The sequence below is a fragment of the Lontra canadensis genome, unplaced genomic scaffold, assembly GCF_010015895.1.
Source record: "Lontra canadensis isolate GAN:19392208 unplaced genomic scaffold, GSC_riverotter_1.0 scaffold38, whole genome shotgun sequence".
NCBI lineage: Eukaryota > Metazoa > Chordata > Mammalia > Carnivora > Mustelidae > Lontra > Lontra canadensis.
In genome coordinates this window covers 10,090,889-10,233,162 of record NW_022631032.1, presented here as the reverse complement: position 1 = coordinate 10,233,162, position 142,274 = coordinate 10,090,889, and the positions used below count along the sequence as shown (strand labels likewise).

Below are 142,274 nucleotides of genomic sequence, written 5' to 3'. Positions count from 1 at the left end.
TTTGAACTTTTATATGTAGAGAAATATTTTTTGAGAAAGTGTTGATTTATTTTTAGATTCATAAGTATTTCTGACATGGTGTGTTTGGTTTTATGAGAAGGAGACGTTGGGCCAACTTCTTTCCAAAGTGTAGAGAAGTTTAGAACTTTGAGTATTTCTTCTAAACATTTAACATTAGTGAACACTTAAGTTGCTTAGCTCTTAAGAAGAGAAAAAGGTCCTGAGGTACAAATTACAAAATACCACTTAAAGAGACTTAAAAGCAAGAATGAAATCTAGAAGGTTAAGAATGTGTCCACTGCAAGAACGATCTCTCTTCTTTGTCCTCCACTCCTAAAATGAAGTGATACCATTCCCATTTGGCCTGTAAGAGGAGTTAGATGTTAATTTAATTCAGTGTCTTTAGGGAAAAGGACCAAAAGGAGGCCTTGTAGATCAACTCTTGGGATGTTTTGGCTTTTACTTCTCTGGCTGAGAGAAGTTAACTATTTCCTCCCACCCCCTATGTCCGAAGATCATGGAGTTTGAGAAATTTGATATGAATGTGGGAGTGGATAACAATGGAAGACTGAGAGAAGGGAAGAAATACTTCGTAAAATGTTTCCTGAGACTCAGGAGTATAATGGGTTGATCAGCTATTTGTCCTAAGAGAAGCTGTGTATCTTTTAGAAAAAAAAAAGAGCCTTTGGTAGAAACTACCCTTTGCTTGAGGAAAATGTCAAAATCTTACGTTGGAACAGCAGCAAAGATATTACATAGAATAGACTGTGGGTGGGAAAGCCTACAGTTCTTATCCAGAACAGATGGGGCTTATGGCCTGAGAACAATAGAATATTCTGTTTAGTTAGTATCTACAGAAGCTAGACACTGATTCTAGAATGGAGATCAAATCATCAGGGAACTGAGTTGAAAAATCAGTGGAACTCACTCTTGTGGCTTTTTTCACAGTGTTTCCTTGGCTTACCTTTTCTTCACTGGCTTCCATTCTCTCCCACCTTTGGCATTTTTACCCCCAACTAAAGCTGAATCATTGATTTTTATTCTCTCTCTTTGGGGGCCCTATGAATTGTACCTTTGTCATTTCAGTTTATTAATGATGACCTCTCTTGTCTTGTATAGTATATTAATTTTTATCGGCCTAGGATGTCAGTATATAGGCTGTAGTTTCCACAGTACTGATAACATTTTCTTTTCTTTTCTTTTTTCTTTTCTTTTCTTTTCTTTTTTTCTTCCTTCCTTCCTTCCTTCCTTCCTCTCTCTTTCTTTCTTTCTTTCTTTCTTTCTTTCTTTCTTTCTTTCTAAGCACTGCTATCTTTTTAACTACTTTTCTCCCAGTTTTCCAGGTCAGATCTCAATTTAGTTACTAAGGCTAAGCAAAAATTTCATCCTTAAGCACAGCAAGTGAAATGGATCTCACACTAGAAGTAAGAAGACCCAGTGGAGCCCTACCACTGTCCCAGTTTGCCTGGAGAACCTTGACCAGGGACTTAATCTTCCTGAATTTCAAAGACCTCAGTGATGAACTGAGGAGGAGTTTATTTCTAAAACCCCTTAAGATTTTAACATTATTCAATTAAAAACTTAACTATACATGTTTTTAATTCCTTCGGATAGTTATATCTGCTGCCGTCAGTGGCATTGAGAAGAATGCAGTCGAGGAATTGGGTTCCAGGGTGAACCTCTCTAGGAGGAAGCATTGCAGCTGCCCCTAGCTTGATTTGTGGAAGGCCGTGTACTGTTGGGGTGTATTTGTTTTGCTCTTCTGTTTTAATAAAGGAATGGGTATAGATGTACTCAGGAATTATAAATATTAAGTGCATTTCCGTTATATACATGGCATCATGTCTTTTAGTTAAGTAGTTTGTGATAAAATCAGTATGGCCACTTCCTAAAACCTAGGGAAAGTTTGGTTTTCCATTTTTAAGTGTGGATCCCTCTCAGGCCCCTATTGACTCTACTCAGGCTACCGGATAAGCTGGTTGTACATGCTTATCTGACTCTAGCATCTAACTTGTTACCTCATAACCCCTCTCCTTCCTCTACCATGTTTCTAAAGCCAGTCTCTTGACTGTACTGACTTCAGACCTTGTGTTCATAGAGCTCATCTGCTCAAAAAAAAAGATGTTTTATGAGGAGCTGGACCTTAAATAGGTGACCCCTGGTCAGCAAGACTCAGCTTTGTATCCTGGGACTTGTCTACATTGACACTTATGAGTTGAAAGGGTTGCCGTCCATACCCAACAGGGTGCATTGTCCATTGTAGACCCTTTTTCCTTGCCAGACCTACTCTTTGTTCCTGACCTCCCTGTTCTGCATCTTGCTTGGCTGCTTAGTCCCTGCTGCTGTAACTAGACTTTCTGGATTTGCTACCTTACCCACTTAGATCTTAGTTCAATTCCAAGTCTTTACTCTTTGTAGCCAGTTCCCTCTTGTCATCCTCTGTGAAGACTTTCTGGGAACCTTTCACAAAAGCCTACCTGGAATTAAATTGTATTTGCCTGACCATTGTGCACATTAGTATAAATAGTTGATGCTAAGAAAATGCCTGTTTTACTATCCCAACTCCCTTGACCCCAAGTCAACCCACTTTGAATTGTTTGAGAAGTTTCTTGACACCAGTAAGAATTTGCCTGGTTTTTACATTGTCTGACCTGTTTTGATCACAGTTCAAGGTCCAATCTGAAGTTGCTAATACCTGGAAAATGCTTCATCCTCATTCATGCTGGGAGAATAGTTGGGCTTTATTTTTAACTCTGACTCTTCCAGTTCTTTTTAGGCTCTCAGGAATGGGTGGTATATGACTTGGCCACAGCTAAGGTATGAGTCCAATAGGGCTCATGGAGAGCTAGGGAATTCCCTTGTAAGTCAACACCATTTTCATCTTATGAACATTCCCGTGTGTGCCATGAACCTTAGGATTATCTGGATTCAGCATTTTCCCCATGACCCTCTAGCCTACTGCCCTTTTCTCTCACAGGCCATAGGGTTCTTCTGTCCCAATGCCAGGGGCCTCAGATCCTTTTCTACCCCTGCAAAGAGCTACAGTGTCAGAGAAGAAAGCTTAGCAAAAACATATAGTCACGAGCACTAAAGACACCGGCAGAGAGAGAACTTAGCACCTAGTCCATTAACCTAAAACTTTGTCAGTTTATGATGCAGCATTTTTTATGTGGTTTAATTCTGTAGTTAAATTTACAACCCAGTCCACTAGAAGAGCAGAGAGAGAGAAAGGGCACCTCCACTCTGAAGATTCAGTCCACCTCTTATACTCCTGGCCAGGCACAGTGTCTGTGTAACAGAGGACCCGCCCACCTGCCCACCCTTCCTTCCTCCTTTCTTTTATTCCTTCCTTCCTTCCTTTTTTTTTTTTTTTAAGCAAATTCAATAAGCTATGCCACAGGGCACATTTGCTGAACTGTGGCTGAGGAATCTCCGACCAGAATCATGAGGCAGAACAACTTGAAGCTTTATTTGACATTGCTCTTATATTCTGGAAAGACCTAAGATCCTTTACAGGGGCTAGGACTTGGCTCTCTGTCATTATCAAGCTTTGTAGCCCAGTACAGGTTGTTAAAAGGCACCATGGAGGGCGCGTGGGTGGCTCACCGGGTTAAGCCTCTGTCTTCAGCTCAGGTCATGATCCCAGGGTTCTGGGATCGAGCCCCACATCGGGTTCTCTGCTCTGCAGGGAGCCTGCTTCCCTCTCTCTCTCTCTCTCTCTGTCTCTTTGCCTACTTGTGATCTCAGTCTGTCAAATAAATAAATAAATAAAATCTTTAAAAAAAAAAAGGCCCCATGGAGAGCAAGTTTTATTGTGCTTGGCTTTCCAACCCAGGTCTAAAAAGTTATCTGGTGCTGTTAGACCTTCAGTGGGTCAGAGATCTATGGCAACAGCCACTGCCAACTCCTTCCCAGCTGACCTAAAAATTTTTTCTCTGAATGTGATTCCAAACCTTTCTCTGCTTCATAATCTCATTTTAGTCTTTATTTTGGTCAGTGTCTTCACTGTATTGCTCCTGTATCCCTTACCAGATGATCTGAATACCCTAAAGAATACAAAATCACAGTTAGATCATGTTGCTCATTCACATAGCCTCTCAGGATACCTTTTTGGATTGGAATCCTAGCTTCACATTCTGATTTTGCATTATTTTCACCCCCTTGCTCCCAGACTGGTATCTTGATGGAAAAGGTGGGCCAGTCATTCAAGTAATGGGCTTTCCAAGATATTGGCAGGGTTACTAAAGTCCCTCCACAACAAGTTTGAATACAAATCCAGGCCTCCTACTTGTAGACATTTTTTGATAGACTGTAACCTAAGAAGGGTCACCTTGTGCCTGAAAGAGAAAAATGCCTCCAAATAGTCCTACTGTTTTATATCCTAAATTAGAGGAAAGGTTTACCAGCCAGTTAGTTTATAGCTATTCTCTAGCTCCAGAGTACTAGCTCCCACACCCCAGGAAACTTAAAGCATGAAACTGTGCTCTATATAATGATTGGCTGCTTACATAGTTCCCCACTGTCTGCTGGCCTAAGCCTCAGTATTGTCTGGTATGGTCATTAATGGCCATTTCCCAGCATTTTGAGAGTGGGTATTTTTCCCACTTACCTTTGTGGACACTTAATTCATTCTGTCTGCCTTAAGCCCTATTGTCCCTGTCATTCCTAAAGTGCTTTAGCTAACAGCAAGTGCTATAGCACTCATTCAGTAGTTCATTGCACTCGCTTAACCTACACTGTAAGTTTGGTGGGAACAAGGGCTTTTCTGCCTCACCATTTTATCTTCAAATTTTAAAACCATGCCTCACATTCGGTGGGCACTCACATATTTACTGAATAAGTAAATGTGGCCATGTAAATAGGAGCTGTGCCCTATTTGCCCTTAGTCTAGCCTGCTCCCTGATTTATGACCCCTTATCTAACTAGGTCTGTACTGTCTCGTCTCTTCTACTCTACCTTCCCATGTTGCTTCTGGATAACATGGTAGTTTTGCCCAGGCAAACGTGATTTTTCTTTACATGCTGATTGCAAATGATTGGAGGTAGAGTAATAATTGCTCTAGCCCCTCATTTTACTGAAGGCCCATGGAGGTCAAATGATTTGGTCAGGATCATAGAGCAAATCTATATGCCTAATGATTGCTACACTTGTCCTGACCCTTGGCAGATTTACATCTTTGGTTGGATGTGGCCAATAAACATTATCCAGAAGCTTCTTTAAATTCTTGGTCATGTCCAGGTTTCCTAAGCATCTGGAGCCAGCCTAATAGCATTTCTTAGCTCTCAGAGGATAATCTTGTGTTCCCACCCCCACCACCACTTTGTTCTTGGAATAAAAAATTTTAGATTAGGGAATATCAAGCTGATTTTGAAGTACCAGCATGGTCATATGTAGAGTGAGAGATGAGCAGAGCCTTGGGACATGTGTCTGTTTAAGGAAGGGAAGTTTAAGGAGATCCCCAGGTGATCTTCACACACCTCCCAGCGAGGTATTTTCCAGGTGGGAGTAAGGACTTACATTAACATTGTCACTCATGTTGGGGACTACCTTATGAGCACAGGAGTTCTCTAACCAGGTCCGTATTACAAGCATGGCTAAGAATCAGGACTCTGGAGTCAGATACCTGAGTTCCTCTCTGCTTTGTGATCCCAGGCAAGCTCTGTATCATCTAGAACCTTCAGTTTCCTAATAGGCTAATGAGAATAATTATAATAATGCCTGCAAGAGGGTTAAATCAGATCATGTAATATGCTTAGTAGCACAATGCTCAGGACATAGATGTACGTAACAAATGTTAGTTGTTTTTGTTAACATTTTGGTTGTGATTGTATTAGCTTTTTTTCCAATAGGTGGGTTTTCTATAGGACCACACAAATTAAGCTTAATTTCTTCCACACGGTATTTATTTTGTATCTGTCTCTTGCTTAATGAAGGAAAATTACACGCTATCTTATTTTTAAATTAAAAAAAATTGTGACTATGGAGATTACATGTAACAGGAGTTAGTGTTACAGTAAAAAGATGGCAAGGATTACTTTTCTAAATATTTAGCTTAGTTTCCTTTTGCTTGGTAAGAAGGTAGCCACAGGGTGGCTCTGTCGGAAACCCACAGGTTGCATTTCATAAGGGGCTGAGTGTGAACCATAATTTTTCTAGAATCTCAGTCTGGCAGGAACCTGCCTAGTGATAACTCAGTTACATCTTTTAGTTTTTCTCAATACTGTTTATGTAACACCTCTGCAATATTTATGCCATCTAGTTACTGTTTTAAGTATTTTTTAAAAATAAGCATAATTTGCCCCTTCATGCCTGTCGTTCAGTCTGGCAAGTTCTTAGTGGATAGTCCTTCCTTTCTGATGAGCTGTCTGCCCCACCACAAAACGATTGTTCCAGAGGTAAAAACTCTTGCTAAAAACATTAAACTTTTAATGGATATTAACATACTTGCATTTACAAGAGTGAAATTTGTCCTCTTCGTGTTGTTATTTATGCAGCATTAACCTTTTTCTCCAGATCATTGAGACTGAAAATATGATGGACCGAATTGTGACTGGCTTGTCTGAGTCTAGTGTCAAGGTGCGGTTAGCTGCCGTCAGGTATGAGCTTTAAATGGTCTGAATAAAAACCCTTTGCCGTGTGTTTAACCTGTTTCCTTTCCGGACCTTCACCAAGTAAGCGCAGAATCCAAATGTTACTCAAAAGTATTCTTGGGTGAACTTCTGCAGTGTGTAACGTCATTTCACAGAGAAGCTAGCCTGGAAAGCCCATGAAGTCCTGAAGTAGTTGAATTAACAATGTCTATAGATATACTTGACGTGCATATTAGTAATAAGTGAAATGCCAAAGCAGTGTGTTTGAAAAGTAAAAGTGTTGGCTTCTTTTGAAGCTAATTTTGATTATTCTTTGTAGATGTTTGCACAGTTTATCTAGATCTGTGCAGCAGCTTCGAACCAGTTTCCAGGATCACGCTGTGTGGAAACCTTTAATGAAGGTAAGAAACCAGCAAGTAGCACCCATTCCCACAGAGCCTCTGTAGTGAGCCAAAGTAGCTGATAACACTCCCTGGTCTGGGAGTATGGCTGTTTTTTGTGTGAAAGATTTTGAATACTTACCCCCTCAGATCTGATGTTTTAAGCATCTTTAGATCTGTAGAACGTATTTCCAAGGTCAGCATCTCAAGTGTGACAGGGAAGCAGATGCCTAGTTTTCTTTTATTAAATAAAACTTTAGTTACTCATCTGATCTCCCTGTGTGTTTGCTGTTACACTTTAGACTTCATCCAGAATCTTTGTAATTTTTAGTTGTAAAAAGGAAAGGAATCAGTCATGGGAAGGTATAATCTGTTCTTAATCTTTTGGCAATCCCTGGATATTTTTTACCACAATGTTATCTCCTATTTCTCTTTCACCAGAATAATTTCTTTGATCTTAGGTCTTCCCTTGAGGGCCAAAAACAACAACAAAAAAGTGGTTGAGGTCAAATAAATCTGAATCAAGACTTAGATGAGGCATTAGGTTGCTGCTTCTGTTATTCCCTGACATATTACAGAACTGTGGGTCAACTTGGTCTCTGGTCCATCTTCTTAATTTCTTTCTTTCTTTCTTTGTTTTTAAATGATCATACACGTTGCATTTAATCGGCAGAATTTTTTAAGGTATTGGTTTTGGTTTTTGGTCTTCATTACCTACTATGAAAATCTCTTAGGCACAGTGAGGCTACTAGAATTTTTTTACTCCAGAGCTCTTGCCCTCATCTTAAAGCTTCGGGTTACAGTAGGGGCATCATTGTGGTAGAAAATAGCCAGGGGAGGCTTCAGGCAGGAAAAATATGAAGTGGACTTTGAAGGAAAAAGGAAGGCAGGAAGATTTTCCAGAGAGAGGAATAGCATAAGTGAAATACTACATATGGTCCGTAAAGGAAGCATAAGGATGTCTTCATGACCGCAGTAGAAGGAGTGCTGGGGGTATGATCACCAGGTGGAAAGAGCTGGACCAGTGCTCTCTTTAGGAAAGCTATTTTGCTATGGGCATTCTTTCTTTTAGATTATACCTTTTGCATAACAATTTAATCTTGATTTATGGATTCTGTCTGTTCAAGATTTTTTTAAAGTCTCTTCTATTTCCCAAAATAACTTCCAAATATTTTCTCTGGAGCTATTTTCTCTAATTGCTCAGCTCACTATCCCTCTATCATATGACTCAGAAATGGGGCAACATACTGTTTCTAGCTAGTTCTACCTGGACAAAGGTTTGGTGGGCAATCTAGAAGGATTTTGTACACTTGGGTACCTGTGAATATAGTTACTATCAAACTACTACCTTGTACAAAGTATAATACTAAAAGCTTGAGCTTGGAAGTAAGTCAGTGATTTATCTAGATACTTTTAGGTTTTTCTTAGTTCAAGGCTATTTGCATGTCTATTGATTTTTTCCCCCTTTTTGCTTTGCCATGTTTTCAGCTGTTAGCAAACTACAGAAGAGTAGGCATTACATTTTAATTAAAAATTTTGTTTGTGATTTTTTTTTGTCCTTATTTTGTTGAAATTCTATTTGATCAGTATTAGATGTCAGCTTCTGAATTTCAGTGTCGTATCTTATACTGCATTGAGTAAATGCTTTTAAAATTTTGATAGCTATTCTGTTTTAGTTTATCATTGTTATCTCATTGGAAAATAAAAGTTGATAAAAGCACATTAGTCTCCATAAAGCAAAAATAGTAGTATTTTTAAAGTGAATTGCATTGGTAAGCACTCGCTTATTTCAAGCAATGATTCTAAGTAGTATAGTTTTAGAAAAAGATTATTTTTCTTAATTCACAAATGTTCATTGAGCACCCCTTTTGTGCAGTGCCATTCAGTTGATATGGGCCAGGATAAATTAGACCACAGATTAGTCCTTCAAGAAGTTTAAATTTGTAAATAGAAAAGGAGATTGGCATGGCTGCACATAGAATTTGCATAGTAGGTAGTAATAAGGATCCCAGGAGAGGTCACAAACAAAGGCTATGGGTATTCAGAAGGGGATAGAATGACTTCTGACTGGAAGGGCTTCAAGATGGCTTCTGGAGTGGGGATGGCCTTAAAGAATGGGTAGAGTGTGTACCTGAGGGATAAAGGAAGGGCATGGCAAAGGAAGGGAAGGGTTGTATGATCTCAGAAGGGGTTGTGACAAACACAGATCAGGATCCATAGTATATGAGATTCAATTTTCATCAACTAGCTGACAGTTCACAGAAGAGTTTAAAATGCAGTATCTTAAGACAACTATTTCTATTTTATAATTCTTGCTTATTAATTTGGGAACTTTGGACTTGATTTAGTTGAAGAAAGCAGATAATATATTTAACTCTCTGAAATTTTTTGTGATGATCCATTTCCAGTTTGCATAACAAGAGTTTCTAAGATTCCTTTTGGGATCATAGGTCTGATCCTGATCTGATCCCAAATGCAGAAGATTTAGTTAAAGTGGATATTGCATATAAGTGGTGGTGGTTACGAGCCTTCACTCTTGGAATCTAGAAACAACAGGTTCTGATAAGCTAATGGTGACTAACATTTGTCATTGTGCTATGCTGTCTTCTGAGTTGAGTGAGAGTCCATGGCAGTTAGTTTGCTTTGTATCTACGTGCCTGATGATAACAATTACAACAATGAATTGCCTTTGTAAAAACTTTATTTTTATAGCCGTTACTGTGTGCCAGTTACTATTCTAAAATCTTTTTATATGTTAATTCTCACAATAATACCATCATCCCCATTTTATAGCCAAGGAATTCATATACTTATTTAGTGTTTGAGCTGAAATTTGCATTCAGGTGGTCTGTGTGCTTTACCCCCATGTCATGTTGCTTCCCTTAATATTCACTGTATCACATTTAATCTTAAAAACTCCTGTCAAGGAAGTGTTGTTTTCTTCAATTCAAAGACTCAGAGAGGTTAAGAAATAAGCTCAAGTTCACACATCTACTAAGTGAAAAGGAGGGCTGTGATTCCAGTCCTGAAAACCAGTCCCCACATTGCCCTAGCTGTGTAGTAGCTTGATTCACCCCTGCTTTTGGTCAAACAAGCCCTTCTAGAGATACATAAATCAGAATGTTTCAGGCTCTGGGGCAATTTGTGGTTTCATAAGTGGCCTGATATGATGGAGTAAATTTAACTAACTTGCCCTAAAGCAGTCCCGTGCTGTTCACACTTTTCATACAGAACACCCCCTCGCTGACTTATGTGTTTATCTCTTTCTGTGCAGCACCTCCCATCCTGGCAGTGGGGCTGTAGCTTCTCCAGCAAGATAGGTGTGAGGGCCTTAGTCATAATTAGAGCACCAGGTAAAGTTTGACACGATTACAAGTGGATCTTTCCTAACTACCCAATATGAAAAGCCAAGTTGAAAGATAAATTGTTTTTGGTTCTCATTTGTTCTTATGATCTCACTTCCATCATTCCAAACCATTAATAGCATCCCTTTTTTAAACTCCATAGGTTTTACAAAATGCACCAGATGAAATCCTAGTAGTAGCATCTTCCATGCTATGTAATCTTCTTCTTGAATTTTCTCCAAGCAAAGAGGTTAGTATCGATTTTCTCTTCCTAGACTTTGCCCAGTCTACCTAGAGTTTAGTCACATAATTTTCACAGTAGTTGACTTTGAAATTTCAGGATTGACATATAAAAACTACTGCTAGGGTAAAATACTACATCTGCCTGGATGACTCAGTCAGTTAAGCATCTGACTCTTGGTTTTGTCTCAGATCATGATCTCAGGGTCGTGGGATCCAGCCCCGTGTGGGTCTCTGTACTCAGCAGGGAGTCTGCTTAAGAGTCTCTCCCTCTCCCTCTGCCTCTCCCCCCCTCCATTCATTCTCTCTCTCAAATAAATAAATAAATCTTTAAAAAAAAAGCTGCTTCTGAATTGTATGGTGGTGTGTGTGCAAATAAAATCATTTTAAAATGGTTTAATTTCCAATTCTCCCATTTCTGCCTGGCATGTGCAACTTATTTAAAAGATACTATAGCTTACACTTAATCTAAACTGCCTACAACTACAAATGTAATTACAAAAGTAGTAGATTATTTTCAAACTATATATATTAAGAATAAATTAAGGGTCAGTTTTGTAAATCAAGATTATAAATCATTTCAGGGTGATAACTGGTAGAAAATAGTCTTTATACTTTGTCTTTTTTCTTTTTCTTTTTTTTTTTTTTTTTAGGGAGAGGGAGAGAAAGAGGGTGAGTGGAGGAGCAGACGGGGAGGGAGAGAGATTATTTTAAGCAGGCTCCACGCCCATCACAGGGCTCAGTCTCACAATCCTGAGATCATGACCTAAGCCAGAATCAAGAATCAAATGCTTAACTAACTGTGCCACCCAGGTGCCCCAGGAAAATAATCTTTTTAATTTTGAATGTTAGATTGTTGTTTGGGGAGGGATTACATATGGGAATGTTCTTTCCCTTCTATACATTTTATAAATGTATTTGAGAATGTATTGTTTTTATACTAGGGAAAACTACAATAAGCTTTAATAAAGAAGGGAGGGAACCTTACAGAGTTAGTTTCATCATGTTAAAATATCTCTGGTCTGCCCAGTTGTGAGCTGAGGTTTAGACACTATCCTTTATTTAGTAGTTCCATTTTTGTTGAATTTCCTTTCATCACTGTGACACCTGTAGTCTTCTGGCTGGTAGTTAGGACGGCATTTGGTAGCAAGGTGGAGATTCAGAGACAGTTACTCAACAAGCAGAAATCTTGGAACAAAAGGAGAGAAACTGGTAGTTACTCTGAAGGAAGAGAAAGTCTAGACAGGATGCCAGAGTTTCCATCTGTTTTCCTCTGCTCTGGTGGTTGAGGTCTTTGCATGGTGATGAACTGGTTGCAGTCAGTACTATACCATTAATCACTCTGAACAGCACTCATATTGCCTCAGATCCACTTTTCTGCATATTTAGATAAGGTCTGGTTAGAAGTAAGGTAGATGAGCTCAGGCATAGGGTCAGTAATATGATTGATTATTTTTTTATGTTAAAAATAAACTGGATCCTGAACTGAGAGGAAGGAAATGCTATAAAAGCACTTATTAGGCCAGTTAACAAAATTGGGATATGGGCTATAGATTTAATAAAAGTCTTGTTTTAATGTTAACGTCTCTGAATTTGATAACTGCTTTGTGATTCCAAGAGAACATCCTTGTTCTTAGGAAATACCATTGAAGTATTAAGGGTAAAGGGGCATGATGTATATGCTGTACTTTGAAGTGGTTCAGAAAAGATGAATATGTGGATATGGGCATGCAGAAGGAGAAAGGTAATGATAAATATGACAAAATATTAAAAAATTTTGAATTGAGGAAAAGACTATGTGGTAGAAGCACCTTATTCTTGCTACTTTGTAAGTTTTAACTTACTTCAAAATTAAAAAAAAAAAGAGGTGGGGAGATGGGCAAAATGGATGAAAAGGAGAGGGAAATACAGGCTTCCAGTTATGGAATGAGTAGGTTTTGGGAATAACAGGGATTATAATAGCACTATACAGTGATATATGGTAGCTACACTTGTGGTGAGCACACCATAGTGTATAAACCTGTCAAATCATTTTGTTGTACACCTGAACCTAAAGTAACATCTTGTGTGAACTATATTCAAAAAAGAAAATTTTAAAAAGAAACAAAACCAGTTTGTACAAGTAGAGAAATGTGTATCCTTCAAAATAACATCTTCAAAGTCCCTGCCCTTTTCCTCCCTATGTAAGTCTGAATTGCTTAAGACAATTCTAGAGTCCACTTGAAAAGGGGGCCTTTTAAGCATTCATTTGTGACAGTAGATCAGTGCTCAAAGGTGTGAATTTTTTAGAAATTTTCAAACCCTGTTTTCAGCCAAGGATCATAAATAAAATGAGTGGTTAGGCTAAAGGTATTTTAGGTGGAGAATGTAATAGGACCATAAAAGTATACAACTGTTTTGCTTGTACAATTGATAGATAGTCCTGAAAGTAGTTCTAAAAAATGGATTCTTCAGCACATTTGGAATAACATTGACAGTCTGGAAAGAAGATAGTTCTGTTATGTAAGTTCCATGTAATCCAGCCATGTTGTCAGTCCCAGCTTGTAAAGAACACATGGGATACACCCGTACACCACACAGGAAGTGAGTTTCTCAAAGGACAGTGAGAAGGAGAGTGTAGAATTAGATAGTGGAATCATAAGGCATGTGCAGAATGTACAGAATTAGAACAGCTCCTGAGTCAGAGCTACAGAAAAAAAGAAATGACTGGGACTACTTCGGGTTTTGAATTTGTAAAAGACCTAATTGTTTTTGCCCTTTTTGTGGTAATTTTTATGTTCACCTCACTTCCTGCTTTGCAGAAGTTGCCTGGAATTGCATGAGAGTAGGAAGGAAATCATAAGCAGAGTGCCAGGGTATATGCACATTTAGTCACAAACTTGACTTTAAAACTGTGCTTTTTTTTTCCCTTTCCAATCACAGCCAATTTTAGAATCTGGAGCTGTAGAACTACTTTGTGGATTAACCCAAAGTGAAAATCCTGCATTGCGAGTGAATGGTATTTGGGCTTTAATGGTATGTTTTACTCTCTTATATAACTCATCACTTGTGAAGCAAATGGGGCTGTTATCAAAGTTAAAACTAAAGAATGTATTATTTGAAATGTCTGAAATTTGCTTTTTAATAAATGTTGCTATTTTGGCCCAGTCCTCTAATGACCTTGGACCTAGAACACTTAGTATTCAGCTTTTGGATTTGAATATTAGCATGTGGCCACTGTGAGCCACAATTCTCCTGTTTATTATTAAGAAAAGCAGACACGGGGAATGCCTCGGTGGCTCAGTGGGTGAAAGCCTCTGCCTTTGGCTCAGGTCATGATCCCAGGGTCCTGGGATCAAGTTCTGCATCGGGCTCTTTGTTCAGCAGGGAGCCTGCTTCCCCCCTTCTCTGCCTGCTTCTCTGCCTCCTTATGATCTTCATCTGTCAAATAAATAAATAAAATCTTTAAAAAATAATAAAAATAATTTCTTAACAATTTCAAGTAAATAATTTATAATAATCTAAACTTATAAAACTGTATAACTATGAAGTCAAACTATATGACTTAAGATTTACTAAAAATATATTGAAATTAAATTTGACATGGATTTATGGGACACCTGGGTGGCTCATTCAGTTAAGCCGCTGCATTTGGCTCAGGTCATGATCCCAGGGTCCTGGAATCCAGTCCTGCATCAGGCTCCTTGCTTGGCAAGGAGCCTGCTTCTCTCTCCGCCTCTGCCTGCCACTCTGCCTGCTTGTGCACACGCTCGTTCTCTCTCTCTCTCTCTCTCTGACAAATAGATAAAATCTTTAAAATTGACATGGATTTCTTCAAATATAGTTATAGTAGTTATAATTTAATTTCTATGTACCAGACACTAAGGAATGTGTTTATCTTCAATTGTTATTTCTGATTCTTATTTTAAGTTCTATTGGTTTATATCCACCTCACAATTGGGAACCTGGGGCTTGGAGGATAAATGAATCATCCAAGGTGTCATAGCAAACAAGTGATTACAATGGATTCTGAACCTGTTCCAAACCCATATTCTTTTCCTTGTTCTGTGTATATCTGTTGTCTTTCCACACAAATTTGGGATAAAAATAATCATTTTCTAAACAGCAAATCCAGTAATTTCAGTTCTTATTCTCCTAAACTTGTATTAGCTTTTAGCACTTTTCTTTCTTAAAACTCCATTCCAGGACTTAATTTTTTTTTCAGCCTCACTTTCTACCTAGCCCCATTTTCAAACCCCTTTTCAGGGAATATTTCCCCAGTTTCAATTCCATTTCCCTTTATACTTCAGTTTCAAGGACTTCATCTTACTGTCATGATTTTAGCCCCCCTTAATAGAAGTTACTTTGAGATGTACAGACCCAGACATAATTGTTCCCTATACCCCAGGTCTATCACTTAAACGGCCTGTGAGATTTCATTTAAGGCCTCCCTGGGATATGTAGAATTTTATTGTTGAAAACTGAACTTATTATCCCACTCCTCAAATCCATATTAACTATCTTATTCTCATTAAGTCACCATACAACCAGCTGTTTTCTTCTCTGTCTACCCACTATAAAACCCTGGAGTCATTTTTGGCTTGGATCTCTTGACACCAGCCCAGTCAGTACTCATTTCTCTCTGCCATGCTGCTCATATCATTAGGTAACTTGATCTTTTTTGCATGGTTTAGCTCCTCAATTTGAAAAATAAGCCTGGGGGCACCTGGGTGCCTCAGTCTGTTAAGCATCCAACTCTTGATTTCAGCTCAGGTTGTGATCTCAGGGTTGTGAAATTGAGCCCCACTTCGGGCTCAGCAAGGAGTCGGCTTGAGATTCTCTCTGCCACTCCCTCTGCCCCTCCCCCCACTCAAGCTTGCATTCTCTCTCTCTCTCAAGTAAATAAGTAAATAATATCCCTTTTTTGGGGTAAATAAATCTTTAAAGAAAAATATGTGGGAATAACCACATATTATAGTAACTTTCTCATATACAAAAGACTTTTATACCAAAAGTTGATTTACGAGTTATTTGGCATTTGCTGTGTTTTTATTTTCTTCAGATGTGTTATTATAGCTTCAGGTTAAACTGGGATAATCCATAATGTGTCCAGAAAGGAGAAAAAGGAGCAAGAAAAAAAAAACAAAACAGCCATCTGGGGTTGCTAGTAGCTTGGGTATACCTTCTACCCTTTGGGGAGCTTCCTTTATAATATAGACCTGCCATATCAACACCCAACATAGTATTGTGAATATAGTAGGTGTTTCTGTACCAGTAAATTTAACAAAACCCACTACTTATTTTCACCCATAATAAGGGAATTCTTTTTAGTCATTCTCAAAATGAGTGGCACAGTATAGTTATTAGTAGCAATTTTGTTATTAAAGTACACTGAAGACAGGGTGCCTCGGTGGCTTGGGAAAAGCATCTTGACTCTTGATCTCAGGGTCATGAGTTCAAGCCCACATTGTAGAGCCTACTTAAAAAAAAAAAAAAAAAAAATGGTGCACAGAAGGCAACTTGATAACCAGAAACATTTCTGAAAAGTAACCAAGCTCATAGAGGTGAGAGATCAGTGGTTGCCAGAAGTAGGGGATAGCGGTGTGGGAGAAATGAGTGAACTGTTTTTTTCATTTGGGTTGTGTTTTGGGTTTGCTTTTGGGCGGGGGGGGGGGGTGGTTTTATTTTTTTCAGTTTAAATAAATAATTTTTTTAAAGGAAACCATAGATTCTATATTTATTAGACAAATCTTAGAACACTCAAATGCCCGTATCAGGAAGTGGTCATATTCCTTATACAGGAGTATGTATAGGAGATAGTTATCTTTCTCCTGACAGACAGAATTATAAGTAATTAACAGGAATCAGAAAAATAATATGACTTAAATTATCTGCAGCTTCTGTTTATACTTTGAAAATTTTCAGTTATTATCAAAATATAATTTAATAAAGCAAATGAAACATGATTTTTGAAACTTCTTTAATCCTTTCAGAATATGGCATTTCAGGCCGAACAAAAAATAAAAGCCGATATTTTACGAAGCTTGAGTACTGAACAGCTATTCCGGTTATTATCAGATTCAGATTTGAATGTGCTGATGAAGACACTGGGACTTCTTAGAAATCTCCTCTCTACTCGGCCTGTAAGTAGAAGTTTCCACATTAGCTGCCCTGCATATGCAATACAAAATATTGTTCTCCCTCACTTCTCCCATCAACATTTGCCCAGAAGTGTGATTCAAATACTGTCCCTTACCAAGAAGAAGTCGATATCTAGATCTGTCACCTACATAGGTGATCTGGGAACTGCTTTACCATATAGCCACCTGACCCTCCACTCTTGCACTGCCTGTTCTGTCTCCCTCTCCTTACTCCATGGTGGATATGAGCCTGCCTTGATTTGTTACTTCATTCTTACTTGGTTTGCTGGCCAGAATGTGTTTTCTCATATGCCTAAATCACTCATCCCTGGGGTCTCCGCTTCTTTCCCTTTAGAGAATCCTTCTCAATGTTATTCCATAGACCAATCCCCATGCTGCCAACATTTAGTAGATTGACTCTGAAGATGTCAGTGTGGAAACAGTGGTTATATATCAAAGCAGGAGAGGCTGAGCCTGTTTCTGGGGTCCCTCTTATAGTTCCCTGAGCCTACCTGAAGTCAGTGGCCTTCAGGTAGATGAAGAAACATGGGTGGTTCCTTTGTGCTTCACTTGTTTTCTGCGCCTTCTTCGTTCATTTGTACTGCAGGTTGTTAGTAAATCTGTGCCCTATTTTCCATGTTTCTGGTTTTTTTCGCCCTTTCCCCATCTCTTTTTATTTATTTATTTTTAAAGATTTTATTTATTTATTTGACAGAGATCACAAGTAGGCAGAGAGGCAGGCAGAGAGGAGGAAGCAGGCTCCATGCTAAGCAGAGAGCCCGATGTGGGGCTTTATCCCAGCACTCTGGGACCATGACCTGAGCCGAAGGCAGAGGCTTTAACCCACTGAGCCACCCAGGTGCCCCTCCCCATCCCTTTTTAGAGTTCCTTTTTCTTTAAAATCTTTGAGTTTGAGGATTCTGTATTGAAAATATAATTCTGTATTCTATCAGGCCAAGTCTGTTATTTTTAAACTTCAAGTCATAAATATACACACAAACACACACATAGAAAGCAAAATGCAATTTTATGCTATAATAAACACTATTTTTTGGCATCTAGTTCTGTATGCTGTGGTTTCTCTTTCAAGCAGTTGTGTATTATATTGTTTAACTTAGAAGCTTTCTTTTCCTTTCTGTGATCTTTTTCTTTGTTCCCCAGATAATAACTGTGGATTTCCCTTGTTTTTGCAGCATATAGATAAAATAATGAGTACTCATGGAAAGCAAATTATGCAAGCCGTCACGCTTATTCTGGAAGGGGAGCATAACATTGAGGTCAAAGAGCAGGTATGTGCTCCTTTTTTATTATTATTAATTATTTTTTTTTCCTGAGAAGTATCTTCTGAGTGTGAATACCAAAAAGGATCTTCATTAGGAGTCTCCTGAAATATTCAGATCTGTGAAAGACAGAGTGCTGAGATAAAGGTGCTATAGAGACAAGAAAGATTTGAGGAGAAAGATCCTCCACCACCCCCAAAACTATTCAAGAATTCTTCCTCCCGGAATAGAAGAAAATATTGCCAGAGTCTATCGTTTCACCCTCCGTGTCATGCACTGTACACACTGTCCCTGTCTCTATAGAGATACCACCTTTGATCATCCTAGACTGAGTCCACTCTCTTGGATTCATCATTTCCAGCTTTCTATATCCACCATGCTCTGAACTCCTTATTCCTATAACACCCTGATAAAGTAATCCCTTATGCTGGAGTTGTTTTTCATTTTTTTATTCAAATGTTCTTCATTCCTAGCCCATACTTCTACTTTCTCTTGTCCTTTTTAGTAGGGCAGGTTTGGGATAGGCATAAAAATACAGAGGCTATGCATTCATCCAGGAACAGTTTTAGAATTACTTTTCTATATTTTCTGGGATTTATTACAGCATTTTTTTTTAAGATTTTATTTAATTATTTGACAGAGATCACAAGTAGATGGAGAGGCAGGCAGAGAGAGAGAGGGAAGCAGGCTCCTTGCTGAGCAGAGAGCCCGATGCAGGACTCGATCCCAGGACCCTGAGATCATGACCTGAGCCGAAGGCAGCGGCTTAACCCACTGAGCCACCCAGGTGCCCCTATTACAGCATTTTTAACATAGTATATGTTTTGTCATAAAAAGAAAGCTCACCTACAAACTTAAATTTCTGATACAAGATCTGAGGCAATGCTAATGTTCAACTTTCTGACATAAATGTTAGCTATATAATGTGTTCACTTCAGAATTCATTGAGCTGTGTACTTATATGTGTGGAGGAAACTTGCCCAAGGTCATCAGTGGGGAGTTGAACTTAGAGTCTAGCTGCAGGCCCGTGCTCTGCATTCTCTGTGTTCAAGAATTAGAGTAATTCTGCAATCTTCAGAAGAAAAGTCCAGGAAATAAGAATGGTAGGATATAGGAGCTGTAATTGAATTCGTGATCAAAAAAGGCAATAGATTTGACAAAGTGGTTTTAAGATGAACATTTTAGGTGATTTCCCTTAAAATTCAATAATAAACAACGATGTTTTCTGATGAACAAAAATTTAACACAGAAAATCTATCATCTCAGGCATCCCTAATACTAGGTTGAACATATCCATTATAGGAACACAACAATGAAGAAGACCCATTGCTCAAAATAAACTATTCTGCCTGGGGATGCCTAGGTGCCTTAGTCGGTTAAGTGTCTAATTCTTTTTTTTTTTTTTAAGATTTTATTTATTTATTTGACAGAGATCACAAGTAGGCAGAGAGGCAGGCAGAGAGAGAGGAGAGAGGAGGAAGCAGGCTGCCTGCTGAGCAGAGAGCCCGATGCAGGGCTCGATCCCAGGACCCTGGGATCATGACCTGAGCTGAAGGCAGAGGCTTTAATCCACTGAGCCACCCAGGCGCCCCAAGTGTCTAATTCTTGATCTCAGCTCAGGTCTCAGTGTCAGGGTGGTGAGTATAAGCCCCACATCAGGCTCCACGCCCAACTGTTTTATTTAAACTATTTTACCTGAAGAGCATAAGAATGAATTTTGTCTATAAAATGGCTCACCTAGATAGAATTCCTCTGACTTGAAAAGTGAAGCAAGGCAAAAAGGTGAGGCAGGATTTGAATGAAGGCAAAAAAGAAAGGCCAACAACAGTAATATGTTCTGACAGGACTCAAATTACACTCTTTCATACAAATTTTGGTCATGGTCCAGAAGTAGGTGATGATGGGGAGGCTTAAACTGTCTGGTTGTTAGCTGGAAGTTTAATTCTTCCCAGACACCGTGATAATTCAGCTTTTTTTTTCCTTGACGTATACTGACATACAATAAGCTACATATATTTAAAATATATACTGTGATATGCTGACATATGTATATACCATGAAATAATCACCACAATCAAAATAGTGAACGTATCTGTTAAACTGTCCTTATATTGGGAAAAAGACATGTCCATTGTTACCAGTCTTCATCAGCAGCATACTGGAGTTGCTACCAAGTGCAACAAGACAAAAAGAAATAAAAGGCATATAAATTGGAAAAGAAGAAATAAAATTATTCCCTGACAACATGAATGCCTATGTACAAAATGCCATGGACTCATCAGAAAAAGCTAGAAGTAATCAAGGAATTAGCCAAGGCCACAAGATAGAAAAATCCATTGTATTTTTAATACATTAGCATGAACAAGTAGAATTTGGAATTTTAAAAACAGTACCATTTATAGTAGCTCAGAAAAAATGAAATACTTGTGTATAAGTCTCATAAAGTATGTGCAGTATCTCTGTGCAGAAGACTGCAAAATGCTGATAATGAAAGAAATCAAAGACCTAAATAAGTGGGGAGATACACCATATTAAAATGTCATTATTATCCTTTACATATGTTGTTGGATTCAATTTACTGAAATTTGGTAAGGAATGTTTCACATCTATATTCGTGAGAGACACTGATGTTTAGTTTTCTTGTGATGTCCTTGTTTGGTTTTGATACTGATATTTGATTATGGAGATAATGCTTGCCTCGGGAAATGAGGTGAAGGCATTCCTCCTCAGTTTTCTGTAAGAATTTGTGAAGCATTGGTATTCTTTCTTAAATTTTGGTAGAATGTACAAGTGAAGCCTTCTGGAACCTGGTGTTTCTTTTGTGGAAAAGTGTTTAGCTAAAGCAAAATAAGTCAGTCAAGAAAGACAATCATCATATGATATCACTGATATGAGGAATTTGAGAAACAAGACAGGATCGTAGGGGAAGGGAGGGAAAAATGAAACAAGATGAAACCAGAGAGGGAGACAAACCACAAGAGGCTCTTAATCTCAGGAAACAAACTGACGGTTGCTGGAGGGGGTGGGGGTAGGAAGGATGGGGTGGCTGGGTGGTGGACATTGGGGAGGGTATGTGCTATGGTGAGAGCGCTGTGAATTGTGTAAGACTGATGAATCACAGACTGGTATCCCTGAAACAAATAATACATTATATGTTAATTTTTTTTAAAAAAGTAGAGAGGGAAAACCTAGAATGAACGGTAGACAAATGATTTTTATTAAATGAAATTTTCAGTATAAAAAAGATGTTTAGCTAATTTGTTTCTTTTATAGAAATAAGACTACTCAGATTATCTTTCTTCTTGTGTCCGCATTGGTATTTTGTGTCCTTCAAGAATTTGTCCATTTCATCTTTTTCAAATTTATTAACATAAAATTGTTTACAGTATTCTCATTATCTTTTTAAGGTCTATAGCATTCTTTGCAATATCCCCTCTTTTGTTCTTTATATTGATAATTCCTTTTTCCCTCGTCAGTCCAGCTAGAGGTTTATCAGGTTTGGGTTTTTTTTTTAATCTTTTCAGAAAAGCAGCTTTTGGTTTCATTGATTTCCCCCCCTATTTTCTGTTTCTCTATTTCAGGAATTGGCAAACTGTTTCCACAAAGGACAAGATAGATGTTTTAAGTTTTGTAGACCATTCAGGCTCTGTGGCAGGCAGCTACTTAACTGTACTGTGCCACAGCCTGAAAGCAGGTATAGACAATATGTAAGCAAGTAGGCATGGCCATCTTCCAGTAACGTTCTGTTTATTACACAGAGAGCGGGTTGGATTTGGTCCACAGGCCATAATTTGCCTATCCCTACTCTATCATTGATTTCTAGTTGTTCACCTGAGTGTGTAAGCATGGACATGTGTGTGTGCTGTGTGTGTAGCTTTTTTCTCTGTTCCCTAGCTTATACGTTAAATTGGCTTGGCCCAAGAACTAATTGATCTGTTTTACCAATTTTGTAGTAAGGGTTGTGGGGCCTTAGAAAAAACTGTAGCTCATGCTGCCATGCTGTTCAAACCTGAGGATGCATAGGTATATTCTAATACTCCAAGAAGGGGAATCACTTGCCTGTCTTGCTAAACAAGTCTATTCTCAGAAATATTTCATGAAATCCCCCTCATATTCTGTCTTAGTGGTTAAGAGAGGGATACCTCTTACCTAGATGAGGCTAAAGATGTTTGTCACTCCTTCCCCTCCCAGAGGCAGCCTTTTTTTTTTTTTGTTCAAACCTCAAGACTCACTTCTTAATCAGTGTATTAATCTAGGAAGAATAAGACCACACACTTTACATTTGAGGCCTCAGGCCATAGTAAGAAAACAATCTCATCAATTAGGTATAATCTACAAGCTTAATTAGCTTAAGTCTACCAAAAGAAAGGTTAAGTTTGGAGAAAATCACTTGAATTTAGACCCCATTCCCACTTCCTACCAGTTTCTTTGAGTGGTTCCTTACTGTGCTCCAGGATTCAGTGTCACTTCCACCAAGAAGCCTTCCCTGATCTTTGCAGTATCAAACAAGTACATGTCATGCTTTCTGAGTCCTGTTTTTCCTCTGTCACACCACAGTGAAATGTAATTGTGTGACCGCTTCAAGATTAGGTAGTTTGTCTTATTCCTGTCTGGCCCTGATACCCTGCAGAGTACATGCACATTGTAGGTGCCCAGTAGATGTTTGCTGAATTGCAAAGACTGACACTGGCTCAGTATCCTTTACACAGTCCTTTCACCTTTACATTGCCCTCCTGCTAGTCTGGCTATGAGATTCCCAACAGCTGACAGGAAAGTCCCCCCAGTACCAATGTGGTGATTATCTTCAAGTCATGCTGTCTTGCCAAATGTTATAGTCTCCCTCCAGTCTCATTAGGCCAAGCTTGACTAAGCTTCTTCACACATTTTCCTTACCTTTCTGTTCCTCTAATCAGGTTTTTAAAAAGTCATGAAATCCTAAATGTACATGGCTAGTGGACCAGGGTACAGGCCTTCACCCAGAAGGTCATGAGCTCGGGAGCAAGAAGCATTTGGAGGTGGAGGGAGGGAGTTTCAGCACCTATGATGCTTCCACCAAAAAGACTACACTTTTGAAGAAACCTTGTTGGGTTAGTAATGAGCTTCTTTTAGAAATGAAATAATAACAATTCACGTTTTCCTTTTGATTGATGTATATAAGACATAGCTGCCTTTACCCAGTGATGCCCCAAAAGAAACTACTGAAATGTTTGGGTTCTCTTTTGCCTAAGGTAGATTGTTCTTGGCAGTAATGTCAGGAGATAAGAAATCAGAGCATTCAGAATAGAACCTGTGAGATTCCATGTGCTTCAGGTAGAAATTGCCCAAGTTCTTGAGAGAGCTTGCATCTGGAGACTTCAGAGCTTTCCTGATCACCGGCCCTTTGTTCTTTTCCAGACACTGTGCATCTTAGCCAACATAGCAGATGGAACAACAGCAAAAGAACTTATTATGACCAATGATGACATCCTGCAGAAAATCAAGTATTACATGGTAGGCCTTTGTCCCTTTCACTGCTCTGTGGTAGCTGCATTAAAAGGCTCAAAACAAATTGTGCAGAGATTTAAAAAAAAAAAAAAAATAGACTACTCTGTAACAGATTCAAGGAACTCTCTTTCATCCTGAGGAAAAAGAAACAGACATGAAGGCCTTGAAGCTTGTGCCATTTGGGCAGTATTACCACCCATTCATTGTCCCACTCCCTGCCTTTGTTGTTTCCTGATTGCCTCCTTCTTAATCAGTGAAGACTTGGGCTCTTGGTTTTCTTTCAGTGTATCCATATCCCTGTCTTCCCTCTCAAGGCTTCTATCTGATGTACATTACCTCTTAAACCCTCGGCACCTCTGGCACTTGTTCTTTGACCTGTTTGCTTGCAAACACAGTCTGCTACCTACTTGCAAACACCTCAGCCACCTACTGCCACAGCTATCCCATGGATCTCGTCATCACCAGAAACTGCCCATTGCCAAACCTGGCAATCTTTTCATTCTGTCTGTGTCTCCTAGCAAAACCATAGCTGTGGGTGAATCTTGTCTTCTTTTGCCTGCCTGTCAGCAACTGCAGAGAAAGGCATAGAACCAGCCTGATTGGTTTCGTGTTAATTTCCTGTTTACAAACCCCCTGTGGGTATTCAGCACTGCTTACTACCCACTTGTGATTCTCCTGAAAGCTGACACCTCCCTTCTCCTTGAGAATGGGTTCTTACCTTCTCATTCTTTAAACCTTGAGTTTTCTCTCCCTCATCACTCTTAGTGGTGACCTCACCTTTTGTTTTGTTAAGAGAATAGAAGCCACAGTCCATCAGTGGCTCCCTTTTGCACCTTGAAGACATCCATATCCCCCTTGTGATGACCTATAAAGTCTTGCATGACCTGACTCGTCCATATCCTAGCTCCTCTCATTCCCCTTATCTTTGTTCATTACACTGACTCCTGTTCCTGGAAAAGGCCATGCATGTTTTTTTCTGTCTTAGGACCTTTGCACATGCTGGCTAATCTGCCTGGAACACTTTTCTCCTCTACTCCTTCACGGCATGCCTTTTCATCTCTCAGATCTGAGCCCAACTGACACTTCCTTGTGGGCTCTTATCTATGTGAGTTATTCATTGTTATTGCATTCTGTTCCCTTCGGAGCAGTAGCTCAATTATAGTGATACACATGTGTTTGTTTGTGTGCCTGAGTGTAAGTTCCATGAGGGCAAAGCTTCATGTGTTTTGTGCACATTTTTGTATGTCACCTTGGATGATGCCTGGAATTTAGGATGTACTTAGTAAATATTTGTTGAATGAAAACCTTACTGCTTCAACAAGGAACTCTCTATCTTTCCAATACCAGATCCACGTAGCCTCTCTAATCTTTTCAAAGTTACCTTGATTTCCCATATCCACTGAGATATACCTAATTCTGTGCTGCTTTTCAGAGCCAGACTTCTTAAAAGTGTCTTTTGCACATGCTGTCTCCTTCCTCACCTTTAAATTTTTTCTAACCCATTTCGTCTGGCCTGCACTATCATCGTTCAACTGAAACTTCTCTGCTTAAGATCTCCAGTGACCTCCATGGTGCCACATCCAAAGGACCATTTTCTCTCCTGATCTCACCTCACTTACAGCAGCCTTTAACACAGCTGACCATTTCCTCCTCCTGGAAACATTCCTTTTTCTTGGCTTTCAGTACACCATCCCTCCCTGCTTAGCCCTAGCCCCTCTTCTTTTCTCTCCTACACAGCCTCCTGAGGTCTGTGATCTTTGTTGCACAATGGCATTTTCCAGGGAGTTTTCAAAGATGATTGCCTTGTCCCTTTCCTTTCAAGATTCTGATTTAATAGGTCTGGGTTATAGCCTGGACATCAGGGTTTTTAAAAGTTCCCCAGGCAGGGTGCATGGATGGCTTAGTCATTTAAGTGTCTGCCTTCAACTCAGGTCATGATCCCAGGGTCCTGGGATTGAGCCCCTAATCAGGCTCCGTGCTTAGTGGGGAGCCTGCTTCTCCCTCTCCCTTTGCCCTTCTTCCCACTCATTCTCTCAATCTGTCTCTCTCTCCCCCTCAAATAAATAAATAAAATCTTTAAAAATATTAAAGTTCCCAGGCAGTTCTTATGTACTACTAGAGTTGAGAACCACTGTTTTAGGAGAATCTCATCCACTCCCATGGCTTTTACTATCAACTCTATGCTTTTTTGGTTTCTGGGTTCTGGTCTTGTAGTCAGTTTTGATAAATAGAATAAGCATTACAGTATTTACACTTTCCATAGCATCGTCAATAGAAAACACAACCACAATAATGGTTACTGGCCTTCAAAAGCCATGACAATAAGCTTTCATGATGGTACTTGCAGCTTTACAGATGCTGGTTCTTTTCCTAATGGGGGTAGAGGGTAGAGGAGCAAGGTAAGAGGGTCCCATGGAGGGTGTACTTCCAGACTTGTCTTCTGAACTCTGGACTCCTATATCCTCCTGCCTACTTTACATCTCCATGCACCTGTCTGATGCTTCCTGAAGTTGATGTTTAAAAATGAATTCTTAAATATCTCCCCTAAACCCAAATTTCTTCTCTCCTATTCTTTCTTGTCTTAGTACAGTGGCTCTGCCATCTATCCTGTTGCTCAAACCTGGGAGTCAGTCTTGATTTCTCCAGCTTTTTCACCTCATTAATCCGATTTATCAGCAGGTCCTATCAGCCTTTCCTCAAAACCTCATCTTGATTCTTTTTGCTTCTATCACCACTGCCCTCACCCTGGACCAAGCCATGGCATCTCATGCCTGATTGACCATAAAAGCCTCCTAGACACCTTTGCACTGTTACCCAATCTCTTCAGCCCAGGTGACCTTCTAAAAATGTAAATAACGTCTTCACTTCTCACTCTTTAAATCCTTCAGGAGCTCCCTGTCAACTCAGAGCGAAATCTAAGTCCTTTCCCTAGGGCCCACAAGGGCCCACAATTTAGCCACATCTACTTCCTTGAACTAATGTTGCTGCACTTTGCCTTCTTAGTATGCAGGAGCTCTATAGCTCCTTCTTACCTCAGACCTTTTCAGGAACTTTTCCTTCTTCTCAGTGCCCCTAGGGCCCTGCTCTTTGCACAGCTGGCACCTTCCTGTCCTTTAAGTGTCTGCTTAAATGTTGCCTCCTTCAAAGAGATCTCCAGTTTTCTCCACAAAATTTGTTTCCTTAAAAAATATATATATTGAATGAACTTAACATTGTAAGCATTTATTTTTGTCCTCTGTATAAGTTCATTTATTCAACAAATCCCCCCATTCATGACCTGAGGCTGAAAGCAATGATAAATTTTGTTCCGTCTTGTCTTTGTGGAGCCTGAACTGGGCATGTCTTTAAAAGTCTTGGCTGGTAAAAGGAAAAGAGAATCACCAGCCATAGAATTCTAGTGAAGAAAGCCATGTCGTCCACTTCTTGTCTCTGCATAGTTGAAATATAGGCCTACTTGGCAAAATAAGTACATCTCATCCTTCAAGAAACTGTTGAACATACTATACCACTGATAATTCCCTAGATATGCATGTTATTTAAAAGTACTGGAGAGTTTTTTTAATTGACCAATAGGAAAACCATTTGTAGAGATTGTTTTACTATTGGGTCCTCTGTTGTGTAGGAGAAAGCACTCCCTATAGCTAAATGATCCAACTTAAGGAAAGTGGTTGTACTTTTAGTATATAAAGAAAAATAAGAATTGTGTTTCAGAGGAGTAGGAGGCCCTTTAGCAATAGTAGAAACATTAGATGAATCAAGTGAAGACTCAGGTTTTGGGGGACAAGGCCCCCCCAGATAAGGGTAATTTGAATCATAATCAATAATCAATGGCTAAAAACCAAAGCCACATTCATCAAATTTATTGGCGCCTGGTGACCTGAAAGTTTCCTGGTGTAGATCAGGCATAGCCTAAGTCTAAAGCATAGACCTGTCTGATGCCAGTTTGTGTGCATGGATAGAGTGATAAGTTTGCAAACTGCAGTTTTAGCCCTAGAGGTGTCTCGTTTGACCTGTCAGAGGGTTTCTAAAATGTGAATGTGAATGTCTTTTGGCAAGTCTTCACTCCCCAGTTTACCAAATTTCCACCACTCTCTTGTCTTTAGCATAACCCATTTACCCATTAGTGATGAGTTTGTGCCCCTCAAGACATTTGAGTTTGAGGGCCTTGCTTCACACTTTTAGTCTATTGGAATTGTCTATGGTATGTTACAAAAAAAATTCCTCATATCAGCTTGCCTCCATGTTTTTTTCTTTTTCTGCATCAAATAGGGTCATTCACATGTGAAACTTCAGCTTGCCGCTATGTTTTGTATATCAAACCTCATATGGAATGAAGAGGAAGGTAAGAGATTGGTGAGATCTGTTTTGAGGAAAATTATGGGAGGGAAGGTAGCAGATGCCCCTGAGATCCTAGGTGGAGGCATCACTCAGTGGGTCCTGAACATCCAACCAAGTCACCTTGGTATAAGAATCCATGGGACTAGCCAGAGTTGGCTCACAGTTAACACTGAGCCCCATCTTGACGTCAACACTGCAGGAGATTACAGAGGATGGGGATAAAGGGAGACCCTAGAGAAACAAGTGGCAGTCCATGCCCTTGAGAGAGCTGGGGAGGAGGTTGGGGGATGAACTCGAAGAAGATGAGAGGTGGTAGTGGTTGGGCAGATTCGTCTTTCATTGTCTGCAGAGGGGCACATGTAAGGATTACAGGCACATAAGCTTAATGGAGGAGAGGGTGCCTTGGTGAGAAATGAGAAATACAGTGTGACTAGGGCAGCAGCCAGTCTATCAGGCAGCCTCTATGGACCAGAGGTTCTCCACCTTGACTGCATATTAGTGTCACCCAAGGATTTTCGCACCAGACCAGTTTAATCAGAATTTCTGGGGGGGGGGGGGGGGGGGTTACAGGCACAAGTTTGTTTTTGTTTTTGTTTTAATTCTCCAGCTGATTCCGATGTAGCAAATAGATATGGAATAGTGGTGGTTCTCAGTGCTGGGCTGACTGCATAAGAATCACCTGGGGAACTTTTTAAAATGCAGATTGCTAGTCTTTACACCTAGAGATTCTGATTCACTGGGTCTAGAGATAAGTGCATGAGTGAGTCACTGCAGGTTCTCCACAGGGAGGAAAAACTCCAAGAGGATTACTCTACCCAGCAGCTGTGTCTAGAACAAAGGAAGGAGGAGAAATTGGATTCAATATGTAGGCCTAGAGACCAAGTATCATCCAGGTGCCAGGGAAACAGAGCCACCCCCAAGGAGGTCCTAGTCTAGTTGGAAGATGGAGCAGTATGAAGTTGGAACTGCCACGTGCTAACCAGGAGGCAGCAGGAAGTGCTGGGAGGTCAGAGGACGGTGGAAGAGAACAGAAGGGGGAAAACAAGACCTGTCTGGAGTAGGAAGAGCCTGGCTGATATGCCCAGACAGAAGAAATGAAGATGGGCTGATGGCAGTGGGCCTTGTGCCAGGCTAAGGAATCTGACCTTGACCTATAGTCCATGGAGAAATTATCAGCAGAACCCAGGATGGACTACAGGAAGGAGGGTCAAGGAGCAGAGAGACCAGTTAGAATGTTGTTAGAGGATCTAAGCATGAGACAATCCAGCTTCATTGGGGGCTAGGGTTTAGAAGGGTGGGGAGTAAAGGACCCTGGCAATACTCTAGATTGTTGATTGCACATCAAGGAGACCAACTGCCTGGGTCATGTTCCCAGTAACCTGTTAGTGTTAATCTCTTAGGTTCACAAGAACGCCAGGATAAATTACGAGACATGGGCATCGTAGATATTCTACACAAACTGAGTCAGTCACCAGATTCAAACCTTTGTGACAAGTAAGTATCAAAGTAAAAGGGCCTTGTATGTTGAATTCTTTTATGAAAGGGTTTAGCTTGCTTAGTAATTTACACTGCCAAACTTAAAATCTTATAGATGCTTTTTTTTTTTTTTTTAGATTTTATTTATTTATTTATTTGACAGAGAGAGAGAGAGAGCAAGAGAGGGAATACAAGCAGGGGGAAAGGGAGAGGCAGAAGCAGGCGTCCTGCTGAACAGGGAGCCCGATGTGGGACTCAATCCCAGGACCCCAGGTTCATGACCTGAGCCAAAGGCAGACGCTTAACTAACTGAGCCATCCAGGACCCAAAATCTTTTAGATTCTTGAATTCCCTTCTTAATCTTCTGTGAGCCAACTCTTGTCACTTTTAAGTAAGAAATAAACTAATAATTAGCAAGTTTTTAAAGGTTCTCATCTTATTGTGAGTTAACGTGAGCCTGAGCCATCTTAGTGTATATCTGGAGAGGATCCAGGGATCATTCTCTTGATGTTAAAATAGAAAGGAAGGCAAATAATAAAAACATCCATTATCTCAAAATCTCACTGAGTGCCTGCCTTGTCTAAGTCTGGCCCAGCTGCTGAGAATATGACAGTGACCACTGAGGGGTTCCTGTCTTCACCATTTACTGGGAGAGACAAGAATCATAATCAGAGATCCCCCTACCCTCAAAGTAGCCAAAAATGTTCTTCCTGACTGTGTACCCTTCCTCCTACCACAGCCTTCACTCTGCAGCTCACTTTCATGCTCCCCGACCGTGTCCTCTAGGCATACCTGCCCCTTTGCAATGTCACATCTTCATGCATTTACACATTCTGTTCATCTGGTTTGCCATCCCAGTCCCCTCTCCTCTGAATTCCCCATTCATTCAGCAAATATATATATTTTTTAATACTGACCTCCACCAGGGGCTGTTTTAGGCATTGGAGATAAAATGATGAATAAAATTGTTGAAGTCATTGCCCTTGTGGAACTTTTACATTCTAGCACAGAAAGAAGACCATAAACAAATGAATATGTAATATGATAGCCAGTCATGAGACGTACTATGAAGAAAAATAAGATGAAGGAATGAAGAGTAAGGAAGTTTCTTCTCAGATAGATTGGCCAGTAAAGGCCTCTCTGAGGATGTGACATTTGATCAAACATCTGGATGAAATGAGATGGTCTGCCAGGTAGATGTTCAGAAGACTAGTATTCTAGGCAGAGGGGACAGTGAGTGCAAGTCTCTGAGGCAGGAATGAAATTGGCATGTTCAGGAAACAACAGAAAGACCAGTGGAGCTGCTGAAAAATAAGTGAGGGGTAGGGGGTAAGAACTGTACTCCAGGAGGCAATGGGGAGCAAGTGAAAAGCCTTGTCAGCCATAGTAGGAACTCTGGATTTTATTTAGAGTTTAATAGGAAGTCATTGGAGAGTTTTGAGAAGAAGAGACCCTATCTGACTTGAATTTGTATAAAATCAGTCTGGTGACTCTGTAGAGAATCACCTGGGCAGGACCAGAAGCAGGGAGAACAGTTCAAGGCTATTGTCGTCCTGTAGGTAAGAGACGAGGGTGGTAGTAGTCAAATTCAGAGTTTAATCTGAAGATAGAGACAACAGGATTTGCTCAGGAATTCAGTGTGTAGAATATTAAAGAGAGGAAAGGAAAATGCCTATAGAGTTTTAGCCTGAGCAACTGGATAGGTGTTACCATTTACCAAGATAATGAGAAGTGGGTTGGGGTAGGGAGAATTGAGGGTTCCTGTTTGGACATGCCAAGTTTTGGATGCTGTTAGATATTCAAGGGACTTGTCAGGATAGTGGGGCTAAGGGTGTAAACTAGGAGAGTATATAAAGCCATGCAGCTGGACGAAGTCACCTAAGGAAAGTAGGAGGAAAGAAGATAGGAGGGCTAAGGACTATGCTGTGGAGCCCTCAAACATTTAGGGGAAAGTGAAAGATCCAGCAAAGGAAAGGAAGGAACAACCAGTGAAGCAGGCCTAGAGACTCAGGCACAGGAGTTGTCCTGAAAGCAAGGGAAGAGAATGCCTGGACAATGGCCATTTACCCTTCACAAATCTTATCCGGTTGTCACCTTCTCCAAAAGGTCTTGCCTGACCCATTCTCCACCCTAGGCTTTGTCAGGGGACCCTTTCTGCCAGGGACTCCTGTAGCACCCATAGGACATACCACACTGTGTCATGGCTCATGGCTGTCAGCTTCCTTGTCTGCCCCACTGAAGGGAAGAGGTGCTTGGTAATTGCTTCTCAGGTGAATGGCTGTGCCAGACTCTGGAGCACACAGAGCAAGCTGGGCCCCTGCCTCCCTGAAGCTTGCCATCCAGTGGGTTAAAGAAGACAAATCCCCTAAATAATTGCAGCCCAAGGCTGCTGCTCAGGTGAGTGTCCCATCAAAGGCAGCTGAGAGCCAGGCACTTGCTGAAGGCTGGAATTGAGCTGTACTTTGAGGACTGGCCTCCATCTCCATAGCAGCAGTAGCAGCTGCAGACCTAAATGGTGGGCTCTGTCAGCCCATCTCTCCTGGCTGAGAGCCAGAGTGCTCCCTCTTTTCTCATGTTCTTCCAGAAATGAAAATAGTTCTGCTCGAAATCTTTTTTAGGATGACCTGGAACATTAAAAGTGGCCTCATTAGCAGGACGTACAATAGGTTTCAGCCCTGGCCTACAATGGCTTAGATCTGTCTGGTGCTATTTCCCCATATTTGTATGGCACATAAATTTTCAGCAGTTCTTAAACTGCATTAAAAGAATCAAGGTTTGAGCTACCCTACCTAGTCCATCTAAGGAAAGATGACCTTGCCTTAAGGACCATCCATCTGAAAGACTCCTTAGATATTAAGAGATATCAAGAGAATAATAAGGTCGGGCTCTCTGAGTTCTAATATAACAAACGTAGACATCCCCTGAGAAGGATTCAGGAGGAGTCTGAATTGGTAGTTTTCATTTTAGTCAAAACCCTCATGTGGACCTTCCCACGGTGGCACATGGAGGTCTGTTACCTAAAGAGGACATCTCAGGTTCCTTCTGTCCTTAAGGCTTAATTAAGGCTTTGTCATCTTTTGACTTTCAAACACTTACAGATGAGGTGCTATTGCCAACCAGCCCTTTCCACCCCAGGCTTCAAGGGCCTTGGGATTGTGAGGTGAGGTAGATGGTCTTTAAGGGGTAGCCTGTGGCATCCTTCATAAGCTTGTTTCTGTGGGAAAATGACCTTGTAGAACCCAACTCGCTTATAACTCGGAGACCATCTGTACAGGGCTTTCCATTTTGATGGATTAGACTTATTTGTAGTTACTACATAGAGCCTTAGATAATTGCAAGAATATCTCTTAGTATCCACTTTTAAAACTGTGGGTCATATCCATTACTTGACCATAGAGACTGCACTTGCATCCAGCTTATTGCATGCCCAGTCTACCTTGGCTTACTTTCATCAGCTAAGAGTAACTGAACATTTTACCCATTTCTTTCCATAAACTACTGGGGGAGACCGTTGCTAAAACCTAACTTCCTAATTCCCACAATTGTAGCCTCTTGAGAAATGTTATTAAGCTCATGATTGGAGTAGTAAAGGAGGCCTCCTCAGTCCCAGGTCAAAGAAAGACACTTGTACAAGGATCAGGATGGGTGAGGCCACTGCCCATATCACATCTCCTCTCCAACTAGCTACCTTCTTCCCCAACCACCCTAACAACCCACATCCCTTGCTAGTCAGTGTCAGCAGGCATGATAAGAAGAACGAGATGAAACTATAACCTCCTTCCTCAATTTGAAGGCATTTGAACCATGAGACAACTTTGGGTCTTGAGCTCTAGGCTCCCCATGCACTTTCTGATCAGCACCTGAATGCTGCTCCCTGGGTCAGTTTTCCTCTTAGCTTCCCAGAATCCTAAGTGTCCTCCCCAGTGTCCTGCAGCACCAGCTAAAAACCTGCATGACAGTGGGAAAAAGTAAAGAATTCTGGATCCATCCTAGCCAAATGCCAGTGATGAAGGGAAACTATAGAGTGTCACTGCAGCAGGTGTAAGGACAAGAACAGCCCTTCCTAAAAGAACTTCAGGACGAGGAATGTAGGCAGTGTGGGTTTGAAGTTGCCTGCTGACCACAGATCTCTGCCCTTTACGGTAGTCGCCCAGTTGTGCTCACTCCAGTTCCCTTTGGGGATCTTTTTAGACCTTCCCTCCCTTACCATCTTTGAGCCACAGGATTTTTGCCTTATTTACATTTATGAGATGATGGCTAACAGGAACTTTGTGATTTCAGGGCAAAGATGGCACTGCAGCAGTACCTGGCGTGATGGGAGCGCCCTGGGCACCTGCAAGCATCCCACATCCTTGTTAAAGGAAGTACAGGAACTAGCCTCATTTGATTCCTTCTATTTGCACAAGTCACCTTGGACTGCAGGGAGCTGTTTTGCAAAAGCAATTTGGTAGGCTTAGATCTCAAATTCATCTTGAGAACATTTTTTTGAGGTAGTAATTTCCTCAGAGGACTGTTGTGTTTTGTTTTGTTTTTTTCTGAGCTACCTGGACTCTTTATTAGAACAATCAATCATTTTCCTTTGGACCTACAATTTTTTGCCTATGCTGCAGCCACTTTGTGAGTGAGAATGAATGTGTCTCTGCACACACAGTGTGTGTGCATGTGTGTGCACGTGGGTCAGAATGAATGGATGTGTGTGTGTGTGAGGGATACCTCAAATTTTTCTTTTCTTATTTTGTGTGAAAATCTCTTTTCTACAGATTTTCCAGGGTTTAAGCATTGCTTGCTGTATAAAAAACTTTACTGAATTATATACAGTTTGAATGAAATGTTATTTTAAAAACAAAACAATTGTTAAGTGTTCCATAAAGGTTATGTTGAATTTTGGTCAGATGAATATTTGTAAGTAAAAAATATATGCATTTCTGAACCTCAACTTACATAGATTTTCTTTATAAAAAAAAAAAAAAAAAAAAAAAGGTTGGCTGTAGTTGGCCTGAGTAACAGGCATGATATATGGTGCTGTGCAAAATAGTAAGCTAGCATCTTACTGCCGTCAATATCAGCAGGTACAGAGCCTCTTTTCAGCCTAATTCAATAAGCTCTCAGGCTTCCAAGTCAAATGGACAGGGTGGAGTGGAGTGAGGCAACAAATCATAGGATTTTTGAACCATCAAGGGGAAATAGAACTACTGATAGTGAAAGCCCAGCCCTGACTCTGGCAGGCTGCACTTGGCAGGAACTGGGCACCAGGAGCCTCCCAACAGCCCTAAATCCTGTCACTGCTGTAACGGTATCTGGCAGGTTTTAGAGCCAGTCATGGAAACTTATGCTCAAACTAAAGTCATCACTTCCTGGAAACAAAGTCCGATCACCTTGTGCTTCCTGAAACAGCATATCACTGTGAAACTAAAGAATGCTCTACAGACTCATCTGTAGAAAGAAGTGAAGAACAGGATAGTTTAGAAAGCTGGTTTTCTCTTAGCTATACTCAGCTAATTCTACTAGTCACTCAGGACTGCTATTCAGTGTGCTTTTTTAAGACGAGATCAAAATTTGAGTAAGACATGTGGCTGAGATCTTCTCCTGCATGAAGCCCAAAGCACTGAAGTTTGATCGAGGGAAAGGGACTCTCCCCAGAGGATGAAAGATGGCTTCTTGTACTGAGAGTGCTACTTCGCCCTTCTGCAGCCCTTAGTGTGGCACCCAGCTCCAGCTTCTGGGGCGGCTTCAAGGTGAACTTCACAGAGGTTGCTCTTGACTGTTTGAAGGAACAACCAGCCTTCCTTTCCCTTTGCTAAAAGAAGTTCAGAGGCACTGCGGCCCAGAATCAAGGTCTGTGGCCCGGAAGCTTGCCATGAGTGTGCGCCACTGGCAGAGTCCCAAGCCTACCAGCCACTCCTGATGGGGTTGCTCACCCCGCAGTCACCCCATCACCAACCTGCACCTTCCTTGGAGGATTTAAATATGTTTGATTGCAAATGAATGTTTTTAAGTGTATTTAATGCAGTTTTTCCTGTTCTCAGTATGACCACCCAAGATTCAAACACAGAGATTTCAAAGTTATTTTTTTCTCCCAGAACATCACTAATTTAAAAGTCTGTCACAACAGGAACTTGGGTTTTGTGCGGCCGTCAGTGCTAATGTGAGAACGCCAGTTTAAGGAGAATCAAATTTTGGGGGAATAAAGCCTTATATAGGCCCACTCATTGATACTTCTAGTACTGAGAAAATATCCTTGGTTGGCATTTGTAATACAAACACTATAGAGTTGGTATTTAAAAGTACCAGGTAAATATTAAGGAAACCAATAATGAATTGCTGAGACAATCTTGTACCCAGATAGCATTAGAAAGCTGAAAGCCCAATGAAATAAAATTTTCACACTTAAACTCTGTGGATAAATCTTGCCTGTGGCTATAAACAGATGGTCAAAGAAAAAGTGCTTTACTATAATTAACTTTTCTGATTTGAATGAAGGAAAAATGTATTTATTAAAACAAAGCTGTTTGCTGCTTTAGGCAGGTGCAGTGTTCAGTCAGCAAGGAAGTGGGAGGAATGGGGCGTGGTCTGTGTCTCCACCCGAGTCCTTCACTAAGCTTCTCGCTCTCTCTAATACTGCATTCTGTTTCTCCTTTTGTGCCCTGATTGTAACCCAAAATTTATGAACTAGAAAAGAATGTCCAATTTAATAAGTTGCATTTTTTTTTCCTTAAGCACTTTATGCAGAACAATACATGTTCTTCTGGTAGTGTTTGGATAATATGATTTTAACACATGCTAATAAAAGCCAAGAAAAAAATCATAGCAACTTCTAAAAAGGAGTCTGTTTTCCAAATGTCTAGAACATTAGGAAACATTGGAAGATAACGTGTCCAGGCTTTTTGGAACCTATGCTTCTTGGTAAATAGGAGGCTGGGAAGTGACTGCATTTCAGAATGGGTGCCGGTGCCCTGTGGTGGTTCCAGCTGTGCTATAGGGGGCATCAGCAGCAGTCTGGGAACCCTCTTCTTGGCCTTCTGAAGTCTAGCGGACCTTTTATGAGTGGCCACTCCCAGCCACCAGGACCTCCCCAGTGTTGTGTCCACTGCCTCCATCTTCTCCTCAGCCCCTTACGAATGCCACGCTTCCACTGCCACCACCCGCTGGACTTAGGCCGAGAATTTGGTGGATGACCAGTGGCCCCGTACACAAGCAGCTTTTCCTCTGCAAGGAAGCCCAGGTGCTCTTCACGGACTGCACACTGCCTTCTTTTCCCCATCTCTAAAACGTAGAGAAGCACCTTTTACCTCTTGGCCTCCCTAGAAACAGAAAGCCAGGGACGTCTACCCCAGATCGTGGAGGTTTGGGGAGAACGTGAGGGGTGGTGAGGTGGTTGGCAGGGGAAGGAACTCCCTTGCCACAGGGCAAACAGGAAAATGAGACCTGGGAAATGGGAGACTGACCCGAAGTTCTAAATGGAGAGCTGACAGGAGGAGGTCCCAACACCTTGCCACCTGGGATAGGGGCTGGTGCTACCCCAGTCCTGCTCCTTTGCACATTTCTCCTGATAGCAGGGCAGAGAGGCGTGTGTCCATTTCCAGCAGGAGAGTAGTGGTTTACTACCTGGCCTCTGGAAAAATTGGGAACCCCCGCCTCAAGGGCCACATCATGGCCTACGTAGCCACCTTTCCTCCCTTTATTTATGTGGCCCCTGACTCCTGGCCTTGGCTCTGCTGTGCACTTGGCCCTCTTGCTGAGTGGGGAGCCAGAGCCAGTGTTAGAAAGGAACCACCCTCTATTTCATGCAGCAGGGCCTGCCCTCCACCCTATCAGGCATTCACACCCAGGAGCTGAGAGGCCTTAATGGCCAAAACAGCATCCATCCTGCATGCCCTGGTTTGCTTCCATTGTAGGAAGCCAGACCCAGGATCTGTGCCAAGGAGTTCCACCCTCAGAGTGGGCTGACATTTTAGCCACTCTCAAGAGACTTCTCTCCTCCAACACCACTCCCTCCCCTTCACCTCTATTCCTTCTGCTTTGAACCTTACAGATTCTGAAAAGAAATGTTCTACCAAGTTATAGATGGAAAGGGGGTGTCCCCACATTCCTCCTCTATTGCCCCTCCTGCCTTCCCCTCTGCCAGCCCCACTACTCCCAGCTACTTCCTGGGGAGACTCAAAGGTCACCACAGACAACAACATGCATCACCCCTACAGTCTCAGTTCCCCCACCTACTCTTCCTCTCACCCCACTGCTTTCAGAGACCTAGGGCAAACCATTTCTCATCTCTTCAGTGATGGAAGATCCTTGGCTTCCCAGCTTCTGGGGAGATCAGATGGTCGTTACCCCCAAGTAGCTCATTCAGAGCCATGTAACACCTGTGCATGTAGAAGACCAGATGCAGGGTTCTAATGCTTCTCCAAGGCTTTGAATCCCCCTTTTGAGCCCACTCACAATGGAAGAGCACAGCCCCATGGTGGGCTGGAATAGTGGATTCAGTTTTCCTGACATCCTGTCGCGGAGGGACCCTTTGAGTACATTGTTTCTCATGGAGGTCAGTACAGATGCTATGAACACAATGGGCATGTATTTTTGCATCTAAAAGTGACAAAAAGTCATGGGGAATGCAGCCACCCATCCAGCATCACAGGCCTTTCTCCCCGCTTCACACAGCCTGTTTGATCCTTCTGTCCCCAGTGCCTGCATGGCATTGGCACAAAGAGTAATGCACCCATGAAGAGCAGTCTTCTGGGAGCTAACTGCGCATTTAAAGAACTTGAAGTCACAAGCAAAGTCTTCTGGAGAAAACCAGCAAATGAAAGGAAGTCGCTAACATTTGCCTTGGGGAGTAGAACATCGCCTTTTCCTCAGAAAGGAAAATGGATGCCTGGGCTTAGTGAATTTTCAAATAGACCAAAGAGCAAACCAGCAGGAGGGAATGGCTATCCATGTTAATACTCACAGGGGTAATAATAGTTACTTTTTATTGAGAACCTCATGAGATGTTCAACCTCAGGGGCACAGCCATGGAAGGATGGCTCAACCAGGTGATTTAGTGAAAGCTGGAGGCAACTTGGCTCCACTGGGAGCTCTCGGACTTTAAAATTAGGCAGTAGCCAGAATCAGAAACCGAAGAAATGGGGAAAGGGAGCATCAAGAAAATCAGATGACTCCTGGTTCCAAATGTAACTCCCGAGCATTTCTCTTTTTTTTTTTTTTTAATTTATTTATTTGAGAGAAAGAGAGAATGAGAGAGAGAGAACATGAGAGGAGAGAGGTCAGCGGGAAAAGCAGACTCCCTGTCAAGTAGGGAACCCAATGTGGGACTCGATCCCAGGACTCCAGGATTATGACCTGAGCGGAAGGCAGATACTTAATCCTGAGCCAACCAGGCACCCCTCCCAAACATTTCTTTATGAACATGGCCTGATGCATGGAGAGCTTCGGGTCGCCAACTGGGCAGCATTGCAGGACTGTCCCCATGACTGGGTAGGCAGCAGGAAGATTAAAGCCAATTTCTATCTGCCTCCATGTCCATATGCCTAGAAGTGTTTATATCCAATCTTTTTGCACTGTTTTCAAGTTCACTCTAAACTTTAGTCCAATGAGTAGATTTGTTATTGGGGAAACACTGTCCTGTGTAACTCAGTATCCTCTGAGATGACACCATACCATACCAAGGTACCAAAACAGATGTCCATTTATTTTATAAAATCCCAGAGGTAGCAAAAAACAACAACAACAAAAACTGTATGTTTTATATACTGTTTAATAAGGCAAGAAAATATATACTATTTTTATTGTTCACAAGACATAACTAAACCAAAAAAGTATTGGTGCTGAAAAGAGTGAGTTCCAATTCTGGAGCTGTCCTATGGGCGGCTGATTCAAGCGCACTGACAGCTCATCTCATGGCCTTGTCCCTGGTCACATGCTCTGGAACAGCAGCCCAGCCTCTCAGTCCGTGTCCTCAGGGAAGCAGTGTGCCTCAGTGGGGCCCACCGCTCCTTCAGCCCCATGGCCTGTGGGATGACAGATGTTCTACAGGACTTCTGAAACATAACCCTGTTCCTGTCCTCTGTCCCACTCACCATCCACAAGGCAGCAGGAAAAGGGGATATAAGTACATCACAGACAGTGAAGCGAGGGGTCAGGGTGGGAGGGACAGCAGAGAAAGGTCCTAATAGGTGTGTTCCAGACCAGGAATTAAAAATTAGGAGAATGAGGGGCACCTGGCGGCTTGGTTGATGGAGCACGAGACTTGATCTTGGGGTTGTGAGTTCGAACCCCATGTTGGGTGTAGAGATTACTTAAAAATAAAACCTTTAAAAAAAAATCAGGAGAATGAGTAATATGTTGAGGACTTAAATGTGTCAGGCCCCAGGTTAAGAACTTCAATATCCTTTGTCTCTTTCCATCTTCACAACAGCCCTGTGGGGAAGATCACTATTGTGGAGATATTATTATGGGGCTAATAATGGGTCTGTCATTATCTCCATTTCGCAGATGAGGAAACTGGGTCCCAGAAAGGTAAATAACTTTCCCGAGGCTATTCAGCTGATAACTAGCGGAGCCAGGATTCAAACCCAGGATGATCTTGTCTCCAGTGCCCTTGATCCCTGATACTTAGCAGAGAAAGCAATGGGTAAGTTGGAAGCACACTGCTCCTGACGACTGAGAAGGCCTAACACATCAGACGAGCAGCACATCAGCACCCTTACAAGGCTGCTTCAGAGTCATGCTTTCAGGAGGCTGGGCATTTATTCCTGGGATGTCTCTGGGCTCAGACCCCTGTGGAACTGTCCCCATAGCTCATTATCACCTGGGGCCCAAAAGTCAGGCTCATGATCTCCCAACACTCTGCTCTAGCTCCGTTGAGTATTTCCCAGCCAGGCCGCTCTCCTCTTTCCCCAGACTTGGCCCTGAGTTCTACCACTTGTTTCCGATGCCCCCCCGCCAAAAGGATGAAGATGTGTCATGACCCTGGACACATAAGGAAATACATCATGGGCACTCTCTGAGGGCAGGTTCCTTGAGGAAAGCAGGCCCTCGTCACCAGAGTGAGATCTCCTCCCAGCCGGGGAATGGCCTTGAAGAACCACAGCACACACTCACATGTGTCAACCCGGGTCCCTATAAAGCCACACTTGCCATGATCTCTCCACTCTACACCCCACCATCGCACCCAGCTTGCCCCTTGGCTGGCAGCAGGTAGCCACGAGAATTAAATGAGGGCCAGCACAGGCCAGCTCCCATCCCCTCTTCCGATGCCCTCAGACCACCTATTCTCACTCAGCTGGATTCAGATCCTGAGGACACTGAACATACCAAACATTTAGGTAAATATATTGGTTAAAACCTGAACATTGGTGCACAAGTATGTTACCATTTCAGATCTACATGCAGGCTTCTCCCAGGAATGCCACCCTCCTATCCTTTGCTTTTCCTAGGATATTCACCCCCTGGTCCCTCCCACCTCACCTCAGGCTCAGACCACAGATACCCAACTCGGCAGCGGGAGCATCAGGGGCCAGGCCTAGTTCTACTTGTGGAGTGGGGTAAGTCACATGCACTCTGGACCTCTCAGGTTTCTCACCCAGATTTGGAGGTGGAGATGACCTAGCATGCTTTTCCCAAAATGTGGGGGCTGAGGGATACAAGAACCACAGCAGGCTCAGGGTCCTTTTGTATAATGCTCCACTGCCCAGCAACACCCCCAAGGCCCTGGCATGAGGTTTGGGAAATGCAGAGGAAGTGAGGAAGTGAAATCTGGCCTCTAACTGGCTTTGAAGCAGGGTTCTAGTAAGCTCGTTTCATTTTCCCTGTGGTTTCCACAAGAAAATGCAAAGTAACTTTGCAATGAAAGTAAAAATGCAGAAAAAAACAAAAGGTATGAAGATTAAAAAGCAACATCATTACTCTGAGAAAACACAGAACGGACTAGGACTACTGCTAAAGTTATATAATGGCCCCTCTTTATCAAATAGGACCTTATTAGATTGAAGACTCAGTTACCACATAGTTATTATCCCCCCCAAATATTCAGTGCAGATTTAATAAAGACAAACTGCCTTGATGACTTACATAGAGAGGCTTCTAGAACTTCATCTGAAAACTTAAATGTGGGGAAGAGCAATGCCAGTTCTCGGCTGGCGTCCTCTCTGTCCTGGCTTCCGTGGACTGCGTTGAAGGGCATTTCTGTGCCGAACTGAGCGCGGAGACTGCGAACATTGGCAAAACGCACAAGAAACAATTGTCTCATTTGAAAAGAAACATTTTTGCTTTCTGGCCACATGGGCACCAGCAACCAGTTAGCCCCCTGCACTTCTGTGAAATGGCTTTTTCTGCGTTGGAAATGCCAAGAACAACAGCAAGGACAGTAGCTGACATCTATTTCATGACGAAGGTGTGCTGGGCATGTTGCCAAGTACTTCACATACATGATCCCGTTTCGTTTGTGCCACAGCTTTGTGAAGGACACTCTGTCACAATTCTCAATTTAAATATGCGTGAGTCACGGTGTAGGCTCAAGAGCTGCCATTTTGTTGATCTCACTACCAGGGACGAACACCCTGCCAAGAGCTTGATGTAGGTGTGCTTCATTAATTCCTCAATAACCCCATAAGATAACACTAATACTGCCAGGGCTTCCTTTGCATCAAGCACTGTTCCAAGCGTTTCATATACATATGTGTATATACACATACAGACTCACACACACGTGCGTACATATGCTCATTTAATCCTCACATCAATGTGTGAGTCATTGTAGTATGCATTTTTCAGATAAAGAAATTGAGGCACAGAGGGATTATTGTATGGCCCTAGGGAGTACTCTTAACAGCTCCCAGGACAGGTGTCATAACCCCATTTTACAGATGAGAACTGAGGCTCAGAAAAAGGACATACTCGAGTGTGTGCTTAGCTAGGATCTGAACCCTGGGCTGTCTTATTAGTCCCATGTATGAATGTTCTGGTCTCCTACAACTGCAAGGTACAACTGCAGTTACTTAGTCTCTTGCTCGTTTCTTTTCTGGTCACTGGGGCTCTCTCAGCTTCAAAGGCAAGGCACAGTGGGTTTGGCATTGATGCCAGGCTAAATATAGGGCCAAGGCAGCCTCGTGCAAAGTGCAGAACAAGGTGCTCAGAATCCAGGGGGCCTCAGAACACCCTGGGTGGATCCTTAGGCTCTGCCCAGAGTCTCTGACTTGGCAGACTTTGGCAGGGCCCTGTAATCCGTATTTCCTGGATACGTGTTGCCTTTGTTTCTGGAACCACACTGTGGAACTCCCTAACTGTAGGACTGGATCAGAGAGTGAGGTTAGCAGGGTCTCCTCACATAGATAACAAAGAGGTCAGGGTCTCTCCAAATATATGTAATGGGGATTTGGGGCTGCATATAGAGCAAGGCTCTGGGCTTCTTTGGATGCAGGTTTTGAGACAAATGAAAAGACCGCAGCTGGTGACATCACCTGTCAGGCTGCTCCCTCCTTGCTACATCAGGGTCACAGGGCCCCATGAGCGTTCGCCAGGCAGTGATCACGTCCTCAGTGCCCTCAGGCCTGGTGAGGATCAGGAGGTGGCTCGGTCCACTGCACATGTGATGAACCAGCTTCTCAAATGCCTCCTAGCACAGGGAGAGGAAACAGTGACCCAGGGCAGGGGTCGTGGGGTCTGTATTGGGTCAGTGGGCCCATAGCACCTGCAGGAAGGGAGGGGGGTCAGTGAGCAGGCTTGCTACCAGCCACCATGCCCATGGAGGGCCCATGGGAAGGGTGGTGGTGACCAGCAACACACAGAGAGCCCAGACAAAGTCAAAACCGAGAAAATGAGACTTGGATTTGATTTGTTTGGAGTTGAATGAGAGACTATAACAAGTTAAGTAGGGACATGTGTGTGGAAATCATGTGGATGCTGGATAACCATGGGGTGCCATGTAGCTAAGACTTCTTTTTTGCAGTGCCTTACAACTCTTCCCCCTGCTTCAAGTAGCAGTTTTCCTTTGGGGAGAGCCCTTCCCCAGTTCACTTGGCCTAGTCTGGCTGACAATGGTGATGCCTCTCCACCCCCTCCACTGCCGCTAAACACACATACCTCAGCTGAAAGGTGGGGCGACGAACAAGCGGGGTCCATTAGGCCTCCATCCCAAGTATCCCAAGTAGGGGAGGCAGAAGCACAAGTGAGTGGAAAGTGGTTGAATCTGAGTTGTCCAACAGCAGCACATAAAGTGACTGTTCATGGGATTCTGCTCCTAAGCTCCCTACAACTCTCTTGGTCCTTCTCCCCAGCACCTTCGTGTTCAACTCCTCCAACTCTCTTCAGTTCTGGGACCTATGGACTAGTCCTCCGAGAAATTCTTCACGTCATCACTTAAGTTAGAATCAAAATCTCTTCCTTGCAGCCAAAGAACTTTTTACCTGACACACACTATAATCTTTAAGAGCAAATCATGGCCTTCTGGCTGTTCATATTCTTGTTCTTCCTAATACTCTATTTTCTCCCAAACTAACATCAATATATAAACATAATGTTGGGGAAAGAGAAAGATATGAGAGTGTGTTGGACATGTAGAAGCAAAGGAGCTGACCTCTCCAGCTTTGTGCTGATAGAAAAGCTGCATTTCTGCTTCTGTCATGGTTCTCTCTTCATTTGCTAAAATGTCAAAACCGGCTTCGTAGATCTGTAATGTGCATATATATATATATATATATATATAGTGAAAGGGAAAATCAAGCCCAAATTCACATTTAAATGTGCTGAAAAGTAAAAGATAATGGGAAAGGGAACATTAAAGGCAGCGAAGACCCTCATCCTCATCGTGTCTGTCCCAAGCAGCTATAGAATGTGTCATTGACTTGGGGCATCTGGGTGGCTCAGTGGGTTAAGCCTCTGCCTTTGGCTCAGGTCGTGATCTCAGCGTCCTGGGATCAAGCCCCGCATCGGGCTCTCCGCTCAGTGGGGAGCCTGCTTCCCTCTCTCTCTGCCTGCCTCTCTGCCTACTTGTGATCTCTCTGTCAAATAAATAAATAAAATCTTTAAAAAAAAAATGTGTCATTGACTTAACTGGCATTTTGGTTGGAGCTTCTCTGTGGCCTTCTTTTCCACTAGTACACTGTTGTTCGATGTCCCGCCCCTGCTTTTCCACCAGAGGAGACATGAGGGCAGTCTTTCCGGGAAGCCTGGTCTTTCTTACCTTCATAATAATCTCATCAGTCTTTCCATGGACCACTGCGTCTGGCTTAATGATGGCCAAGGTGCAGGTTGTCCCTAATGAAGCTACAAGAAGCAGACGATGGTGCTGTCAGACTTTGGGCTCCCAGCACCCATCTTTGAGGCTCCCAGGGGGTATCCACAGGGACCATGCAGCCTCTGCACACAGCTCCCAGGGCTCCCCTGCTGGCCTCTGGGCTGTGCCCCTGCACACTTGGACTCTAGTCAAGGCATAGATCAGGCTACAGACCTCACCCTCCACCTGGCTCCAAGGGACGGAGAGAGGCAAGGGACTTGAACCTGGGAGAAGAGGAGTGAGGTGGAGATGGGGAGGGAAAAATGGAAGGGAGAGCAGGGAGGAGATCAGAGACCAACCACTCAGGAGCAGAAGCCCAGCAACAACTGAAAGAGTTGGCTTGGAGTTGGGGAGCACTGGAGCAGAGGCAACATGGGCCTGACCTCACTTGTGCCTTCCTCTGACTTGAAGCCTCTAAGTGCTGTCAACTGTGCTCTCCTCTCACTCCTCTGGCTACTTCGCCAGAGCTTCTTTTTAACTTTCCTGGCATATGGGCAGTGAAGACTGCCCCAGGCCCTGAGTCTCTATGACTCTTCAGCACCAGCACATTCTACCAAACTGCAACGACCATCTTCTTTGTCAACACAAATTCTCCTGAGAGAAGACCAGGTTGGCAGGCTCATTGTTTGGAGCCAAGGTATCAGTCATAGCTCCCTGAACAGTGTCCTGATGGTTGTCCTTCGGTCAGTGTCCATAGGCCCTGCGGAGGTGGTATGTGAGTACAGTTCCTGTTCAGGCCTGTAGGGGGCTCGGTGTCCAGTCCATAAGCCCATCCCTGCTGTACCCCTGTTTGTATCAGCTTGGCTTTGGTGAGCTCCCTGTCCTCTCCATAGACTCTGTATCCCCCATAGCCTATTTTCTGTTCTCAACCTTTGTATCAGTTGTGTGGCAATGAAACACAACATCTGCATTTGAGGAGAGATTCCTACTCTGAAAATCTCAAAAAACATGGGTACTGCAAAAATGTGAATCATTTTAAGCAACAGATTATCCATTTTTCTATTTTATTTCTAACATCCCATGAATACTTAGTCTTTAAGGGACTCATAAAATGAAATCCCGTATACGATGACCCGTTAATGTGATCCTCTAGAGACACAGGGTGAGAAGAGAAGAGGCCACATCAGGGCCTGGAAAATTCCAGCTTGAAAGGGGAGCAAATGAGAAAAGGTAAATGAAGGGGAGGCTGCAGAGAGGCCAGAGACGTAGAAGGAAAATGAGAAAGAGACGAGGGTTTGGAGAAAGAAGGTACAGTCGACATCATCCAAGTCCTCAGAAAGAGGCTGTAGGATATGACTGGACACTGTGTGTTGGGTTTGGCACCAAGGAGGTCAGCAGTGCCCCATGAGCACCAGAGAACAGGTCGGGCAGGAGCCAAAGGTGAGGGGTACCCAAGAAGTGGGGAGCTCAGGAAGCTCAGGCGTGGAGGAGAGGAAGGCCAAGGGCAAGAGCAGATTTTATGTTATTTTCTAGGTGGAGAGATTCAATTTGAGAGGAAATAATGAGGGAGGGAAAAGGAGATCATCCAAAAAAGGCAGTAACAACTGTTTCTTGCAGAAGCCAAAACACTGATTTTTTTCACACAAAGTTTTTTTGCTCTCCAAACTGTGCCTTTTTCCTTGTTAGAATCCCAACTCAAACAGCCTCCATTATCTACACATGAACAAGCAGCCTTTCTGGTTCACGCAATAATAAAAATCTTCCTTCTCCTTCCAACTCAGTTCCTGAACTTAATGCTGATTTCCCCTGGCATCTCAGTTACTGTCACAAGCCACCTTCTAACTTCTGGATTCCCTGCTGTCAGGTCAAGTTGTTCTTCTCATAGTAAAGGTTCAGGAATAACTATGATGCCCAGGACTCCTGACTTTTGGACCCTTCAGGAAAAGGTGAAGGAAAGAAATGAGCAATTTAACTCAAACAAAGACCCAGGAAACACCAGCATCATTACTTGAAATTCTATCTTCCTTTTTATTAGGTGGGGCTTTTCCTGATGCCGGGTTATTGCCTTAAAAGTCATACCTGTTACAGTTGAGCATGATCGGAAAGCTGTGAAAGGTACCTATGATGGCAAGAAAGGGCAGAAGGGAGATTTGACACAGTATGTTTGAAGTCAGGTGATTGGAAACAGAATGTTTTGGGGTTAATCTTCCCAGAGTTCCGATTGCCCACATCACTGATTGTCTTTTGCTTCTAGCCTTTGCTTCTCACCTTGCTGAGTGGTTCTGCACTCACCCACGTCCTCGTCGTCACCAATGTCCTTGTCGTGGGAGAGGCATCCATCTTCATCAGACAGAGCCTCATCTCTAATCTAGAGCAAAAAATTGGTCACAAACAGAAAGTAGTTAGCTATTTAAAATTACCACAACGGCCTCCAGAAACTGACAGAAGAAAAAAAAAAAAAAAAAAAAAAGCAAAGGCCTGAAATGCAGAACCAAGAAAAGGGAGTCAAGACCATCAGCCTTGGAAACTTTACAAGACCCTTTTTAGTAGCCAGATGACTGTGGGGGTGAGGGCATTCGAAGACAAGGAAATCCATGCTGACTTTAAGGTTTAGATTTGGCCCATTTCCACAAGTGTCAAGTAGAAAAGATGAAGTAGGGAGTCGGCCAGAAGACACACAGGGAGATCCTTAGCTACTGGCTCCCCTGGGCATGTTAGTCGTGAAGACAGATATCATCTCCCCCTGGAGGGGGCACAAGCACGTGTGTGTAATTTTCAGCAAAAAATATAATTGATTCTAATCCGTTCTATAAAAACAGGGCTTTACTATTTGAAAGTGAGTATGAAAACTTGAACAATGAACACTGAACAACTTTAAGGCTCGTTGGACGGAAGCTCAGAGCACCAGGAAATGCCTCTATCTGATGCTGGTGTCAGAGTTTAATGGCAGCCAATTTTCTGTGAGAAACTGTGAGAGACTGTGCTGTCATGGAAACAATTTATCAAAATCACAAGCCATGCTGATCCTATTGCTCATGTGAATGACAGCTTAATTTCTAAATTAAATAATCCCTTGGGGATCGCAAGTAAACTTTCAGGTATGGGAGGCAAGGGCAGGTCACCAGGAGAGGGCTCACCTCTACCTACTACTCTACTCCGTAACTTTATTTCCATTTCTGAACTCATTGTCAGGGGTCCAGAAACCCCGGTTAAGAATTGAAGTTGGGGGGCACCTGGGTAGCTCCATGGGTTAAGCCTCTGCCTTCAGCTCAGGTCATGATCCCAGGGTCCTGGGATCGAGTCCCACATCAGGCTCTCTGCTTGGCGGGGAGCCTGCTTCCCCTCTCTCTCTGCCTATCTCTCTGCCTACTTGTGATCTCTCTCTCTCTCTTTCAAATAAATAAAAATCTTTAAAAAAAAAAATTGAAGTGGGGGATGAATGAGAAATGGATAAAAGAAGTTCAAGTGCTCTGGATGAAGGGGGTGACTTTTTAAAAGAAGTTTTTAAAATGCATGTTGGGGGACCTGGGTGGCTCAGTTGGTTAAGTGTCTGCCTTCAGCTCTGGTCCTGATCCTGGGATCCTGGAATCCAGCCCCACATGTGCCTCCCTGCTCAGTGGGGAGTTTGTTTTTCCCTCTCTCTGTGTCCCTCTCCCCACTCTCTCTCTCTCTGTCAAATAAATAAATAAAATCCAAAATAAAATAATAAAATAAGATAAAATGCATGTATACCCTAGTGGGCACTGCCTCCCCCTGAGCCTTCAGGGACCCCAGGGTGGGCATTTAATGACACACGTCACTGAGCACTCCAGGAAAATTTGTGGGGCAGGGAGACACTGAGTTCGCTTCTGGCAGGAGGGCTCCTTACCACTTTGCGCTCACAGCCTTCGGCCAGAACTTTCTTTTCAGCCTCCAGCTGCTCTCGGATGGTTTTCTGCAGCAGTGGGGCATTGGCGCCTCTAACCACGGCCACCAGCTCTCCACCCTAGAACAGAGAACACACGTGCCACCCAAACCACCTGAACTCGTCTTCACAGATCTTCATCTCTTTTAAGAGACAGCGAGTGTCCAAGCGCTCTGCTTAGGCGCGTGCCCAAGGTTGAGGCCTCCATCCACTTCTCTGCCGTCTCCCCCATGCCTCTCCTTTCAGAACTGCCTTCAGGGAAACAGGGAATTAGTTAAGGGAGGAGCAGGGCAACGAGGCTGTGAGTGACTAAGGGTGGCCTAGTCGTGGCTCGTCCACTCAACAAAGTACCTATTGAGCACTTACTTGGCCAAGCGCCAAGACAGAGGCAAAGCATATGAACAGTCCATGTGAAAAGCCATAGTTGCCTGCTTCAGGGAACGGGAAGTCAAGTGGGGAGAGGTGGTCATATCAAATAAACAATCACCACAGAATAAGATCATTGCTTTAAGAGGGGGAATGTACAGGATGCTTGGCATTCAGGGCAAGAACGGATTCCCAGCTCCATATGGGGTGGTCAGAGGAAGCTTTGTTCACCATCACATCAAGGTGGTGTTTGGGGTGACTGAGTCTCCTTCTTTAACATTTTTGACAGTCAATCTATGCCTATTACTCACAGAAATTGGTGGAGAGCAGGCCCTCCCCATTCCCATCCCGCCCCACAGAGGAGAGGCTGTGATGGAGCCCACTGCCTTGGCACCTGCCCCCACACAGCCCCAGTATGATTCATGCCCTCATCACCACAGGCACAAGCAAGCGAACCCCTGTGCCAGCGATCGCATTTCCCTGCCTGTGCTCTGCTGTCACTGTGGCCCCTTCCCACTCCTCCCTCCGTCCTCCCCTCTGTTTCAGCATCTAACTCCAATCTTCCATCACGAATCAACACCCAGATAATGTTCACCATAAGCTTCCAGTTTCTGAAACTTGTGGTGCCAAGGGCAGGAATCTGAAGGTCTCCAAACTCAGCAACCCTGGCCTGGCTGTCAGGAGAGGTGGGTGGGTAGACCTCAGTTTCCCCTGTCTGTACGAGGAGGGGGCGGCAGTCAGGAGGAGCATATCGGGCACTTGCCTTTAGGGCCTGGCAGGTAACCTAAGCTATGAAGCCAGGAGTGAGGCAGTGGGCCCTGAGGGGCATGGGGCCAGAGCATGGATGTCACTCCCAAAGACATCCAAATTCTCTTCCAAAACATGGAATGACTTGGCTCTCATTTCTGAATGTCTGGAAGCATATCTTCACATCTTACGATTCAATAAAAATGAACGCAGAGCTTCTCTACCCCATTAGGGTGTGTGTGCTGAAAGCTTCCTTCTATGGCGGAGGAAATCTTGAAAACCTTGCTCTCTGATTGTGAAGCATCAGTCAAGCGTGCGCATGAGCCAGAAGGAACAGACGCATTTGAGTGACTCCCATTCTCTCCCATGTATAGCCGGCCAGGAAGGCTGCGGGCCCAGAGGGACCATCGGGAGCTGCGTCGTGCCAGGCCTCCCTGCCAGCGAGCTGTGCCATCATGCTAGGCAGGCACCTGCATCACCATGACGTAAGCATGCCTCTTCCTACCCCAAATAACAAATGCAGTCAAGGAGAAAGCCGTCCCTCATTTGGATCAGTGAAGCCTCTTAGTGACTTTCAGTGAGATGGAACCCTGATGATCTGTAATGTGTTTCTGGTTCTGCAGATGTACTTACTGCATAAAACAGAAAGGTCGGCTCACACTTCCCACGGTATTTTTCCAGGACTTCAAGACAATCTGCTTCTGCCTAAAGAAAACAAGCTGTCAGGGGAGACCTGGGGTGCCAGGAACACAGGGGCATGCTGGTGGGAGAACCACACGGGACAATACACACACAGACACAAACCCCTTATATACACATGTAGACGCCATAAACACACAGCACACACGCACACACACCCATATGTATATACTCACACATATCCCTCTTACACACACCTTGCCCCATGCACGGACACACTCACGGACACACTCACAGCCACACTGTGACTGTCCGCCCCAGGAGATGCCCTGGCAGGCTCTCATGCGTCGGCCCCTAATGTCTTTTCATCAGAATAACTCTCCTGTGGACATACTGGTAAAAATTGTTGGCAGGGGGCTTTTTGGAAGAATAAGACAAGGTGGAAACAAGGTTCCTCCTGCTCCCCAGCCAGCTGCTGCTCTGTGTGCCATCTTGCTGCCGCCAAGACCGACAACCACAGAGGGGGAAGGTCCTCAGACTTTGCCTTCCGAGCCTGAGAAAGCCTGTACGGGGGCAGGCATTCCCACCGCACACTTTTCCCAGAGGTATCAGAACTGACGCCCTGTGAAGAAAGTGCCGAGTCCTTGAGAGGTGAGCGCAAGTGTCTTTTCTCCTGTGTTCTAGAACCTCTAATCCGAGTGTCTCTCACACGCTTCTCTGGAATTTATTCCCATTTCCATACATTGATCCAAGTAAACATTGGCTAGAAGCTCCCCATGCTAGAGCATGATATGCTAGAAGCAGAGCATAAAACTCTTGGAACTGTGTGCTCTGACAGTAAGACTTCAGAGTTCCCAGGGTTCATGAGCCAGAAGCCATGGCATGCTCACGTGTGGGGTGACAGACACCCCTTCCCTGTGCACAGGGTCAAGAGATGCCTGAGCTCACAGTGACTGTCAGGCGGGTGGGGGTGGGGTAGGAATCCTTCATCATGGAATACACTATAAAGCTTCATAACTGATGACCAAAAATTTCACAACTGATGCCTTTTCAATGATCTGGAAAGGGCAGCTCACGTTTCCTGTCCCCGCTTTTAAATGTTTAATTATTTTACAGTGTTGCATGGCATTCTGCTGAGTGAGGAACTTACTAATGCAAAATGCAGAAGGTCCAGGCCGGCCTCGATCCTCATCTTCTGGAAGAGGCTCACCATGGGTTTGCAGGGCCCACACCAGCCTTGATAGACATCGACAACTGTGTGCATCCAAGAAGCAGGAACATTTAGTGAGCACCAGCACTCTCCAGGTCAGGTAAAACTTACCCCTGCAAACTTGAACCCCCTCCAGGCACACGTCTGTTTGCAGGGTTATTCAATGGCTCACGGGGTTTACTCTCCCCTTGGAGTGGGAGCCAGCACGGAGACACAGCCGCCCCTCATGCTTACAACTCAGTGTTCTTAACTCTACACATAATGAAGTAAGTGTGGTAGGAAACAGTTTTCTCTACAGGGATCCTTTCCCTGTGGTGATTTTCAGGCTACCATCATGGTTGGGCTAGCACAGAGTGGCCCTCAATAAATATTTGAATTGTACTAAAATGATCTATTCTAAAAGAGGTCACTGTAGGCGGCCTGTTAGCCCACAGTCAACTCTTAGGTGCTTTGATAATAAGCACAGTTTTGACATTTTCCCCTGAAGAATTAAAAGCCACTTCTTTGGGTAAAGGAGAGTTTTATTTACTTTATAAAATCAATGTCGTTCTCCTGAAAAGTATATCTGCTAGAGACCTAGATGGAAACTCGGATAATTTTTTCTTTGTCAGTCGCAGTCTATGGAGTGTGCCAGGACTGGGCGTGAGGGAACCCTCTGGTCTGATTGCACGAGGCCACAGGGCCTGTGAGAAAGCTAAGCAAAGCCAACACATGGGTACCAGACACACGCAGGACGTACCCAGCCCCATCATGATGACGTAGCTGGTGCTAGATTGTGTGAAGTTCAAAGACGTGAAGTAAGTAACCCAAGGTACAAAAGAAAAGAAAAAACAATTGAATTCTCAAGCGGTAGAACCTAGCTTTGATCCCAGGTTCGTCTGAGTGCATGCTGTTTCAACTACTCCAGGAAAGGAGTGAGATGCGTGGGTTCAAGTGTGCTGGTTAGCTTCAGCCAGGCAGCACAGTTTTGCAGGGAGAAATTGAGAACCAAGTGGGGTATGGGAGGCATGGGGAAGCCAGGCACAGGGGGGCAGTGCAGGCGGGAGGGGAGGAAGGGAGGAATGAATCCACAGACTTTGAAAGGGAAAGACAGGTGAGGAAAGTCACGTGGGTATGGAAAAGACTCCACCTAGGAGCCTGGCAGAGGAAAAGAACAGGGTGGTGGCAGGGAGAGATCATTTGGGGGAAGGAGAAATGTCAAATGGATTCTAGATCGCTGGGTTTCTAGTACAAACAAGAAAATCTAAGGCCAGTGGTCTCAAAGGTAGCCAGGCACCAGCAGAGATGGAGGCAGACTTGGGCCTCCTGAGCACCCACATGGAAGCTAAAGCTCTGGGCTTCTCTGAGGACAACAGCATCACACTTGAGAGGTCTAGGGATTTCAATACACCATAGTAATGGGGGAAGAAATCATTTGGGTCAAGCCAGGAAAAAGTCTTTGGAGACTTAGAGAGCCTGTGTTTGGGCCCACCAACGAAAGCATGTTCACACCCCACTGGGGAAAAAAATGGAGTCCCATTAGCTCACCAATCTCTCTGCAGGATTTGCACCCTTAGTTCAGCTTCCCATCTCCCCTCATAGTCCTTGGCTATCTTAGCAGTGGTGGGGCAAAGGCATACTTCACAAGGTTATGGGGGAGAGAGCAGGACTAGAGAGGAAGTCTATCAAGAGTTTGACTGAAAGACAGGAAGCAAAACAGAGAAGACATCTGGGAGGAAAGACATGGCAGAGAAAATGAAAAGGCATGTGTGTGCATGCGTGTAAATCTGAATTGACTTGCCTATTTGAAGGCAAGGGAAAATGAGCCTGGAGAAGGTGAGACTTCCAAGATGGTGGTTTACTTTGGAAGCACATGTCTGCTGGCTCTAGAAAGGAAGAGCATAGCTTCCTCGAGACTGCACGATAAGAAGGGAAGGACGAGCCCCTGCTGCCCCCAGAAGATGCAATTCCCTGGAATGCTTAGAGCAGGGCTTGACAGAGTCCACACCCAGCAGATGTCAGCTGTGATCACCTAGGGTGCCTGGGACACAGCAAATTCTCAAAATGGGATGAAGTGATAGTTTTCTTACTGCCGTTAAAGAAACAGAAGTAATGGTTGTTTTGCCCTACAGCCATGCTCCAGCTGCACCCACGAAACATGCAGACAAAATAGTTGAGACCTGGCACCATCAAAAAAGCTGTGTAATCCCTCAGGTAGTTGAATGTGGCAAGACTCCCACCCACGCTGCCAAATCAGTGCGACCTGCACTCTGTCCCAGGCCTGGGCAAGTCTGCTGGAGACGGAGAGGAAAAAGACAATGCCCCTGTGTTTAGAGTTCAGGGGGAAAGCCGTGACTGCTCCCTGAGACAGGGGCCACACCAAGCTGGGTGTGTGCTGGGCGGAGAGGGGGAGACAGAGCCCCACCCCAAATGCCCAGGTGACTCCCAGGGGGAAGTGACCGCACAGAGATTCTGGAAAGACTTCATGCAAGGAGGCTGCTGCTTTGGAGCTGGGCTTGGGGGTCATAATATTCCAGGGATCAGGGACAGCATGGATAAAAGTGAAAAAGTGGGGAAACTTGTGGCATGTTCAGGAAACTGAACTGGAGCTCAGGACATATCTCCAGGAACAGTGGGAAGGGGCTGGAAAAGACAAACTGAGTCATGGGGGAGGAGAGGGGTAGGGGCCTCGAAGGCTAAAGTCCCTTGGTGTGGGTGGCACTGGGGAGAGATAAGAGCAGACACAAGCTTGCTGAGCAGGTGTATAGGGAGAAGAACTGAGCAGATACAGAGAGAGAAAGGGAGCCCAGAGATACGCATGGTCAATGAAGATGAGAAAGGAACAGTAGCGGCAGATGTGACTGGCAGCCTCTAAGATGGGGGAGTCCTGTCTCCTGGGAGGTAACCCCTTGCCCTTGAGTGCAGGCCAGGCCTAGTGACCGGCTTCTAACAAACAGAGTAGGGCAAAGCGATGGGACATCACTGTTGAAATTCAGTTACAGAAAGATTCTGACTTACGTATGTCTCTCCCTCCCCCGACCCCGTTCCTCAGGGTGAAGAAAGTTACTGTGTTGTAAGTAGGCTTGTGGGGAAATTGATAGCAAGAATTTGATGTCTCTGGCCAATAACCAGCAGGGCCCGGAGTCCTGCCAACAGTCACAGGAACAAAGTTGGAAATAACCTTCTAAGATCTGTCAGAGCCACATGACCAAGCTTAGAAGCAAACTGAACTTTAGTTGAGCTTTGACATTCCCTGTTTTACTCCTTAATCACAGCCTGGTGGAGAGACCCCAAACTAGAGATACCTCAAACCAAAGGCAATGCAACACCTGGATTCCAGACCCACAGAAACTGTGGGATAATAAATGCTCATTTTGGGGGCACCTGGATGGCTCAGCTAGTTAAGCGTCTGCCTTTGGCTCAGGTCACGATCTCGGGATCCTGGAATCAGGCCCCACCACATTGGGCTCCCTGCTCAGCAGAGAGTCACCTCCTCCCTCTCCCTCTGCGCTCTCTCACTCTCTCAAATAAATAAATAAAATCTTTTTTAAAATAAATATTAATTTTTTTAAACTACTAAGTAAATTGCGATAGATAACAAACAAGAGGATAGGGAGAAGGAGGCCCAGGGGACAGTGGCTATGCTGTATCCTAATAGCGGGGCAGTCCCTGGTTCCAGCCCCTTGGGAAGCCTGGCTCTCCTTCCAGCCCCTGAGTTCCAAGAGGTCCCCATATTCCTTCCGGTACATTCCCCTTTATGACTCAGGCAGTCAGAAGAGGTTTTCATTCCTTCACACCAAACAACCCTTGGGTCTAACAGTCAGCTCTGAGACAAGAGAGCCCTGTTGGCCAGCAGTCCTGATGGCTTTCCTGAACTGAACGTACTAACAGATGTGCAAGTTGGATGTATCTACACACACAAAGAAAAGACTCGGCTCTTCATTTATGGAACTCAAGATTAGAGGAAAATGGTGCTCATTGCAGCTTTTCTCTTCCTGGTTCAACATACTGTGTAGAAATTTTTAAAAGGTTGGATCTAAAAACTTAAATTACCAGTTAGTCCTTTGGAACTGAGCATTTCCTCCCAAAGCTCCTGAGTGCTGATGTTAACCTAAGGTCAAAGAACAAAGGCTTTATTACTGAGGACACGGATGGGGAAAGGATTTGATGTATTTGCTCCAGATACCTACCTACCTACCTACCTACCTGCCTCTCGCTACCTCCCTTCCCGCTCTCTTTCCCTCTCTCCCCCCTTCCCTCCTTTTCTTCCTCCTCCCTCCGTCTCTGAAATACGTACAAATACAGGCTCAAGCTGTCTTCTTTCCCCAATCTGCCTTCTCCTCCTGTCTTTTCCTACCTCCAATCCACATGAATAACTAACCTAAGGAAATCTCAGTCATTTTTTTTAAATAATTTTTTCTTGTTGCTTGTGCAAAAATAAAAACATAAAATTGTTTTGGGTCCATAAAATGTACATAAATAATATCATACTATAGAGATCTTTTTGTCATTTTTGTTCTCACTCAAATCCAGTTTTGACATTTATCTAGATTCATATACAGAAAGGTATTCATTTGTTTTTTTCTTTTGGTCTTCTTACATGTTCTAGAGAAACAATTTATGTACAGTGAAATACACAGAATTAAAGGGTTGCAGTTCACCAAGTTTTAGCAAATGCACACAACCCAGGTCACCACACTCCTCTCACAATACAGAACTTTTCCATCATCCCCGAAAGTTCCTCTGTCTCGTCCCAGTCACACACACACACCCCACTGCTCCTCACCCCAGGTGGTCACTGATCTGCTTTGTAAAACTGCCTATAAATGGAATAGTACAGCACCCATTATTTTGTGCTTGTTTCTTCCACTCAGTGTATGTTTGGAGAAGCATCTGTGTGGCTGAGTGTCAGTAGTTTGTCCAGTTTTATTCCTGAGCATATTTCATTGTATGGCTGTATCGTAATTTGCTTGATAGATATTTAGGTCACTTCTAGTTTGGGGTTATTACAAATAACAACTTATGAACATTCTTTTTTCAAGATTTTATTTATTTGAGAGAGGCAGTGACAGAGATAGCAAGAGAGAGCAGGAGCGGAGAGGAGAAGGAGAAGCAGGCTCCCCACTGAGCAGGGAGCCCAATGCGGGGCTTAATCCATGGACCCCAGGATGGTGACCTGAGCCAAAGGCAGATGCTTAACAACTGAGCCACTCAGGTGCCCCAGTTATGAACATTCCTGTTAAATCCTTTTGTGCTCATATTCTTACTTATCTTCAGTAAGTAAATACTCTAGGAGGGGCATTGCTGGGACATAGGGTAAATGCGTGATCAGTTTAATTAGAAACTGCCAGGCTTTTCCTAAAGTGGTTGTACCATTTTAAACTTTCATCAGCAAGGTATGAGAGTCCTGCTTGCTCCATTCTCACCAATATTTAGTAATGTTAGTCTTTTAGATTTTAGCTACACTAATGGTAATGTAGTGGGTATCTCATTGTGGCTATAATTTCATTTCCCTGATGACTAAGGCTGTTAAGCATTATTAATTATTAAATAATGCTTATTGTTAAAATTATTAAAAAAGTATTTATTATTAAAATAAGCACTATTTAGTGTGCTTATTAGCCATTTATATGTCTTCTGTGAGAAGTGACCATTGGTCTGTCCATTTTCTTTATTCGATTGTTGGCCTTTTTTTTTTTTTAAGATTTTATTTATTTATTTATTTGACAGAGAGAGAGAGAGAGAGATATCACAAGTAGGCAGAGCAGCAGGCAGAGAGAGAAGGGGAAGCAGGCTCCCCGCTGAGCAGAGAGCCCGATGCGGGGCTTGATCCCAGGACCCTGAGATCACAACCTGAGCCGAAGGTAGAGGCTTAACCCACTGAGCCACCCAGGCACCCCAACTGTTGGCCTTTTTATTATTAGACTGTGTATATATATACATATAATCTAATAATATATATATTATATATCAATATACAATATTGATCAATATATAATATAAATCAATATACACAACCCAATAATATATTTTATATACATATATATATCAGAAAGATGCTCTCCTCTATTTTCTTCTAGAAGCTTTGTAATTTAAGCTTTCACATTTAAGTCCATGAGCTATCTGAAAATAATTTTTATCTATATTGTGCGAAAGGATTGAGGTTAATTTTATTTCCATGTAGAGGTACAGTTGTTTCTGCAAAACTTCTAGAAAGGATTTTTTTTTCTCATTAAATTGCTGTGGCATCTTTGCTGAAATGAGTTTACTACATAAGCATGGGTTTATTTTGGACTCTATTCAGTTTCATTGACCTATTTTCTCTTCTTTTGCCAACACCATACTCTTTTAATTACTGTAACTTTATAATAAGCCTTGGAATCAGGCAGTGTGGGTCTTCCATATTTGTTTTTCTTTTCCAAAACTGTTTGCCTATTCTTGATCCTTTGCATTTCCATTTTTTTAGGACAGGTTGTCAATTTCTACATTATCCCATCTAATTACAACACAACCCTCAAAGTCAGTGAGTAAACACTGATATATTATTACTATGCCATCTTCGGATCCCATTCAGGTTTTACCAATCATCCCAATAATGTCCTGAATAGCAAAGGATCTCGTCAGAATCACATACTGGCTTAATTGCTTTCTGGAATTGTTCTTCAGTCTTTCCTTGATTTTCATGACCTCTGGGTCACTTTTGATGACTATGGGAGGGTTATTTTTGTACACTGTCCCTCAGTTTGGGTGTGTTTGATGTTTCCTGATTAGATTCAGGCTGTGCATCTTTGGATTGGTTGGAATTGGTTGCTTGGGGTGGAGTGTCAGGGAAGCAGAAGACTGTTCTCTCTTTGCATCCTATCAGGTGACACGCAATTTCGATCAGCCCCTTATTGCTGATATGCACTTGGATCACTTGATTAAGGTGCTCTGTCAGTCTTCTGCACTGTGAAATTATTCTCTTTCATTTTGTAATAAGTAAGTTTGGGTGGGGCTGATTTAAAACCATAAAAATCAAGAGATCATGACAATGACCACTCATTCTTAATACAGGTATGCTGAGATCTTTGTTCCTTTAAAAGGGCTGGAGACATGTAACACCTGCAAATCTTTTGCCGAAGATCCATCTTTCTAAAGAAATCATAGCTCCATACTTTTTGTTTCTATGAAAAAGTAGAACAGTCTTCTTCTTGATGCTTTGAGTGATCTAAGAGAGTTGGACCAACATCATCCTGGGCTCACACCTCTAGTCCTGAAGAAGGTGACAGAGGGTTCAGAAGAGTGTGCCCCCCCCAACAACAGTCACTTCCCGTGGCTCAGCTGTTGGTCAGTAGCAACTCTCTGTGGTACACCCCTTCATGGGATAACCCTCACCAGCAGTGGGGCCAGGACTCTAAACACTTGAAGAATCTCTCTTAGGAACAGGCCAGGAGCAGGAGAGTATGGAAAATTTCTGACTTCACTAAGCCCTACATTTGGTTGGGAATGAATGAGGAATGTGTGGCACATTCTATCTAACCAGACCATCTCTTGATGTCCTGTAATTTCTGTTTCAGTCACAGAAGGAGCCCAAAATAGTCTTACTCAAAAAGAGGGCAGGGTTCCTGGACTCGCAAACCCTAGAGCACTGCTTTCAAGGAGCTGATCTGGGGGGCACCTGGGAGGGGGCTCAGTTGTTAAGCGTCTGCCTTCGGCTTGGGCTGTGGTCCCAGGGTCCCGGGTTCAAGCCCCACATCGGGTTCCCTGCTCACTAGGGAGACTGCTTCTCCCTCTCCCTCTGCGGGAGAGAGAGAGCAGGGTCCCTGCTCTCTCTCTCTCTGTCAAATAAATAAATAAAATCTAAAAAAAAAAAAAAAGGAGCTGATCTGGTAGAGTGGCAACATCCCTCAGTAAGTGGAGTACTTACTTCGAGTACCACATTGAATTCAGAGCCCTGGGGAATAACATTTTTGTGAAATCACCAAAAAATATTCCCAAAGGGGACACAGGGCATAGACAGATGAAAAATCATATGGGGCAAAAATCTTAGAGCCACTACAGACAGCAATCAATCCAGCCTTGAAATACCTAAAGGAATCTCGTCGCAACAACTCTGCAGGCTCTGTAATATCCTTCCTGTTTGCATAAAGGATCTGGAGTCTCAGAGAGGTTGAGGAAGTCATTCACAAAGCAGTAAGTGATAGGTCCAGGTGCTTAGAATTTATTTACAGACAGAATGTAGACATATGAAAAGTTTCATAACTCCAGAGTACTAGAGTACCAATGCTGGAAAGCCCTTAAGGGATGGTTCGCTCATTCTATTGATGGGCAAGCTGTAGCAAGAGACGTTATGTGATTGATCTCAAGTCTCAGAGATGACTCAGAAAAGAGTCAAGAACTGTATCAGGTCTTTGGACATTCAGTCCAAAGCGCTTCCCACCCTCTCCTAGTACATGCTGTCCTTACAATGACATTGCTTTCTCCCTTTTTAAGTTATTAGGCTTTGGAAACTCACATATGGAGTGCCCATGCCACAAAGGACAATTAAAGAGAAATCAGGTGTCTCAAGACCACTGTCATTCTGCTCCGCAGTGGGCGCCTGAATGCGTGTCCAGATGGGCCAAACTGACCAGGAGACCCTGTAAATTTGCTTCCAAATGTGCATGTATTATGAGCCATCTAGGCAATCTGCTTATGGCAAAGCACTCCTTCTTGACTGGAACCAGGAACAAAAGCAGATGCTGGCTTACAGAATTGTTTGTTCCAGGTGTAAATGAAGTAAAGCCCTCTATACAACAAATGTGTAGCACATAAAATATCAAAACATATTCGTTGAATAAGCAAATGATTGCAAAGGGCAGTGGTGGGAGAACTGGGTCTCTAGAGAGCACATAGTTACAGACGCATGCCCAGGTTAAAAAAATCCTACATATTCTCGAAGCAAGCTGTATTTATATTTCAACAAAAAATATGTCAGTATCGAATTGTATTTGTTCCTATTTTTTTGAGTTTTTAGTTTTATTTTAATTCATGTTTGGGTTATGTTTGCATAAGCACTATAAACATAAAGAGCTTATACCCCATTTTATGTTTGCTTATATTTAAGGGCACAAAAATTGTCACTGGGGGGGTCGAGATAAGATTCGTTTTTTTTTCCCCCTTTAAGATGGAAGGGTACGATATTCAAGTTTGAGAACACCATCTGTCACGTACTGCTGGCAAATAGTATCACTTTTATACATTTCTTTCCACTCCTCCTCAACCCCTACCCCCAATCAAGCCCTAGAAGCAAGCGACCCTTGAGGCTTACCTGCAGGGCAATTTCCTTCTTCTTGCTGCCCATGGCTCTGCAAAGACAGAAGCCCTGTTAACTTCTGACTCGGGCTGTTCCCAACAGCAGCCTGGAGACAAACCGCTGCAAAGACCAGCAAATCCAGAGCCTCCTTCAGACAAAGCCCCCGTCCCTGTAAAGTAAATATAAGTAGCAGCAAATAAATGCCCCGATGCAAAATTAACACCCTACGGGGGAAGCGGAGCCTGCCGCCCGCAGGGTCGTGGCTTGCCAGGCGGTTTTCCGCAAAGTCCCTTCCCAGCATGGAGTGGGGGAGCCCGGCTACGCAGCCCTTAACGCTTCGGAGCGCCTGCCGAGGAATTCGGGCAGGAAAAGGCACACAACCCTGTTATCCCTACTGTTGCAATATATTCCTAGGAAACTGAGCCACCGCGAACGATCCCTCGACAGATCCACGGTCCTCAAAGTGCAGCGAGTTTCCAATCTATTCTGCAGCGACCCAGCCACGGTCGTCAGGGCAACACAGCGCGGGGCTGCGGGGGGCGGGTGGGGCGTGTTTGTCGTCCAGGTAACAAACTTGCTGACACGTAATCCACGCCCCCGCAAGCCCCGCCCCCTTGCAAGCTGACGTGTGCTGTAGGGACGCTCTCCTTGGCTGATGTGTTTGTTAGTGTCCAGGGCATTTAGACTCACCAAGCAGAGACCCAGTGCTCTCAGGTACTGTACAGTCGCGTCCCCGAAGCCCTGCATACCTCCAGCCCAACCAGAGCCTGGCGTGCAGCTTTTCTGTTGTTACTTAGTGCATGCCAGGCAGGGGTGGCTCCAGGTTTTGAGGGATCTGAAAGGATTCCCTTTAAGAAAGAACACACAATTATCAATTCAAAATTATGTATGGAAGTCAAGTGGAGCAAATAGAAAACAGTACACATAGCGTGAACAGTTTATAGCAATTAAAAGAGTGTCAATGGATTAAAAAAAAAAAAAGAACAAGGCCCAACTGTGTGTCTGCAAGAAATTCACTTTATTTAATTTTTTAAAGTTTTATTTATGTAAGTAATCTCTACCCCCAACGTGGAGCTCAAATTCATGACCCCAAGATTAAGAATCGCATGCTCTTCAGACTGAGCCAGCCAGGTGCCCCAAGAAATTAACTTTAAATATAAAGACACAGATAAGGTAAAAATAAAGGGGTTTTGGGGTGCCTGGGTGGCTCAGTGGTTAAGCCTCCACCTTCGGCTCAGGTGGTGATCCCAGTGTCCTGGGATTGAGCCTGCATGGGCTCTCTGCTCAGTTAGGAGCCTGCTTCACTCTCCCTCTGCTGCTCCCCTTGCTTGTGCTCTCTCACTCTCTGTCAAATAAATAAATAAAAATCTTTTTAGAAGTCTTTTTTAAAATGGAGTGGAGAAAGCTATGCCATGCTAACACTAATCAAAAGAAAGCTGGAATAGTTATATTAACTTCAAGCAAAGCAGACATCAGAGCAAGGAAATTTATCGGTAATAAAGAGAGAGCAATACATAATGTTAAGAGGGAACAGTTCCCCAGGAAGACATAACAATACTTAATGTGTATGCACCTAACAAGAGATCATCAAAATACATGTGACAAAAATGTATAGAATTGTGAGAAAGAAATAGATGAACTCAAAATTTTAACCAATAACTTCAACACCATTTTTTAAGCGATGACTAAATCCAGCAAGGACATAGTTGAACTGAACAAGAACATCAGTCAACTTGATCTGACGTTTATACAATACTTCATCCAACAACAGCAGAATAAAGATTCTTCTCAAGTGCACATAGAATATTCACCAAGACAGACCACATTCCAGGCCATACAACCTACCTTAACAAATTTAAGAGAACAGAAATTATACAGAGTCTGTTCTAGACCACATGGGGATTAAACTAGAAATCAATGCCAGCTGATGAAAGAAATCAAAAGGTTTTAAAGAAGTGGAGAGCTATTCCAGGTTTGAGGGTAGGAAAAATGAATCTTCCAAAGATGTCAGTTATTCCCAATGTGATGTATAGATTAAGCACAAATTCAGTCATAACTCTAGTTAGCTATTTTGTGGATACCCAAAAATTTATTCTAGAATATATATAAAAAGGTAAAGAGACCCAGAATAGCCAACACAATACTGAAGAAGAAGAATAACGAAGTTGGAAAACTGACACTACTAAACTTCAAGACTTAGCAACACAGCATATTAGTGAAAGAATAGATTCATAGACCAATGAAGCAGAACAGAGCCCAGAAACAGACCCATACACATGTGGTCAACTGTTCTTTGACAAAGGGACAAAGGAAAGTCAATGGAAAAAGGATAGTCTTTTCAAAAAGTGGTGCTGGAGTAACTGGATCTGAACACACCTTACACCTTTATAAAAATTAACTCAAATGGATCATAGATACAAATAAAATATTTGTAAAACTATTTATAAATTAATAAATAAATTAATTAAATAAATTACTATTAATTAAATAAATTACTATTTATTTGTAACTATAAAACTTCTAGAAGAAAACAGGAAAAAAGCTAGATGATCTTGGATTTGGCTTTCTAGACATGACACCAAAAGCATGATCTATGAAAGAAAAAATTATAAGTTGGAGTTCATTAAAATTAACAACTTTTAATGAACTATACTCAAATTTAAAATTTTTTAAATAAATAAAAAAATTTTAAACATGTGCTCTGTGAAAGACTGTTAAGAGAATTAAATAGAAATGCTATAAACTGGAAGAAGATATTTGCAAAACATATCTGATAAACGACTGTTATCCAAAACACACAAAACTCTACAAAAAAGAAAACAAACAACCCAATTAAAAAATGGGCAAAAGATCTGAACAGATACCTCACCAAAGAAGATATACAGATGAAAAGTAAACAAATGAAAAAAAACCTGAACTTCATTTCTCATTAGGGGTTACAAATTAAAGCAATAAGGACATACTTCTACACAACCTATTAGAATGGCTAAAACCCCCCCACAATTGATAATATTGGCTCACAAAAGTTGGTGAAGAACACCAGAGTAGTAGACACTCTTCATTTATTGCTGGTGGGAATGCAAAATGGTATACAGCCACTTTGGAAGACAGTTTGGCACTTTTTTAAAAAGCTAAATGTTGTCTTTTTTTTTTTTTTTTAATTTGACAGGCAAAGATCACAAGTAGGCAGATAGGCAGGCAGAGAGAGAGGAGGAAGCAGGTTCCCTGCTGAACAGAAAGCCTGATGTGGGGCTCAATCTCAGGACCCCGAGATCATGACCTGAGCAGAAGGCAGAGGCTTTACCCACTGAGCCACTCAGGCACCCCCCTCTTTTTTTTATTACAAAGCTAAATGTAATCTTATATATGACCCAGCCATGACACTCCTACATGTTTATCCAATTGATTGGAAAACTCAGGTGTACCCAAAAACCTGCATGTAATGTTTATAGCAAGTTTATTCACAATCACCCCAAACTGGAAATAATCGAGATGTCCCAAATAGGTGAATGAATAAGCAAACTTAGGCACATCAATACAGGGGTGTCTGTAAAACACAGAATTGCAGATTGGGTCTACTAAATCCAAGTGATGTTTGTAGCCCCCAAGTGGGGGTTACTCATGCTCTTGAATGGCTTGAAATCTCCCTTAGAACTTTATTTCCAAAATAAAATTCAAATCAGGACACTGAAAAATACTGCTAGGACACTGAGAGATACTTTTTGTTCTTTTTGAAAGGGTTCAGTTTCTCACCATTGGTAGGTCTCCACCATAAAATGTAGTCACATCTTTGCCAAATTAAACCACAGAACAAATTTAGGGCAACTACATGTCTTTATATCCTGACTTTGTAACTGTTGTCCTGTGCAATTATTAATAACAACTCTTTTTACTTTCAAAAGCGTACAGTTTGGACAATATAGAGCCTCCTCAATTTTTCCCAAGTGGATCACCCCGCTTTTTGCATCTTGATTTAATGAAAGTTCAATCTTTTACATATTTGATGATTTCCATCAGTGATTAGATTGTGTTGCCTCTAAGTCCTGGCCAAAGGAAGGTGCTTTGTTTGTTTGTTTTGCTTTTGTTTCATACAAAGACTTCTAACTTCAGAGGTTACTGCTGTGTTTTGGTATCTGAAAGACTGAAAAAACAAACAAAAAAAATCATTCTTTCTTCTGCCAAGTTATGTTTATTGCCGCAAGACCCTTCTGTGATCCAAATTGGATGCCAAGAGCATTTTCTTTATTTAAACACTTAGAATTGTATCGTGGCTGTGTGAAACAACAATGAACTTACTCACTTTGAGAGCAAATCACAAAACCAAATAGTTTCCAGTTTTTTGTGTTAGCTGATAAGAATGTATACATATTGACACCTCTCTGCTTCCAGATATTATGGTTTCTTTTTTCCATAAATACCAGCGTGTCCCTATTTTGACTGGCTCTGAGGAAGGCACTAGGAGTAGCAGAATGGGGAGCATCTCACAGACGTGGTGCTGGAGTAACTGTATTTCACAGATGCGGGCTGGGTCCTTGGACCCACCACCTATCAGCTGTGTGAGCCTGGGGACCTTGATTCAACTTCCTCAGACTCAGTTTCCTAGTCTTTTTTTTTTTTTAAGATTTTATTTATTTGACAGACAGAGATCACAAGTAGGCAGAGAGAGAGAGAGAGGAGGAAGCAGGCGCCCTGCCAAGCAGAGAGCCGGATGCGAGGCTTGATTCCAGGACCCCGGGATCATGACCTGAGCCGAAGGCAGAGGCTTTAACCCACTGAGCCACCCAGGCTCCCTCAGTTTCCTAGTCTTTAAAATGGGGAGTATAATACCTACATTTTGGAAATGTTGTGGAGAGAGATAACATCTTCCAAATTTTCTTGGTAGTCAAGCCATTATTATTGCTTGTGGTATCATCCTCTCTTCACAGCATAGGACCATCGCTGGGAGGCAGCTTCCCTGGCAAGGTTCACAGTGGCTACCCCCAGCCCTGGCAGCCAGATGGAGCCATTCGATTAGTTTTCCTCCATCAGGGTGGCGGGGATGAGCGCTACCTCTGAACCCCCCCACACTCTGCCCCCGTCTGCAAGCTCCCTGTGACCAGGATGGCTTTAATGACCAGACATGTTTTTAATTTGATGAGATTCAATTTGCCAGTTTTTATTCTATATGTATTGGGCGTTTTCCCCCTGTTTAAGAAATCTTCCTAAGGATTTCCTACTGCCAGATCATGAAGATAGTCCCTTTATTTTCTCCTAGGAATTACAAAAAAGTTATAATGATAAGACTTATTAAAAATTTATATGTAGGCCTGTGATCCATCTCAAATTCATTTTTTAATTGAAATTTTTATTGAGATCACTGTAGGTTCATGTAGTTGTAAGAATAACATGGAATCCTTTGTACATTTTGCCCAGTCTCCCCAATGGTAATATTTTGCAAAACTAGAGTCTAATATCACAATCAGGATATTGACATTGATACAAGCCACCTATCTTAGTCGGATTTCCTGAGTTTTAGTTGTACTCCTCTGTGTGTGTGTGTGTTTGTGTATAATTTTATCACCTGTATAGGTTCATGTATCCACCACCATAGTTAGGGTCCTGAACACAGAGACCCTTTGTGTTGCCCTTCAGCCACACCCACCTCTCTCCTATATCTCTCCCCCTAACTTCCTACATCTCTATTCTGTCCTCCGTTTCTAAAATATTGTCACTTAAAAAATGATATATAGATCATATCATCTAGCATGTAACCTTTTGGGATTGGCTTTTCTTCACTCAGCATAATTCCCTGGAGAATCATGTAAGTTGTTGCATGTATCAGTATTTAGTTCCTTGTTATTGCTGCATGTTTCATGAATGGGTGTACCACAGTTTGCTTCTAATTACCTTTTGTATGAGATGGGAGGTAGGGGTCAGATTTCCTTTCTCCCCCCCCCCCATATGGATTTCTGCTTGTGCAAATACCATTTGTTCAAAAGACTTTGCTTTACTCCATTGTGTTGCTTTGGGGTGTTTGTCAAATATCAGGTGGTTATAAGTGTGAGTTTCTTTCTGGACTCCCTAGTCTATCCCACTTATTTATTTATCTATCCTTATGCTGGTTCTTCACTAACTTGACTACAGTTGTACAGTGTTATGGACTGAATGTTTGTGTCCCCTCAAAATGCATATGTTGTAACCCTAATCCTCCTAATGAAATTGTATTTGGAGGTGAGGCCTTTAGGAGGTAATATATCATGAGAGAAAACTCCTTGCGAATGGAATTAGTGCCCTTATAAGAATAAGCCAGAGAGCTAGCTAGCTCTCTTTCTACCTTGCATGGACACAAGGAAAAGTCAGCAGTCTGCAACCAGGAAGAACACTTTCGCCTTTACCTGTCCGTGCTGCCCTCATGATCTCTGACATCCAGCCTCCAAAACTGTGAGGTTTATAGTATGTTGTTATAGCAGCCTGAGCTAAGACATAGTAAGTCTTAAAATCAAGTCCTCTGAGTCCTCCTCTAACTGTTTTTCTGTTTGAAAATTGCTTTGGCTATTTTCATACAAGTCTTAAAATGTCTGTTAGTATCTTTTAAACAATTCTGTTGGAAATCTGATTGAGCTTGCGTTGAATCTAAAGATTAACTTGAGGAGAATAGACATCTTGATAATATTGAGTCTTCCAGTCATGAATATGGCATCTTTCCACTTACTTACTCTTTTTTAAAAACAGATTTTCTTTCTTTCTTTCTTTCTTTAAGAGACAGCATGCCTGCGCAAGCTTGGTGAGGAGTAGAGGAGGAAGGAGAGCTAGAAGGAAAGAACCCCAACCAGACTCTGCACCGAGAGGCCATGCAGGGTTCCATCTCAGGACCCTGAGATCGTGACCTGAGCGAAAACCAGGGGTCAGAGGCTTAACTGACTGACCCAGCCAGGCATCCCCCCATTTGTTTACTCTTTCATGTCATCAGTGTTTATACTTGCTGGAAGTCATTTGTATTTTATGTTTATTAATGCTATTACTAATGAAATTGCTCTTATGTTTTTACCTCATTTCTAGTTATGTGTTGCCCATTCATAGAAACACAATGGATTCTGTGGGACGCCTGTCTGGCTCAGCTGGCAGAACCTGACACTCGTGATCTCGGGGTTGAGAGTTCGAGCCCCATGTTAGATGTAGAGATTACTTTATAATTAAATCTTAAAAAACACACATACACAAAGATATAGACTGGGTTTTGTATATTGACTTTGTATTCTTGCTAACTTTACCTATAAATTCTAGTAGTTTTTTGTTGATCATGAGGCTGACTTTGAAAAGGCTAGTGAGCCACAAAATGAAAGCAGCTTGTCTCTGAGTCCACCAATCTGCGTCAGAGTCTAGCATTTCTTTTGACATTGTAGCAGTCACTGGAGGTCTCATCAAACTGCTGATTGGGATTTCAGCTCCTTTCTAGTGACTCTTACCACAGACCCTCAGGCACCCCTCACACGCAGGACTGGTGAGCTCTGCGCTGCCCACCACTCAGGCGTATCCAGAGGTTAAAGGAGATAGCAAGGAGACATCTGCACCTCACACAGTAGTCTGATCGCAGGTTCCTATCAGCAGCATTCCTCGAGGCTGTCTCACGTTTCTGCACATTTCGCAAGCAGAGGAACATTTATACAGTGGACAGCCTTGACAGATAGAGATAGCATCTCCTTCTAAAACAAAGGGCAGGGGCTGCTGGGTGGCTCAGTCAGTTAAGCGGCTGCCTTCATCAGGTCATGATCCCAGGGTCCTGGGATCGAGTCTCATGTCAGGCTCCCTGCTCAGTGGGAGTCTGCATCTCGCTCGCTCCCCTCTGCCTCTCCCTGTGCTCATTGTCTCTCTCCCTCTCTCTCAAATAAATAAAATCTTTAAATATAAATAAATAAAAATAAAACGAAGGGCGGGTTTCATTACAGCCTTGGAAGATGGAGGTCGTGTCTCCCTCTACAGCAAGCATAGCCACTCTCCAGTGTGAAAGCTTGGCTTTCCGAAGCTCAGAGCTGTTCTTCCATAACACAGCCCACTGTACATGCAGGTGTAGTTGGCCTTCTTCGTGTTGTCCTCTGCAAATCCAGGCCAAGGAATCCTGTGCAAAAATGCGAATACCCTGATGACTACTATTGCTGTGCGAAATAACCTATCCTTCACCGCTAACCCAGGAGTTTCATGTTTTCTGCCAGTGTCCATAAAACTGTGGAAAGACCACTTGTTAGCTTGCAAGTAGGATAAAATCTCAGACCTTCATAGTTCCTGATATCACCCAAGAGGTAATGAGCTTTACCCTTGATTGTTTGGGCTCTCCTGGGAGATTAAAGAGCAGGACTTCTTTCCCATCTAATTTCTCATTAGAACAGAACTCCTTGCCCATCTTTTTGGGCAGACAAAAGAAGCTTTTGAGGCAGATCTGGATCTCAATCAGCCACACAGATCTCGTTACTAAAGACTCTGCTCCTTTAGGTGTCCCCGGAGGCTTCCTGAATGACTGCCCCAGGTATCAGAGGGCTTCATGCTCACTGGCCTTCTGGGTTCTCTAAACTTTGCTAAGATGTATGCATATTCTGAAATACTACATACAAATCCGTATTGTCTTAGTGTAAAAATGTTTTAAAATTCTAACCATCAAAGATTTAAATTTTTTTCTGTCCTGTTTGTTAGCAGGGGTAATGTAAATTGGATTTCAAAGAACGGGGCTAAATGGAAATGAGCAAATCCTGCATTGCAGGTTCAAAATCTGGGCAGTTTTTGCTTTTCTAATTTGGTGTTACAATATTTCAAATACGATGACTCCCAAATACTTGTGGCTACAAAGGATGATCATTTCTCCATTGTTGGGCCAGCTGAGGTTGGGTAATTAGCGAGGAGAGATGTTCCGGGTGCTGGGCTCATGCTCCTAGTTGCAGAATGTCGTCTCCTGTTGTGAGGCCAGGCCTCGCCACATCATTCCTGTGGTGGGAAATAATGGCTCTCACCCCAGTTCCACTTCTTCTGAGCTCCAGGAAATGTTCATCAAAGGATTTGATCAATGAAGGAAGATATCTGATGCTTTAAAAATTATGTTTGAGGGGTGACTGTTTGGCTCAGTTGGCTGAGCATCCTACTCTTGGTTTCAGCTCAGGTCATGATCTCAGGGTTGTGAGATCAAGCCCCGTGCCAGGCTCCCCGCTCAGTGAGGAGTCGGCTTTAGATTCCCTCTCTCCCTCTCCCTCTGCCCCTCCCTGCTCTCATGTGTGTGCTCTAAGTCCCTGTTTCTCTCTTTCTCTAAAATAAATAATCTTTGTAAAAATTATGTTTGCCTGGTTTTCAGCAGTTAACTATGATGTGCCTGCATTCAGTTTTCTCTGTGCTTACCCTCTTTGGGGTAAGCTCCTTGAATCTATGAATTTTATGTCTTTAACCAGCTGAAAATTTTATGTTCTTACCTCTCTGACTATAGTTTCTGTCCCATTCTCTCTCTCCTCTCTTTCTGGGACTCCAGTGATATGAATGTTAGACAATTGTATATGGCCTGATTATCTTTTATGCTATTACCTCTTTTTCTCTCAGTCTTTTTTCCTGTGTTTTCATTTCAATGTATTTTTTAATTTGTCTTCAAGTTCAGTAATCCTGTTCCCAGCTGTGTTCAATCTGCTATTAAATTCATCCAATGTGTCCTTGACCTCTGTTAGTAGACTTTATAAGTTCTAGAGTGTGCATTTTCTTTCTATTTTTATTTTTGTAGATTCCACTTATCTGATGACATTTCCTTTCCTTTTATCTATTTTATCTACCTCTTCTTCTATTTTATGCAACATATTAATCTAAGTGAGGCTATTTTGAATTTTTGAAGTATAACACACATGCAATGATGCATAAAGGGTACTAATCATTACTCAGGCATCAGGGAAGGATGAAGCTGAATTGAGGCTGGATTTCAGTGTTTATAAAACAATCTATCTCTGTTTATCCTTATTCCTTACATGCGGATTTATACTGAGAGCCTTGCAAGTCTCTGTACCTTCAGCCATGAAGGACTGTAGAGATTCAGTTCTGCCTTTAACAGGTTCATAATCGAACTGTCTAGATTCTGTCCCCTTGCAGATTCAAAATCTGGGAAATGTCATGAAGAATGGCCGTGTGTTTGAGTCAGGCCCTTTCTTCTTGGAGAGACTTTGTTTTCCAAGTGCTGTAATACTGTGGAAGATTTTACTCTCCTTTTTAGATGCAGCCAGACCCAGAACTCAGCAAACATCCTGTGGAGAAAATGGGTCGTGTTTTTAAAGCCTCCATGTTCCCATTTTTCATTCTAGTACCATGTAGCCACTAATAGCTTTACTGATTTCTCTTTCCTCCATTAGAGATCTTTCTTTTGGGCAAAGCTTAATTGTTAAGCAGTGCCCCAAACTGACAAATGTCCAGGGAGATGAGTGAGGGGACAGCTGGAGAGACTCATCTCATCGTAGGACCTTGTGGGACCATTGGCCTACAACGACCTACTACATCCCGCCTAGGAAAGGAAATCTAAGCTTTTTAAAAATATATATTTATTTGAGAGAGAGAGAGAGTGAGAGAGAGCATGAGCAGGTGGGGGGTGTGGGGAGAAGGAGACTCCCCGCTGAGCAGGGAGCCCTATGCAGACTTGAATCCAGGACCCTGGGATCACCACCTGAGCCGAAGACAGATGCTTAACTGACCGAGCCACTCAGGTGCCCCAGAAATCTAGGCTTTTGAGATTCAAAACTCTTTTCTTTTCAAACTTCTGTCTGTAACATGTATTTCAAAATCTTCAAGTTGACTTTCTTTCCTGACAAATTTCTGCTGTAATGTCCCTACTTTGAGGCTCTGAATGTCAAAATATCTGAGTTCAATTTTCTTCAAACTGTAGGTCACAACCCATTAATGGGGCATGAAATCATTTTAATAGGTCTTGATAGAATTTTTAAATGAAACAGTATAGAATAGATTAGAGTGCATCACATATAGTAAAGGTAAGTATTATTTAGTTAAATTTTTGTTTCACTTGTGTGGGTTATGTGTTTGGTTTTCAATGTAAAACCTATTTGTTTCTATGGGTTGCAGCCAAAAATGTTTAAAAGCCACTGGACTTTAGTTTAAACAGAGAAAGAGCTAAGGGAGAGAAAAACAAGTAATAAGAAACAAACATATTAACTGAGTATGGACAACTTTATGGAGAAGTTTGGCCATGACTGGGAAATGGATTGACTGAAAGCTGCTCTTCTAGCCCCAGCGAGCAAGAGTCTGTGTGAGGGATAAACTACAAGCATCAGGAACCAGAAGCATCAGAGAAGAAAATCCTGTGAGGGCTAGCTCCTTGTGGGGCTGGGGCAGCTGGGGATGTACAGAGGGGTAGCAGGGAGAGCTGAAGATGAGAGATGACTGAATTTAGATCGAGATGAGCCGTGAGAACCCTAAGAGAAGACTGTGTCATTCTTGGTGCTGTATCATGGGCAGGCCGGCGAACAACAGCGTGTACTTGGCCCAAAAGAAAGGTCAGCAGAGAGGATGAACAGGCATGGGGGTGGGGTGAGGATCTTCTGCTAACCCATGGTCGATGCTTCAGGGTCAGCAAAAGGTCTAAGTCTAGCCACAGGCTTAAGGAGACTAGTATCCTCTTCACCTTCTCCCTGCTTTCCCAACACCAAACACACAGTTGACCTGCCTGTCGAGGCCACCAGACATACGGGAAAGAGTCTGGGCTCTGTGGTCAGAAGACCCTGATTCTGAGTCTACTGGCTGGTTGGGATTAGGCTTGTGTCTCCTTATGTCTAAATCAGGGCAGGTAAGATCTGCATAGGTCGTTGGGACATGTGAGGGCTCACATTAGGCCCATGTCCAGCACACCGTGAGTGCTCAGGCGTTCAGAGCTGCTTTTGCCCCCAGGGACCACAGCGGAGCAGAGAGTTCTGGAAGAACATTGTGCCACGGGATGGCTCCTGGCCCTTCAAGTCCCCAGGCCCCTAGGCTTGCACACTGAACCCCCAGGTGCCAGTTTGGGTCTGCTCTGAGGCACTGCACTCAGCAAGCCTTGGGGCAGAGAGGCCAGTGCAGGACACTGCAGGGGACGTGGTACACTTGCTTGTGTCTCTGAGCAGGAAAGTTCTACTCTGGGTCAGCCCAGTAACTCTCGTCTCTGCCCTATGCCAAGAGCTGGCTCCTGGCCCTGTGGCCGGCCTTGGACTTCAGGCCCTGAAACTTGGACCTGAGCCCAGTCTGGGTTTTTGGCCAGGAGGTATTTAGGCCTGGAGTCTGGCCTTCTACCATGCTGCTAACACACCTGGTCAGACACGTGGATCTGCGGGAGTTTTGGCGAAGACTTCATCTCAGTCATACCTCAGCATATAACGGTTTGTCTCTCCTTTCTCATTCTAGCTGAGTGTTATTTGTCCCTCAAGCCCTGGCTCAGCCATCACTTCTCACAGAAAGCCTGAGCTGGGCACCCACACCCTCCCCACTCTGGGTTAGATGCCCTTCTTCTGGGCCCCACAGGCCCCGGGACCGCTCTCTTTCCCACCACTTACCCTCGGCTGGCACTCTGAGTTGGCTTGGAGGAAGGTCTCTGCCACAGCACCTGGCACACAGTGGGTGCTCTGGCAGTGTTTACTGAATGAACAAACTGTCAAACTCAGGCCTCCCTTTCCTGCCCAGTGGCCCTGTCTGCCAGCCACTGAGCCATACTTTATTTCAGGGTTCAGAGAGCAGAGGAGGCAGCCCAAATGGGACAAGGGCCCTGTTGTAAGCCCTCAGCCACAACCTACATTAGAGAATCCCAGGTAGCTGTATGTGATCACTAGCTGTTTCAGTTCCATTTCTGAGGAGACAGATTTTTAAAGATTTGTGTATAAAGAAAAATCTTTGCTCTCATGCGGATGCTGTCTCAGCTCCAGCTGAGGACAACACTTCAGAGCCCTGAGCAAGTCAGGGCCCAGGAGAGGATGTTTCTTGACTGAGGGAGCCCAGGAGGGCTGACAGACCACCAGGACACACAGAACTTTGCCAGTCTCCCCCAAGGCCTGTGGTAAATGGGAGGAAGAGGAAGAAGCAGGTTCAGGGCAAGACCCAGCTGGTCACAATGAGCATTTCTCCCTCAAGCCCTTCCTCAGCCAAGCTCTTTGACTCCCTACTAAGGTGAGATACTTGATAGCACCTAATGCCCTCCCCCCACCATGGGGATTCTTGGGGTTCCAGAGACTTCAGGGCAGCAAGTGGAAGTGGGGGGACACAACTCTCACCAAATGGCTTCATGGGTACCTGGGAGGCCAAACAAAACAAAAAATCAGATTGGAAGCCCCAGCACGACAGGAAGGACTCAGTAGTAAGCTCCCCCTAGGCTTGGGGCAGAGGTGGGGGTGGGTGGGGTAGAAGGTGAAGCTCTCAAAATGACAAGGGGGTGAGGGGCACCTGGGTGGCTCAGTCAGTTGAGTGTCTGCCTTCAGCTCAGGCCATGATCTCAGAGTCCTGGGATGGAGCCCCACAGCGGGGCTCCCTGCTCAGCAGAGAGTCTGCTTCTCTCTGCACTTACTCAGCTCATGCGCAAACTCTCTCTCTCTCAAATAAATAAATAAAATCTTTTATATTTTATCTGGACGTTTAAAATGGTTCCAAGTTATCATCAAGGTCCACCCACAAGAAAGTCCTCAAAAATAACACCAATTGCCAAAATTACAATAAGCTATCACTTCACTCTCACTAGAATGGCTGTAATCAAAAAGACAGTGTTAGCGAGGATGTGGAGCCATTGGTGCTCTCAGACATGGTTGGTGGGAATGCGGTGCAGCTGCTCAGCTGCTCTGGAAAACAGTGGGAGGAGGGGTCCTCAAAATGTTAAACATAGCTGGGGCGCCTGGGTGGCTCAGTGGGTTAAGCCTCTGCCTTCTGCTCAGGTCATGATCTCAGGGTCCTGGGATTGAGCCCCATATCAGGCTCTCTGCTCAGCAGGGAGCCTGCTTCCCCCTCTCTCTCTGCCTACCTCTCTGCCTACTTGTGATCTCTGTCAAATAAATAAATAAAATCTTAAAAAAAAATGTTAAACATAGTTAAGCACATGACCCACAATTCTGCTTCTACTGCAGGTCTACTCCTAGGTATATCACCGAGAGAAGTTAAAACATGCGTTCATACAAGGGGTTGTACAGGAATGCTCACAGGAGCTGTATTCTTAACAGCCAAAAAATACAAACAGCCTAACAAACATCATCTGAAATGGAGAAACAAAATGTGGTGTATACATACATTGGAATATTATTTGATCATAAAAAGGAACAAGCGCTGTTTCATGCTGCAACATGAATGCACATTGAGAACATAATTCGAAGTGAAAGAAGCTGCTCACAAAACACCGCATGTGGTAGCATTCCATTTATATGAAATGTCCTGAATAGGCAAGTCCATAGAGACAGAAAGGACAGGAGTGGTTTCCAGCAACTGGGGAGTGGGGAATGGGGAGTGACTGCAAATGGGTAAGGCATTTGGAGGGGAGTGGGCTATGAAAATGTTCTGAAATTACCGTGATGGTCCAGCAACTTTGCTGATAGGCTAAAAACCACGTAATTGTACACTTCCAAAGTCTTGTTTTATGGTATCTGGATTATATTTCCATTTTTTTAAACGAAAAAATGTCATCGATGGAGAGGAGTGAAACAATGAAACGGAGCACGAGTGTCGCCTGTGCCCGTCGCACCTATCGGAACGAACTTAGGGCCCAGGAATGGTGCACTGAGAAGGCCTATCGGGAAGGGAGGCTGCTTCAGGATCTGGGAAGAAACCCCTCTCGGGATTCGAAGCGAACGCCGCTGAGGTGGCGACCCGGGATCGCTAAGGACTGGGGAGGCGTCGGTAGTCTCAGAAGTTGGCCAGCCGGAGCGGAGACTCCAAGATTGGGGCCAGAGGCTCTTAAAGAGGCCCAAGCGATTCCCATGCCGCGTCCACTTTAAAAGCCAGCGCGGCGGAGCCGGGGTCTGACCGGGTAAGTGCGCGGGGTCGCGGGGAAGGCGGCGGCGCTGGCCCCGCTCGGAGCCGGCCTGGGGGCAGTCTGCCCGTGTGGCCGGGACTGAGTGGGCCGCGCGTCCCGGGAACCCGGGTGCGCGCGGGGCCGACGGGGTCGCGGCGCACCCCCCGCCCCCAGCGCCGGCGCTCGCCGCGGAGCTCTATTTTTAGCAAGCGCTGTTGCAATATAAGGAATGCGCGGCGCGCCGGGCGCTCCGGGCGCGCGCGGGCTGCGCGGTCGCTTTAAGGAGGCGCCGGGGCGGGGACGGGCCGGAGCGGCCAGAGGGCTGGCTGGCCGGGAGCCGCCAGTCCCGCTGCAGTGGGGCCGGCCGGGCGCGGCGCTGCCTCCTCGGCCGCGCGGGCATGGAGGAGGCGGCCTAAGGGCCGGAGCCGAGCCGGGGCTGGAGCGCGCGGTGAGTGGTGCAACCGCCGGGGAGGGCAGGGGGCCCGGCCGGGCGCTTTGTTCCGGGCGGGAGGTGTGGCCGCCCCCGGGCCCTGCCGCGCTCACCTCGCGCCGAGTGCGCCCCGGGACTGGCGGGGAGTGGCCTTTTGCCCCCACCGTGGGCTCCGGCGTAACGTCTTGCGATCGAGAGATCCGCCACAATAGAGACCGCGGCGGGGAGGGCCTATCCACCGCCCAGAGAGCCCCTTTCATGGAACCGCCCTTTGGTTTCTTGTCCGCTTCGGCGGGGACCAGCGGGGTGGTGGGCGGCGGGATTGGAGCGGCGGGGGAGGTGGGGGGACTCTTTCTCCCCTTTTAAAATGGCGTTAACGTGGGCAGGGATCCGCTGCGGGTGTTGTCAAATTTATCTCAAAAATAAAAGGCAGCCTGTCGCGCAAACGGCCCTTCACGGCACCCGGGGCTTGGGGCTCTGCTCACCACTGGGGCCCGGCTCATTCATTGACCGGACTTGGCTGGGGCGCCCATTGAGTGGGGCATGGTGCCCGTTCCTGCTTTGCGGGGACGGTAAGGACAAAAAATGAGCGACAACCTAGTGTGGTCCTTGACGGGATCAGGGAAGAGCAGGGGTTGTGGGAGAGACAGTGTGAAAGGTCAGGGAAGGCCTCCTAGGGGAGGTGATGCCTGGCAGGAGCGTGGGCACTGAACACCCAGTTACACTCTGTGGCTGGAATTGAAGTCTGTGCTGGCCTTGGAGAAGGCCGAGTCTGAAGAGATGGACAAGGGCTACCTCATGGGGCCCTGATCTCAGAGCTCTGGGATTCCCCCACCTCCTCCCTCAAGGCCCCCTGCTGGTACCGAACCTCCTTGAGCTAAATGGTTCTTGCATCTCCAAGACACACAGTCTGTCCTGGACATGATGGTAGAGAATGACTGACAAGGCTCAGAATTCTAGCCTCAAAAGAGTATTAAGGGAGATCTGACTTAAAAACCCAAAGCCCCCCTGTAATAGCAGCAGCCAGCAGGGCTCCCACAGACTGGGTACTTGACCAGAGTGTGCTTGCTTATCATTTGACAAGACTCTCCCAGAGGTTTATTGTTGTTGTTTTAAAATTTTATTTGTTCATTTGACAGAAAGAGATCACAAGTAGGCAGAGAGGCAAGCAGACAGAGTGGTGGAAGCAGGCTCCCCACTGCACAAAGAGCCAGGGGATGAAGGGCTCGATCTTAGGACCCTGACATCATGACCTGAGCCCAAGGCAGATGCTTAATTGACTGAACGACCCAGGCGCCCACATCCATTTGGGATGCTGTGGCTAGAAAGTATCAGTAACTTGCCCAAGATCCTATCTGGAGACCCTGTGGCTGTTCAGGCCCCTCTTCTGAGGGTCGAGCTGTCCTGGCTTGAGGGCTCCAGGTGCAGCCTATGGTAACCTTTTGCTCTGTTTACAGGCGCAGGTTGGTTGAAGTGTGGGGTGGTGAGCTCTTGGGATTAATAACTGACATGTGTCAGGGGCTTTGCAGTGAACAAAGAATTTCCCGGAGACGGTTCTTAGAGATTCTCTGCTTGTCTTCCCAGAGAAGAAACTTGAGCTGGCTAACATTTTATAAATCTACTAATTTCTGGTAAATTGCAAGTCCCTGCTGACTGGGGCTGAAAATGTTTCGGGCCGTGGTTTTCAACCTTGGGTCTGTTCTCACTTGCGGCAGCCAGTGAGTTTCTCTGTCTGCGGTTTATGGTGTAGTCTGTACTTTCTCTGCCAGGTCAGGAGGTGTTGGGCTTCAATGCTCTGGGTTTTCATGGCTGCAGGATCCACCAACCTCTTTTGGAGGTGGGTGGTGTTGAGGAAGTGGGGTGCTTTAGCAGAAACTGCCCCCACCCTAGCCCCTGGCCTCAACATCTTTTTTTTTTTTTAAGATTATTTATTTATTTGACAGAGAGAAAGGGAGAGCATACAAGCAGGGGGAGCAGGAGAGGGAGAAGCAGACTCCCCACTGAGCAGGAAGCCTGAGGTGGGGCTCCCTCCCAGGACCCTGGGATCATGACCTGAGCCGAAGGCAGCTGCTCAACGGACTGAGCCACCAGACGCCCCTCAACATTTCTTTATGGAGAAGAGGGTCAGAGCCCCCTGCAGAACCCCTGTGAGCAAGAGGCAGTCTTCCAAGATTTGCCCGCTTTGCTCTTGCAAAAGGCAGTTTGCACTTTCTACTACTCATACTTTCACCTACAGAAGACGTTTTGGTGGCAGGTGTAACTTTTATTTTATTATTAACTCTAACCATATGTATTTCACACAGTGAGTTGATCTGAGCTGCTCGTAAAGTCACAGTTCTTTGGGGTTGGCTCCTGAGTTTGAGTGATGACCTGGAGCCGGGGAAGACTACCAAACTCAGATGAAACAAGCTAGGTCCCAGGGCGACTGATCCTCCCATCAAGTCAGATTTGCATGGTGACCAGCGGGCTGGATCAAGTGGGTTCTCAGGGAAACATGGCCCCTGCTTTGTATGTCACACCTGGTGTAATCAGTCCTGCCAGTGAAACGTGCCCACACGGAGGGTTCCTCCCTGCAAGTGATTGGAAGCACACCTGCTCATGAGCATTGTATAATTCATACAAACCATACTTATGTGACCTGAATGGGAACACGATCTTGTGCAAAGCTGGAATATTCTCAAGCATCCTAGTGTGCAGTGAGTTGCAGAGGTTCTGTACCTGCCAGGCTCAGGGCAGGTAAAATGTAGTTACCTTTGAGTGGGGATGAGACAAAGGAGGGAGCTGGAGGAGCTCCCTGTGCCCTGGGGCACCTGGCAAGTATCCATTGTCTAGGGGCTGCACGGAAACTTCAGGCCCTGAAAGAGATTTTGTGGGTGGACTCTGAGGCCTGGACAACCTTCATCATCTTGGGTATTACCACTCGGCCTTATGGTACTGGATCGGCGGGACTGCTTTTGGCTGCAAACAACAAAACCCAAGGATAGTAGATTAAACAGAGTTTAGATCTCCCAAAGATGCCGAAGATGTGAAGTTGTTCTACACAGAGACTGGACATTAGCGCCACTTCCAGCAAGCTATTACATGGGAAAGGCAGCCAAGAAGGCTGAGGGTCTGGTGACCAGAGCAATGGTTTTTACCTTATTGGGTCACAACCTCTTCAGTATGCCAGGGAGAAGCCTAGAGAAAAGCTGCTTGGGTGTACAAAGCCCTCGACTCCAGGTTAGACCAGGTTAGATCCCCTGGTCTAAGCCACATTGTCTCACTAGTGGTTACTGGGAACCCACTCAATGGCTCTGTCCCCACAGCCAGGCTGTCATGCTGGGATGGTAGATGTTACGAGTGAAGGCTAGGTTTTGGTGGCTGCTTCAGACAACAGAGGTTATGTTGAGGCTGACAGTCCTTTACACCCCTGGCATCTGCTGTCTCCAGCATTCTTGGTGGGTGTGTTTGCTGCAGGTCATGAGGCTGATCTCACCTGCCCCCAGAGACTTCGCCCCTGCCCCCAACACTGAGCCCCAGGTTGGCAAGATCCAAGGCAGTTTTCTGCAGCCATCCCTTTCAGAAAGTTCAGGAAGTAACAGTGTGTATTTAACTTTTTAGTGTCCCTCTCATTGACCTGTAGTATTTTGGGTAGCTTTTCTAGGTGGGCCTGCTGATGGACAGAAGGCCAAATGACAATCTAGGTCATAGCTAGTTGCTGAAGTGTCTTTATGGGCCTCAGAGGGGTGTATTTTCATCTCCGGAGCTTGGCCTCTGGCCACCTAAATGGGTAAAACACCATGATTCACATCTGAGCTGTGATGCTAATGAGATTGGCAAGAGCACCAAGGATGGATTGGGGTTTGGTGTGGTGGTAGCATGAGGAGAGGATGGAGAGTTGGGGGCTCTGCACCCTGGTTCTGGTCTGTGACTGTCTAGAGGGCCTCAGCCACATCTCCTACTACAGGGAACCAGGCGCCATCTGTGACTTCTCTGCCTGCCCTCAGGGTTGTCATGGGATTAGATGAAATACACAGATGAGAACATTCTTGGGAGACCAGAAAGGGCCATAAAGATTAAGAGCATCATCAATATTCAAGCAACCTCGCGTAACAGAATCATAGATCCAGGAGGGGCCCCTGGAGCGTAGTTAGTCTAGATTCCGATCCCGTAGAGCATATTTCTCAGCATGGTCAGGTAGATAATTTTAGGTGGGGCACATATAGCATCATTTCATTTTAATATGCTTGTTTATATGTATTATAACAATACAGGCATCACATCAAATCCATTTTTGGAAAATGGATACTTTGTTCAAATTAACACTAGAGAAAGGTTTTAAGTTAAAAAGTATGATGGGGGGGGCGCCTGGGTGGCTCAGTCGGTTAAGCATCTGTCTTCGGCTCCGGTCATGATCCCAGAGTCCTGGGATCGAGCCCCACATCAGGCTCTCTGCTCGGCAGGGAGCCTGCTTCCCCCTCCCTCTCTCTGCCTCTCTGCTACTTGTGATCTCTGTGTCTCTCTCTCAAATAAATAAAATCTTTAAAAAAAAAAAAAAGTATGATGGGGGCATCTGGCTGGCTTAGTCAGAAGAGCATGTGATTCTTAATCTTAGGGTTGTGAGTTCAAGCTCCATGTTGGGTATAGAGATTACTAAAAAATAAACTTAAAAAAAAAGTAAATGAAAAGTATGGTGATTTTTTTTCTTAAGATTTTGTTTATTTGACACAGAAAGAGAGATAGCAAGAGAGAGAGCACAAGCAGGGGGAGCGGCAGGCAGAGCGGCAGACAGAGAAGCAGACTCCTCCCTGAGCGAGGACCCCCCCCCCACAATGAGGCAGGGCTCCATCCCAGGACCCCGGGATTATGACTTAAGCCAAAGGCAGACGCTTAACTGACTTAGCCACCTAGGTGCCCCAAAGTATGATGATTTAAGGTAAGCCAGTAGTAGTTCAGTAGTTAACAAATATGGCCCAAATGGGAAAGTGAGCCCTTGAATAAAGGCTGGGAAACTTTTAAGGGAGTCTCTCCCTAACAGTCCCTCCCTTACTCCCTTGGCTTCAGCTGGACGCTTCTAGAGATAGGAAGCTTGCTGCCCCCAAATTTGTCCTGAAAAGCATGACTATCAGGGATTCGCCAGGGACAGATCCAGGGCAGGCAGCTTCAGGGGAGAAAGGAAAGAACCAGGCAAGGAGAGATTCTCTCGTCCTGGATCTGTCCCTGGCGAATCCCTGATAGTCATGCTTTTCTCCATCACCAGTTCCACTGTCTCCAGCGGCTCCTCAAATGGTTGAAAGACAGTTTGTCTCTGTCCTCCCTTCCTCCTTCCCTCCCTCCCTACTCCTCTCTCCCCCCTCCTTGCCCCCTTCCTCCTTCCCTCCCTCCCTTCAACAAAGACTTGGGGGGCTGGGCCTAGGCTAAACACTGTATTAGCCACATCCAGGCCTCATAGCAATTGCCCTTAGCCTTTTACGTATGTGGAAACTGAGGCTCAGGGAGGTCGAGGAGGCCACGTCCAGTCAAAGCCTGAGAAAAGGAGAGCCCAGGAGTCTGACCGAGGTCCATCTGGTCCCCAAGTACATGTCCTTCTGTGACACTGGGCCACTCCCAGAACCGGGTGACCAAAAATGGCCCCTCTCTTGGTTCCTGGTGCTCATGGGGTCTGTCCCTCAGGGGTCTGCACACCAGTGGCCAGGACTGCAGGCGAGCAAAGCCCTTGTGAGGAGGGGGACAGAGTGGCCTATGCTAGAGGATGTGATGGGGCCGCTGGTTGGGAAGAGAGGCAGAGTGCCTGAGTGGCCATGGTACTCCCTGACGCCCATTAATCTTACAGTCAACTGCAAACCCCTAGATCTTTTGGGCACTTAGTCTATTTTTCAATTTTTTGACAAAAAGAAAAATGACAATATAAGGATAGTATAACAAGCACCATGGGTCCCTCCCCAAAATGGATAGAGGCCAGCGATTTCATCTATACTCAATCTGTTGCCCAGTAGGTCAGGACTTTGGCCGTGTCCCTGGTCATAAGGCCTCGCTGGTCTGGGCCTGTCCTCGGCCTGAGGTGGGCTTTGGAGCTTCTGCATACTGGCTCTTTCAGCTTCCTGTCCCCCACTAATTCAGCAAGGGCCTCTGGGCCTCCACCAAGGTTGCCCATAGCTGCGGAGAAAACGCCACGGGGTGGGGGGGGGTGCTTTTGGATTTAACCCTTGTCCAAAATGTTGATCTGGTCTGGAAGCACCTGCCTGGACCACTGCAGGTTCAGGCCAGGTTGCAAGCAGAGTGTAGTCGTACCTGCCCAAAGCATAGGCTGTGTAAGTGATAGACTTCTGTGTTTAGAGAGAGAAAAAAACACGATTTTATAATTAGATAACAGTGATTTGCTAAGGAGCTCATTTTACACAAACCTTAGCAAAACACCCCTTCCATTCCAAAGTGTGGAACTAGTTTAAAGTGCAATGTGGTATGTTTCTGATCTCTGCTCTGCAGGCCCAGTAAGGAGGGACAAGCAGCTGTTTGCAGCCCTCTCCCTTCCACCCCCAGCAGACTCCAGGACTCCCAGGACTCCTGGCCAGAGCGGTAGCCTGCCTCGCCCCTTGAAGCTTGAAGCCCCAGCCTGGGTTAGAACACTTAGCAGGGTAGTGTTTTGGAAAGCCATGCCGAGGAGATTCAAAAACTTCCAGGAAAGCCTTCCACACTCAGGCATTCTCCATTTGCAGGGAGTCACGATGGGGAGGAAGATTTGAACTAGTTCCCTAAGAGAACACGGGGACCTGAGGTGGGCCTCACATTCTCTTTGTTAACTGGTAAGAATGAATTGAAATACTCTCTGTCCCTGAGTGACAGACAGCATGGCCCACGTCCCTTCCCAAGTCTGACAGGGACACAGAAAGAGAGATAGCAAGAGAGAGAGCACAAGCAGGGGGAGCGGCAGGCAGAGCGGCAGACAGAGAGAGAAGCAGACTCCTCCCTGAGCGAGGACCCCCCCCACAATGAGGCAGGGCTCCATCCCAGGACCCCGGGATTATGACTTAAGCCAAAGGCAGACGCTTAACTGACTTAGCCACCTAGGTGCCCCAAAGTATGATGATTTAAGGTAAGCCAGTAGTAGTTCAGTAGTTAACAAATATGGTCCAAATGGGAAAGTGAGCCCTTGAATAAAGGCTGGGAAACTTTTAAGGGAGTCTCTCCCTAACAGTCCCTCCCTGTTTTGGGGACCTCAGAGCGACCCGCTTGTTGGGCTGTGTTCTTTGGTAAGAGCTGTCCAAAGACTGCACCAGAGAAGGTCGTGAAACATACTATAAAACCAGTTCCTGTTTGATTATTTGGAAATACACAGACCTGTTATGTTTACAGGCCTACTTCTCTCTTTTTTGAATCTGATGATTTGGATTATTTCTAATTAATTCCTCCCCTGATTGCTAACCATCTTTACTCTGGCTCCAGCCTTAACATGGCTCACTTAGGTTACTGCAATACCAGTCTAACTGATTCTCGGTCTATAATTTTGCCCCCTGTAAATCCATCTTAATGTTGGACAAAAATTTCAGAATGAAATCTGAGCGTTTTACTCTCTTGCTTATAGACCTTAATGAGTAAGGAGAGGGGACCAGTCTTACCTGACACTAAAATACTATAAAACCAGAATAAAGTGGTGGAGGCCTGGCACAGGAACAGATAAGTCAATTAAACAGAATAGAGTGCCTCCCCCAAAGTCCTTCCTGCCCGTCAAAAAACAAAACAAACAAAAAAAAACCCCAAAAAACCTTTTTATTTTAAATGAGGCCTCCTTTCAAAAGAAAAGTTCTGGTTTCATAGATGGACCTACTGTATACACTATGTGTGAGGTGGCCATACTATACCAAGTACCCAGACTATATAGCCCAGTACCCAAGCAGTGACAGTGTTTGTGGGCACGGAGGGCTGTTTGGAGGTTGCCGGAGGGCTGGTGGAGGTGGGGAGGCCCACCCACCCCACAGAAACTGATCATTCTCAGGGGCATCTGGGGACAGGTTCTTGCCCTCGAAAGCATATATTCATTTCAAAAGCAAAATTTGGGATCCCTGGATGGCTCAATTTGTTAAACATCTGCCTTCGGCTCAGGTCATGATCCCAGGGTTCTGGGATTGAGTCCCGCATTTGGTCTCCCTGCTTAGTGGGGAGCCTGCTTCTCCCTCTGCCTGCTGCTCCCCCTGCTTGTGCTCTCTCTTCCTCTCTCTCTCTCTCTCTAAAAAGTAAATAAAATCTTTTTAAAAAAAGGAAAATTAATTTTCATTTCATTTAGGTGGGTTTTTTTTTTTTTATCCTTTAGAATTTCAACATACCTTCTTGAAAATTTCCCCTTTTGGATAACCTACACATTCGTCCCCCTGTATTTGAATTCTACTGGAAATGTAGGGAGACCCAAGGGAGCCCATCTGTCTTGGCAAGGACCATTCTCTCACAAGTTGGCTCAGTGGTCCAAAATAGCCACTATCAAGTTCTTCTTTCAAAGCCGGCTTTATTGTAACCAGGGATGATGGAAAAGGGTGGAGCCACTGTCCCAAAGCCTTGGGGGCATATATTAAAAAAACTGTATGAGATCTGTCTTCTCAGCCTCCTTCCACACCCACATTCCTCAGGTTGAGCTTCCTTGGGCAGTGGAGCCCGAAAGGCCTGGTGCTTCTCAGGCCCAGCCCTTCTTCTCCAGGAAGCCAGGCCCAGCCCCAGGTGCCCTGTTGGCCTCCATGGGAACTAAGGTCAGCTGGCATCAGAATCTTCCCGCCCATCCCTACTCACTGACCCCCAACCCCACCCGCCTGCAGTGGACAGTGGCCCCAAGTCCACTTATCTGGGACTGGGTGGGTGTTTCCTGCATGTTTGAGATTTTACAGAGGAAACCAAAATAAAGAAACAAAGCCTTTGTTTTACTTCTGGACTCAAAGTGGGGACGGCTAGAGGGATGGAAAGGGGTTGCTGGAGTAGGCCACTTGGCACTCCAACAAAATAACTATTCTAATAAAGCACTTAACAAGGACTTTTTTCTATTTAGGGTTGGTGTGAGTGAATAGGAAAGACAGGGCGGAGGGCTGGGAGAGCCTGTGTGTGTGGAAGGAGAGGGCCCCAGGCAGGGTCTCTGGCATGGGGCTGGGGCCACCAGCAGGGCTGCTGAATTGGTGGCCAGAGGGGGTCTCAGTCCTTTTCTTCCTCAGAAGACCCACAGGAGAGTGGGAAAGAGCATGGGCTGCAGGCCAGAAGAGCCCCACCCTGACTTCTGCCCTGCCACCTGTTGTCTTGAGACCTGGGCAGTCCCCCACTCTGTGAGCCTCCCTTGCAAGGTCCCCAACAGGGAACAATGCAGATGTCCCAGCCACCCCATCCCAGTTCTTCCTGACCCAGGTTCACTGGGCCAGGCCCTCATAGCACATCCGTGCATCCATGGAAATGGGGACATGCTCTCCCCAGTATCTCATCATTCTTCCCAAAGGATTTTCTCTGTGTAGAATTTCTCTGAATGCATTATTTATTTTTTCTTCCTTTTTTTTTTTTTAAGATTTATTTATTTACTTTCTTGAGAGAGAGTGCAGAGGGGAGGGGCGGAGGGAGAGAGAGTCACAGGCAGACTCTACTCTGAGCATGGAGCAGAACGGTGGGGGAAATGTCTCACAACCCCGAGATTACCACCTGAGCAGAAACCGAAGGTTGGACACTCAACTGCCTGCACCACCCAGGCCCCCAGAGTTGTTTTATTTATTTATTTATTTATTTATTTATTTATTTATTTATTTATTTATTTTTAAGTAGACTCCACACCCAGTGCCGGGCTTGGACTCATGACCGTGAGATCAAGATCTGAGATGAGATCAAGAGTCAGATATTTAACCAACTGAGACACCTAGGTGCCTGTTGTTTATTTTTCTTTAAGAATTACCCAAGCATTGATGAAAATGCCCCCCACCTGTAGTATTTCTGAGAACTTCCAGGTGGGGACCATGTCCACTGGCCATCCGGCCTCCCGGGTCAGCTGCCCCAGCTTTGTCCCCGTGCATGTGTGCAATCTGCTTGGCTTCCTCATTCCTTAACCCCTATTAAGCCACAGCTAACAGGCTTTCAGAACAGGGAAGAAGTTAAAATTGAGTAGCAGACCTCTTCCTCTTGCCTGCTCACCCTCAGAAGACTTCTCCTGGCTGGTCTGTCTCCTCAAGTCTAGTTTGTGCCCATTCTCCAGGGACTGATTTTCCTGGACACTTTTCCCCAGTTTTGAGAACTCCAAATTTCCATTACTTTTGGTGGCACACCTGTCATGAAATCTGTCCTGGACCAGGCTGTGGGCCTAGGCTTTTGTCTCAGAAAAAAGCTACTAGAGAACTTGTCTCAGCAAGAGGTAGGCACCCTAGCCTTACATGGCTAGCCAGGTGTAACTTAGCACTAAGTACTGGACACATCAAGTCCCAATGGCCAGAGCGAACACAAGAGTGAACTTTTCTCCTTCCTGTTAGAACATTCTGCAGGGTAGTGGGGAGGATTGGAGCTAATGTAAACCAGCAGACTTATCGAGCACCTTCTTTGTGTCATACGTGTGCTGGGACAGCAGAGGGTCCAACAGAGGACATGCCCTGTGCTCATGGAACTGACACATTGGGAGCTGGAGAGGCTACGTGCACAGGGCCGTCAGGGACAGCCGAGTGTTTGGGAGTGGAACAGTAATCTCACCCGGCCTGAGGTGTGGTAGCGGGTGCATGGGGAGTACATGTGAAGTGCCGAGTATGTGGGGTGAACGTAATAAACAGGTACTAGAGTATGCTCGGTCCCAGCCACAGACTCAGCCCGAGTGCATGTCCAGCAGGCTGCTGTTTCTAGCAACAGTGGTTTCACGGAGAGGGGTTTATAACTTTTCCAAGGCTACCCACAGCTAGGAAGTGAGACACCCAGGATTCAAAACTGATGCATCGGACCCATTTCCAAGCTCCTGACATCTGTTTTGCCTCTGGCTTTTCTGCCCCTGGGGTGGCCCCCATGAGATGGGCTGTAGCGTGGGTGTAGCTCTGAAGCGTCCCCCTTTCTCCAGATCCCTGAAACAAGGCAGCCCAGGGGGTGGATTCTGGTCGTTTCTCCATCATCAGAAATAAAATACGCTTCCTTGTTAAGTCCTGGGATAGCCAAGCCTGTGGACTGTACTAAGAGCTTCTCAGGCTGAAGGAGGTGATTCAGAGGGAGCACCTGCCTCCCTTACCACCACCCCCCACCCTGAACACTTTGGGGCAACCTGGAAAATACCCGGTGTGGCCCCGGGGATCCTTCTGCACAATTTGGTGGAAGGGGCACTGGCAGGAGTTCCCACAACATACTGATGGTGATAGTGGTAACAAGAACGAGAAGAATGGCAATCCTTTCTGTGCCAGGCACTATTCTAAGCACCTGCCTGTGTGAGCTCATCCCGTCCTCCAAACAACCCTGTGAGGTGGATACTGGTATCAGCAAGTGAGGAAACAGGCATACACAGATTGAGGTCACACACCTAGCAGAGCGGCCAATGACAGGGGGCTTTTTATAAAAGTGCTGTCTGTAGGGAAAAGGGAGATAGGAGGCCAGTAGTGGCTGCCGGGGACAGAGCAGTTCTGCCAGCTCGCCAGCTGCTCCCTCCCCGGGTCCTGGCCTGTTTCCTGAGGAGGGGAGGAGACCTGCTGCAACTGTTTCGCATTTGGGGAGAGGGGTGTGAAAAGTTGCCTCCTGCCTTTCCAGTGGAGTGGGCTTAAAATCTGGAGTTTGGGAGGGTCCCTGAAAAGTCACCACCACTCCCCCCCACCCCCCAGCCCTGGTTCACCCCTCCAGAGCCGGGCTGCTGGACCCTCCTTCCTCCATCCTGCTTCAAGGAGATTCCACCCCCCTCCCCAGCTGCTCATTGTCATGCCCACCTCGTTTTCAGGAAGTTTCCCTCTAATTTTGCTGCAGCCCAGTTCTCTCCAGCCTGGTTACTCTTTAAAATGGAGATTGGATTGCCTCGCCCCACCTCAGGCAAGAGCCCGGACTGTATTTCTGTCTCACTGTTGGTCAAACATATAAATTTTTACGTTTTTCATTAATTGTGTGTGACATCTTGAATATCAATGATAGAAACACATGTAAGCAAAGGCCTGCCTTCCTGCCCTTCACCTCCCTTGGCCCCTGAACACCCCTGGGATGGGCCGTGTGCCCTCCCCCTAAAGACTGCTAACCCCCAGCTGCTACTTCTCAGTGTCATTTTCACCTCCTTGAATCTCACACCTCCTTGTGGCCAAAGCCAGGCCAGGCCACAACAGTGCAAAGAGTAACTGCCTTGTGTGCTCTAGTGGCCCGGGGCAGCAGCAGGTGCCCTTGTGGGCTGGAGCCCCCCCAGGGGGCCGGGGACTCGTTTGGCTCAAATAATGGGTAGTTAACATTAAAAACTCAGCTTCAGGGGCACCTGGGTGGCTCAGTCGTTGAACCTCTGCCTTCAGCTCAGGTCATGATCCCAGAGTCCTGGGATTGAGCCCTACATCGGGCTCCCTGCTCAGCGGGAAGCCTGCTTCTCCCTCTTCCTCTCCCCTTGCTTGCATTCCCTCTCTCTGTCAAATAAATAAATAAAATCTTAAAAAAAAAACACACCTCAGCTTCACAGGGCACCTGGGTGCCTCAGTTGGTTAAGTGTCTGCCTTCAGCTCAGGTCGTGATCCTGAAGTCCCGGGATTGAGTCCTGGATAGAGTTCCTGGCTCAGTGGGGAGTCTGCTTCTCCCTCCGGTCCTCCCCATCTCATGCTCTCTCTCTCATTCTCTCTCTTGCAAATAAATAAATCTTAAAAAAAAAAAAAAAGAACCCTCAGCTTCACGTAAAAATTCCAATTTCTGGCTACTCTTTAAAAATTTAGACCATTGGGCAACCTGTTGCAGATATGCTCTTGTTGCCACAGTCAACATGACTCCACCTCCTGGTGGAGGGTAATAGGGTCTCCTGTTTGCCTCAGGCCCCACTGCTCCCTACTGCCCATACCTGCCTCTTTCTCTCATTTATCCACCTGGCTTCTGTGAGCATATGAGATGGGGAAGTTCATTTGTTTCCCTGAGCGCCTCTTTCTGCCACTGCAGGGTAAAGCAGTTGAGGTAGTGGGACAGCCAGGACTTGGAGGGCTGGTGTTTAGCCATAGTCAGACCTGGCAAGAAGTGTCCATCTCATAGCCAGGGGCTGCTGACACAGAGCGATGCCTGCCCCTGGTCTCCAGGCCTTCCCTTTACTGTCTCTCACCACCCCTGCCCTTCTCCCGGGCTGCTTACTTCCCAGTGTGCCAGTGCAAGGCCATGGTTCTATGAGACAGGCAGCTCTGGTCTGGGACAGCGCTGAGGCACAACCCGTGAAGCTGTGCTCTGCTTAACTGTCCCCTCCCCCCCCCACTGTACCCTCCCACTTAGGGGAAAGATAATACTAGATTTGCCTTGCTGCCACCAGGAGGCTCCTAGGACAGTGTGTGGCATCTCCAGACCAGTAGGCAAGGTGGTCAGGGAGCTGGGACCTGGGAGGAACAGGGGACTCATTGTTTTGGGAGCGTGCATGGCAGGAAAGCACCTACTTGTTGTCACCCACTTCTGCTGGGCTGGGGCCCATGTGTGCCTAGTGGAACTCCTCACATGTTATCTCCCTTATGAGGGTCACCACTCACTACTCTGGGACCTGCCTGGCCCATTGGGTATAGTCCCCACACTACCTCTGTCCTCCCCTCTCTACCCAAGCCAGAATCCCAGCTGGCTCCCAGTGTCACCCTGCATTGTGGAAATGCCGACAGCTGACACAAGGAGTATCTGTGCAGAAAGCTGTGCCAGGGCTCTAGAGAAGTAGAGAAGATGCGGTCCAGCCCTCAGACCCCTGCCTGCCCCACCCTAGTGGGGAAATGTGACAGGAAAATAACTCCTAACTCCCAGATTTGAAGGGAGAAGTAGTGGGGCATGCTCCTGAGAAGGGACCGAATGGCCATGTAGCTGAGCTAGGAGCTTTGTGTGTGGACTCGCAGACGGACAAGCCACAGAACCTCTGCGACCTCAGGGTTCATCACGGACAGGTGCTGAACAAGGCCTTCTTGGTGTGGTAGCTATGAGGAGTCAAATGGCCTAACAGCTGCAAAGGCCCCTGGCTATCACCTGCCATTTGGCCAGCACTCCCTAGACACGAGCATGTGGCTGAGAGAAAGGAGACCTGGCTGGTAGGGAGGGGAGGAAGGGAGCTTCAGGAGGCGGTTCCTTAGAGAGGGAATGTTCTCACAGGTGGAGGAAAGCTGAAACAGCAGAGTACATTCATTGGCAGACTCTGAGGTGCCCTGCCAGGGGCTGGAGCCGCTGACAAGTTAGGCACCATCTCCATCCTCAGGGACGCCATACCAGGAATCAGCAGGAGCAGAGGCAGCGTGAGGGGCAAGTGGGGCTTAGGGCAGTTCAGGGAGGGCCTGGAATGGTATGGTCAGTGGGGAGAGCTTCAGACACCCATGGGGGTTGGCTATGGGAGGACAACGCCAGGGTGATGGGAAGGTAATACCTGGGAGGGGGCCCTGCAGAGGGCAGAGCCAAGCCACTGAATGCACCTGCCATGAGTGGAGGACTTGCTAGGCCTTGGCCTCGGATTTGAGGAAAAGGGTTTTTTTGAGCTGCTAGGGGAAGGCAGAGGGAAAGAGGGCCAGAGCAGAAAGGTGGGACAAAGGGTCTATAGGAGGTTTGGTTGTTGAGGAGTGGTGCTGGCTGGTTTCATGCTGTGAAGGGTTGAGCCTAAGAAGCCCCCGAGGAGCTATGAGGAAACAGCTGCCTCAGAAAGGGGAGAGAATAGGACAGCGGCCGGCCAGGCTCAGTGGGGTCTGAGGGACCTCACTTTGGGGACGCCCAGATTATCCAGAATCCACCCATCCCTTGTGGGGTGACTGCCAAAGTGACTTTTCTGGTGGACATGCAGGCTCCCTGAGACGTTCTCCTTGGCTGCAGGCACGACTGCCCCAGCCCTAGGAAAATATTAATAGGCCCTTAGGGCTGAGAGTAAGAATTTAAATGTAAAACTACTTCCTCTTCTTGGCCCCTGCCTGCCACTGAAGGAAGCTGTGACCCAGGGGCCTGAGCTGCCTGCACCCCGGATTGAGTTCACTCCCACCCACTGCCCTGCCTTGGGTGGCAGGAGGACATGGCAACGTTGGGGGAGGTGGGGTGCTGGGGTGGGAGCTCTGAGGCTGAGAGGGCCAGGTGGCAGCACCCCAGGAGCCAGGGATGCCACTGGGTCTCATTGTTCTGAAGGGCTGTGTGGACCCTGCGACACTGGCCCCTTGTTAACCTCTCGGTTTCCAAGAGCCTTGGAAATTCTAGTGCCCTGGACTAGCCAGGGGGGTGAGTGGGGCAGCTTTCGTTTTTACCTGCCAAGTCCAAGCTTCCCCCTTTACCAAGCTGTTCCCCTGGGCAAAGTCCTTAACGTTTCTGACTCTGTCTCGCCACTGGTAAAATGGGGAGACTAAATGCGACCATGCATGGTCATGCCTTGGGCCTTTGTGCAAGTTATCCAGTCTGCCCTGGTTCTTCTCCCTGGTTAACCACACTGTGAGCAGCAGAAAGAGCTGGGGGGGCCACTGGATTGGGTAGGTCAAGAGGTGAATGTTACCCTGCAGGGCAGAATTGGTGGGGGTGGAGCTTCTGAGGCCTACACACAGTAGGCATGAGAGCACACTGAGGAGGGAGTGGTGAGGGCTAAATTCTGTTCAGTTGTTACGGGAACCAGCCATTTCACAGGGCACGAGCTCAGGCAGGACTCTGGAGAGACAGGAGGGCTTCCTGCAGGAGGAAGGGATGGATTTTTTTTTTTTAAGATTTTTATTTATTTATTTGACAGACAGAGATTATAAGTAGGCAGAGAGGCAGGCAGAGAGAGGGGAGGAAGCAGGCTCCCTGCTGAGCAGAGAGCCAGATGCGGGGCTCGATCCCAGGACTCTGAGATCATGACCTGAGCCGAAGGCAGTGGCTTTAACCCACTGAGCCACCCAGGCACCCCAGGAAGGGATGGATTTTGAAGAACACTGGTGATGGTATCAATTCGAGGTTTACGAGCACTCACTATGGGCCACACACAGCCACGCAATTCAGTGCAGCCCATCATGACCACCAGAAGGCAAAGGCTGCCACTGTCCCCACTTTTACAGAAGAGAAAACCGAGGTACAGAAGAGAAGTAACTTGCTTAAGACTGCAGGCTGAGTCAATACCTCAAGCTCCTTGTTGAGGGTTTCCAGGTGAGGGGCCAGCCCCAAGCTGGGCAGGGAGCAGCTGGCAGACAGGCACAAGGAGGCAGGCTGGGGCTGGGACAGCAACCAAGGCAGTGGCGAGGGGCCCAAACAGAGGTGCTGGAACATGGGTCTCAAAGCTTCCTGGTGCTTCCATGGTGCTAGGCAGCTGCCGGATACCCCAGCTTCCTCCCTGGTCCTCAGGGCAGCAGCATGAGTCCTGTACCCTCTTTGGCAGACTTCGACCCATTTGGGGTGGAGGTAGGGGCTGTTCCCAGGGACTAGTATCTGCCTGGGATGCCTCCCCAACAGGTGCAGGGATGTGGCCCTGGAGGCCTCTGTGACTCTGAAATCACCTGCCTGCCTCATGGCTGACCTCGTCCTGGATCTACTGCCTCTGGCCTGGCCTGACTCTGCCCACCCCCCACCCCCCCAAATCACCATTTCACCAACCATGAGAAAATGCCTGGTACAATGGGTTGGCCACTGGCTCTGGAGCCATGGAACATGGTTTCAGATCCTGGTGCTGTCGCTGTCTAGCTGGATGACCTCAGAAATGTTATTTTACTTTGTTTTGTCTCGGTTTCTTCAACCATAAAATGGGCATAATCAAAGTCATACCTCAGAGGGCTGTTGTGAGAGTCAAGCAAATTAACGTGGTAAAATCTTCCAAAAGCATCAGATGGTTCACTTACATGAATGAATGAATTATTCATTGTTTTGAACATTGATCACTCCTGTAACTCTAACAGCAGTATTTCCACATACCCTTTCCGGGACTTACAGTGCTGGGTCCTCAGCAGCTAAGCTCCAAGCCCTGTCAGGAGCCACTCTCCAGCTAGCGGGCAAGACCCAAGGGGCAACGGTCATGACAAGAGGAAGCCCGTGGTACTGGGAGGTCGTGAGTAAGGCCAAGGGCATGGCATCCCTTGCCTGGCTTACTTTCAGCCTTGGCCTTTGCCTGGATCTCTGGATCCCTGTCTGGCCGTTTCTGCCCTGCTGCCAGTGGTCCAGGCATGGTCCCGGCAGCGGAGTTTGGATTTGATGGGGTAGCTAAGCAGATGCTGAGGTTTGTTTTTTTTTTTTAAAGATTTTATTTATTTATTTGACAGAGATCACAGTAGACAGAGAGGCAGGCAGAGAGAGAGAGAGAGGGAAGCAGGGTCCCTGCTGAGCAGAGAGCCCGATGCGGGACTCGATCCCAGGGCACTGGGATCATGACCTGAGCCGAAGGCAGCAGCTTAACCCGCTGAGCCACCCAGGCGCCCCAGGGGCTGAGGTATTAACACAAGACTCGAGTCATAGAGTTCTCCAGAGATAACCAGGGGGGCTTCCACTAAAGGTCCTGAGACCCTCCCACAGAACAGGATGACCTTAAGTGAGATAGATATATTAGAGGGAAACAGAAGAGTAGTGGGTTAGATCTGGGGTGCCACACAAGATTCCCCTCTGGCTCAGTTGCCTGCTTCTGGCTGCCAAGGTGCTGCATTACAATGGTTCTAAGATTGAGCAGGGAAGAGGGCAGTGGTTGTTTAAGATGTCTGCCTTGGCTTGGGAGTGGGAGGAGTTGCCCTCCTGCTGCATACTCACCATCTGAAACCCCGCGGTATTTGAGGTCCTTTATTGCATAAAATAACACACATGGTCTGGTGGGGGGGGGGGTGAAGTCTTAATAATGGAGCAAGCGGAATGCACTGATGGCTTCCTGGAAGGGTGGAGTGGTGCGGTCCAGAGCTGGGCTTGCATTATCAGAGATGTGAGACAGTGGGTTAGAGCAACGTCTTGGGGAGCAGAGAGTGGAGAGTGAAGCCTTAAGGGATACCAAGTGGCCTAGACCCCCCTGCCGGACAGCACACCATCTCTGCACAGCCTGCAAGGCCACAGCCCTGGGGAAACTGCCCATTTCTGGGAATTGTGCAGAAGGGAAGGGCAGCTCCTGGAATGCAGAGCCATTTCCTCCACATGGGTTGGGTCACTCCCCCCAACGTGTCCTCATCCCCCTAAGCTGGGCACACCCAGACATCATGGCGATGAGATTAGCTTCCCAGAGCTGATTCAGCTCAAAGTGGCTGCAAATCCATTCACTCTCCCCAGAGCTTCATTAATAGTGAACGTGTCCCTTTCTCTTGGAACCTTATTTACCAGACAACTTGTACTTCAACTGAGGGGATGGAGGGAATCTTTAAAATAATTAGTAGAGAAGTAGAGAAGCAAAAAGCTGTGAAAACTAAACTTTCAATAAAGTTAGCAGTGTCTTTGGGTGAGGCTCTGGGTTGGCCACTGCCCCAGCTTCAAGAATCTGTGGTCCTATAGTCAGGGCCAGGGAAGCAACCAACAAGGATGAAGAGTGCCCAGTGGGTTAGAGAAATCACAGTGACCATCAAAGAAAAGCTGTGTGATGCTGTAAAACTAATCATCTGAAGAATTTAAGGCAGTGTGGTGTGATGGTTCCCAGCGTGACTTTTATTGTCCAGCTAATCCCCTGCAGACGGTCACTACATGGTGGGGAAGATTACTGCCATGGAGCCTCTCCTGGGCCCCAGTTCTTCTGGCCAGGACCATCTGACACTGCTTTGGAAGTGCACCTGTTGTGGGGAAAGGGTACATGGAGGGGCCAGGGACCCTACAGACCTCTTGACAATATCTGCAGCCAAAGCTATTTCTTTTTTATGGGTCTGCTTACAAAAATGGGCAGTGTTTGGGGCTATTCTTTTGGGAAACAAGCTCTGTAGAAGCCCTAGAACCTGGGACTCTGGGAGAAGGCAACAGATTTGGTAAGGAGTCACAGCCACTGGGCACTGCTGTTTTGGGGGCTGGAGCCCTCTGTTGTCCCAGGCATTTATATGGATTCCTATAATGGGTCCTCCACCAGACCTCTGCGGTACAGGTGCTCTTAGGGCTGTCGATGGGGCCAGTAAGTGGTCCAAATCACTGGGGTTGACCTGGCTGGAGGGAGACCAGGGGCCCAATTACATTGCCTGTCAGTGCAAATAGCCTTTGCTGGGGCTTTGCAGTTTTTTTCACCAGCACCTCACACATTCTTGAGCGTCCTGTTCTCCTGATTTATAGATAGGGAAGCAGGGTCCTGGAAGTTAAGAAACTTGTTCCAGGTCACACAAGGAGTCCAGTCCATGTTGGAGACACGACTGGACCTCGAGCTGCCTGACTGCAGTCACAGGCTATTAATGTCACTCCCTCTACCCAGGCTGGAGAACCAAGGGAGGTTTTGCACAAGACTGTCCCCAGGAGGTCTCGGAACTCTCCCAGCATACTTTGAAAATTGCTAGGTGAAGAGGTTTTTCTGGGCTCATCTGTCCACCCAGCCCCCCACCTCCTAGGAGCATCACCTCCTGCTTCTTGGCCCAAGAGAGGGCTGGCTAGGGAGAAGGATGCTCTGGGGCATATCTAGCAGTCAATGAATAGACCCTGAGCCTCCCATGTGTTGGGCCCTGCCTGGTTCTGCGAAAGGCAAGGGAATGAGATGTGGCTCCTGTCCTGTCGTGGTAGAGCTGCTTGGGGAGACGAATCGGCCCTTCAGGAAACAACTTCACACCTTGTAAGATGGTGCTAACCCTGAGAAAGAGGGAGCAAAAGACAGCTGCCAAAAAAAGCTTATTTCTCTGGTTAAGGATGCCCAAAGTGCTTGAATATGTGTTATTAAAATTGCTCAAGCAGCAATGCTGCCTTTGAGGAAAAAGTTTCCAGCATATGTGTGAGTTTGAGCTGCCGGTGGACTGGGAGGGGCTCTGGGAGCCCTGGTTGCCATGGGAACCAGCACTCAGCCGCCAATGCCCCGCCTAGTGGCTGCTGTTCCAAAAGTTGGTTTCTGAGTGGAGGGGGCTGCCTCCAACCTCAGAGCCATTTCCCATGGAAACAACATTCTAAATGATGGTTGACGATCCCACACAGGCTTGCCATGGAGCTGAGATGGCAGCGGGACTTCTCATGGGGGAGCCTGTGAGTGGAGGAAGGGAGATTGTGAGGGAGGGAGTCTCTCCAGGGAACAAAGTAAACAAGACCAAGAGCAAACATTGGAGCACCTTCTCTAAGCTGAACACATTTCATACATTTTAATTTCATGCTTAGAGCAATCCTGCAAAGTATAATTTTCTAACCAATCCCGTCTTACAAAGAGGAAACTGAGGCTGTGAATGTAACTTGCCCAACAGTGTTACCTGGTCCATAGAAGAGTATCCAGCATCGAAAACTGGTGGGGGAACTTTAGAGACCCTTGATCCACCTTATAACACCCTCCCACCTCAAAGGGGCCATCCAGAACCCCCCAAAAGTAAAGAACTGACATTCTAGAATGATCTCTAAAAAGATCTAGAAAGATCTCTGATCTTCTAGTTGAATAGTCTAGAGAGGAGGAGGGTTCTTGTGAATGTAAGCAGTTTGCTCTTTAACTACCAACCAACTTTTTATCCTGTGGTGTCTTTCGTCATAGCCTGTGGTGATTGAAAAATTTTTTTCTCTTTACCACTTGAGTCCAGCCTATTTTGTAGGAGTGTGGTACATTTTGACTGCCCTCCCCACTTACAAAGACATTGTTTAGTCAGGGATTATTTGCGGGGAGGCTGAAAGCCTGGAATAAACATGTCCATCAGGAGAAGAGCCTTTATGAACTGGGGGAGGGGCCAGTTCTGGACCCCTTCTTTTACCCCTGCAACACCTTCTTTCCTTTGTGGGCCCACACTTGCTTCCAGAAGGGCTTTTCTGTGTGACTGGTCTGACTTGGTAGAAGGAGGGAGATGGTCCTAACTGCTGGCTGGGAGGTTTGCCCCTTAACCCTCTCCATGGTCAGGGTCAATGCTATGGCTAGTAGGTGGTCTGGCAGTCGTTCAGAAATGCCTTCAGCTAGCTTTTTTGCCCTTTGCTAATGCTCTGCCCAGCTTTGGTAATAGAGACAGGAGCAAAATGCCATCCCCTGCCCTTCTGTGCACATTAAATATAGACAGTTTCAAGGGCACTGGTGGCCTCTGCACCAGTAACTGCAGGGTGCAGAGTAGAAGGACATGCCTCCCATAGGATGTGGTTACTGGGCCCAGGGCTGACCTGTGAAGAGGGGGCCCTAAGGGTCTGCAGAGGACTCAGTATGACCCCAGGGTACACTGGGCAAACATAAAGCTGGTTGAGAGAGCGAATAGAGTGTGAGAGGCTGTGGTATAGCCACTACTAGAGAGGTCAGCATTGGTGACCCGTGACAGCCTTGAATGTCCAGTGAAGGAGCCGGGACTTGGCCCATCAGCCTTGGGCAGCACTAAAGGGCTTTTTACTGCGAGGGATCTGGTCCAATTTTTGTGCTGACTGTGCTTTCTAACCTGCTTCCATTGAGTCTTAGTTGGGAGGGAGCCCCGAGTTGGCTGCCTGTGGTCTCTCAGGAGCTCAACCCCTGAGTGCAGAACTCTCTGAAAGGAAGGAACCCCTCATTTGACCATTTCCTGCCAGCTGCCTTGTTTGACAAGCAGGTCCCAGGTGGCTCTGCTGTGGGTGGTCTGTACCAATTCAGAGATTCAGTTCATGTCCTCTATCATATTTACTAGTGAAGATTTCTTACCTTGTTTTATTTTGAGAAGAAAATCAAGAGAAATGATTTCCCTTCTTGATATCTTCCCACCCAATGAGTATTTTTTTATTCATGTCACTGCCAGCAGAGAATGGAAGGGAGCTTTAAAAACAGCCTCTTTCGGGGTGCCTGGGTGGCTCAGTGGGTTAAAGCCTCTGCCTTCGGCTCAGGTCATGATCCCAGAGTCCTGGGATCAAGCCCCGCATCGGGCTCTCTGCTCTGCAGGGAGCCTGCTTCCTCCCCTCTCTCTCTGCCTGCCTCTCTGTCTACTTGTGATCTCTGTCAAATAAATAAATAAAATCTTAAAAAATATATATTAAAAAAAAACAACAACAACAGCCTCTTTCACAGGCAAATATGCTCACCCTGGCCCGGTGTCACTGTCCACCCTCAGCCAAGATGGCGGGTAAGGAGAGACTGACACTTTGCTCCCCTGACCTGAGAGGCGGAAAGAGGGAGTTGGACCTTGCTTTCCTCTCCCTGTTTCTGTTTCCTTCCAGCTGCCCTGTGGCCCCTTTGGACCTCCATCTCTTGTCATGTGGGAAAGCTCAGTTGCCAAAGCCTCAACTTGTCCCCACCTTTACCCTACTTAGGGAGACTGGGCACCAGATGCTGGGGCTGCAGCCGGCCCCTGGGCCTAGTTTCTTGCACTTACGGAGCTCAAATCCTCACCTGAAGGACATGGAGTCCTACGTTTTCAGGTAGCCAGAACATTCATTTGGTGGGAACATTAATTTATTTTTTTACTTGAAGATAGTTGACACACAATGTTATATTAGTTTCAGGGGTACAACATAGTGATTCATCAAATCTATGCTTAGCTCACCACAAATGTAGCCATCTGTCACCATGCAGTGCTGTTACAGTACCATTGCCTATGTTCCCTGTGCTGTGCCTTTTATTCCCATTCCTGGGAATATTTTAATATTGTTAAACTTTCCCGGGATACATATACAATATTAGCTTACTGTAGCAGGTGTTGAGAAAAATTGAGAGAGTGCCCCCAAATCTGCCAGTCCTCTCTGTGCCTAGAACCACATCTAGACATACAGATTCATTCATGGAAATGCAATCATACGTACTTGTGGTTTCACAGCCTGTTTTGGGGCTCTTTTCATGCATAATATATTAATGTTCCTAGGTCAGGGACTATCATCCTTTATAATGGCTGCACAGTATTGCATTGTGTAGATAAATTTTTCTTTAACCACCCCCCCAACATTTAAGTGATTTCCATTTTCCCCCATTCTTCACATCTTTGTACACTTGTCTGATTATTTCCTAGAATAAATCATCATATACCCTACAGCTTCAAGTGAGAGTATGTCATTTTAAATTTTGGTATATTTATGCGAGTGTATTCTCAGTCCGGTCAGGACAGATTTACATGCTCATCCGCAGTGTATAAAAGCGCCTATACTTCCTCGCACTGCAGGGAAATCCTAAATGTCAACATCAAGCTTCAGTAACTACAGAGCGTTTTGCAATGCCTCTCTCCCGTAACCTCATGCAAATCAGCATGGCCACATATCCCACATTTGTGTCTAACACCCTTTTGTTGCTATCTAGAACTGAGGACTCTTTTAGGGCTGCACATAACTGAAAAATCCAGCCCTTTCATCTGATGGGTCAGGAAAGCATGGCTTGGTGCAGCCTTCCCAAGCAGCAGCGAAGCACGTGGGACACCCAGTCTGCACCCTTAAGTGTCCCCATCATGCCTACGCCATGCCTGTCTGCCTCCCGGATTGTGCAGAGCTTTTTCTTTCCTGGTACCGTGAGGCAGGATCCAGCTTGCACGCCCTTGGCATGAGGTCAGTGCTCCTGCTACCCAGGAGGAGGCATTGTTCTCCCTGGCACCCTGGCAGGGTCCACAGTTAGTAGCCCAGGTCCCTGGGCCAAGCGCTCCTTCCACACTCCCTGCCTCCCTCCCCTCCTTGTCACTTCATGATGCTGCTTCCAAAGATCACTCTTCCCTTCTCTACTGTTACCTCTTCATAACCAGTCATTATCTATTCGGGCTCAATTATTCTTTAGAATCCTGGCCCCACATTTCTGTCTCCTTGCCTAGTTACCTTAACTCGTTGACATCTTAGGATGGACAAGTCTTTGTTTTGGGGGATGCTCTATGCTTCATAGGCTGTGGAACCACAGCCTTGGCCCGTTGACTGGATGCCAGTAACACCCACTCGGTTTTAACAACCAGAATCATCTCCAGATGTTGCAGATGTTCCTGAGGGGCAGAATTGCCCCCAGTTGAGAACCACTGCCTTAGCAGGACTCAGCATCATTAAAACAAAACTTAGCCCTGCTCCTCCTCTTCCTCCTGCCCAGCTAACACAGGGGTTTTGACCAGTTGTCAAGAGATTCCAGCACAACTGTCTGAATGACAAAGGGCAAGGAGACTGAGGGAGAGGAGCCACAATCACTAAATACTGAGGGGCTGGGGCACAGAGATCCTGAACTCCTCCTATTAGCAAGGCTGTTATGGCCAACCTTCCCTTAGCTCAGGCAACCTCAAATCCTTCTGAGCACAGCAGTCCCCTGACCAGAGTTGATGTAAAAGGTGCCATCCCTGCTCAGATTAGCACCCACATGGTTACCTGTACAGAATAGGGCAGACTTCAATGGTGGAAATGCTTCTTTGATATGGCTTTGGCTGTGCTTGTTAAAGACTTCAGGGCATCTAGTAGTATGTGTCCCCAAGACCAGGTATGGCACATGGTTGGTATTCAATAAATGATTGAATCAATATACAATTGGGAGTATTTGGTACTTTCTGAGGTCAGGAAGGAAAAAGGCCCAGGCCTCATTATGCATGTCTTGCTTCCCCAGGTCTGACCTACTAGAAACATGGCAACCAGTGCCGTCCCCAGTGACAACCTCCCCACGTACAAGCTGGTGGTGGTGGGAGATGGGGGTGTGGGCAAGAGTGCCCTCACCATCCAGTTTTTCCAGAAGATCTTTGTGCCTGACTACGACCCCACCATTGAAGACTCCTACCTGAAACACACAGAGATTGACAATCAGTGGGCCATCCTGGATGGTGAGACCCCGATGGCAGCCCTGCATGGGGCGAGAGGTGGCTTGGGGAGGAGGCAGAGGGTCAGGGGAAGGTGATGAGCTTCACTGGGGCCAGATGGCTTCTCTCATGTTGTCGTTGTGACATGGTTGGTATAAGGCCGTGTATGTTTTCCAGGGTGAATTCTGAACAGCTTGTGGAAACCAAAATGTGTATTCAACAAAGAGGCAAAGCTAGCCTCATGCCAGCTCAGTGATGTCATGTTTGTTATTGCTTGCTGATCAGAAGCGCTGATTAGCATTTACAGATGTCTCCGGCTAATAAAAAAAAGCCGGGGGGGGGGTATAAATTATTCTTTAGTGAGTATAGTTTATTTTTGCTTGGAGGGAAAATCTTGCATCTCACTTTGTTTCTAGTTTAGTCTAAGTTGGTTTAGATGAACAGTTCTCCAGTTGTGGTATCCAGGCCAGCACCTAAGTATTACCGGGGAGCTTATCAGAAATGAAAACCCCCTGGGCTCTGCTAATTCAGAAGCTCAGAATGTGGAGGCCAGCAGTCTGTATTTTAACAAGCTCTCCAGGTGATGCCGAAGTAGAGAACCGCTGCTCCAGATCCTCACTCTCTGAGTCTCTTAAACAGAGCAGTTCAGGATAGACCGTCATTGTAGGAGAGGAGCTTGGAAAGCCACTGGGATACAAGTCCGCTGTCAGCTATGTGATTCGCAGGTGTTTGCTTCCAGTGTGGGGCCATGTTTTTCATTCTCTTAACAGTGTCTTTCAAAGACTAGAGTTTTTACTTTTGAGGAGGTCCCGTTTATCAGTTTGTTCTTTTATGGACTGTGCTTTTGGTGTCGTGTCTAAAATATTTGCCCAACCCAAGGTCACAAAGTTTTTCCCCTGTGTTTTCTTCTAGCTGTCTAATGGCTTTAGGCTTTGTATTTGGTTTATGATCCACCCTGAGTTAATTTTTGTATGTAGTGTGAGATATGGCACAAGGTTTAGTTTAGTTTTGTTTTGTTTGGTTGTTTGTATATGGAGATGCAATTGTTCCAGCACTATTTGTTGAAAAGGTTGTCCTTTCTCCACTGAATTGCCTTTGTTCCTTTGATGAAAATTAGTTGCTCATATATTCTGTTTGATCTGACTCTCTTAGCATCAATACCACATTGTCTTGATAACTGTAGCCTTATAATAAGTCCTAAATGCACATCCTATTAAATTCCTAATTTTGTTCTTTTTCAATGTTGCTTTGGCCCATCTGGGTCCTTTGCATTTCCATATGAATTTTAGAATGAGTTAAATTCAAAAATTTTAGATTTTAGACTGAGATTGTGTTAAATCTATATAGATTTATAGATTTGAGAAGAATTGACATCCTAACAATGTTGAGCCCTCCAACCCATGAATACAGTATTTCTCCATATTTTTAGGTCTTCTCTAATTCTCTCATCAGTTGTTCTTGCAGATTTGCCTGCGTAGGTCTCTATGTATTTTGTCAGATTTATATATACAGTCGGTATTACAAATGATATTGGTTTTTCATTTTAGTTTTTTTTAAGATTTTATTTATTTATTTGACAGAGACACAGTGAGAGAGGGTATACAAGCAGAGGGAGTGGGAGAGAGAGAAGCAGGCATCCCACAGAGCAGGGAGCCCAATGTGGGGCTCGATCCCAGGACCCGGGGATCATGACCTGAGCCAAAGGCAGATGCTTAACAACTGAGCCATCTGGGAGCCCCTTCATTTCAGTTTGGAATTGTTTTTTGCTGATATGTAGAAATACAGGAGCATTTTGTATGTTAACTGTAACTTGCAACCTTACTAAACTCACTTATTCTAGTGGATCTTGTAGATTCCTTTGGATTTTCTGCAAAGATGGTCATGTCTGTGAGTAAAGATAGTTTTACTTCTTTTCGATCTGGATGGCTTATGATTCTTTTTCTTGCCTTATTTCACTGACTAAAAACATACTTGTCTTGCTCTTGATCTTAAGGGGATCTTTCCTTTTCAGTCTTTCAGCACTAAGTATGATGTTAGCTGTAGGTTTTTTATACATTCCCTTTATCAGGTTGGGGAAGTTCCTTTCTATTTCTAGTTTGCTGAGAATTTTTATGAGGTGTAGATGTTGGCTTTTGTCAAATGCTTCTTGTGTGTCTGCTGACATACTCAGATGGGTGTTTCTTTTTTAGTATGTCAATATGGAAAATCACATTAATTTTTCTAATGTTAAACCAACATTGTATCCCTGGGATAAATCCCACCTGGCCATAATGTATTACCCTTTTACATATTGTTGGCTTTTATTCGTTAAAATTTTGTTTAGAATTTTTGCATCTATGTTCTTGAGAGTTGTCTTGGTCTGTAGTTTTCTTGTTATGTCTGAGTAATATTGGCTTTATAGAATGAATTGAGAAGTATGCTCTCTTCTTCAGTTTTCTGGAAGAGTTTGAAATAAAATTGGTACTATTTCTTTCTTAAATGTTTAGTAGAATTCACCTATGAGGACATCTGAGGTTGGAGTTTTCTTTGTCAGAAGATTTTTACCTTCAAATTCAATTCCTTTAATAAATCTATGGCCATTCAGGTTGTCTGTTTCTTTTTCAGTGAGTTTTGGTAGTTTGTATCTTTCAAAAAGTTGTTCAGTTCATCAAAGTTACCAAATTTACTGACATAAAGTTGTTCATGATATTCTCTTATTATTTTCTTTTTTTAAAAATTTTTATTTATTTTTATTTGACAGACAGAGATCACAAGTAGGCAGAGATGCAGGCAGAGAGAGAGAGAGGAAGAAGCAGGCTCCCTGCCGAGCAGAAAGCCTGACGTGGGACTCGATCCCAGGACCCTGAGATCATGACCTAAGCTGAAGGCAGAGGCTTAACCCACTGAGCAACCCAGGCGCCCCTCTTATTATTTTCTTAATAACAGTAGAGTTCATAGTGATGTTGCCTTTCTTATTCCTGATATTGTTAATTTTTGTGTTCCCCTTTTCACTAATCAGGCAAGCTAGAGATGAAGCAACATCATTGATTTTCACAAGAAAACCAGCTCTTGAGTCCTTTGACTTTTCCCATTTGGTTTCATTGATTTCTACTCTTACCTGCATTATTTCCTTTTGTCTGTCTATTTTGGAATTAATTTGTTCTTCTCTAACTTTTTAAAATGGAAGCTGAGGTCATTGACTGGAACATTTCTTCTTTTCCAAGATATTCATTTGGTGCTAAATTCCCCCAACTACTTCTTTAGCAGCATTCAAGCTATTCTAATACACTATGTCTTCATTTCCATTCAGTTCAAAATACTTTCTAATTTCCCTTTTGAGATCATCTTTGACCCATAGGTTATTTGGAAACATTTAGTATTCAAATATATTTAGGAATTTTCCAGAGATCCTTCTGTCTTGGTTTCTATTTTATTTTCATTATGTCAGAGAACATACAGTATGTTATTTAAGTTATTTAAAACTCATTGAGTCTTGTTTTATGACCCAGGATTTGGTCTCTCTGGCTAGATGTTCCATGTGCACACAAAAAGAATGGGTATTCGGCCATTGTTGGGTGGAATGTTTTATGAATGTCTGTTATTTTGTCTGATTTTTGGTTGTTTCAGGCGAGAAGACAGATCTGGTCCTTGTTACTCTATCCTGGTCAGAACCAGTACCAAATCATCACTTCAAAAAAAAAAAATGCGACAACTTTATATGTTTACTTTAAAAGGGTGGATATTGTGGTATTTTCATTATATCTTAATTTTTTTAAAAGATTTTATTTATTTGACACAGAGACAGAGATCACAAGTAGGCAGAGAGGCAGGCAGAGAGAGAGGGGGAAACAGGCTCCCTGCCAAGCAGAGAGCCCAATGCGGTGCTCGATCTCAGGACCCTGAGACCATGACCGGAGCTGAAGGCAGAGGCTTAAACCTCTGAGCCACCCATGTGCCCTATATCTTAAATTTTAAAAGCACCATTCTTCAGGGGGTTCGTCTGCAGCCCTGAAACTTTGACTAGTTCTCCAGGAACCAAGCACACTCCCACCTCAGGGGTTTGCATTTGGTATTCTCTCTGCCTAGAATGTGCTTCCTTCAGAAATATATTCTCACTTCGTGTAGGTCTCCACCCAAATGTTAACTTTATCAAGGAGGTCTTCCCTGACCAGACCATCTCTACTAGTACCCAAACCCCCCACCCCCAACATTTTGTCCCTCTGCACAACTTTTTCTTTATTCTACCTTTTACTGTTGAACATATATTTATATTTGTTCAATATATTTATTTGAGGTTTTGTTGCTCCCCAATAAAATATAAGTTTTTGAGAGTAGGAACTTAATTTTATTTACTGCTCTATTCTCAGTGTCTAGAACACTGGACCTCAGTAAATGGGTGGGAAATGAATGAATGAATGAATGAGTCCTGGACAATGTATGTGCAGTCATAGGTTTGATGTGCTAGTTGCATTATAAAATAAATATATATAACCACTAAAATATAAAACTTATATTTATGCACTTTCTAAAATCATCTCATACATTACCCATTCAAATATATACCACACTTTGGGATATACTGAGTTAAAGAGATATAAACAGTTTCTTTATTGTTGGACTTCAAAGAATCGTCCATATACAAACATAATATTGGAGATATATTGGTGGGTATATTGTCCTTAGGGTTTCCCAAAGGACTACGTTTTGCACATGATTCTGGGCTATTTCCACAGAAAATATTCTGGAACACATTGCCTAATGCATGTAGGAGAGAGTAATACCATGCCTGGTACATTGTTGAAGCTCAGTAAATGTTATTTCTCTATACAGCCATATTGACTTCTCTTTTTCTTTTAAAATTTTTTTTTAATTTTAATTTTTTTATTAACATATAATATATTATTTGCCCCAGGGGTACAGGTCTGTGAATCATTCAGGCTTACACACTTCATAGCACTCACCATAGCACATACCCTCTCCAGTGTCCGTAACCCAACCACCCTCTCCATACCCGCCTCCCCCCAGCAACCAACCCTTAGTTTGTTTTGTGAGATCAAGAGTCTCTTACAGTTTGTCTCCCTCCTGATCCCATCTTGTTTCATTTTTTTCTTTCCCTACCCCCCAAACTCCCCACGTTGCCTCTCAAATTCCTTATATCAGGGAGATCATACGATAATTGTCTTTTTCTGATTGACTTATTTTGCTCAGTATAATACCCTCTAGTTCCATCCACGTCGTTGCAAAAGTCAAGATTTCATTTCTTTTGATGGCTGCATAGTATTCTGTTGTATATATATACCAAATATTTATCCATTCATCTGTTGATGGACATCTAGGTTCTTTCCATAGTTTGGCTATTGTGGACATTGCTGCTATAAACATTTGGGTGTACGTGCCCCTTCAGATCACCACATTTGTATCTTTAGGGTAAATATCAAGTAGTGTGATTGCTAGGTCATAGGTTAGCTCTATTTTCAAATTTTTGAGGAACCTCCATGCTGTTTTCCAGAGTGGCTACACCAGCTTGCATTCCCACCAACAGTGTAGGAGGGTTCTCCTTTCTCTGCATCCTTGCCAGCATCTATCGTTTCCTGACTTGTTAATTTTAGCCATTCTGACTGATGTGAGGTGGTATCTCATTGTGGTTTTGATTTGTATTTCCCTGATGCTGAGTGATATGGAACACTTTTTCATGTGTTTGTTGGCCATCTGGATGTCTTTTTTGGAGAAATGTCTGTTCATGTCCTCTGCCCGTTTCTTGATCAGATTATTTGTTCTTTGGGTGTTGAGTTTGGTAAATTCTTTATAATTTTGGATACTAGCCCTTTATCTGATATGTCGTTTGCAAATATCTTCTCCCATTCTGTCAGTTGTCTTTTGGTTTTGTTGACTGTTTTCTTTGCTGTGCAGAAGCTTTGGATCTTGATGAAGTCCCAGTAGTTCATTTTTGCCCTTGCTTCCCTTGCCTTTGGCAATGTTTCTAGGAAGAAGTTGCTGCAGCTGAGGTCAAAGAAGTTGCTACCTATGTTCTCCTCAAGGATTTTGATGGATTCATTTCTCACATTGAGGTCTTTCATCCATTTTGAGTCTATTTTTATGTGTGGTATAATGAAATGGTCCAGTTTCACTTTCCTGCATGTGACTGTCCAATTTTCCCAACACCATTTGGTGAAGAGACTGTCTTTTTTTCCATTGGACATTCTTTGCTGCTTTGTCGAAGATTAGTTGACCATAGAGTTGAGGGTCTATTTCTGGGCTCTCTATTCTCTATTCTGTTCCATTGATCTATGTGTCTGTTTTTGTGGCAGTGCCATACTGTCTTGATGATGACAGCTTTGTAATAGAGCTTGAACTCTGGAATTGTGATGCTACCAATTTTGGCTTTCTTTTTCAACATTCCTTTAGCTATTCAAGGTCTTTTCTGGTTCCATGTAAATTTTAGGATTATTTGTTCCATTTCTTTGGAAAAAATTGATGGTATTTTAATAGGGATTGCATTAAACGTGTAGATTGCTTCAGGTAGCGTAGACATTTTAACAATATTCGTTCTTCTAATCCGTGAGCATGGAACATTTTTGTGTTTCTTTTTGTCTTCCTCAATTTCTTTCATGAGTACTTTATAGTTTTCTGAGTACAGATTCTTTGCCTCTTTGGTTAGGTTTATTCCTAGGTATCTTATTGTTTTGGGTGCAGTTGTAAATGGGATTGACTCCTTAATTTCTCTTTCTTCTGTATTGTGGTGGTGTATAGAAATGCAACTGATTTCTGTGCATTGATTTTATATCCTGACACTTTACTGAATTCCTGTACAAGTTCTAGAAGATTTGGAGTGGAGTCTTTTGGGTTTTCCATATAAAGTATCATGTCATCTGCAAAAAGGGATAGCTTGACTTCTCTGCTGATTTGGATGCCTATACTTTCTTTTTGTTGTCTGATTGCTGAGACAGCAGTGGTGATAATGGACAGCCCTGCTGTGTTCCTGGCCTTAGCAGAAAAGCTCTCAGTTATTCTCCATTGAGAATGATATTTGCTGTGGGTTTTTCATAGGTGGCTTTGATGATATTGAGGTATGAACCGTCTATCCCTACACTTTGAAGAGTTTTGATCAAGAAAGGATGCTGTACTTTGTCAAATGCTTTTTCAGCATCTATTGAGAGTATTATATGGTTGTTGTTCTTTCTTTTGTTAATGTATTGTATCACATTGATTGATTTGCGAATGTTGAACCAACCTTGTAGCCCTGGAATAAATCCCACTTGGTCATGGTGAATAATCCTTTTAATATACTGTTGGATCCTATTGGCTAGTATTTTGGTGAGGATTTTTGCATCTGTGTTCATCAAGGATATTGGTCTATAATTCTCCTTTTTGGTGGGGTCTTTGTCTGGTTTTGGGATCAAGGTAATGCTGGCCTCATAAAATGAGTTTGGAAGTTTTCCTTCCACTTCTATTTTTTGGAACAGTTTCAGGAGAATAAGTATTAATTGTTCTTTAAATGTTTGGTAGAATTCCCCCTGAGAAGCTGTCTAGCCCTGGGCTCTTGTTTGTTGGGATATTTTTGATGACTGCTTCAATCTCCTTACTGGTTATGGGTCTGTTCAGGTTTTCTATTTCTTCCTGGTTCAGTGTTGGTAGTTTACATGTCTCTTGGAATGCATCCATTTCTTCCAGCTTGTCAAATTTGCTGCCATATTGTTGCTCATAATACGTTCTTATAATTGTTTGTATTTCTTTGGTGTTGGTTGTGATCTCTCCTCATTCACTCATGATTTTATTAATTTGGGTCCTTTCTCTTTTCTTTTTGATAAGTTTGGCCAGGGGTTTATCAATCTTATTAATTCTTTCAAAGAACCAGCTCCTAGTTTCATTGATTTGTTCTATTGTTCTTTGGTTTCTATTTCATTGATTTCTGCTCTGATCTTTATGATTTCTCTTCTCCTGCTGGGTTTAGGGTTTCTTTCTTGTTCTTTCTCCAGCTCCTTTAGGTGTAGGGTTAGGCTGTGTACCTGAGACCTTTCTTGTTTCTTGAGAAGGCTTGTATCGCTATATACTTTCCTCTCAGGACTGCCTTTTCTGTGTCCCACAGATTTTGAACAGTTGTGTTTTCATTATCATTTGTTTCCATGAATTTTTTCAATTCTTCTTTAATTTCCTGGTTGACCCATTCATTCTTTAGTAGGATGCTCTTTAGCCTCCATGTATTTGAGTTCTTTCCAAATTTCCTCTTGTGATTGAGTTCTGGCTTCAGAGCATTGTGGTCTGAAAATATAAAGGGAATGATCCCAGTCTTTTGGTACCAGTTGAGACCTGATTTGTGACCCAGGATGTGATCTATTCTGGAGAATGTTCCATGTGCACTAGAGAAGAATGTGTATTCTGTTGCTTTGGGGTGGAATGTTCTGAATATATCTGTGATGTCCATCTGGTCCAGTGTGTCATTTAAGGCCTTTATTTCCTTGTTGATCTTTTGTGTAGATGATTTGTCCATTTCAGTGAAGGGGGTGTTAAAGTCCTCTACTATTTTTTTTAAGATTTTTATTTATTTATTTGACAGAGATCACAAGCAGACAGAGAGGCAGGCAGAGGTGGGGGGCGGGAAGCAGGCTCCCTACTGAGCAGAAAGCCCAGTGTGGGGCTTGATCCCAGGACCCTGAGATCATGACCTGAGCTGAAGGCAGAGGCTTAACCCACTAAGCCACCCAGGCACCCCAAAGTCCTCTGTATTATTTTATTATTGTTGATGTGTTTCTTTGATTTTGTTATGAACTGGTTTATATAATTGGCTGCTCCATGTTAGGGGCATAGATATTTAAAATTGTTAGATCTTCTCGTTGGACAGACTGTTTGAGTATGATATAATGTCCTTCCTCATCTCATATTATAGTCTTTGGCTTAAAATCTAATTTACCTGATATAACAATTGCCACCCCAGCTTTCTTTTGATGTCTGTTAGCATGGTAAATTGTTTTCCACCCCCTCACTTTATTTTTTTAAAAGATTTTATGTATTTATTTGACAGAGAGAGAGAGATCACAAGTAGGCAGAGAAGCAGGCAGAGAGAGAGGGTGAAGCAGGCTCCCCACTGAGCAGAGAGCCCGATGCGGGGCTTGATCCCAGGATCCCGGGATCATGACCTGAGCCAAAGGCAGAGGCTTAACCCACTGAGCCACCCAAGCACCCACCCCTCCACACCCTCACTTTAAATCTGGAGGTGTCTTTGGGTCTAAAATGAGTTTCTTGTAGATAGCATATTGATGATGTGGGTTTTTTTGTTTTTGTTTTTGTTTTTAATCCATTCTGATACCCTGTGTCATTTAGCCCATTTACATTCAGGGTAACTATTGAAAGATCTGAATTTAGTGCCGTTGTATTGCCTTTAAGGTGACTGTTACTATATATTGTCTCTGTTCCTTTCTGGTCCACTACTTTTAGGCTCTCTGTTTGCTTAGAGGACCCCTTTCAATATTTCATGTAATGCTGGTTTGATATTTACAAATTCTTTTAGTTTTTGTTTGTCCTGGCAGCTTTTTATCTCTCCTTCTATACTGAAAGATAGCCTAGCTGGATATAGTATTCTTGGCTGCAGGTTTTTCTCATTTAGTGCTCTGAATATGTCATGCCAGTTCTTTCTGGCCTGCCAGGTCTCTGTGGATAAGTCTGCTGCCAATCTAATATTTTTACCATTGTATGTTACAGACTTCTTGTCCCAGGCTGCTTTCAGGATTTTCTCTTTGTCACTAAGACTAGTAAGTTTTACTATTAGATGACGGGGTGTGGACCTATTTTTATTAATTTTAACAGGGGTTCTCTGTGCCTCTTGGATTTTCGTGCTTGTTCCCTTTGCCATATTAGGGAAATTCTCTACAATAATTCACTCCAATATACCTTCTGCCCCCCTCTCTCTTTCTTCTTCATCTGGATTCCCAATTATTCTAATATTGTTTTGTCTTAGGATATCACTTATCTCTCAAATTCTCCCCTCATGGCCCAGCAGTTCTTTGTCTCTCTTTTGCTCAGCTTCTTTATTCTCTGTCGTTTGGTCTTCTATATCAATAATTCTCTCTTCTGCCTCATTTATCCTAGCAGTAAGAGCCTCCATTTTTGCTCGCACCTCAGTAATAACTTTTTTGATTTCAGCTTGGTTAGATTTTAGTTCTTTTATTTCTCCAGAAAAGGCTTTTATCTCTCCAGAGAGGGTTTCTCTAATATCTTCCATGCCTTTTTTGAGCCCGGCGAGAACCTTGAAAATCGTCATTCTGAACTCTAGATCTGACATATTACCAATGTCTGTATTGATTAGGTCCCTAGCCTTCGGTACTGCCTCTTGGTTTTGTGTGTGTGCGTGTGTGTGTGGTGAGTTTTTCCTCCTCGTCATTCTATCCAGATAAGAATATATGAATGAGAGAATAAAATACCAAAATGGTGGCAAAGACCCCAGAAAAATGTACACTAACCAAATCAGAAAAGACCCCATATCAGAGGGAGAAGAAAGGGATTAAAAAGAAATTTTTAAAAAATTAAAAAAAATACATACATATATATATATTTATATATATTAGACTGGGGAATAGAACAGAGCCACCTACTTGATTTTGGCTGTATTTTATTCTCTTGGAAGAAACTACTTCCCAAAATTTTAAAGAAAGAAAAGCTTGTATATATACACAAATAAGGGTAAACATGATGAAGGGATGGAATATTACTGTAAAGATGAAAATTAAAAATTCTAAAAAAGGAATTGACAAGATAAGTTGGTTGGAAAAAGAAAAAGAAAGTGGAGAGAATTTGCTCAGGCTGGAGACTAGAACAAAGCCCTATGCTAGATTTAGGGTATATTTTCATCTCTTAGAAGAAATTGTACCCCAAAATTTTTTAGAAGAAAAAGCCCTATATGTATACAAAAACTAAAGTTAGATACAATGAAGGATAAAATATGACTATATTAGTGAAGGTTTAAAAAGATTTTTTTTAAAGAAAGGTATTGTTAAGATAAACTAGTTAAAAAACGTTAAAAGAGGAAAGAGGAAAAGTTTAAAAAATTAGAATAAGAAAAAAATAAAATTAAAAAAATTTAATTAAACTTGCAAGACTAAAGAATCATGGGGAGAAAGCCATGAATTCCATGCTTTGCTTTCCCTTCCTCTGCAATTCTGCTTTTATCCTTGATCAGTGAGTTTGGTCTTGGTTGGATGTTCTTGCTGATCTTCTGGGGGAGGGGCCTGTTGTAGTGATTCTCAAATGTCTTTGCCCGAGGCGGAATACTTAGCCCAGGGGCTGGGCTAAGTAATCTGCTTGGGGTTCGCTCTAGGGAGCTTTTGTTCCCTGAACACTTTCTCTAGAGCTCTGGAGGACAAGAATGAAAATGGCGGCCTCCCAGTCTCTGGCCCGGAGGAGCTGAGAGCTCGGGGCCCCATTCCTCAGTGCATCCTCGAAGAAAAGTGCTCAATCACTCCTGTCTCCCTGGTCTCCGGCTGCACCTGGCCTGTGACCAAGCGTTTCTGTCTCTGGCACATGGTTCAGAGTCTCCAAACCCAGCAGATTCCCGCCTCCAGAGAAGGAAGGTGAGTCTCCCCAGTTCTACTACTTGTGGGATCCCTGCTCAAAGAGCAGTGGTCCAACTGTGCCATGGATCACTGTTTAAGGTAACCCCAAGCTGAGAGCTCACTCCTCGGCTCCGTCTCTATAGCTGACTTCCCCACTCCAATACCTGCAAGCTCTGCTACACTCAGACACCTCCGATCCTTCTGTGACCCCACAGGACCTGAGACCATGCTGTCCCTGCAAGGGCTCTACCCCCACTTAGCCTCTGGAGCAATGTCTGTCAGTAAAGCAGACATCTAAAAGTTCTGATTTTGTGCTCCATTGCTCCACCGCTTGCCGGGAACCGGTCCCTCCCCCCAAAGTCTATCTTCCCGTTGCTTCAGATTCACTTCTCCGCACATGCTACCTTTCAGAAAGTGGTCGATTTTGTGTTTCTGGAATTGCTGCTCTTCTTCTCTTCGATCTCCTGTTGGGTTTGTAGGTGTTCGGAATTGTTTGATGACTATCTAGATGAACTTCTGCGACCTGATGTCATCTCAGTCTGCTACTCCTCTGCTGTCTTGACTACTCTCCCCCTCTAACTTTTTCTTAAAGTAACTTTGGGTGTATTAAATTAGTTTCTGAGGGTGGAAAATTTTTCAGGGGTGATTTTTAGGAAGATTTTGTGATAACATTTTTTTTATGATATACATTTTTAAGGGGTTTTGTTTGTTTGTTTGTTTGAGAGGGTGAGAATGAGAGAGTGGAAGCAGGGGAACCAGCAGGGAACCCAAATCAGGGCTCGATCCCAGGACCCTGAGATCATGACCTGAGCAGAAGGCAGATGCGTCATCAGCTGAGCCACCCAGGCACCCCAGTGATAACATTTATAGCAGCTGCAACAGCAGGGAAAAGGGAAGCATGACCAAAGCATTACTTTATAAGCATGAACTTGCAAAGCTTTTGTTGTGAAGCATCTGGGCTCCCTTGGGTGCTATGCCTCTACATCTGCCACCTGAATCAAGCCTAATTTAGGGCACTGCCCACCCAGCGCCTGCCACAGGCACAGATATTGGATTCCCAGATTAGTATACTTCTCCACTCAAGTATTTCTTGTATTAAGAAAAGGAAGGCTTAAAACATTACAGCTAAATATTAATTAGTCTGGCATTTAAAAGGATGCCCCATATTTGGGGAACATTAATCAAAGACTGGTTGTATGTAGACATGAATATAACTCTGGCACCTTCTGGGGCTAGACTCTTCTGGGGTGGTTCACGGTCCTGGAATAGACAGGACTTTCCCAGGGGCATCCAGAGTCCAGACATCATGCTTCCCTGAAGACCATACCATCCTGGGGGAGGGGCAAGGCCTGGGGTGCCTTCCAAGTGCTCTGAGCTCTGGATTGCTCTTCTTCTGTATTCAGGAAGAGCAAGAACATGGCAGCTTGATCATGATGATGAGGAGAAGGAGGCTAATTATGAGGGCAGTAATGATATGTATTGTGCAATGACTCTGCAGAAGCCCAATGCTGAGCACTTTGAATATGCTCTCTTTTAATCCTTTCAGCACTGTTGTGCCAGCTACTGTTGTTATTTTCATAAAAGTAAAGCACAGAGAGATTCACAGAGCTAGCAATGGCTTGAACGCCCCTTTGTGTCCTGGATTCTCTGTTAGTCTGACTGGGTAGGGAAATCCCCTCCCACCTCATACACTGATCCATGGGGCTCTGGGAATGGGCGCTGAAATCCTGGGGAGAGGGGAGTGTGGCTGGGATTACAAGATCAACAGACACCCTCACCTGTCCTTCTTATAACTCCCCCAGGGTCCCTCAGAGGTCCCGGTGCCCTTCCTCAGCTTGCTCAAAGAGCCTTCTCTGTGGTGGCCACACTGAGGATTCTCACAGGCTTCCTGCTTACCTACAAACTTGTTTCTTGCTTTCTTTCAAGGGACTTCATTGCCCTGGTTCTCTCAGAAACTAAAACCCGGGAGGCAGCTGACCTCAGAGGCCAGCAGCCATGCTCTCCATGTCTGGGACCCTCAGGCTTTGGAGCAGATTTGCTCCCAGTTCCTCCCCTAGAGCTTCAGGACCCCCATCTCACCTGTCATTGTTGCGGGCCCATTTCTGGAAGTATCTCCTCCGAGTCTGGTGCCTACCTCTCTTCTGTGGGCTTACATCAGCTTCCCCACCTCCCGGCTCTCCAGCCCTCTCATCTGTTCCCTGACTTTGGACCCCCTCTCACACTGGCTTTTAGCTAGAGGACTCACCCGACCCCGGTTCTCATGTTTCATGGATCAGGAAGAACCAAGCCTAAGCAGAATCCTGAAATTTTGTATTTATTCTTGTGGGGGTTTTTTTGTGTGAGAGGCAAAATATACATAAAACTGACCATTGTAACCATTTTTAAGGGTCCAGCTCTGTGCTATTAAGTCCATCCACACTGCTCTGCCATCACCACCACTATCGGTCATCTCTGACTGCCACTCTGTGCACACAATGATAACTCCTTCTCCCCTCCCCCCAGGCCCTGACAATGGCCATGCCACATGCTGTCTCTTTGAGGTTGGTCCCTCCAAGTACCTCCCATATGCGGACGCATACAGGACTCGTTCTTTCATGACCAGCTTATTTCACTTAGCGTAGTGTCTTCAAGGCTTATCCACATTATAACGTGTGTCAGCATTTCTTCTTTTTTAAGACTGTATAATATTCCAATGCATATGTGTGTGTATATATACACATGCATATATATTTGTTTACCCATTCATCCAGCAATGGACACAGGGGCTGTATCCACTTTTTGGCTATTGTGAATACTGCTGTTGTACACACGAGTGTACAAAGATTTCTTCTAATCCATGCATTCACATGTTTCATCTTGGAGTTCTTGTGTGCCTATTTTTTCTGTTAGGCTAGGACTGGAAGGTTCCTGAGCTCTAGGCTATCACCTTCCTCACTTTACACCTGAGGAAACTGGTGCATGTGGAGAAGGGCCTGGCCTGAGGTCAGACCTAGCTAGTGGCTGAGCCAGGCCTGGGGCATCTTGGCTCCTCAGGGCACATCTCCCATCCTATCCTGCTGCCTCCTGTTTTGACCCAGGCCTTGGTCCTGTGGTGTAGGATGTTGACCAGATCCTCTGTCCACTTAGAGTAGGATTAGGTGTTTCTAGGCCTTCTCTCCTATATGGCCTCCTGGTCCTGCCCTCTGCCCAACCTGGCATCTTCCGTCCACCAACAGAGAACAGCATTAGGCCCTAAATCTCCCTCCACCTCTTCCCACTGGGACTCCTGGGCCCAGCTCTGCAGCCTTTCTGTCCCCCTATCTTCCCTGCAACAGCTAGGGCTTTGCAAAGAGTAAGGCTCCAGCTCTTCTCCTGCACCCTCAGAAGCTGGGACATTTCCACCCTGGCTTCTGCCCAAACCTCAGACACAAGTGCTGTTGTCTTCTCGGAGCAGCCTGGACCTGGCTTTTCCCTGAACACTTGAATCCACATTCTTTCTGGAGAGGGGGAGGGAAGGAGGACATTGGAAGGGCAGCAAGAGTAAAAGGAACATTTATCGAGTGTACTTTTCTGGTCTCGAGGCTTTACTTGGAGATTCAGCTTCTGAGTAAGCACTTCCCCATGGCCCTCCAGCTGAGAATGGGGTACAGGCAGAGCTGCCCTGTCCTTCTACCTGTCCAGCCATCCTCCCTTTTTCCTGTTAGCAGTGATGCAGGAGGAATTCCCCTTTTTTCTTTTATGAGGGAACATGGCCCCTGGCCTCAGATTATGAAATCTAGCCCTCTGGACCTCAACCTGACCCTTTATCCTGGTTCCGTCAGCCAGCACTGCTTGCATGCTTCCAGGAATGTGCAACTCACTGATCTGTGAGCTGCCTTGGGCAGTGCTTCCTGGTATACTGAAGCCAGATCGACCTCCCAAACCCTCCCTCACTGTGGCTCCTTCCACTTCCCAGCAGTGGGGGAGTGGTTACTCCTGACCAGACTTTTCTGGAAGACCAGAACCTGTGCTCGGGGCTTGACAGGGATGGTTGTGTTTCCTCCTTGTAACACTTAATGTCTCATGGAGATTAGTGTCTCTAGCTTCCAGGTGAGTGTAACCCAGCCTCCGCCAGTGTGCACCGGCACTGCCCTGGTAGCCGATAGAGTAGTAAACGTGAACTATGTCAGTGCAGTTGGAAAATCATACTGCTGCTTTCCTGTGACCCCAAGGGCCCTTCCCCCGGGGACCCAGACCTCCTGCGTTAGCACCTATCCAGCAGTCCTCCAATCATTCAGGCCCTGCAGGGGAAGACCAGGAGTCAGCGAGGGGTAATAGCATCCAAGGTCACCCAACTGATTAGAGCCCCCTTCCTCTGACCCCGAAGAGAAGGATCTTACTCTTGCTCTGTGCCAGCTTAACCCCACATGCCGGCCTGGGAGCTGAGGGAACCCCCCATTAGCCAGTGACCTAGGGTCAGCTCAGCAAGGCTGCATGATGATGATGTATGCAACACACACCCCTCCCCCATCAAAGTCACAGTGCAGCCTGGAGTCAGTCTGGGGATTTGCACCCCAAATCCCAGGCAGAGTTCCTCTCACACTGCTGACAGGTCCCGTACTCGGGCAGTTACTTTTGGGTTTTGCCCTGACTTCAGAACTTCATGCTGATTGCTCTTAGTCACGTGACCTGGTTGGGCTGCACCAGCCGGGTTAGTAAGTTTGTGATCTTCCCAGTCTGCCCATGCATAGCGTGAAGCCACCTGCCCCAGGCCCCAGCACAGCCGCTGCCTGCCTGCTGTCACCTTGACCCAGGTTCTTCTTTCCCTCAGGCACAGACAGCCTCTGGACCAAGACCATGTGTCCTCATTGGTGGGGCTTGTGTCCCAAATGGGATGTACGCTCAGAGTTGTTGTTGCAAAGAGTAAATGAAGCAATACAAATTATAAGCTTCTTGAGGGAGAACTGTCCTTTGTCGATCATCATTTCTCCAACGCCAGCCTGGAGGTGGAACCTATTTATTGGGTGAGGGAGGGAATAACGAACCACATAGCAGACCTTGGGAGATGCCTATCACTGCTGTGATTGTTCAGATATGATTTACGGTACTAGTCAGGATGGTGGCTTGGTGCTTTCAGGAACAGGCTTTATCACAGGTGCATGAGAGGCCATCAATCCCTCTGCCCACTTCCTGGGAGCTCCAGGAGTGAGACATGAGCCCCTGACTTGGAACTACCACCTCCCCTCTCCATCGATGTATGGATTGGCCTCTGAGTTTTGTGTCCATAGATGAGTTAACTAATTCATTCAACAAATACGTCAGGGTACTTGCCATGTGCCTGGCTCTCTTTTGGGCTCTAAGGAGGCAGCATTTGACAAAGTCCCAGGTGTCATGAAGCTTCTGTTAAGATAGGAGGGACAGAGCAGAAACAAATATGTAATGTGTCAAGTGGTGATAAATATTATGAAGGAGAATAAGGCAAAGTAAAGGAAACAGACAGTGAGGAAGGGGTTGCTATCTTACATAGGCTGATCAAGAGAAGCGAAAACCTATCCACACAAAAACTTGCACAAGAATGTCCAAAGCACCTGATAAAGTGATGTTGGAACAGAGATTTGAAGGATAAAGCTGTGCTTATACCTGAAGGAAGAGAATCTTAGACACAGAGAGCATCAGTTGCAAAGACCCTGAGGCCGGGGTATGGGCTTTTGGGGGACTAGGTAGGAGGCCAGAGTGCAGAGCAAGTAAGGCAGTATTAATGGGAGAGGTCAGAGAGACAGCTGGGAGGCACTGATCTCATAGGTTAATGCAGAAAAATAAGCCATTGGAGGGTTTTGAGCAGAGAGGAGATATAGTCTGACTGATGTTTTAAAAGAAGTGGAGAAGAGACCATAGAGGAATCAGGGCAGAATCGGGGAGACCATTTAAGAAGCCAAGCAGACTAGGGCACCACTGAAGGAAATAGCTAGAAAGAATTAGCTTCTCGATGTGTTTTGAAGGAGGAAGCAACAGGATTTGTGGATAGAGTATATGTCATGAAGTGGGGGTAGAAGAGGGAAGACTCTTTGGCCTGAACAACTGGTAGAATAGTTATGTTTATCAACATTAAGAAGACTGGTGAAAAACAAGTTTGTTGGGGGAGGGAATCAGTTTAATTTTGGACATGTTAAATCTGAGGTGCCTCTCTCATAGAAATAGAAGTGAAAGAGGCAGATGGATGTTACAGTCTGTACTAAGGGCACTGGAAGATGTATAGGCTGGAGATGGACATTTGAGAGTGGACATGTCAAGCATTATGAGATGAGAGCTGGCCAATGAAGCAAACGTGGGTTAGAGAAGGGGTCCCAGGACTGAGTGTGGGGACCTATCATTTAGAGGGTAGGGTGGTGAAGGGACAGAGCAGGACCAGTCACTGCAGTAGGAGAAGAACCGATAAAAGAGTGATGTCCCAAGGCCAAGGGAAGAAGGCTCTCCAACAAGGAGGGAACCATCAACCACTTCCAGTATCAGCAGGTGGCCCAGAGGGATGAGGACCTAAACGTACTCAGGATTTAGTGACACAGAGGTTGTTGGTGACTTGACAAGACCAATCTTGATAGAGTGATCAGCACTGAGAGTGGGTTCAAGAGAGAGTGGAGGGGAGGAAGAGCAGGCAGCGAGAACAGATAAGTCAAGGGATGTGTTTTGTAAAGAGGAACAGAGAAGGGACAGTAGCTGGAAGGAGATGAGAGGTCAAGGGGCAGGGTTTCCACTGTTGATTTTTTTTTTTTTGGCTTTATTTTATTTTTTAGGTGAGAGAAATTATAGTATGTTTACATACTGGTGGAAATGAAACAAAAGAGAAACAATGCCAGAGAGGGAAGGCGCCATGATAGCATCAGTGTCCTTGTCTGGGGGACAGAGGACAGGACCCAGTGCCTGGCTGGAGGGCATGGTCTCGGACAGGAGCAGGGCCAGGTCATCTCCCATAGCAAGAAGACAGTGGAGTATATGTTGCAGAGAAAAGGGGGGGGCTTCCTCATACAAGTGTTTTTAATTGACTTGTAACTCACATGTAAAGTGTACGATTGAGTGCTTTTGAATACATACACACAGTTGCACACTCACAACTGCTGATTGATTCACAAACCAACAATCACTTGGATCACCACGGATTCCTCAACATTTCCATCACCTCCCCCTGGAATGCTCACCCCATTAAAGCAGTCATTCCCCGTCCTCCCCTCCCCTTACCCCAGCTCCTGAAACTAGTGATCTACTTTCTGTCTTTACAGATTTGCCTGTTCTGGACATTTCCTATATATAAACAGCACCATACAGTAAGCAGCCTTTGAGACTGGCCTCTTTCACTCTGTGGACTGTTTTCATGCAGCGTGTATCAGAATCTCATTCTTTTCTATATATGAATAATATTCTGATGTATGGATGCATCACACTTTCTTTATCCACTCATACACTGGTGGGTCTTCGGAATGTTTCAACTTTGGACCATCAGGGAATAATGCTGCTTTGGACATTCTTTGCAAATTGTTGTGTTGATATATTTTCACTTCTCTTGGGTCTGCCCCTGGGCACGGAAGGGCTGGGTCAAATGGTAACTCTACGTTTTGCTTTTTGAGGAAACTCAAAACTGTGTTCTGCAGTGGCCCTGCCTGCCTCACACCCCACCCCACCCCACCCCGCCCCCGCCGCAGTGTGTGAGGCTCCTGCTGTCTGTGAGGTGGGTTGATCTGGAAGCTTATGGAATTTAGCTGGTAATCTCTGTTTCTCACGCTCAACTGGGAGTGGAGGCTGAAGGACGGGAAGTGGTGGGAAGCAATGGCCTCAGGAGTGGGAGAGGACTGGATGGGGATGTGTTCAGGTTTGTTGGGGGTCCTAAGGGCCCCAGAAGTTGCGCTGGGATTTTAAGGGGAGCCAGGTACCTAGCCATGAGCCCTCTCCCCCGAGCTACGCATGGCCACCCAGGGGCAAGTGTGGAGTAGGTGGATCCCCTCCAGGCCTTGTCTCCTGTCTCTGTGGACCTCAGGTGTTCTCTCCCCACCCTCTCCATTTAGACCTGCACCTCTTCACAGTCCCTGGGGACCCTGTTGTGTCTTGCTCAAAGACAGGCTGTCAGGGGTGCCTAGGTGGCTCAGTGGGTTAAAGCCTCTGCCTTCAGCTCAGGTCATGATCCCAGAGTCCTGAGATTGAGCCCCACATCGGGCTTCTCTGCTCAGCAGGGGGCCTGCTTCCTCCTCTCTGCCTGCTTCTCTGCCTATTTATGATCTCTTTCCATCAAATAAATAAATAAAATCTTTAAATTACAAAAAAAAAAAAAAAAAAAGACAGGCTGTCACCAGGCACCCTGGGGTTCAAACCTGCCTCTCTTGCTCTCTAGCAGTGTGAAACTGAGCCGGTCACCTATAGAACATTGCCTCCCCGCACACCCTGAAGACAAAATGGGGTTGTAGGCCAGCGTTTTGTCTCCCTGTTCCTTTCTGTTGCCAGGCCCCTCCCAGGCTACCTGCTCTCTCTGGTATGTTCCTGGTGACACAGCTGAGATGCCCCCCTGCCCCTGCTATCCTTTCTCCTCTTTTCTACTCTTCCCTCCCCAGAAGTGACATTCGTTTGAGGGTGGGGTGTTCCCAGCTCCTGTGAGAATTCCACAAAGCCATGGACCATCTCCCTAAAAGAATGTGCACCCACACATGTGAGCTGTTCACCAAGTCAGGGAATCTAGGCCCTCTGAGAGTGTATCCCAAGGACTCCTCGCACCCATTCCCCCAGCTGCAGGAGGGTGGCCTCAGGAGCAAGTGTCCCCTGGGGCTGGTGGCCAGCACCTCTCCTCAGTCCATCCTGAAATCAGCGAGTTAAGGCTGGGGCCACTGTCAGAGAGAAACTTCCCCACCATCAGGGAGCCAGCCACATGCCGCACGACTTAGCCCCGTCCCCCTCAGCAAGTCCCAAGTGGCCTGGCTTTCTACACCCTGCCAGTGCTGTGGAGAAAAAGTAACCCTATTTCTGGAAACAATGCATGGTCAATGGGTCTCGCCTTTCTGCCCAGCACCCAGCCCATGCCATACACACCCTTACCGGGAAAGGGGAACAAGAAAAATAGTCGAGTGCCCTCATCACTACCAATGCTCAGCTAGGTAGCCTATTTTTATTTGAGTCTTCTCCTAGGAAGAGCATCAACTTCCCCACCTGACTCCCTTGTGAAATGGGCATGATCACTCCCACCTTCCATCATGGGTCTGTGGATTAGAGAAAGATAGAAAACATGAGGCGGTCCTTGGAGTCATTTTATGTCTAGAAATTCTCATCTGTATTGTTTCATATTCCAGAACCCTTACCTCACCATGTTGGGTGAAGGTCACCTTTTTGTGATTTCCCTTAGAGCTGGCAGGGGCTGGTTGAGCGCAGCAGCTGCCTTTCCTATAGTGCACATGTGATTTGTCCAGTCATTCTGCAAGTACTTTTTGAACCTGCACTGGGTGCCGAAGCTTTTGAGAGACACGGGGAAATGAAAGCCCGGCTCTCCTCCCATCCCCCCTGTGGAGCTCCACCCTGTGGTGGGGAGCTGAGCCAGGCCTAGGGGCACTGACTCGGAGAAACCCACAGAACTCACAGAACCCAGGACACACGCAATAGGAAGGGTTCAAAGACAGAAGTCCAAGGCTGGGGCTCTCAGGAGAGGAGGCAGAGGGCAGCAGTGCTGGGGGGAGGCTGGGGCAGCTGGTGAGAGGGCATTCTAGTTGGAGGTCATGGTTTGTGCAAAGGCTTGGAATGGAGACACAGCCCGGCTGGTTGTGGGTGGCCAGACCCACACCCTCTGGTTAAAGATAAAAGCCTGGATGGGCAGGGGCAGCTGGGTCTTAGGGAAGTTGGAGCGGCCTCCTTTCCGGTATGTGGCCTTGAGTGGATCCCTTTCACTCCCTGGGCCTCAGTTTCCACATTTGTTCTAGGCCAGAGAGAGGATCCAGAGGGCATGTATGTCTAAAACCCCAGCACAGTGCCTGCTGCCAGTAGGAACATGGTGGGCAGGACCATTTTCAGCCAAAGAGCTCAGACTGTCCCTGGGCTGCTGCCAGTGTCCAAGCCCTGAGCCCATGCCAGGGTGTGGCTCCCTCGGGAAGCCCTGAAGAGGAAGAAGAGGAGGAGGAAGAAAAGAAGGAAGAGGAAGGGGGGTGGGAAAGGAGGAGGGCTCCACCGGGACCCAGGCTGGTGCCCCTTACATGTTGGCTGCCTGCCTGCTGGAGACCTCGTGCCACACTGGCCTTGGGGGCTGGGCTTCTGAGAGCCACACTATCTAAGAGTAGCCTTGGGGTTTCCACTTAAACCCTCCTCAGGCATACTTCGGGGCCCTCAGCCTCTGAGTGGGGACAATGAGGCGGGCCAGACAGGTACACGGCACTGACCCACTGTCTCCAAAATCTGTCTCTCTTCTTCCTCCTTCCACAGTTAGGCTGCCTCTGGCTGCCTCTGCCTCTCTGTGGCTCTCTTCTGTCTTCTCTCACTCGCTCTCTTCCTCACACACACTCACACAAACACTGGCACAGCACCTCTTCTCCCACAGTGACTAATACTTTCTGTCTCCAGAGTCCTCCTACCTTCCTGACATCAGACATGGGAAACGCAGGTGGAATCATAATTTCTTAAAAGCACAGCTGCCCGTTATCCTCAGCCTCCCTGGGAGGCAGAATTGCTGATGAGGGGCTGTGCCCAGGCACTTCCAGGTGTATGTGTGTGGAGGGGAGGGATGAACCCCAAACCAGACGAGGCCCAGCTCAGCCCCACCATATCTGCCCCTCCCAGCTTACATCTGCCCTGCTGGGGTTCCAAGGTTTAGAGTTCCCATGGCACTCTCCACCCTCCTCTCTCCTGTTGGCCCCCATTCCCTGTGTCCTGTGCCCTCAGTGTCTCCCCATTCACTGTTCCCCTCTGCCTCTCGGGCACCTACCTGCCTTTGCTGATGCCCTGGTCACCTCTGCCCCGGCCCCTTTTATGCCAGGACACTGACCCCCCCGAACCCTCAGCTCTTTTCTTCACAGTGTCCAGGCCCTGGCTCATGCTGTTTGTCTGCCTGGAAGCCCTTCCCCAGACCCTACCTTTTTTTTATCAAATACTGTTCTTTCAAGGGCAGGATCAATAGCCCCTCTTGGCTAAAACCTTGCATTATCCCTCCAAGCTGAAGGGACCTCCCTGTTTGGCCTAGATTTCCCCATAGTATGTATCACTTTCTGTCCTAGTCTTATTTTTCTTGACGTACCAGCCCAGCTAGCCGCTCAGTACCTTGATAGGGAGATGCAGCCTAGTCTTTAATCACCCCCAGTACCGAGCAGAGCAGTGGGCCCTGAGTAGGCGCTCAGAAGAGGGTTGACAAATGGATGACTGAACGCCCCTCTCTTGGTCCCACACGCAGGCTGCTCCTGCCCCTGGAAGGTGGGAGGGGCCTGGCCGTTACCACACAACCACGTGCCACCCCTTTCTGTTTTGTTACTAGGAGTATGCTGAGGCTGGTACAATGAGCTGGAAAGTTCCTTTATTTTCCAGGCTCTGGAGCAGATTGTAGATAGGTAATAAAAAGAGCTTGGTGCCATTCACGGGGGAGATTTGTCTGTTTGATTTCTTGGATAATTATTGGCCTATTCAGGTTTTCTATTATTTTCTTGAGCCAGTTTTGTTTATTTATGTTTTCTAAAATGGTCCGTTTCATCAAGAATTAAAATTTTTTTTGCTATGAAACTGCATATAGTTTTCTCTCCGAATTAAATATATGTCCAGATCTATAGTCATAGGCCTTTTCTCATTCCAAAGGCTTATTAGACTTTCTTCTCTTTTGTTGCTGCTAATAACTGCTAAAGGCTTTTTTTTTTTTTTAATTGGTCCTTTCAAAGAGTCAGCTTTTGATCTTTGGATTTCTACTACTTTTTTCTTCCTCTCATTTTCTTAATTTCTACTTTCATTGATGAGTTCTTCTTTCCTTGGTTTTATTTTTTTCTTTCCTAGCCCTTGATTTAAATGCCTAGATAATTTTCAGTCTCTCTCATTTTTGAAAGTGCATTTAAAGCTGTAATTTTCCTCTGAGTCCCACTTTGGCCTCAAACCAGAGCTTTTATTATTGTTCATTGTCGTTCAGTTCTAAATTGTTTGTAGTTTCTGCTTTGCTTTTCTCTTTAACTAGAGTATTATAGAGCATTATAGCTTTTTAAACTTTCAAGTGGATAGTTTCTTTTATACTCATGTTGCTGTTAATTTCTGACCTTATTGCATAAAAGTAAAACATAGCCCATGTGACATCTGCTTTCTGGAATTTGTTGAAATTTTTATTTATGACTTAACATGTGGCCAATTTTTGTGACGATTTCATGTGTGTTTGAAAATGCTTATTTACTGTTCAAGTGTTCTCTCAGATTAAGGTTTTTTTTTTTTTTTTTAATAGCTTACTTAAGTAATCTCTACACCCAACGTAGGACTCAAACTCACAACTCTGAGATTAAGAGTCACATGCTCTTCTGACTGAGCCAGCCAGGCTCCCCTCTCAGATTAAGCTTTTAAATTGCTTTATTTAGATCATTATTTTTCGGATGGGGGGGTCAATGGTTCTGTCTGTCTCTAACAGAGATCTTTTCAAGTTCTATCACAATGGTTATGGGACTTGTGTACACCTACTGGGTTTAAAAATCAGGTTTTTATACATGTATGTTTTAGGCTATATTCTCATATACTTACGATTCATGACTTCGGCACTTCTTGATGCTTGTCCTTTGTCCCATTTAAATACATTGGTTTGTCCTGTTCAATGCGTTGGCCTTGAATCCTATTTTGTGGATGCGTGTGGCTAACATATCCTTTTTTACCCTTTCTCTTTTTATTCTTTCTGTGTCATTTTGCTTTGTATATTTCTATCGTAGTAGCAGACAAGTGGATTTTGTATTGAGTGTCTGCTTTAATGGGTAGATTTAACCCATTTGTGTTTAACCGTTGTTAGTTATAGCTAGATTTACATCTGCCATCTTCTTCCGTGTCTCCTTTCTTAGCTTTCTTATTTTTGTGTAGTTTGTTTTTGCCTTTTGTTGGATGTTTCCCATTTATTTTGTTCTGTTTTTTTTTTCCCCCTTCTGATGACTAGGAACTTTTGAGCTTTGTTTCTAGTGGTTATTCTATACACTATGTGTGTTTGTGTGTGTATGATTCTATTTTTTCTACTAACATCTGTGTGTAATTATTGTCTTCACCTCTTCCCAAACGAAGCAAGAAATTTAGTAGCAACTTACTTTCCTCCGTCTCCTACCATCACATATGGATCATCATAGATTTTAGTTCTTTTTTTTTTTTTTAAGATTTTATTCATTTGACAGAGATCAGAAGTAGGCAGAGAGGCAGAGAGAGAAAGGGGGGAAGCAGGCTCCCCACTGAGCAAAGAGCCCAATGCGGGACTCGATCCCAGGACCCTGGAATCATGACCTGAGCTGAAGGCAGAGGCTTTAACCCACTGAGCCACCCAGGCACCCCATCATAGATTTTAGTTCTAAACTGTCATTCATTTTCTTCAAATTGTGTAACAAAATTTATTTAAACTTAACTCTTATGTTTGGCTGTGTTCTTTGTTTATCATTGTTTATAATACCACTCATTTTTTTTTCTTTCATGGATCTATTTTTCACTGTGCTGAAGTATTTCCTCCAAGAATTCTTTTCAAAAGCATGGATAATATTATTTTTAAGGTAATCAATGTGTGAAATAACCATTTTTCCTTTCCAAAGAGTCTATTTTGACTTTCAGCTTCCTATTGAGTTGGGTTTTCTTAATCCTGGATGAACATATTTTCACACATCCTAGATCTCTAGCTTTTGTTTTGGACAATACACACCTTCAGAATTCGTGAATCCATTAGTTACCTATCACCTGAATGTTTTCTGCTGTTCTACTCACCTTCCCATTCCTTCAGCCAAATCTGTGACATTTTCATCTGTTTTGCTGATGGGATTTATTTAGTTGCCCTTGGTCCCTACCCAACATGACACCAACTTTTGCCAATGACCTTCAGCTGTCTACACTGTTCTTCACAGTATATACTTGTCTCCACCAGAAATTATATTACCCATTCTTTTGTTCAGTCTCCCTATTAGATTATGAGGCCCATGAGAGCAAGGATTTTGCCTCGTTCACTCTAGATCTGTAGTGCACAGAACACTGCCTGGCACAGAGTAGGCTCTCACATATTTCTTCAGTGAATAAATGAATGAACAAAATTGGGTAGACTGTTCGCATTCATTTATTCATTCAGCTACTATTTGAGTTCTTTTGTGCCAGCTTCCAAGCAGACCAGGTCCCTGCCTCTGGAAGTGACAGTCCAACTGGGAGCCTCTTAAATGGGCAGGAAGGACAGTGTGCCATAAAGGGTCTGTACGGGGGTCGGGAGAGTCACCACAGGAGCCCAGGCAGCAGAATGCAGTGAATCAGCTGGCCAAGGCAAGGGGAGCAGGACAGGAGGGGTGCTTGGAGGAATGACCCAGAGGTGGAGAGAGCACCCCAGGTGAGGAGGACAGGCTCGCACCAGATGCTCTTCTAGGGCTTCTTTGTGTCAGGCACTGCTCCAAGGGTCTTAGTATTTTTTAAAACCATTTTATTTATTTATTTGACAGAGAGAGAGAGAGCGCACGCCAGCAAGGGGAGCAGCAGGCAGAGGGAATGGGAGAAGCAGGCCCCCTACCGAGAAAGAAGCCCAATGCAGGGCTTAATCCCAGGCCCCAGGGATCTTGGCCTGAGCCGAAGACAGACGCTTAATGATGAGCCACCCAGGCATCCCCGGTCTTAGTATTTTAACTCAAAACAGACCTTAGGATCCCCATTCATAGAAACAAAGGCACAGAGAAGTGAGCTTGCCCGGGATCATACTCTAGGAATGGAGAACCAGACTCAACCCAGAATCTGGCTACAAAATCCGTAGCCATCTGCTCCACTGCCTCCAAGGAGAAGGAAAATGGGTCTGTCAGGGAGTAGAGTGAGCTAGGAAATGGGGAAGGCCGGATGGTGAGCAGGGGTTTGCAGGAGGCTGAGGGCTTTAGCGCCTCAGGGGGTCAAGCATGTGGGTCTCAGAGGAGCTCCCCCAGTGACTGTGACCACTCTGAAACAGCCTGTGTGGAGGATCTTATCTCAGCGGGAAGGAAGCTGAAGGGGAGAGGGCTTCAGGGGTCTGAGGGGTGGAGGGAGGCAGAGGGGGATGGATGGGTTGGGAAGACTGCCTTTGCTAAGATGGTTCATCCCACCTTCTCCCCAGCCGTTCTTGCTTCCTATCACAGCGCCCCTTCCCACCACCCTGTGACAGCCCCATCCTAGGGCCAAGTGATCCTGGCTTTCAGAGGCCTCTCCTTCCCCGTAGCCTGCCTGCTCTCTGTCCACACAGGCTCTGAAGACCCTACTTGACCAGCCTTTTTGGGGCCTCCCCAATGCATGTCCTGGGGCTCTCCTCCCTAAAGGGTGCAAGGTAGAGGCATTGTTTCCATCTTATACAAGAGGAGGCTTATATATCTTATATAATATATATCTTATATATACATCTTATATAAGGGCGCTCAGAAAGTCAGACAACTTCCCCAGGCATCAGTCTGTAAGGACTGTGACAGGGAGCCAAGCCCAGGTATGGGGACCCCCCCCCCCCCCCCGCCCAAGGGATTTTGTAGCAGAGCTGATCACTGGTTTTATGAGGCTTTTCTGTAGACAGTTAAGTCCCGGGGGGGGGCGGCAAGAGGGTTGGAATGGGCAGGTCTACAAATGAGTCTGTTAGGACCTCACTGGGTCCCTTACACTTCAGCTCGGGAAAGCCGTGCAGCCTCTTGTGGGGGCAGCTTGGCCGAGGCACCCTGGGAACAGCCCAGCAGCATGGGGGTCTGCAGGCCATGGGAGCTCTACCGGGGGTGGTGACACCCCTGAGTGGCCTCTTCCCACCCCAGTTCTGGACACAGCTGGGCAGGAGGAGTTCAGCGCCATGCGGGAGCAGTATATGCGCACGGGGGATGGCTTCCTCATCGTCTACTCAGTCACCGACAAGGCCAGCTTCGAGCACGTGGACCGCTTCCACCAGCTCATCCTGCGCGTCAAGGACAGGTGAGGGCCACTGGGCCAGGACCTCCTGGCCCCTGCCTCAGAGCCACCTGTCTGTCTGTCTGCCTGCTTGTGTCTCAGAGTCTCGGGTGTAAGCTGAGACACAGAAGGGCAGAGCTGAGCTCACACACTGGTACCCCCAACTCCTACCCCGGTTCTTTCCATGGGGCCAGACTGCTTCCATGCCCTGAAGTTAGCCCCTCCCATGTCTCCTGAACAGTCCCCACTGATGGCCCCAGTTTAAGCAAATGTTACCGAGTTCGAAGAAAAAGTGAATTTCCTCTCCAGTATGCATTATAAGTCGTTATATTACATTTGACTGTGAGATATACAAGCCCCTAATTAAAGGCTCATTTTTTCCCCTTAGTATTACATGGAGTAATTAAATAATTTATAGTTTCTTTTAAGCCTAACTGGTCTTTTCAGTTAATTGGCTCTTAAAGAAGCAACATAGGAGAGTAAAAGGACAAATCAAAAAGAAAGCAGCAAGCTTTGAGCAAATCTCAGTAAATTCAGAAAAATCTAGGTAACACCTGTTCCAATGGCAAAGTGTTAATGATTTTACCAGGTAAGGGGATACACACTCACATGCACTCATATGCATAAAACTCAGACTCATAAATGTAAGTTAAGCCCCTGTCTATAGGAATTTCAAAATAAGAAACAAATGACTCTGAAGTAGGAAAATATTCAACCTTTTGGCTAACCAAAGTGCAAGGGAAAATAATAAAGTATTATTTTTCACCTGTTAAATTATGACTTTTTTAGATAAAAATCCCCAACGATGTTAAAGATGCTATAAGACTGGCCTTTCTTTCACCTTCAGACAGCAATATGGCTACACACACCAGTGGGAATCTCTAAGGCAGGCGTGCCTTGGGAATCCCATCCCTCCTCTCCTGGGAGCCATCCGGATTTTGCAGCTGCTATTTACTGAGTGCCAGCTGTATACCAGATACCGGCCCTGGTGCTCTTACCCAGCCACTGCTGAAGACCGCAGGAGCCCTGCACGGCCGGCTGGTGCATCAGGATGACCAGGAGATGGGAGGGAGGAGGTCTGGGAAGCCAGCCCCTGGCCCAGCAGCCCCTCGGGAGCCCTCTCTGATGCTGCAGAGCCAGGGGTTGCCCCAGGAGGGAGGCAGGAACCCCTTTGTTCTCTTTGCAGTAAGCCTAAAATCCAGCGCCCCCCCCCCGGGGGGAGGGAAGGGACTCATGAGTCAGCCCCAGGCACACTGGGGAGGCTGCGTATGCCCGAGGTGTGGCTGTGTTGCCTTCAGCAGGTGTGGAGGCAGTGAAATTTCATGAGCTGCTGTTCCTTTATTCCCCCAGAGAGTCCTTTCCGATGATCCTCGTGGCCAACAAGGTCGATCTGATGCATTTGAGGAAGATCACCAGGGAGCAAGGAAAAGAAATGGCGACCAAACACAATGTAGGTGGCGTGCATGCATGCGCGTGTGTATATGAGTATATATGTGTGGGGTGGTCAGGGATGTACAGGAGTCCATGCTCATCACTCCTGCAGGACCTTGGGCCTCCTGGGTAATGGGTTAGATTCCACAGAGAGGCCTGGCAGGCCAAATGTGATGAGGGCAATGTTGGGAAACAAAACAGCAGGCCCGAGAGAAAGCACCCTCTTCTCAGTCATGAGGAGTTCTGGTGGGGGGACCAGGTCCCTTCACTGTGGCCTGGGAGCTGTGGCATTCAGGCCACTTCCTGCCACCAGCACAAAAGATTCATCTCTGGCCTGTGCTGGGGGCTGGCTTCTGAGCATTCTCTGAGCCCGCCGCCTGATTCTGCTCTGAATCATCAGGCCAGCTGCAGCTGGCTAGCCCTGTTCTGTGCCAGGCCTTGTGCCGGGATGCACTCACTCCTCACCAGCCCATGCTGAGGTAGGTATTGTGACACCCATCTTAAAGGTGGTCAGACTGAGGTTTGCCCAGGCCACACCATGAATATCAGTGGACATCTTTGTTTTCTTTTTTTCAGTTCATTGAGATGCCCCTTTGCCCTCTGGATGTGCCGGGTGGGGTCACTGGGCTTCTTCCTACCCCTCCCCCGCAGAGGCACAGCCCAGGCCCCTGGCCTCATGGGTCAGTTATGTAGAAGTCCACTCTGCCTGCTGGGAGCTCTGATGCAAGGTTGCCCCTTTCCTTTGCCTGGTGGGTCCAGCTCTGTGAGTAGAGCAAGTGCACTCAGTGCAAATCACTTCTGTTTGTCTCTGCCTTCTGCTTCATTCACGTGTTCACGTAACTATCCCTGGGAAATAAAACCCCTGGCTTTATGGTACTTACTTCTAGTGACAGGAGACAGATAATAAAAAAGCAAATTACAGTGTGACGTGTGCTGTGGAAAAAAGTAAATCAGGGAAGGGGGTCAGGAATGTGAGGTGGAGGAGGATGCTTTTCCAAACAGGGCTGTCAGGGAAAGCCTTGTGAGGGAGGGTGCATTTCAGCAAGGACTTACAGGAGCCGAGAAAGCCAGGCTGATCTCTGGGGGAAGAAGGTTCCAGCTGAGGAAGTAATCAGTGCAAAGGCCCTCAGGTGGGAGGTTGAGGCTCGATGGGCAAGGAGGCCAGCCCGAGCAGGAGTGGGAGGGGTGGGCTGCAGGAGGCCAGTTCAGAGAAGGGCTTCAGGGCTTTATGGGCTTCTCCTCAGAGGGAGAGGGGAAAGCACTGCAGGGCTTTGAGTGAGGAGTGATGATGAGGTCCGGCTCATGGCTGCACAGCTTCTCGCTTGTGGCCATGTTGAGACAGGCCCTTAGAAGCCAGTTGTGGGAGCAGGGAAACCAGCGAGGGTCTGCTCAGTAACAGCCTGGCCCAGGGTGGTGCCGGTGAAAGTGGCAAGGAGGTGGTTGGATTCTGGACGTGTTTCTAAGAAAGCCAACAGGACATGTGCACAGATTGGATATGGAGTGAGAGAGGAAGAGGGAATGGCAGGTGACTCTGTGGTTTGGGTGTGAGCAGCTTTCAGGAGACCAGAGTGTTGGTAACTAGGCAGGAAAGATGATAGGAGGAGGTATGTGTGAGACAGGAGCTTGGTTGCAGATCCGTGGAGTTTGAGGGGCTGAGCAGATAATCAGATGGAAATGCCAAGATGGCAGTCATATACGGCACCTGGGGGAGTATTGGCCGTCAGCAGCATGTAGATGGCCTTTGAAGCCATACACGCCAAGGAAGCGAGTGTACATAAAGCAGGGGTCCCAGAACTGGCTGGGACACTTCACCTAGTGATGCAAAGAGGTGAGGAGGAAGCCACAAAAGGGCTTGAGCTGTGGGTGACACATGAGGGCCAGAGTGGGGCATCATGGGTGCCAAGTGAAAACTTGCCTCAAGGAGGAGGGAATGGACAGGGCTGCCCCACAGCCTCCAGAGGAGAGCTAGAGACTCCCCGCTGGCTTCTGAGTAGAGACAGGCTGAGGGGCTCCGTTCCCCAGGCTCAGACTCCCTCAGGCCTCTCTCAGACACATGCGCACCCTCCCAAGCCACGGGGTGGGGGGTTCAGAGCAGAGGCTGCCCTCCTGCCCTGCAGCCTGGGGCTCCAGCCTTGCAGCCACGTGTCTCCAGCAGCAAATGCCACTGCCTCGTTTATCATTTGACCGAGCAACTCTGAGCTACTATCACAACATGCTATTCATAAGGCAAGTTCCTCTTTCACTGCCAAGGCAGGCGCCCCACCTGGTGCCAGAAGGTGGCTTTTCCTAGCCCTGTGGTAGAGTCAGACCATGCTACCATTTAGTGCAGCGTTCCCTTTAATTCAACTCTCCTTGCTACTGAAACCCTAGAATTCCAAGAACCCAGATAACGCACCCCAGCATTTCTTCAGTGGTAGAGGCAGGACCCCCAGAAAGAAGGCAGAGGGTGCACAAGGCTCCGGGGGACACAACTGCTCCTATACTTCTGAGTGGTGGGTGGGACAGCCGGCAGCGGTGGTCTGAGTCCTCTGGAACCATGCACCTGCTGTCCTGACAGGACCCCAGCCCAAGAAGGGGCTCCAGGTGGGTCCCAGCCCTAGCTACAGGCACCTTCCTGCCTCCTCTCTGTGTGTGCAACAGGAAGCATGTTGCCCGGCCTCATGGGACTCTGGCTTCTAGGGCCCAGCAGGGATCCCCCGCCCCATGACTGGGAGGGGCCCTGAAGCTTCCCCCGGCATCCCAAGCTATCCATGGGCGGCCAGGCAGGAAGTGCGACATGCACCTGCTTCAAACCTTGATTCCCTGTCAGCTGCAGTGTGGTTCTGGGCGAGTACGTCTCCAGTCTGAGCTCTCAGTGTCCCCCGCCACACAGTGGAGATACATGTTTACCCCCAAGGTTGAAGGTGGGGATTAACTGAGCTCAGGGAATGTTGAGACCTGGCAGGTAAAGGGCCCAGAGTCCTCTCTGTCAAACAGCCAGCAGTGGAGGTCAGTTTCCTTGCAGTGTCAACAGAGGCTCAGAGATTGGTTGGATGACTATTTTAAGAGTCTGAGCCATGCTTCGCAGGCTCTGCCCTTTGCATCCAGGCCAGCCATGAGACCTCCGCTTGAAGCCACAGCAATGTGTGAAGGTACTTTAGGATGTGTTCTGGGCAGTCGTTTACAACATCCTCCTCTAGAATCACAGCTTGCCTTGTCACCCCACCCCCACTGCCCATGCATTTGAACCACTGATTATTTTTATTTTCTTCACTGGGCTTTTCTTTTTTGAAAGTGTTGTAATGAAATGCCTTAATTTTGTAGCCAGGAAAAAGTTATGAAATACTCCCGAGTTCTTCACCCTGACCACAGTAGGTCTCCCTCTCTGGCTTGGGGAAACCTGTATATTTTGCACAAACCTCACACTTTCTCCACTCGAGGGGGAGTGGGCACAAAGCCTTCCTGCCTGTGTGGGGTCCATGATACAGGAGAAGGGATGTGCATAGGACAGCATCCTGACCTCATGCAACCTTTGTTCTCCTCCCTGTGCTGGCCTGAGACTTTGGGTGACATGGCCCTCAACACCTGTCCTGTGGGGCCCCTCAGCCACATCTGCCTGTGTACTGCCATCTTTCGGTGAGGTGATCATTCCTCAGTACCAAACGTGCAGACACAAGCTCTCTGTGCACATGGCTGAGCCCCCAGACTCGTAGGCACAGACCAATTAAGAGCTGAGCCCAGCAAGCTTGTTAGGGGTGAGGAGGCACAGAGCAGCTAGGGGTCACTGAGGCACATTGTCCTGCCTATGGCCCAGCCTCGCCTCAGCCTCTCCTGCCAGAGTCCCCTCTGGAGGGTCCAGGAAGAGGCAGAAGTCCCGTCATGGTGGAGAAACAGGCCTCAGAAAGAAAAAAGAATAGCATCAGACCCTATTTTGGTTTGATAAATGAAACAGTCTTTAGTCTTCAAGTATATAAAAAGATCTATTTTTTTCTATTTTTAGAGGGCTATTAAAGATCTCTCTGATGAGAGAATAAGAGGGAATTTAAGAAGCTGTCAATAACATTTTCCACCCTTAAGGAACAAGACGCCACCAGAGGCTTGAGGTTGTTGGCACTGGGGTTCTGTGGGGGCCTCTGAGAGCAGGTGGTCCCTTGGGACCTCTGAGAATTTGCAGTTTTAGGGAACAGGGCTTTGTGGATCTCAGTGCTACTTTTACCAAGTTGAGCTTTGCCTTCCAGATTCCGTACATAGAAACCAGTGCCAAGGACCCACCTCTCAACGTGGACAAAGCCTTCCATGACCTGGTCAGGGTAATTAGGTGAGTGCTGCACGCATCCCCAGAAGCAGGCTCTCTGCAGCAAGATGGGCACTGGAAGGACTGGAGGGACATGGCTGCTTCTTCCAAGGCCCAGGCTATGCGGTTCTGGGCCTGCTTTGGATTTCTTATCCCTCCATCCATTTCTTTTCCTCGCCCTTCCCACCTTCCTTCGCACACACCCCCTCACATCTCCTACCTCTGGGTGAAGGGGAGCATAAGGGTTCCTTCCTGCCTAGGGTGCCGGCTCAGCTTCCTCTCCAGCTCGGGCTCCCTCCGCCTGCCTTCGTGTTCTCCCAACACAACACCTGTCAACAGCATAGAAGTAGATCCCTGTCCTCTCCCCCAGCTGGAGGTTGGAGTGCCCTGTGACAGTGCACTGGAACCACCACCACTGTATTGCACATGCCCCTGCTTCGAGACTGCACACTCTGCCGGGTCCAGGGGTGGCCAGAAACCCTCATCAGCGGTCTCGCATGCATTTCTTTACAGTCAGGGTCCCAGCTCTAACCACCTCGTGCTCAGAGGGCTGCCACAGCCTCCTGGCTGTTCCCTGACTCCAAGGTTTGCAACATGTGGAACAACCCAACCTGCGGTCCTCATATATCTGGCATTTAGTGTGAAGCTGTGTGTGGTGAGCCCCATGGCTGTCGGTTAGCTGTGGACTCAGGGGCAGGACTCTGACAGTGTATTTCCCCTGTGGCTTCCCGGTGCCCCCAGGACACACACACACACACACACAGCCCTTTCCTCCTCATTCCCTTGGGTGCGCTGTGCTAGCACAGCCCTCACTTCACACTCGCACTCATGGAAAGATCTTCTTGTAGGGATCTTGCCTCCAGCTGGGACATGCGGCCTTTCAGGGAGCTGGTGTATCTTGGTTATGGACCTGTAGTTCCAGGGCAGGTTTTAGACACAGGAATAGATAACAGAAAACATGCAGAAAGCTTTTGGACTCAACAAACTTGTCATTTTATTTGAAATATGAGACATAAAAATAGAGGCCAGTACTGAATAACACATAACATAGCTGAAGATTTAAGTAACTGCAGCCACAACGTGACGTGAGGAATTCTTACCCGTGGGGCCACAGGCTTTGCCCTGCCCTCCCTGCCTTCCCACTTTCTGTGCCCCAGAGACACCATCCAGGCCAGGCCCCCCACCAGCGTCCAGAACAGGCCTGCCGCCTGCACCCCTGGGGCCCAGGAGGAGAGGGGCCGGGAGAAGCAAAGCCTGTTCTGACTTTGTTTTTCTGCCTTTCACTGTCTCAAAAGGCAACAGATTCCGGAAAAGAGTCAGAAGAAGAAGAAGAAAACCAAATGGCGGGGAGACCGGGCCACTGGCACCCACAAACTGCAGTGTGTGATATTGTGACAGGCCTGAGGCCCTGGCTGCGGTGACTGTGACCTGGCCAGCCTCTGGGGCCTTCCACTGCCTAACCGCACTGAAAACCATTTCTAACCACGACCCTCGGCCCGAGGACCTGGCACAGGAAGGGAGAGAGGGCAGGGAGGAGCTAGGTTCTGGCTTTGCCCGAAGGGCACAGGCTTTCCTGAGTCTCACAAGAGACAGGGAAGCAGCCTCCAAGCCCCTCGTGTTGATTCAACCTGGTTCCTCCCTGTCTCTCGGTGGCTGTGTTGTTCCTTCGAAGTACACAGTATTGGTGTGATGTGGAAGTGTGTGTCCACGGACAGAGTACTGAACAAGCCATGATCCACCCCTACCCCGCTGCCCCCAGCCCAGAGTGTCCGAGCTTGGGGGGCTTTTGTAGTTTTTTAAATTATTTTAGTGATTATTATTTTATTAAAGGGGTCTGTGCCCATGGATGGGTGGAGCTTCCGGTCTTCAGCAGGCCTCTCTGAGAACACGTCTGGAATAATGTTGTTGTTGTTTGTGACTGAGTTTTCCCAGCAGTGCCAAAACTCAACTCAACATGCAAGTGGAGGGACTGAGAGCATGGAGGTGAATGGGGACAGTGGCCCAAGGCCTCAGAGGAACATCTCACTCCCGGCCTCCAAACTGCACAAAAGAGAGGTGCAGTCACCCAGAAGGTTTTGCTGTGCCTGAGGGTACAGGTATTAGGAAATGGAGTTTTATTTTGCTTAGGAGAGAGGCTGGCACAAGCACGTCCATTTTTGGAGAGGTTTTCATGATCCTGGACGTGTATAAGTTAAGTCAGCTGATTGGCTGTGCAAAAGCATCTGTTCGCTTTCCAGACAGTGTGGATTGAGTTCTGTGCTCTGAGGGCTCTCCTGGATCTGTCTCTTCCTGCTCTCCCACTACCTGTGCTGCCTCATGCCTCTCGGACACAAACACATGGACGTGGGCACATATGTCTCAGCGTGTCCCAGTAAGCTAATGTGAACGCCATCCAGAAAGCTCTAGTTCATGCTGAATCTTAACCAAAAACGATCCAACACTGTTGTTACTAAAACACAACCAAGACAAGAAGCCATTTTCCCTTTGACTCCACTGATGACCACTTCTTAAAGCCCAGCAAATAAGCAAACCTGGCTAAGCATTTGCAAACTTAGGATTCACTTGCCTTTCTGGCACACACTTTTCTTCACCTCTTGGATCTTCACTGTAACATAATTAAAGGAGAAAGAAGGGGTGGGGTGATGAATGACCCCATACACCTGCTTCTATAAGGGGACACTCCCCCAACTTCCTGACAATGCCACTTCCCTCTCAGGTGCTGCCACCATGATCCAGAGACTGGATTTTCCCAGTCAGAGGGTGGAGGGGCAGCAGTGACCACAAAGTCCCCCATCCCTGACAGAAGATCAGAATATGAGGTAGCTTGGCTCGTGACCTCATTTTTCATTTACAAATCAGGTCACGAGGCAAACTGGAGCATCCCTAGCAGGTGGCCTGGCTGCTCTTTGGAGAGAGAAGCCCTGAGAAGGTGAGCACCCCACTGGACATGGAGACACCTCGCATCATTTCTGGTTTTGAAAGCATGCTGCGTTCCTAACTCAGCAAGATCACCAGCACCAGGGGGCCCAGCCTAAGAGCGTTGAATGAAATCATTGGGACCTCAGTTAATTGGAAATTCGAACTCCTTTATTTGTCTCAATAGTCTTCCCACCTCCTGTCCCCCTCCCTGACCCTGAAAGGAAAGATAACAACATTCCAGATTAGGCACTTCAGAGTGTCCCAAGATCCTATAATGCTAATGGGCATTTTAAACACAAACAGGCCAAGGTTCTTTCCAACCCATCTGCTCCTCTGAGCTGAGTCCACAACAGCCCTGTGTGCAAAGGAGAGGAGGACATGGCAGCAAGACAGGTGGGACGAAGTACTGAGGGAGATGCTGTGCAGCGAAGGAGTGGTGGGTGGGAAGGGAAGCCATGCTCACAGGACAGCGGCCGCTGCTGGAAAGCTTCTGCTGGGCACGGACCATCGCCAGCAGGTCCCCGCCCCCTGCCCTGTGCAGAGTCTGCAGCTCCTTGGTAACCCAACCTGTTGGAAGATCAGCTGCCCTAGAATGACGCCTTTAGCCATGAAGGTAACCAGACACATGAGTTCATCTGCTACTGGTCCCTCCCCCTTCAGGGGCCGTGCTTCTGCCCACCCCCACCTCATCTTCCAGGACACCTGTCCTGCAGTCAGCCTGAAGCTCAGCTCCACAGTGCTCGAGGAACAAACTGGTGAAGGGAAGGCCCGCTGCTGCGGAGTCAAGGTTAGGCATTATGTTCTGTGACCTCGTGTTCCCCAGAGATGAGACAGAAAAATAACACTTTTCGAAGACCGTTCTTTGTGTTTAAGGGAACTGTGGGCCCTTGGAGCAGTGGGGGCTTCCAGATAGGCCAGAATGGAGTGGACCCTGGGGCATCCCCAGTACAACAGCTTCTCCATGGTCCCGTGAGAGGGTCATTTGGAACACCAGTTGGCCACGCTACTCCGTGACTGGGGAGTCCAATGGGACTTATGTCTTTGGTGACATTTTGGTATTTCCACTGGTTTTGCAGACCACCTGAATAGTGCTACCTTCACATCCCCTAGAACATGCCCTTCTCGAAACCCCCTTACCCCATGCCTTTGCCACTGTGTGCTCTCAATTTTTCTCCTAAAATTTTGACACCCCCCAGTTAGAGGGCTACTTTTCTATCCAACAGGTAATCTTAGCCATCTTCCCCACCCCTCCAGCCTGGGGCTCTGGCCACTGACTTCTCCTATACTTGGCCACAGAGGGGTCCCTTGGATGGTCTCTCTTAGGACCTTGTGTTGTTTGCTGTGGAGAGTGCCTCGTGGCCTAGTGTGGCCAATCTCACCTCGCCAGGAGATGTGACCCACTAACACATGGCAGCTCTGACCCAAAGGCCACATGTGACAGTAATCTGGAGCCACAGACAGGTTCCCTCCATTAGCAGCCCATTGGGTTAGAAATTCCATGTTGGGTTTACATAGAACGAAAGATACTTGAATTGTTGAGCGCCCGTGAGCGCCCAGCCTCTGCTACCCAGTATTAACAGATGGCCATCGCTGTGAAATGGGAGTGATGCCTGAGGGTCTCAATGATGCTTGAGCCTTTTATGTAACTTTTTATTAAGTCTTTGTGTATCTCAACTCATTAATAAAGAAAAGAAGAACACTTGGCTTATTTCCTCTTATTCAGATACCCCTGAAGTGTTGCTGAGAACGTAAGTTGTCCATGTCTGGCCCAGAGCAAACTGAAGTAGGGAGGAGAAGAGAAGTGTCTCCTTCCTACCTGGAGCCAGAGGATGAGGGCAAGTGAGCACATAGCCTCCTGATGTCTGGAAGCCCTGGATTCAAGTTCTGCCACTGAGCTTTCCGTGCCTTTGAGCAACTTCCCTGCTTCGGTCTCCTGCTGCGCTGCCCAAGGACAGGATAATAGTGTGTACTTCCTAAACAGCCTGAGGACTGAGGCTAAGTGGTGGTATGGATCTCAGAAGAGGCACTCTTTGTAGAGGACACTGGGCTATCTGACACTGTTGCTTTCCGTGGAAAGAAATCGCCCCCTGCCCCGATCCACAAGATCACAGTCTTTTGTGCAGTGTGGTTTCATTTCTCTGTTAATTGAAGCTGGTGGGTACTTGGCCAAGTTGAGTCTCTCTGGCTCCTTTATCCAGGGACTAGAGACCAACCGACCATATCCCTCTTGTGTACTATCTTTGGGGAGTAATGGGTAAAGTGTGTAGACCTGGGGGCACCTCGCCCTCTCTGGGCTTGGAGCAGCCTAGGGTAGGCGCAGTGGTGTGGTGGCTGCTGGGCCTAGCTGCCCACACATTCATTCTGCACGTATTGATCAGGTATTGGGCGGGATGCTAGGTCCATGGTAGTGAGCAGAGCAGGTGGTCTTCTGGTCATACATTCTCCTTTAGTCCTGTGGCTATTGTATCAAAGTACCACAAACTTAAGCAGCTGCTTAACAGAGAAGTTTATTCTCTCACAGTTCTAGAGGCCGGAAGTCCAAACTCAATAGACTGAAGTCGAGGTGTGGGCAGGTGTGTGCTCCTTCTGGAGGCTCAGGGGGAACCCATTCCTTGCTTCTTCCTGCTTCTAGAACTTCTGGCATTGCATGGCTTGGGGCCATTTCCCTCCAGTCTTCAAGGCCAGCATCTTCAAATCTCTCTCTTCTCTATCTTCCCATGGCCTTCTCCTCCCTATGACAAACCTCCCTCCCTTGAAGCTGATGCTCCCTCCTTCACTGAGAAAGTTGAAGGCAGCTGAACAGAATTTCCACAGCCCCCCTCCACCATCTCCTCCCACCCTCTAGCATGGGCACCCACACACTCTGCCTTCCTGGCTCCTATAGGCGGACCATCCATGCTCCCGGCTGAAGCCAGTCCCTTCTCTTGCTTCTCATGGGTACGAGAACATCCAGGACTTCCCTCTGGCTCTTCACCCCCTCTCTTCTCCATCATCTGTTCTTCCCTTTCTTGGATCTTTCCCATCTTCAGACAAACAAGAACAAAACTTTCCTTTGAAGCACTGCCTCTGCCAGATACCACTGGCTTCTCTGCTGTCTTTTGCAGGAAGCCATCTTAAAAGGGTAATCTACACTCAGTTCATGAATCACTCTCATCCATTCTCTTTAGACTTCTCCAAACAGACTTTCACCCATCGTTCCACCACCACCACCCTTCTTCTCAAGGTCAGCCATAGCTTCCATCTTGCTAATTCAGTGGCTGGTTCTCAGTCTTTTCACATTTGATCTTGCAGCTTTGGCACAGGTTTTCACTCCTTCTTTCTTGTTCAACTTTTTTCCATTGGCTTCTAGGATGCTGCCATCTCTGTTTTTCTCCTTCCTCCTGGTCACTCCCTAAAATCTTTTGCTCGTTCCTCCTCCTCTGTTGGAGCACTCCAGAGCTCAGTCCTTGGTTCTCTACCTGCCACATGATCCAGTAATACCACTATTGGGTATTTATCTGAAGAAAACAAAACACTAATTCAAGAAGATGTATGCTCTCCTATTTTATTGCAGCATCATTCACAATAGCCAAGATATGGAAGCAACCCAAGTGTCCATCAACAGATGAATAAATAAGGAAAATCATACACATGCACACAAATATTATGCAGCCATAAAAAAGGATGAGATTGTGCTGTTTGAGACAAATGGATGACATTAGAGGGTATTATGCTAAGTGAACTAAGACAGAAAAAAAATCATATGATTCAACTCATAAGTAGTGGAATAAACAGCAAGTGAATCAATGAAAAAGCAGAATAAGACCTACAAATACAGAGAAGAAATTTTTTTGCCACAGGGAATGAGGATGGGGATTTGGGCCAAATAGGTGCAGGGGGAGGGCAATCCAGGTTTCCCGTTAGGGAATGAGCAAGTCATGGGAATAAAAGGCACAGAACAAGGAATAGAGTCAGTGATGCTATAATAATGAGGTAAGAGGACAGATGGTACCTTACACCTGTGGTGAACATAGTGTGATGTATAAACTTGTCCAATCACTAAGTTTTTACTTGAAATAATACAACACTGTGTCAACTGTACTTAAATTAAAAAAAAAAAATTTCCCCCAGATAATAAAAAAGCCACCTAGCCCAGTGACCATCTACACTTACTGTGGTGAGCACTGAGTAAGGTATAGAACTGTGGAGTCACTGTGCTGTACACCTGAAACCAATATAACATTGTACCTCAACTTTACTCCAATTAAACAAAGTCTCCGTGTCACAGGGGTTCCCAGCTCAAAAGGGATGATGAACCATTCTGACCTGTGCATTAAGAGGAATCCCTCCACCTGGGGGAGCTGGAAGGGGCTCTCATAAACTTAGCGCCCAGCGGATGAGGAGGTTGTTCGCTGACCAGATGAGATTTTCAGGTGCATATTGGGCCCACTTGTTCCATCACTTGTGAAGATTAAGGGATGCATTGCCCAGGCTCCCAGGACTCTTTAAAATAAAGTCCACCTCTATCTCCGCTCATGTCTGAAGAGGCAGTGGATAAAAGTTGGCTGGTGTCAGTCATGTTGGCATCGGCATCACCCAGGAGCTTATTGAAAGCGCAGACCTTGGGGTCCTGCCCCGATCTGCTCAGTCAGGAATCCACATTTTAGCAGATCTGCAGGGGAGTCAGGTGTGCGGCGCAATAGAGTTTAGAACATCAGCCCGGCATCAGACCGCCATCTAGTCTTGGGCTCACTGTGCCCCAGGACCCCATTCAACTACGTCCAGCTGGAGGAAGCCTCCTCGGCATTCAACTTGGCAGTGACAGTTTGCTCCTCTGCCCATAGCAGCAGCAGATTCTGTCTAGCAAGGCAGTGTGCTCCCAAGGGTCCTCCTGGTCAGCATGCAGTGCCCTTAATTATGAGGGAGTTCTACACAAAGGGGAGTGAGATCCCAGTTAGTTTCTCAAGCACTCTAGTATTTGCCTGCAAGTGTGGGCAGTTGTGTTGAATGTAAAGAACAAGAGAACTCACAGTCTGGACTAAGAACACTGGAAGGCTCTGGGTTCCTCAGGCACTCTGAAGGAGGAATATTCTGTGCAAGCTGGAGATACTTTTGTTCCCCCAGGAACTTTGCAAAGCTCCAACAGCGTGTCAATAGCTCATTATCGTGGTCATGTAAAAATGGAAACAGAAAGAAGAAAGCTGAGTTCACACAGAACCAAGCGCTGATGGATGCTTGCGGTAGAATGGATAGCCTCGCGATGATGCGATAAACCATGAACTCGGACTCGAACCCAGCTCCCTAGTCAGTCCGGCACCCACACCTGGGCTGATGAACAGAAGGAAAGTAATTGTGTAAGTGGTTCTCAAAGTGTAGGC

General features: G+C 45.7%; 3 protein-coding genes and 2 long non-coding RNA genes across 12 annotated transcripts in view; 4 read left to right on the top strand and 1 right to left on the bottom strand.

Moving 5' to 3' along the window:
- ARMC8 (armadillo repeat containing 8) overlaps positions 1-36,053 on the top strand; it is a 108,225-nt gene extending 72,172 nt beyond the window's left edge. For 4 of the 5 annotated variants that reach the window (XM_032869609.1, XM_032869608.1, XM_032869611.1 and 1 more), the window contains 10 exons: positions 6,514-6,596; positions 6,910-6,991; positions 10,478-10,564; positions 13,477-13,569; positions 16,527-16,676; positions 17,867-17,962; positions 23,348-23,443; positions 27,707-27,779; positions 29,176-29,269; positions 33,533-36,053. In XM_032869609.1, the coding sequence (XP_032725500.1) occupies positions 6,514-6,596; positions 6,910-6,991; positions 10,478-10,564; positions 13,477-13,569; positions 16,527-16,676; positions 17,867-17,962; positions 23,348-23,443; positions 27,707-27,779; positions 29,176-29,269; positions 33,533-33,566 (888 nt within the window). In that variant the 3' untranslated portion in view covers positions 33,567-36,053. The remainder of the gene's footprint in view (positions 1-6,513; positions 6,597-6,909; positions 6,992-10,477; positions 10,565-13,476; positions 13,570-16,526; positions 16,677-17,866; positions 17,963-23,347; positions 23,444-27,706; positions 27,780-29,175; positions 29,270-33,532) is intronic. The other variant, XM_032869610.1, reaches the window with a different exon arrangement.
- A 2,931-nt stretch (positions 36,054-38,984) lies between these two features.
- NME9 (NME/NM23 family member 9) lies at positions 38,985-61,062 on the bottom strand. 2 transcript variants are annotated; one of them, XM_032869613.1, is made up of 12 exons: positions 60,974-61,062; positions 60,594-60,747; positions 55,358-55,415; positions 51,266-51,369; positions 50,110-50,181; positions 48,328-48,444; positions 46,752-46,827; positions 44,427-44,509; positions 43,821-43,913; positions 42,706-42,860; positions 41,318-41,454; positions 38,985-39,255 (listed from the first exon to the last, which is right to left on the bottom strand). In XM_032869613.1, the coding sequence occupies exons 2-12, from the start codon at positions 60,624-60,626 to the stop codon at positions 39,191-39,193; spliced, it is 993 nt and encodes a 330-aa protein (XP_032725504.1). In that variant the 5' UTR covers positions 60,627-60,747; positions 60,974-61,062; the 3' UTR covers positions 38,985-39,190. The 2 variants fall into 2 exon arrangements, with proteins under 2 accessions (XP_032725504.1, XP_032725506.1); XM_032869615.1 differs by lacking the exon at positions 43,821-43,913.
- On the top strand, positions 39,503-41,323 carry LOC116874710. Its single transcript, XR_004384053.1, has 3 exons — positions 39,503-39,878; positions 40,197-40,572; positions 40,684-41,323. It is a non-coding gene; the product is annotated as an uncharacterized LOC116874710 (long non-coding RNA).
- A 14,371-nt stretch (positions 61,063-75,433) lies between the features above and the next one.
- MRAS (muscle RAS oncogene homolog) lies at positions 75,434-137,106 on the top strand. Of its 3 annotated transcripts, none has more exons than XM_032869606.1 (6): positions 75,434-75,546; positions 100,563-100,773; positions 128,165-128,318; positions 129,645-129,744; positions 133,943-134,022; positions 135,294-137,106. In XM_032869606.1, the coding sequence occupies exons 2-6, from the start codon at positions 100,581-100,583 to the stop codon at positions 135,391-135,393; spliced, it is 627 nt and encodes a 208-aa protein (XP_032725497.1). In that variant the 5' UTR covers positions 75,434-75,546; positions 100,563-100,580; the 3' UTR covers positions 135,394-137,106. The 3 variants fall into 3 exon arrangements, with proteins under 3 accessions (XP_032725497.1, XP_032725498.1, XP_032725496.1); XM_032869605.1 differs by lacking the exon at positions 75,434-75,546 and adding an exon at positions 75,811-75,979; XM_032869607.1 differs by lacking the exons at positions 75,434-75,546; positions 135,294-137,106 and adding an exon at positions 75,808-75,979 and having other exon boundaries at positions 133,943-134,026.
- Positions 137,107-141,712: 4,606 nt separating this feature from the next.
- The window catches only part of LOC116874706, a 1,766-nt gene continuing 1,204 nt past the window's right edge, over positions 141,713-142,274 (top strand). The window contains exon 1 of the long non-coding RNA XR_004384052.1: positions 141,713-142,274. This exon is cut by the window's right edge and continues 369 nt beyond it. This is a non-coding gene — a long non-coding RNA (uncharacterized LOC116874706).

Bases quoted from the DNA above. Each gene is read 5' to 3' on its own strand.
- NME9 (XM_032869613.1), bottom strand. From the start codon at position 60,626: ATGGGCAGCAAGAAGAAGGAAATTGCCCTGCAG. The intron at 55,416-60,593 runs GTAAGCCTCAAG...CTTTGACCTTAG, and splicing joins AGAAGGAAATTGCCCTGCAG to GTTAACATCAGCACTCAGGA. The intron at 41,455-42,705 runs GTGATGTCACCA...CAATGTTCGCAG, and splicing joins AGGAGGGAGCAGCCTGACAG to TCTCCGCGCTCAGTTCGGCA.
- MRAS (XM_032869606.1), top strand. From the start codon at position 100,581: ATGGCAACCAGTGCCGTCCCCAGTGACAACCTCCCCACGTACAAGCTG. The intron at 128,319-129,644 runs GTGAGGGCCACT...TTATTCCCCCAG, and splicing joins ATCCTGCGCGTCAAGGACAG to AGAGTCCTTTCCGATGATCC. The intron at 134,023-135,293 runs GTGAGTGCTGCA...CTGTCTCAAAAG, and splicing joins GACCTGGTCAGGGTAATTAG to GCAACAGATTCCGGAAAAGA.